Below are 107,110 nucleotides of genomic sequence, written 5' to 3'. Positions count from 1 at the left end.
ATTGATCTGATTATATGTTTTTGAGGTTTGATAAATTCGGATACTAGATAAATTATTTACACACGGTTTATGCTAAATATCAATCAGCCTTGAAACTGATTCATTGAAATTCATGCTTGAAATCTATATTCTAGTATTGCTAAAATCATCCTTGAAACTGATTGAGTGATTAATAAATCTTTTTACTAGTCTTGCTAAAATCCATTGATTGTTAAACCTTAATTGCATGATTAATTGAATCCGTTTTTGCTAGTCTTGATAAACCATAATATTATGAGCACATAGAAATAGTATTGTTGAGACTTGCTAGAAATTGACTGATTGATTAAATGCCTTTAAGATTGATAGTTTCATTGTCCTCACAAGATTGAAATCCGAATTGATTATTTTTAAGAGTAAGGCCGCATGAAAATTTTACCTAAATATTGAGTGATATATGATTTGAGATGTCGAAAATCAACCTGGATTTTGCTGCCCTAAATCTCTCTGGAGATAATTATTTACGGTGGGCATTCGATACAAAGATTATCCTAAAGTCAAAAAGACTTGGTGAATGTATCATAGAATGCAATAATGCCAATGAGAAAGATTGATACATGGCAATATTAATTATTAGCCATCATCTTATTAAAAGTCTTAAAGATCAGTATCTGACTATAGAGAATCCTCTAGACCTTTAGACAGAGTTAAAAATCGAGATATGATCACCAAAGAACGGTGTTATTACCAAAGGCCCTATTTGATTGGAGGAATCCCAGAATCCAGGACTATAAGTCCGTGGATGAGTCTATTGCTAGCTGGGCAAAATAATGGATTACTGATGAGAAAAAGTGACTTGAGACCTCCTGGATTAACCCCATTACCTGATACCAATAAGGCCGCAGAAAAAAAAAAAAAGGTAACCACGTTCAGAATGATAGACCACACGGTCATGGCCGTGGAGGGTGGAAAGGACGTGGTCATGGCCACTATAACACATTTGGCCGTGGGGATCACTATGGCAGAGGCCGTGGGTATCAACCCAATTTGAGCCATGGTCAACGCAGTGGCCGTGGTATATCCTCTAAACCACAAAGCTCGACCAAATCAGTGTGCCATAGATGTGGAATGGGGAACCAATGGGCTAAGATATGAAGGACTCCCAAACATTTTTGTGACCTCTATGAAAGAGAGTCTGAAAGGGAAGAATCCTGAAACCCACTTGGTCTATAAAGATGGTGAAAATAATTTTGAACATGATCAAAATGATCTTATGGAATATGAGACTTATGATTGCCTAAAAGAATCAAGTTGGTAATCTGATTTCAACATCAAACTTGTGTGATTGCTTTGCTTGTATGCTTTCTCTGATTTTTATCTCCTTGAATTTATTTCTACACTGAAAAACGTCAATATAAGTACTAAAGCAGGTATCACCAGTCTGAAAGAAGACTATGGCTAGGCTAATATATTATTGCCTAAGGGTATGCATCTAAAAATCAGTGATGCCTTATATTCACCCAGCTCTAAGAGCAAGAGCAACCTATTGAGTTTTAAAGATATAAGAATGAATGGTTACCATATTGAAACAATGGACGAAGGAAACAAAGAGTTCCTTCAGATATATGTATAAAATCGCCCAAGGCCATAATAAGTCCTAAAGACTATACCTGCATTCTCTACTAACCTAGACTATGCATAGATCAGTATAATAGAGGCTAAAAGCCTGCGAAAATATACATTTTATGGCACGACCGGATTGGCCATCTTGGTCCAAGTATGATGCGAAAATTGATATTCAAAAGGCACACATTAAAAGATAAGAAGAGTTATCCCAAAGAATCTCACGTGTGTAGCATGTACACAAGGGAAACTCATTAGGCCATCACAAGTAAAACGGCTATGAGCCCCTTTTTCATAAATAAAAACTATATGTCTAGATAATACTGGTGAATACATGTCTCAAGCGTTTAAATGATTATGGTATGTCCATGGGGGTAAGTGTAGACAATTCTGTGATACATGTCCATACCAAGAACGGCTTGGCCAAAATCTATTAAAACGCAAATAGGTGATTGATAGACCATAACTTATGAGGTCAAAACTCTCATTCACAGCTTGGGCCACACGAAATTTACATGCACCTAAGTTAATACGCATCAGGTCATTTAGTGAGCATAGATATCCCCTATCACAATTATTAACGGGTCAAGAGCCAGACATACCCCATCATAAGACATTTGGATGCTGTCTATGTACTAATTTCTCCACCACAGAGAACTAAGATGAGACCTCAAAAGGAGGATGGGGATATATGTTGGATATGATTCTCCCACAATAATAAAGTACTTTGAGCCAACTATGGGTGATTATATTTGAGGCCAGGTACACAAATTATTTTAAGACCAGGAGGAAAAAAATAATAAAGCTGGTAAAAGAATGGTAAAAGAAATAGAATGGAATCAACCATCAATGTCTTGGCAAGATCCTCGGACTAAAGAATGTGAAATAGACGTCCAAAGATTATACATTTACAAAGCTAGCTAATCAAATGTCAGACACATTTGCTGACCCGAAAAAGAATGACTAAGTCATATATAAACCAGCTTGTAAAGCACCAACGAATTAGATGTCCAAGAAGAGACACAGTTAAATTGCTACAGAGTCTAGACAACGTATGAAACGTGGTAGACCAAACAGGTTCCAAAAGATAAGAATCCTCGGAAACAAAAGAAAGGTGCAGAGAATGATAATCAAAATCCAAATCCGAGGTTACTAAGGAAACCATCCTAGACATGGAGATAAGGCCGGCCGGCTCTAAGGTACAGGTACCAAACAATGTAGCTTGGGACGCCAAGCTGCAAAGTATTAAAGATCCTGCTAATAATGAATCTCAATCGATTATATCATGTTTAGAACATAATGGAACCAATAAGGAATGTCGACATAAGATGATTTATTTGCATACAAGGTAGCACTTGAATTTATGAATATAAATGAGGATCATGAACCCACGTCAATATAAGAGTGCGCACTCGTAGAACAGATTGGATTGAATGGAAACGTGGGGTTAAATAGTTTAAGGAAGAAAAACGTATTTGGCCATATGATTAAGACGCCATATGATGTTAAAACCAGTGGATATAATTGGGTCTTGTGAGGAATAAAAATCGTGTGATATAAAGCTGATGTTGCACAAGGATTCTCACAAAGACCAGTAATAGATTATGAGGAGACATACTCCCATGTGATGGATGCAACTACTTTTAGATTTCTCATAAGTCTGGCTATATAAGAGAGAAAATTAGACTTGCAGCATGTTGATGTAGTGGCTGTATATTTATATGGTCCACTGGATAATGAAAGTACCAGAGGGTATTGAGCTGAAAGTACAGCAAGTTCTCGAGAACAATATTGATAATCATCAAAGTATATGATCTGAATATCCTAGGAACCTCTGAATACAATTTCCCAAACAGTTGAATATCTCAAGAAAGAGTTTGAGATGAAAGATCTTGGAAAACAAAGTTTTGTTTGGGATTACAGCTTGAGTAAATAAGTGATGGTATCCTTGTGCATCAGAAGGCATACACAGAGAAAGTACTCAAGAGGTTTAACATGGCCGATTGCCATCCTCTGACCAGTCCCATGGTCGTGAGATCACTCGGCCTGGACACTGACCCATTCCGTCCCAAGATGGACGATGAGGATGTCCTAGGTCTTGAAATACCATATCTCAGTGCCATAGGAGCTTTAATGTACTTGGCAACTCACACACGGCCTGATATAGCCTTTGCCGTGAATATCTTGTCCAGGTTCAGCTCCTGTCCGACCCTAAGGCACTGGAACGGGATCAAACACGTTCTTCGTTACCTACAAGGAACGAAAGACTTGCGTCTGTTTTATACTAACCATAATAAGGATGGTTTAGTTGGCTTTGCTGATGCTGGATATCTATCAGATCCACATCAAGCACGATCACAGACAAGATATGTCTTTACACATGGAGGTACGGCCATATCATGGCGTTCCATGAAACAAACCATTGCGGCCACATCATCCAATCATTCGGAAATACTAGTCATTCATGAGGCCAGCCGCGAGGTTGTTTGGTTGAGATCGATGATCCAACATATCCGATCAGATTGTGGGATGGTCGAGTGCAAAGAGCCAACCATTATCTTCGAAGACAATGCGGCTTGCATTGCTCAGCTCAAAGATGGTTATATCAAAGGGGATATGACAAAACATATTTTGCCTAAGTTCTTCTTTACCCATGATTTGCAAAAGACCGGAGAGGTCAAAGTGATCCAAGTACGGTCTAGTGATAACTCGGCTGATTTATTCACTAAGGCACTTCCGACCTGTACATTCAGGAAGCTCACGCATCAGATTGGGATGCGTAGGCTGAAAGACTTCCACTGAGGTTCTCATCAGGGGGAGTAGTACGTGTTGTACTCTTTTTCCTTCATCATGTTTTTGTCCCACTGGGTTTTTCATGATAAGGTTTTAATGAGGCAATATTAAGCGTATTACAATCTCTGTATGGTTATGGCATCCAAGGGAGAGTGTTATAAATCAATTGATGGATGTCCATAACCGGCCCGGTATATAAACCGGCCCATCCGCAGGAGAGAGAGAGAGGAGAGAGAGTCGGCCTATTGAGGAGAGAGAGAGGCGGCCACATACATGTGTTTCCTTTTCCTTGTATGATTAGGATTTCCTTTCTTTGTAATCTTTCCATATTATGTATTAGTAGTCTTTCCTAATCCTAGTTGATTTAGGTTTTGGATACTTTCCTTTTTACTTATCTTGTAATCCTCTATATAAAGGGAACACTTATTCATTAATGAAATACAGAAACATTCAGCTCTAAATCTATTGTTTCACAACATTATTAGATTAATAGGGATTTAAATTCGGCTAAGATAGATTACTCAAAAGACTTTGGCCAAGGGGATTCGGCCAAGATGATTTTACCAAAATGCTTTGGCCAAGAGATTCTATTAGTTTGACTAGATTTCATATTTGGCAATAGAAATTTCAATTTGGCCAAGCTTTTGCCTTCGGTCAAGGTCTTTTAAAGGTTGACCAAGAGAATTTAGACTTTGCATTTGATTAAGATTTAAGTTAGGCCAAACTTCTACATTTGGCCAAGGCTTTAAAGATCATGCGATTGTTCATTAGGCCAAACATAAGCTTCGGCCAGGCCAAATCCGAATGGTCCTAGGATTCTTATAGATTTCGGCCAAGGAGTAATTTTATGATCAGATTTTAAGTTTTAAACAAGTGATCATGTCTTAAAATTTGGCAAAGATTTCATTTGGCCAAGGCTTTGAGAAACGATCCTACAAATGTTCATATGAAACATGTATAGTCTTGGCCAAGCCAAATCCAAACAGTTTTAGGATTTGGTTATGTGTTTCGGATTTGCTAGATTTTTCAGCATATGATTCAAGGTTTAAAAACAAATAGAGACTAGGCAATGTAATCGAATCATGTTTAGCATATGATGAAGTTTTGATCCTACGGCCAAGCTTTTAATCATGCGGATAGGATTTCATGCAATTTCTATGTTTTAAACATGCAAGGCATCATTTTCAATCAAGTAATCAGCTAGCAAATCAGATTTGGATCATGTGAGCATGTGACTGAGCAAATTAAATCTAGGTTCCATGCTGCATGCAATCGGATTTTATCTTTAACAATCAATCCAGATTTTAATTTCTTAGCATGCGAGCTAGGCGATCAAACAAATCAGATTTTGGGTTTGAAGCATGCGAATCATATTTGGTTAAGACATACGATTCAGATTTTAAACATATCATGTGATCAAGCAACCAAATCAGATTTCAATCAATAGCATGTGATCAAGGCAATTTTTATTTCTAGTAGGATTTAATCATGCGATTTCAATTTTCTAGGTCTAATCGATTTTTAATCAATTAGCATATGAATAATTTCAATCTAATCATGAAATTTTATCCCTAGGTTTCATATGATCAAATTCTGGAATTCTAATTTAAATTTATTAAGTTTTAAATTTTTAGGAAATTCCAATAAACATGCGATCAGATTTTAGGTTAAATTTCAAATCCTAATTCTAATAGGATTTAGACACAAGAACATGTAATTATTCTTAGTCTAATTATGCAACCTCAAACATGTATTTATGCATGAAAAATATCAAGTTATACAAGCATAAAATCGGTCAAGACAAAAAAAAAAACCCTAATAACTTAGGGGTTTTAGGTTTTAGCATGCAATTTCAGTTTTAATGTTTATGTTTCAATTTCTAAACTTAAAACATGTAATTTCTATTAGAGATCAGATCAAACAATTAGGTTTTCTCAATCTATCATGTGATTAACAAAATCAGATTTTAAACCTAAACATGCGATTTAATTTTCTATGTCTAGCATGCGATTTTGATTTTAATGTTTAGCATATGATTTGCAAACCTAAAACATGCAATTTCTATTAACAAACAGATCATACAATCAAGTTTTAATAATCCTAACATGTGATTAGGTGGTTTCTATCAGTTCATACGAAATATGCATGATGCAATCAATAAAGTAATGCACAAACAAATCTCTCGGCCAAGTCAAAAATCAAGCCACACGACTACTTGATGGAATCAATTCATTACCATCCTAGCATAAGATTCTAAGTGTAACTGCAATCAATCAATATGATCAAATTAGGTTATGTATGAATGATGCAACAAGCCGCACGACCACAAGGTATGATCAAGTCTAGAACAATTAACCTAGCATGTAGTTTCAGTTTCAACCGGATTATACGGTTTCAGATTCAAGTATTCAATATCAAACAATCAAGACTAGGTTATATGGAAACACTTATCCTAACAGGCGATTTCAATTAGGGCTTCAATCTTGAATCATTCAATCAATTAATCAAATTTAGTTATGAATCAATACTAGCAACAATTCTATGTGAATAAATTCAAATTTCGATTACAAAATTAGGGTTTTGGATTTCAATCTATCAAAGCTAGTAATTTCGATTTCAATATGATCAAATTCAATCTCAATCAACATTCAATTAGTTTTAATCAATCAATCAGATTTCGAATTAGGGTTTATGCAAAAATCGAATGTGTTTTAGGGTTTTAGGTTTTCGAGTTTGATCTTAGATCAATGGGATTCGATTTGAGATTCAAAACCATTAAAGATTTCGATTTTAATTGATCAAGTGATCAATCTCGATTAGGGTTTGGGGTATCGAACTTTTGAGCTTCGATTTGCTCTTTGGGGTTTTGATATTTTACCCTATGGTTTTTGATTCATAAAATATTAGGGTTTTATGGTTTTAATTCTTTATCAAACAATCCATATTCGATTATTGGTTCTTAGGTTTCGAATTACCTTTAACCTTAGATGTTTGTTGAACGGACCACCAAAGGGATGAACCGCAAACTGGAACACGAACAGGACGCGAGCTGACTGCTATCGGATCGCGAACGGATTGAGGCTGAGGTCACGAGCTGTCCGTGAGATGGAGTTGTCGCGAGCTGAGGCTGAGTTTGTCTGAGCTAGGATCGGACTGAGATCGTCTGTAGGTGAGCTGAGACGGATCGGGAACGCCTATGAACTCCTTTTGATCTGAATGAAAAAGAGAGTTTGATCGCACGGGCAGCAACTCCTCTCGGCTTGAACTCCTTGTTGATATTAGATTTTAATTCCCGCTCATGAAACAACACGAGGAGCATTAGATAACATGAACGCCAACGAGATAACATGAATCAACTAAGGTATGATAAACTTATCTTGCACATGAGTTGAGTTCGGCTAGAAAATCCTTGTTGGAATTGGATTTGGTTTCCAAATCAAATCGGCGTGCACTTTATATGTGCGTGAGGGCGCGTTGGTGGTCAGATCGACAAGCGGTTTGCACTGACGGATTCGTCTCGGCGAGGGCTTCGATTTGATATCTTGATCGTTTTCTGGGTCCTCATGGTTTGAGAGAACGACCTCTTTGAAGTTCTGAGACAGATTTCTTTGCGGTTAGAGTTTTTTTATTTTCGGCTGAGTTGAAGAATATTTCGTGAGGGTTTAGGGTTAGAGGCTATCGTGCTGATAACGTGTTATGAAAATAATGGAAAAATCAATATCTTTATTGGACAATAAGGAACCATTTATATAGGAAATTACATAAATATAAAATCCTAATACAATATAAGCTAGGAAATACAAAGACAAAAGAGTATAGACCTTCGAATATGAGCTTCCACCGTACCTTTGTTTATAACAATAACTAATATTTCTGCTAAATACAATCGGCGTACAAATTTGAGAACTCTCTAGAAACTAAAGTCTAACAAAAAAGGCATACAAACATGTAATAAAATTATAAAAGACAAGGATGCTACAACATTAAACTCAAAGACAATGCCTACGTATTCCAATAACCCCCTAGAAAATGTATATGAAATCTCATTTAATTAGATATAAAGTGGGTTAACATGGAAAAACTGGTACACTAAAACAACAGAAATCTCATTTCGATTTGATTCTCGTTTAATAATTGTTCAAGTTTATTTTAGATACATATGGATGGAGTAAATTAAAATTGATTCACTTTTTATAATATCTTTTTTTCTCTTAGTTTGGATTGGATCAGCTCGGTTCAGTATGAATGGATTGAAATAATGAAGTAATATGATTTATTTTAATACGAAAACACAGAAGCTAGCAATTGAAACAGCTTAAACCTTATTGAAATTCCACAACAATCAATCATATTCCCCAATTGTTCAATCATAATTTACTCAGACTCGAGACGAAGACACATTGATATATCTTTGGAGAACATGTTGATTTATTATTTATCAAGCATGTGACTCTTATCATTCACTGTCTAATAAAAATCAAACATTGGCATATGTTGATTTGGAAAAGAAATGTCGTTACAAGACACTTGCGAAAGAACCTTTTCATCAGAAAGCTTTCACAAATTTTTCATCATCATTCATTTTCAGCAGCAGCCTCTCCTTCAGTTACATAATCATACCTATAAACATTAAGCAAACATTCTTAGTTGATCGCAAACGCTAAAGCAAAAATGGCGTCTGATACTTACTGATGCATACGAATCATCATGTCGTGTAAAGTAATTTGACTATTTTTGATATCATATTGTTCTTACTTTATTTTACGAGAAAGTTGGTATACTCCTGTCGCTGCCATAGCAACATTAACACTGAACAAATTCCAGTTTTTCTGTAAAACGAGAAAAATATTCCAATAAGGAAATCATTACAAAAAAACAAACTCAAAAAGCAAGAAGTAAGCGAAACTTACAGGAGTGATTACAGTGCTACAACGACACCAAATCATTCCAGTACATGTCACAGCTTATACAAACAATTAGAATAACTGTAGTCAGAAGATTTTGAGATATGGTACAACTAAGAAGTAGTAACTAACCACAATGTGTGTATATACCAATTTGCTGAAGGTATGAAATATTCTCTGGAGGTTTCTGGAAATCTGCAATGTTAGCAATGCTTAAACCCCATTTGAAAGTTGGAGCCCAGAAATGAACTGATAAGACCAAAAATTAGAATGAGCTGAATCATTTATTGGTTACAATTAGAGTATTAAGTTGTTAGAGAGGAGTAACAACATAATAATCAAACGCAGGATTGTCAGACATTAGAGCCAAAAATTATTAGACCAAATAAATGTCATACAGGGTTAAAATTCATAAATCGTTAGATTTTGAATGATGCATAGATTCGAATTGATTTCCATGAATGTAGCGAAATAAATATAAAACGAAAATTGGAAGTCAAGAAATAATGTGAACAGAATCTGAGTTGACTCACTTGTCTTAGGTCCCGCCGGGTGGTTCCAGAGTGCTTGAAGCTTCGACGTCGCCATCTACTTTTTCTTTTTGGGAAATTCTCTTTTCTGTCCGGTCCAGTCTAACATAAATATCAACGAAAAGATGCTACATAAAATGACGTCGTATAATCTATTTGATTAAAACAGTACATGACCTATTGATATATGCGTGATCCAACTATTTTAATACAATTATTAAAATATTTTATTAATTATTTAAGAAAAATATTATACAAAAAAGCACATATATAACTAAAAACACACAAATATAAAAATTAAATTTCTAACAAAATGTAAAACAAAAAATATAACGCTCTTTTAAGAACGGATCAACGTCTAGTTAACTTTTAAAATGAATTATTTAATACTTTGTTTTTCAAACTTTTCATGTATAGTAAATAGTCATGCACTATTGCAATTCTCTTCTTCTCTTTTTTCTAGTACACACTATATTAAAATTAGAAAGGTACTAAAATACCGAATTTACACTGTTTCGTCAAAAAGTATACACTAATAACTTTTGTGAATATTAGTTTTCATCTAATTACCGTTTAAAATATAAGAAAATTAAAATTTTCACTTAACAAATATTTATTTTAATGTGATTTACCCTCTCAAGTTTCCTTAAATAGTATATCACTACAAGAATACATTTCCGTAACGATAAAAAGTTACGAGGAAAATTTTTTCTCGTAAACTTACGAGTAGTTTACGAGGATGTTACGACGAAATAGAAATTCGTCGTAACGTAGACGTAAAATTACAAGGAAAAAGTTTCGTCGTAAATACAATGTACATTTACGACGAAAGTACGTCGCAAACAAAATTCGTCATAAATTTACGAGGATATTACGACGAAACATGTTACCGTTATTTATTGGTGAAAACGTGTATTCAGTGTGCTTTGAATTGTCTAATTTCGTTGTAAATTCCTTGTAAAACCGATGTAAGAGAGATGTAAAACCCTAGTAAAATTTTCCTAGTAAAATCATTGTTATACTTCACCTACCAAGCTCGAAAATGTTTCTATATATATGTCATTTCTCACAACTCACTCTCTCAAAACACACAAAGGAAAAGAAGAAAAAAAATTTTGAGAAAAAAAATTCCAGAAAAATTATAAAAAAAAAAATTCCCAAAAAATTTCCAAAACAATTTCCACGAAAATTTCCAAAAAAAAATTCCGAAAAAAATTCTAAAAAAAAAATGGCGGATGGCGGTAATATTTACGAGTTATGGAGTTGGATGTATTCCCATAAAGATTCGGAAGGGAGAGTGACGAATGCATTTCTGAGCGGACTAGAGACATTCATGTACCAGGCGGGCTCTACACCGATCACGCAGGAAAGCGGTAAAATGTTCTGCCCTTGTCGGAAATGCAAGAACTCAAAATTTGCACGTAGTGAAACTGTATGGAAATATTTAATAAACAGAGGATTTACACCACAATATTATATTTAGTATCAACACGAAGAGGGTTATGGTAGAAATGAAGCAAGTAGTAGTAATAATAATTTTGAGGATGCTAGTAATAATGAAGAACCGAATCATTTGCATAATGAATATAATTATCATCAAGAAGATCAGATGGTAGATCATGATAGGGTTCAAGACATGATTACTAATGCATTTTTAGAAACAACTACAACAATAGCTAATGGAACTGGAAATGTAGAAGAACCTAATTTGGATGCAAAAAGGTTTTATGAAATGCTAGATGCTGCAAATCAACCAATCTACACTGGTTGTAGAGAAGGTCTCTCTAATTGTCTCTAGTAGCTAGGATGATGAATATCAAACGAATCATAATTTACCTGAGAATTGCATGGATGCATGGACGGAGTTGTTTAAAGAGTATTTGCCATAAGACAACTTGTCTGCTGAATCTTATTATGAGATTCAGAAATTGGTTTATAGTCTTGGGTTGCCTTCGGAGATGATAGATGTTTGCATCGACAACTGCATGATCTACTGGAAAGATGATGAGAAGCTAGAAAAGTGTCGATTCTGCAAGAAACCACAATTCAAACCACAAGGACGTTGGAGGAATATGGTACCGTACCAAAGGATGTGGTACCTACTAATTACAGACAGGTTGAAAAGGTTATATCAATCTGAGAGGACTGCTGCATCGATGAGGTGGCATGCCTAACATGTCCAGAGGGATGGCGAGGTCGCTCACCCATCAGATGCAAGAGCGTGGAAACATTTCAACAAGGTACACCCAGATTTCAGTAGAAATATTCGGAATGTCTATCTTGGGTTATGCACCGATGGATTTAGTCCATTCGGAATGTCTGGGAGACAATATTCTTTGTGGCCAGTCATTCATACGCCGTACAATCTGCCGCCGGAAATGTGCATGAAACAAGAATTTATGTTCTTAACCATATTAATCCCTGGGCCGAAGCATCCAAAACGGTCGCTAGATGTTTTACTTCAATCATTGATACAAGAGCTAAAGGAGTTGTGGTCAGAAGGGGTGAGGGCGTATGATTGTTCGTTGAAAAACAATTTTACGATGCGAGTAGTTCTTCTGTGGACGATAAGTGACTTTCCTGCTTATGGGATGTTGTCTCGTTGGACAATGTAATAGGCCGTCTTAAAAAAAAAAGAAAAAAACCTCTAATTTCGGTTTTATGGAATTTCTTGGGGAAGCCGAAGGCTCGGGATATTTTTATCCTCAAGGTTAAGGTTAGTCTGGAGTCTATTAAAAATATACAGCTCATCAGATTGGGAATGGAAAAATATTCGGGATTGATTGCGGGACGAAAATTTACCAGAAGGGCCGAAATCGCGCAAATCGACCGAGAAGCTCGAGATGGCTTGATCTAAGGGATCAGGACGTGGTGTCAACTATTTAACCTGTTTAGTGTCAACAAAATAAGTAGGTGTAGACATGCATGAAGCATTTCCATGCAGCTCGACACACAGAAGCACGAGGTGTCGCAGTACCTGCGATCTGCGCATGCGAACCGACATGCAGAGGCCCGTGTGTCGAGACAAATGAATCCCAGACATGCTGAGAGATATGTGGACGTGGTGGTGTCTCCTGGCATGTAATGGAGGCATGCAACAGGGCATGTGAATGCCCATGTGTCACCACACATGCGACCGGAAGCATGCAGGACGACACACAGGCGATCGGGTGGCTCATTCTTATTGGCTGGCAACTTCTATATATACCCAGCCACCCTTCACCATTTTTACTCATCTCATTCCATAGAAACCAAAGCAAAGCGTGGCTAGAGAGAGAGAGAGAAAAAAAGAAGCGAGGTGCTTTAGAAGTATAGACATTTCCGAAGACCGATAAACTGCCGGGAAGTTCCGAAAGACTGTCCAGAAGTGAAAGAAGGTTTTTTCCGAGTTCTGATCAGTCCAGACCATTCCATTCAAGACATCGACGTTGGATTTTGGGATTTAACATCACGGTACCAAGACGAAGATTTGGAGGGGAGAAAAAGGGTTTGGTCAACATCTGGAATCAAAAAGTCGAGTCACATCGCTTAATCACTGTGAGTCACGGTTAATTGTTTGTTAACGAATTTTTAATGCAGGTTCCTGAAATCGGAGATGGCTTCCGAGCTAGGATAGCTGGACCGGTCTAGGTGTAAGTTTGTGGATCTGAGGCTTGAGACGATGTCTGGGCTAAGTGGATAGCAAGACTAGTATAAGCACCCGGGTTATTGTGATTGTGTGATTATTATATGTTGTTATGGTATGTACCTCGTGTTGGTACTGTTGTGTGAGAACCTCGTGGTAGTTCTTGTAGTAGTTTGCAGGTCATTGCATCCTCAAATGGTACCACTAAACCGGTCGTGGTCCGGAAAGTGGTGGGCTCGGTTTAACTTGGCTTGATCACCAAGGCCGAGTGTCACACGTAGATGTCACAACCCCCGGCGAGTCCGTTAGAAGACCGGGGCACGGCGATTCCGATTGAAGACCGTGACCGGGCGATTCCCGAGCGCCTACGCCTGTGTGGTGTAATAGTGAAGGGATTGCCGGTGTCCCTTATGTGGAGGAAAAATGATTATGTTTGGCCCTAGGAGTATATATATATGGTTGATTGATGTGACACTCATAAAGAGTGTTTTGATTTACTATGGTTTAATGGTTTATTGCCTAAATCGGTCATGCTTTATCTTGAATATTGATTGTTGAACTACCCGTCTTGCTTGTGTTTGGGGTTGGGTTTAGAATGACGGGTAGTTGTATATGCTAGATAGGGAACCATGGCTCACTGAGTGAAACTAGTTCACTCACTCCTCACATCCTTTTGCAGGTGACCAGTAGAAAGGATCATAGCGCTCGCGGAACTGTAGGAGCTGGTGTAGATTGGACATCTTTTGCTAAATACTCGTTTTCAAGATATATGAATGTATGTTTTACCTTCGGCTGCGTCCATGGACCATATTTATAATATTTTGGGCTTGTGAACTTCATGTTTTATATATATGAAATAAAGTATGTTTTATATACGTGACGTGTTGAATCTAATATTAGGTTAGTCCAACCTAACACAACTCTATGATTCGGTACAGGTTGCAAAGCCTCAGGCCGAAGATTAGAGGAAACGAGTGTTGAATGGATATTCTGGGTTACAAAATTATGTTTTGTGACTTGGAAAGTCTATTCTCAACCCGTCGTAACACTTTCGGACTTGGCAGATGAATGTCGTTCGGGCATGTTCTTGTTTGATTGTTGCCCGGCTGACTGACCGATGTCTAAAACAGTTCGCGGGTGTTACAGAGGTCGTATCAGAGCATGGTTTAGATCATGCGGTCAATCACGTACATTCCGTGTTTTATCGAGTTAAATGTGTCACAAAAGATGTATTAGGAAACCAGCAGAGTTCCACTCTAATTAGTATTCTAAATAGGAATTCCCTGTTTGTGGATTGCAGATGGCAAGGAGGGGAAGGAGTGATGGGGGACAAGATTGGATGCTGGGTATAGACATAGTCTTAAGAAGAAGAGGATTGGGATATGAATCCGAGGGAAGTGTGCAAAAACTGGCGCACACCAACCAAAGATCCAGTGAAGAAAACGTAAGAAGAAACAACAATCTGTTTGGACATAATCAAGAGATACTACCAGAAGAAAAATTTCCACCAAACCGTACTGTAAGGGGAAGACTAGAAACAGGTGATAGCGAGTCAAGTGTCCAAGGACCTAGACCAGTGAGGCGGACCAACCCGATTGAACCAGAAGTACATGATCAACCAAACAAGGAGTAGGAATGGATCACACTCTGAAGATGCTTCATGACGTGATAGCGAGGTCAATGCAACAACCTCAGGTGCAACCTCAGCCACTTATGCCACCACAACCTACAGTGTCTACACCGATGTTACCATTACTAACTGCCATGAAGAATATGAAGACACCACATTTTGAAGGCGGGACAGATCCATTTCAAGCCGACCAGTGGCTTCGAACTATGGAGAAAAACTTTGAGACCCTGACATGTTCTGAAGAGTCTAAGAAGAAAATGGCAGTATATTACTTAGACAAAGACGCAACAGAATGGTGGGAGAGTAGGGATCACCAAGTGGGACATCTGGTCACCACTTGGGCGGCATTCAAACAAGAATTTGAACGCAAGTACTTCACTCCTGAATCCAAGCGAAGGCTTCAACGCCAGTTTGCAAACTTGGTACAAGGAGATAAGACGGTTAGAGAATATGAATCTGAATTTATGCGACTGCGACGACACCTGCTGCGAGGACAAGTTGATGAGGAGACCATGATATCCAACTTTCTGTTTGGTCTAAAACCAGAGTTGGAAAATTGACTGGTAGTCGGGAACTACGAGAGTCTCACCGAGCTAGTGGAAAAGGCTGTGAATGTGGAGATCGGGTTGGAAGCTGAGAAGGCGGCAAGTAAGAAATTCAAGCAGCATCAAGAAGGAAAATATGGTGGAAACCAAAGATCTTTTAAGGGTAAAGATAAGGAAAAGGAATCAGGAGGGCCAAGTCGACGATCTCTGTTCACAGGAAAATGCTTTAACTGTGGCAAGACAGGCCATAAGTCAAGTGAATGCTTCGGAAAGAAACATGGATCCTTTCAGTCAAACTCATACAATCCTACATGCTACACGTGTGGAAAGAAAGGACACATCTCTACCCAGTGTAGTGTCAATCATCCTATCCCAGCTACGCCAATCACTGTCCATCCTCCTCCACCTCCACCTCTACCTGCAATCACACCAGCACCAAAAAGTCAAGCTATAGGAGGCAGAGTTTACGCTTTAGAACTAGAGGATACTAAACCTCCAGGCCCATCTAAGGGTCCCATCACAGGTATTTGGGTTCTTTAACCTTACTAGATTTATTTTGTGTTGTGTTATTGCTTGTGATGGATTGGTTAATTTCTATTGGATAATTTTTATGTTGTTGATATATATTGATGTTGTGCCAGGAACCTTACATGTTGCGGGGCGTCCCACACATGTATTGTTCGACTCGGGGGCAACACATAGCTTTGTGGCCCCTGAGGTAGCTGCCGAGTTTGTGGGTTCATTTCTGATTGACAGGATGGATGTGGCTGTGATGACTCCCGGAGACCAAACCCTCCAAGCAAAAGAATGCCTCAGAAGAGTTCCGTTAGTCATTTGCGAGAAGATGTTCTTGGCAGATTTGTTGGTGGTGCCCTTAAAGGGATATGAGGTTATCCTGGGCATGGATTGGTTATCAGGCTATCGGGCACAATTAGATTGTGGAAAAGGTCGTATTTTGTTCAAGGATAACGGGCAACGACAAATAGTGTTTTACGGGATCAGTCCAAGCAAGTCTGTGTCTTTAGTAGCTGCCTTGAGAGTGGAAGATTTGCTTAAGGATGGAGAAGCGTATCTGGTAACAGTAACTGCTAGTGGAGGACCCGCCAGCAATAGAGTTGAAATTACGGATATTGCGGTAGTACAAGAGTTTGAGGATGTGTTCTCAGCGTTGAAAGAGTTACCTCCACCTCGAAGTAACCCTTTCACAATTATCTTGGAACCTGAAGCGAAGCCGATAGCAAAGGATCCCTACCGCATGGCACCTGCAGAGTTAGCTTAGTTGAAGAAACAGCTTGAAGATTTAATGGAGAAAGGTTTCATAAGACCTAGCTCTTCACCATGGGGAGCTCCGGTCTTATTTGTCAAGAAGAAGGATGGTAGCATGCGACTTTGCATTGATTATCGAGGAATCAACAATATCACCATCAAAGATAAGTATTCTCTTCCGAGGATAGACGAGTTGTTGGATCAGCTAAGGTGAGCAAGTTGGTTTTCGAAGATCGACTTGGCGTCGGGCTATCATCAGATTCCAATTTCAGAAGGTGATGTCATGAAGACTGCGTTTAGAACTCGTTATGGACAATACGAGTTCGTAGTAATGCGTTTTGGCCTTACTAACGCACCGGCGGCCTTCATGAGATTGATGAATGAAGTCTTCCATGATTATCTCAACAAGTTCCTGATAATCTTCATCGATGAAATTTTAATATATTCCAAGACAGAGGTAGAGCACAAAGCACACTTGAAGCTAGTGTTGGAACGATTAAGACACCAGAAGCTGTATCCCAAGTGCAGCAAGTGTTCTTTCTGGAAAAGAGAGATCGGGTTCTTGGGGCACCGTGTGTCTGGAGAAAGAGTTTCCGTAGATTCGGAAAAGGTGAAAGCCATCGAGGAATGGCAAAGGCCATCAACGGTAACCGAGGTAAGAAGTTTCCTCGGGTTAGCCGGGTATTATCGAAGGTTCGTCAAGAACTTTTCTTCGATTGCTAAGCCCCTGACGAAGTTGACTGGAAAAGGAGTTTCGTTCATCTGGGGAAAAGAAACGGAGGAAGTATTTCAGAGACTGAAGAAAGCTTTGACCACAACATCGGTATTGGCATTACCTGAACAAGGTAAACCTTACACTATGTACGCAGATGCTTCTAGGGTTGGTTGGGTTGTGTGCTGATGCAGGAAGGCAAAGTAATTGCTTATGCATCAAGGCAACTCAAGAAGCATGAAGAGAACTACCCAACACATGATTTAGAAATGGCGGCAGTGGTGTTTGCATTAAGGATTTGGAGATCCTACTTATATGGAGAAGTCGTGGAAGTATTCACAGATCATAAGAGTCTCAAGTATTGTTTACACAACCGATCTGAACCTCTGACAAAGGCGATGGATGGAGTTTGTGGCAGATTACGACCTGAAGATTCAATATCATCCAAGCAAAGCTAATGTTGTCACAGATGCACTAAGTCGTAGAAAGTTAGCGTCCGATGTTGGAAAGGAAGTGGAAGCATTATCAAGTGAACTCAAGTTGATGACTTTATGGACAATTGAAGGGGAGCTAAGTGAGCCTTTAGGCATACGTACCGTAAACCAGGCAGGTTTACTCGCACGGATCAGACAGGAGCAACAACGTTATGAGAAGTTAAAATGAATCATCACAGAAGTTAAAAATCAAAAAGCTCCAAACGCAAGTGGCTATCATGTGGCGGCATATGGTACACTATTACTTAATGGGAGGATATCAGTACCACAGGGAGAAGGGCTACGAGATGAGATTTTGAAGTCGGCGCATCACTCGTTACTCAGTATCCATCCCGGGAGTACGAAAATGCACCGAGATATCCGAAGGTATTATCATTGGCCAGGAATGAAGAAATCAGTGGGGCGATGGGTGGCTCAATGTCAAACTTGACAACAAGTCAAAGTCGAGCATCAGATTCCAGGAGGGTTGTTACAAAGCTTACCAGTACCTCAGTGGAAATGGGATTTCATATCCATGGATTTCATCACTGGGTTACCCCCGGCTCGAGGACGTTCAAATAATGCAATATGGGTGATTGTCGACAGACTGACAAAGGTGGTGCACTTGTTACCCATGAAGGAAACGGATAAGGTATAAGTATTGGCAGAGATGTATGTGGATCAAATTGTGAGGTTGCATGGTGTGCCAACAGATATAATCTCCGATGGAGATCCTAGATTCACCTCAAATTTTTGGAAGGCGTTACAAGAAGCAGTGGGAACTAAGTTATTCATAAGCACCGCGTATCTTCCCGAGACGGACGGCCAAACCGAAAGAACCATTCGCACCATAGAAGATATGAAGCGAATGTGTATATTGGATTGGGTGGGAAGCTCGGAAAAGCATTTACCATTAATCGAATTCTCCTACAACAATAGCTTTCATTCTAGCATAGGTATGCCACCATATGAGGCGCTTTATGGGAGGCCATGCAAAACACCTTTTTGCTGGACCGAAGTTGGAGAAAGAAGAGAGTTTGGACCCGAAATTGTAGAAGAGACGAAGAAAAAGTTGGAGATCATCCAAACCAATATGAAGAAAGCGCAGGACAGACAAAAGAAGTACGCTGATCAATCAAGAAGAGAAATGGTGTTCAATATTGGTGATTGAGTTTATCTGAAAGTGTCAGCTCAAAAACGAAAGGACCGATTCGGGAAGGTCGGGAAACTAGCGGTAAGATTCATTGGGCCTTACCAGATTGTACAACGAATCGGAGAGGTTGCTTACCGCCTCAACCTACCTGAAGAGATGCAAATACATCTGGTATTTCACGTATCAATGCTGCGGAAACATGTTCATGATCCCAACGCTATTGAGACAGAGCAAATCGAAGACCTGGAAAAAAACCTCACTTATCCAGAGGGACCAATCCGAATAGGTGAACGTCGGATACGAAGATTGAAGAATCGAGAAATTCCTCAAGTCCAAGTTTTCTGGGGTAAGCGGAACCGTGAAGTTGTGACCTGGGAGGATGAATCAAGATTCAAATCGTTGCATCCAGAGTTCTTCCACGAAGATGTAGTAATGGAAGAAGGGGGATCACCGGATCCTTAGAGAATTCGGAGAAGAATTCTAATAAAGGGACGAGGATGTAATACCCCGTCTTAAAAAAAAAAAAAAAAAAAAAACCTTAATTTTGGTTTTATGGAATTTCTCGGGGAAGCCGAAGGCTCGGGAAATTTTTATCCTCAAGGTTAAGGTTAGTCTGGAGTCTATTAAAAATATTCAGCTCATCAGACTGGGAACGGAAAAATATTCAGGATTGATCGCGGGACGAAAATTCACCAAAAGGGCCGAAATCGCGCAAATCGATCGAGAAGCTCGAGGTGGCTTGATCTAAGGGATCAGGACGTGGTGTCAACCATTTAACCTGTTGAGTGTCAACACAAGAAGGTGGTGTAGTTGTGCATGAAGCAGTTCCATGCAGCTCGACACACAGAAGCACGAGGTGTCGCAGTACCTGCGATCTGCGCATGCGAACCGATATGCAGAAGCCCGTGTGTCGTGACGCATGAACCCCAGACATGCTGAGAGCTATGTGGACATGGTGGTGTCTCCTGTCATGTAAAGGAGGCATGCAACAGGGCATGTGGACGCCCATGTGTCGCCACACATGCGACCGGAAGCCTGCAGGACGACACACATGCGATCGGGTGGCTCATTCTTATTGACTGGAAACTTCTATATATACCCAGCCACCCTTCACCATTTTTACTCATCTCATTCCATAGAAACCAAAGCAAAATGTGGCTAGAGAGAGAGAGAGAAAAAATGATGCGAGGTGCTTTAGAAGCATAGACATTTCCGAAGACCGATAAACTGCCGGGAAGTTCCGAAAGACTGTCCAGAAGTGAAAGAAGGTTTTTTCCGAGTTCTGATCAGTCCTTACCATTCCATTCAAGACATCGACGTTGGATTTTGGGATTTAACATCACGGTACCAAGACGAAGATTTGGAGGGGAGAAAAAGGGTTTGGTCAACATCTGGAATCAAAAAGTCGAGCCACATCGCTTAATCACTGTGAGTCACGGTTAATTGTTTGTTAACGAATTTTTAATGTAGGTTCCTAACATCGGAGACGGCTTCTGAGCTAGGATAGCTGGACTGGTCTAGGTGTCAGTTTGTGGATCCGAGGCTTGAGACGATGTCTGGGCTAAGTGGATAGCAAGACTAGTCTAAGCACTCGGGTTATTGTGATTGTGTGATTATTATATGTTGTTATGGTATGTACCTCGTGTTGGTACTGTTGTGTGAGAACCTCGTGGTGGTTCTAGTAGTAGTTTGCAGGTCATTGCATCCTCAAATGGTACCACTAAACCGGTTGTGGTCAGGAAAGTGGTGGGCTCGGTTTAACTTGGCTTGATCACCAAGGCCGAGTGTCACACGTAGATGTGACAGCCCCCGGCGAGTCCGATAGAGGACCGGGGCACGGCGATTCCGATTGAAGACCGTGACCGGGCGATTCCTGAGTGCATACGCATGTGTGGTGTAATAGTGAAAGGATTGTCGGTGTCCCTTATGTGGAGGAAGAATGATTCTGTTGGGTCCTAGGAGTATATATATATATGGTTGAATTATGTGACACTCATAAAGAGTGTTTTGATTTACTATGGTTTAATGGTTTATTGCCTAAATCGGTTATGATTTATCTTGAATTTTATTGTTGAACTACCCGTCTTGCTTGTGTTTGGGGTTGGGTTTAAAATGACGGGTAGTTGTATATGCTAGATAGGGAACCCTAGCTCACTTAGTGAAACTAGTTCACTCACTCCTCACATCCTTTTGCAGGTGACCAGTAGAAAGGATCATAACGCTCGCGGAACTGTAGGAGCTGGTGTAGATTGGACATCTTTTGCTAAATACTCGTTTTCAAGATATATGAATGTATGTTTTACCTTCGGCTGCGTCCATGGACCATATGTATAATATTTTGGGCTTGTGAACTTCATGTTTTATATATATGAAATAAAGTATGTTTTATATTCGTGACGTGTTGAATCTGATATTAGGTTAGTCCAACCTAACACAACTCTATGATTCGGTACGGGTTGCAAAGCCTCAGGCCGAAGATTAGAGGAAACGAGTTTTGAATGGATATGCTGGGTTACAGAATTATGTTTTGTGACTTGGAAAGTCTATTCTCAACCCGTCGTAACACATCCGGACTTGGCAGAGGAAGGTCGTTCGGGCATGTTCTTGTTTGATTGTTGCCCGGCTGACTGACCAATGTCTAAAACAGTTCGGGGGTGTTACAGACACTACATGGAAGATTATCTTGACTATATTGTCTTGGATCGACAGATGCTTTTCAACTGAAGAATGGTAGGAAGAGTTGTTGGTTTGATTGTCATCGTCGCTTTCTTTCCATTTCTCATTCATACAGAAGAAATAAGACATTGTTTAGGTACAAAAGAGTTGTCAGAGACAATCCTCCTCCAAATCTCACCGGCCAATTGATCGAAGCGGACATTGATTATTACGGAGCTCAGGAAATAGTTAAGTGTGGAGAAAACTGGCATGTTCCTGGAAATATGTCTGATGGATATGGTGTGGTGCACAATTGGCATAAGAATAGTATATTTTGGGAGTTACCTTACTGGAAGGATCTTCTTTTACGTCACAACCTGGATGTGATGCATATGGAGAAGAACTTTTTGACACCATCATGAATACAATACTGAATGTCCCTGGGAAGACAAAAGATAACAAGAAGTCAATGATGGACTTACCGGATATTTGCTCAAGAAGTGAGTTACATATCAAGAGCAATGGAAACGTTCTTGTTCCTATCTTTCGGTTGTCATCAGAAGCCAACACAACTTTGTTTGATGCTTCAGAAGTTAAGTTCCCTGATGGTTATGTTTCTAATATGTCAAGATGTGTTGAACGAGGTCAAAAGTTCTCAAGAATGAAGAGTCATGATTATCATGTGTTTATTCAACGACTACTTCCATTTGCTTTTGCCAAGCTCCTTCCAACAAACGTACATGAAGCAATTGCAAGTAAATATCAATTTATAATATATGTACATATGTTATGAAATGTTATTAATTGGGTTACTTTTGCAATATACAGCCATCAGAGCCTTCTTCAGAGATCTTAGCACACGTACGTTCAAGGAAGAAGTCATCGAAAAACTTCATGAGAACATTCTGATCATATTGTGCAATCTGGAGAAGATATTTTCACCTTCATTTTTTTTACGTCATTGAGCATCTAGTTGTCCACCTCCCGTATGAAGCATTGCTTCGTGGACCTGTTCACAACGGATTGATGTATCCGTTTGAGCAATACATGAAACATTTGATGGGAAAAGCAAGAAATCTTGCAAAGGTCGAAGGTTCAATAGTTGCTGGGAGTTTGACAGCAGAAACATCTAACTTCACATCATACTACTTTGCTCCAACTGTTCATACGAGAAAAAGAGTTCCTAGAAGATACGATGATGGAGGAGTGCCGACATCATATGTAGTTGATGGTGTTCCTGACATTTTCTGTCAAATTGGATGGTTTGGTGGTAAACTGAAAGAAATATGGTGGTCATGTGAAGAAGATAAGAATAGTGCCCACACTTATATTTTGCTCAACTGCGAAGATGCAGTAATTCATTCCTTTGAGAGGTAAATTTTCTTGTGAATGTTAAATATATGAAAAAATTTAATTATATATGCGCTAAAGTAATCATTTTATTTGCAGCCTGTTTGTATCTCAAGTTGAAGAAGCAATACCAGGAATATCCTCAACAGAGGTGGACGCACAGAAAGATAAGCACTTTGTCAAATGGTTAAAATCACAGGTATATATATATATCTCATTTTAACAGTGATGCTATAAGATAATTTTAACGGTGATGATTTTTGTAGGTTGAGTATGACGATCCATATTACCTCGTATGGTTTCACGATTTGGTCCAAGGTCCAGTAGCAAAGGTCACCACATCACCTATGTATTTCACATGAGGTTTTACCTTTCACACATACGAGTATGGGAGACATCGGACAACAAGCAACTACGAAATATGTGTGAAAGGCGAAACAGACTTTTACGGGATCTTGCAGGAGATTATTGAAGTCGAATTTCCGGGGTTATTGAAGCTAAGATGCGTCCTCTTCAAATGTGAATGGTTCGACCCCGTTGTGAACCGAGGTGTTCGGGTTAACAAATTTGGTGTTGTGGATGTCAATTCTAGGAGAAGATACAACAAGTTTGAGCCTTTCATCCTAGCTTCTCAAGCCGTGCAAGTTAGCTTCCTTCCATACCCTCGCCTTCGATGTCCTGGGATAAATTGCTTAGCCGTTATAAAATTACACCTCGTGGATGAACTGTTGCTGGAGAAAAACCACCTTTGCAAGAAGAAGACGCTATCAATGAAGTTGATGTACCTGATCAACAACTTAATGAAATCCTTCTGATCGATCCGGAAAACCAACAATATGAAGATCTTCCCGAAGATGCGACAGATGAAGCACGTGAAGACGAGTTCGATAGAAGCAACGATGATCATTGTACTGATCTTGATGAGAATGAAAACGATTCAGAATGATGTAATCTATGTAACAAATGTTGTTTTTCTTTTTCATTTTCTCATTTTAATTTTAATGTATGTGTAACAAATGTAGTTTTTCTTTTTCATTTTCTCATTTTAATGTATGTGTAACATATGTTGTTTTATATAATATGTTTTCTTTTGGTTTTAAAAAATTAATTTGGAGTTTAGAGTTTAAGTTGGATAAAGAGATAAAGAGGAAGAAAATGGTGTTATAAGATAAGTGACTTTGGGGTTTAAGTTTTTGGGGTTTAGGGTTAAGCCAAGTAAAGTCGTCGTAAACAAAAAAACGGGCCTGGTAAATTCGTCGTAAATGAAAAAATCATGAGCGTTCCACGTAAATTCATCGTAAATATTCCACGTAATTCGTTGTAAAGTTAAAAACACGATCCTGGTAAATTCGTCGTAAATGAAAAAAGCGGGCCTGGTAATTTCGTCGTAACTGAAAAAACGCGGGCCTGGTAACTTCGTCGTAACTTTACGACGACTTTACGAGGAATGCATTTTCTTATATATAGGTGACGTCTCGGAACGAGCAAAGCTCATTCATTCCTCCCAAATCCCTCTCCACTCCTCTAAGGTAACCTCTCCCTCTCTCTAATTTTTTTTAAAAAAATTGTTTAGTTTTAGGTGTAGGTAATTAGTTTAAGTCGTTATTATATGTAATTAGTTTAAGTGGTTAGTATAGGTAATTAGTTTAGGTGATTAGTTAGGTATCGGAATAATATTTTTAAATTATGTTGTTAATAATAAAACTAACTGTATTTTTTTTTCAAATTTATATGAGTCCTAGAAGAAAGCCAGCTGCACCTACTTACTCTCAGATGTTTCATGATGGTGTCGGCCTGTCGGGACATCTTCTTCTGATCCATCATCTTCCGAGGCAGTTCCGGATTCTCAGACATCTTAGAGAGTTTCTTGGAGTCTTCCTCCTCCTGCACCTCATATGCCTCTCCACCACCTCCTCTTCCAGCCGATGCACCTCAGCCTGTCCCAGCAGGTGCAGTTCATCCAGATTTGCATGTGCCTCCATCTGCCCCATGCGCTAGATATACAGTGGAGGATTTGCTCGCCCAGCCTGGACGAGGGGGCGTGGATGTTCTGGATCCCGATAGACCGCCGGAAACTTATTGGTAACTTATTGTTTTTTAGTACATTAAAATTTAATTTTTTTTTAAACAATTAGGTCCTCTTTTCAGGTTTGGGGCCAACAACCGTATTGGCCGGAGCGTGTCGGAGACGATCAAGGGCTACTACGACGGAGCCTACCCGAATTGGAGCAAGACTCCAGACCACGTTAAGACGACTTGGTTTAAATTTTTTGCGGTAATATATATTTTTTAAAAATCTAATTAAATATTTATATCTAATTAAATATTTATTTTAAATTTCTTAAAATTTTGTTTGTTTCAGCAAAGGTGGCACTGGTCCTTGGGAATCACTAAGAGGGTGAAAAGGGAGTTCGTTGCAAAGGTAAAGACCCGCCTTTGCAACTCTATCTCCGATTGGAAGGACAAGTGGAAGATCTACGGTTATGACGGAAAGCCCACCGAGCTCACGAAGGAAGTATGGGATGATCTCATCGCCTATTGGAAGCTACCCTTTTCGATCCGTAAGGCCAACTCGTGCTCCGCTTCTCGAAGAACGAATGACAAAGATGGTCATTTGCCCATGGTTCACATAACTGGACAAACGCCTCAAGCCGGAATCCGTCTAGAAGCTGTAAGTTGTTTCTAATATTTATTTTAAAATTTTAAATTACTTTAAATTTTAATATTTAATTTTATTTAATTTTTTTGTATGTAGTATGAGAAGACGGGAGTCTTACCATCTCTGTCTGATCTATTCAAGATGACTTACGCCACCTTAGACGGGATTTTTGTGGATCCGGCATCCGAGAAACTCTTCAACGCAGTGGCTTCTCGGGTTGAAGAGCGGGAGATGCAATTAACCCAGCAGTCTCCCGATAGATTACCCGTCAAACTGACCACTGAAGAGGTCGACATGATCTTCGAAGAGGTAAAACTTTATAAATTTATTTAAATAAATTTAACTATTTGATAAAATTTAGCTATATTAATATGTTTTTATAGGTGGCTCCTAGAAAAAAGGGACAGACAGTGGGCAAAGGTTCTGTTAACAAAGTTGCTAAGGCAACTTCGTTATAAGCTTCGAGACGGGATGAAGAGAACTCTCAGATGAGAGCTCGAAAGGATAGCCAGCAGGATTGTTTAGACTCTCTTGAGGATATGTTGGACGTGATGACAGTGGGAAACCCGACTATGCAGCGAGCACTAAATGAGAGACGAGCAGCTCTCGGGATACCAATACGAAATCCCGAAGATGCCGATCCAGACCGTTCTCAACCGAGCACCGCCACCGACTACTTCGATAATATGTAGTAGTTTTTGTTGTTGTTTCAATTTGTATTATGAATTTAAATATTATGTTATGACTTTTAAATATTTTTAAAAAATATGTTTTCATTTTCATATCTCATTTTATATTTAAAATTTTTAAAATTTCAAATTTTAAATAATATTATTATTTTAATTTAATATTAAATGGTAAGAAACGATGTAAATTCGTTGTAAACTTTACAGGAAATTTACAACGAAATCCTCCTAACATCGTCGTAACGTTTACGTGGAGCTTACATGGGCATCATTGTAAAATCTTCGTAAATGTTACATGGAATTTACATCGAAATAATACGAGTACTTTGCCTCGAAATAATACGAGTACTTTACAACAAAATTTTACGTCTCATTTACGACGGACTGTTCCCTTCCGTTTTACGAGGAAAGCATTCCTCGTAAACGTTACCACGTGTTTACGACGAAACCTCCATTACTACGGACGTTTAACAACGAAACGGTTTTCGATGTTAATTCGTCGTAACACCCCTTTTACGACGAATTTACAAGGAATATTGAATTGCCCTCGTAAAAAATATATTTTCTTGTAGTGTATGTATTTTTATTTATTTATTACCATTATAAAAAGGTATGAATACTTCAGGCGCGTAGAAACCGTCACCTAAATGTCAGAAACATAATACACAAGCCAATCCCCTGTATATTAATCCTGGAGCATTACAACATGTTTTCGTAACCACGTGTCATCACGAGAATGATTCTTAGAATTGTTAGAAAAATAAGTCGGTCCATATAAACATATACTATGTTTTTTATTAAACTAACTATAAAATTAATTAATAGTATACAAAAGAATATTTTCTTTCCTTAAATAAAAGCTACGAAATTACCTAATATTGTTAGCATATATATGATAATTAATGATTATGAATAATACATATTTGATTAAAAAAATTCTAACCTCTCTCTTTTTTGTTTAATTTTATAATATTAAAAGAAATTAAATAATCACATTAAGCATATAATAAAAACAATTAGATTTTTTCTTTTATGTTATATTTTGAATTTTTAAAAACGATTATAAATTACTAAAAATGATAAAAGTCCCACATTAAAAATTTTGTGATCAATGGTTTATATTTTTTTTTCAAGCAAGATACAAATGATCATATATCATAGGGGTGGCCATTTGGATACACTTTCGGGTTTGTATCGAATATTTCAGTATAAAGGTTAGAACCCGTTCGGGTATTTCTACACTCCGAGTCGGGTTCAGGTATTTTATGTTCGGGTTCAAATATTTTGGGTCGGGTTTGGATATTTAAGTTTTGAAGAAAAAATAAATAAATTATTTATTATTTAATTTTTTTGTATTTAAAATATATTTTAACATAACGGTTATTTATTTAATTTTTAAAAGATTAAACTATTAATAGGTTTGGAGATAAAACTTTAAAAATAGAAAGACACTAATTTAATTGTTTTTTGAAATTTTAGATGCAACTTTTGTTAATGCAAGAAACAAGAACTTGATATGTATTTTAAGTGAGTAACAAATGATTTTGTCAATAATTATATATATATTATCTAATTTTGAGCAAAAGAATCATTAATATAAATATTTTGAATAAAAAGTGAGAAATAAACTAGAAATATAGAGTTAAGTATACTTATGTTTGGTTATCTTCGGATATCCATTCGGGTTCCGATATTACCCGTTCGGATTCAAATATTACTTGAATTGGTGAAATAAGTAATTTGTTTAGTTGTTCTAATTAGATGATTTTTAGACCGAGGTGGTGAATATATACTAGACAAACATTTATATTTCGAGTCTGCACTTATAGTCTATAACATCTTGATATATTAGATTTGAACACTAACCTGTTAATATAGTTTGCCAGTGATTTTTTTCAAAATTTTGATTCATAGATATGTATATGGAGTGAAACTAATTTTTACAAATGTCCATTTTTTTAATTGACACTTATATAATTCACTGACCTCATAAAAGAAGTTAAAAAAGAAACTTAACTCATATCAATGAAATAAAGACGAGAACGAAAGCACAATTCTATAGAGTTAGAAAAATAAATCACTTATGGAGAGTCAATAGTAAACTAATCGAGAGAAGAAAACCAAATCTTACTTCGTCATTATACAATTGATGTTGCCTATTTGGTTTTGGTGATTTGTGTTAGCCACAAAACTTAATTTTGTTTTGTGCATATGAAGTCTTAAAAATAATTAAAATGATATGTAATATGTTAACTCTTCAACGACGATGATATATTTAAGAGACCAACATTTGTATTCATCATTTTATAATCGATAAAGATTTTAGTGTTACAAAATGTTAAAATCATTTCATAAACAAATATTATTATAAGAACTCACCCTGCGCATACGCGCGAGTTATCATCTAGTATCCATATTATTTTTAAATCTGGTCAAAGTGTGGATCGCCTACCGGTATTTCACACATTACGTTGATTATGAATCATTGTCATTATTGTAACATTAAATATATGAATCAAATTTGGGTAACTATGACCACTCATACCAGAAGCAATTTTAAAATATTGAATTGATCATCAGGCTAAATATACATTGAATGTAATATATTCCTACAGATGCTATTAGTCAATCATAGCAACAATCAACTTGATTATAGGCAAGTCAATTGCCCGTTTAATTAGTAAAATATTCTCTTCACTTTATTCCTGAATATTTTTTATTGCAAAAGAGGAAATCCTATATATCATGTGGTTATAGAAAATATTCAGAGATGTTATCACTCACTGTGATACTGTCTTACTTGGAAAAGCATAGAAATTAGTATATATTAATATAGGAAAATCTTCGTTTCGAGAGCTTAGATTATGGCATATAGGTAGTTTTCATTTATTGATATATATTTTCATTTTTTTGTTGACTATTTCATTAATGACGTAAGAGTATTGGTACATATATATAACGGAGGTCGTTTATGCTTCAATACTACCATACATATATAATGATTGTAACTACATTTGTCTAGCCAACTTCCATTGGATCATTCGTGGTTTTTCTCATCCAAAGTTTTGTGTTGGTATGTTCATGAGTGTATAAACTCATTTTGTTACTAAAATATACACTATTTATATTCCTTTTTAATATGGAGTTATAGTTTATTTCAGTATGCAATTGCTGTCTTTTATTGATAACAACTATTTATTTTAAGTTTACTATTGTCTTTTAAATGTTCAAGTATCAGCTTTATTCTCCATGCGATTGTAATTAAATTTCAGATTTTATGGTAAAAGAGTAAAAATAAATTAAAAATATTTTTAAAAAATAAAAGATAAATTAAAAGAGGCTCATATGTATTTTGAGTGATAATCAATATTAAGGTTCAATAATGAGCCACTTTTACAAATTAGAGTCCTAATCACCCCACTAAATTTGTATATTCAAACACAAGAAGAAAACATATTTTTTACTAGGGCAGTATTCGTTGTAAATTCGTCGTAAATGGGGTGTTATGACGAATTAACGTCGAAAGATGTTTCATTGTTAAACGTCCGTCGTAACGGAGGTTTCGTCGTAAACGACTCGTTACGTTTACGACGAAATATATTCCTCGTAAAGCGCAGGGAAAGAATTCGTCGTAAACGACACGCAAGATTTCGTCGTAAAGCCCACGTAATGATTTCGATGTAAAGCACACGTAAATACTTTCGTTGTAAATCACTCGTAAACATTTCGATGTAAAACCCTCGTAAATCTTTCGATGTTAATCACTCGTAAACATTCGATGTAAACTCCATGTAATATTTACAAGGAGTTTACATCGTTTCTTATTATATTATTATTAATTAGTATATAATAAATTTTAATTTATATTTAATATTCAGAATTTAAAATAATTTAAATTTTAAAACAAAATATGAAATTGAAAAACATATTTTAAAAAGTCATTTAAAAAGTCATACAATAATATTTAAATTCATAATACAAACAGAAATATAAAAAAAACTACATATTCTCGAAGTAGTTGATCGGGTTGCTCGGCTGTTGACGGGTTGGATCGGACTCTTGGGGATCTCGTACTGGCAACCCAAGAGCGGCTCGTCTCTCACTCAACATTCTCTGGATAACCGGGTTTTCCAAGGCCATCACGTCTAGCAAATCCTCAAGAGAGTCTAAACGAACCTGCTGGCTATCCATTCGAGCCTTCATCTCAGTAGTCTCTTCATCCCGTCTCGAAGTGTATGACGAAGTTGCCCTTGCAACTTCGTTAACAGAGCCTATACCGACTATCCGTCCCTTCTTTTTAGGAGCCACCTATAAAATCAAAACATATATTAATATAGTTAATTATGTTAAAATATTTAAAATAATGTAAACAAAAATTTTAAGTTGTACCTCTTCGAAGATTCTGTCGACCTCTTCGGTGGACAATGTGACTGGTAATCCATCGGGAGACTCCCGGGTTAGTTGCGTCTCCCGTTCTTCAATCCGACCAGCCACTGCTTGGAAGAGTTTCTCAGATGCAGGATCCACAAAAACTCCGTCGGATGTGGCGTGAGTCATCTTGAATAGGTCAGACAGAGATGGTAAGACTCCCGTCTTCTCGAACTACAAAAAAAATTAAATTAAATATTATAAATTATATTAATTGAATATTTTAAAATATATATTTAAAACAAAACTTACAGCTTCTAGACGGACTCATGCATGAGGTTTTTGTCCGGTTCTGTGAAGCATGGGCAAATGACCATCTTTATCCTTCGTCCTTCGAGAAGCCGAGCACGAATTGGCCTTTTTGATCGAAGAGGGGTGCTCCCAATAGGCGATGAGGCCATCTCACACATCCGTCGTGAGCTCAGTGGGCTTTCCCTCATACCCGTAGATCTCCCACTTGTCCTTCCAATCGGAGACTGTGTTGCAGAGGAGGATCTTTGCTTTGCAACGAATTCCGCCTTCACCCTCTCGATGATCCCCAAAGACCAATGCCACTTTTGGTGAAACAAATTTTGAAAAAATTACAATTAATAATAAATATTAAAAATATATATATATATTTAAAAGTGAAAATTTAATTAAATTTAAAAATCTTACCTCAAAACATTTAAACCACATGATCTTAACGTGATTTGGTGTTTTCCTCCAGTTCGGATATGCCCCGTCGTAGTAACCCTTAATCGTCGCCAAAACGCTCCGGGTAACACGGTTGTTAGCCCCAAACCTGAAAAAAAACAATTTAACCGTTAGAAAATAAAAATAATTTAAATTTTAATGTAATAAAAATTAATAACTTACCAATAAGTTCCTCGGGGTCTATCGGGGTCTAGAACATCCAAACCCTCCCGTCCAGGCTGGGCAAGCAAATCCTCCACCGTATATCTCGCGAAGGGAGCATATGAAGGCACACGCAAATCCGGATGAACTGCACCTTCTGGGACAGGCTGAGGTGCAGCCGCTGGAGGAGGAGGTGGAGGCATCTGCGGTGGAAGAGGAGGACTCGAAAAAACTCTCTGAGAAGTCTGAGAGTCTGGAACTGCATCGGAAGACGATGGACCGGAAGAAGATGTACCGGAACCATCGCCAAACAACTGGGCATAAGTAGGTGCTGCTGGTTTCCTTCTAGGAGCCATCTAAAAAAAATTTAAATAAATTTAATCAATTATGACGACATAATTAAAAAATTATTCAGTTACCTAACTAATCACCTAAACTATAGTATTCCGTCATCTAACTAATCACCTAAACTAATTACCTAACTAATCACCTAAACTAATTACCTAACTAATAATCACCTAAACTAACTTTAAAAAAAAAAAAAAAAGAAAGAGAGTGTACCTAAGAGGGAGAGGAGAGGAGTTTGGGAGGAATGAACGAGGAAGCCTCGTCTCGGCGTCTCAATATATAGAAAAGGATTCGTCGTAAACGCGACGTAATATTACGACGAAGTTACCAGGCCCGCATTTTTTCATTTACGACGAAGTTACCAAGCCCGCGTTTTTCGATTTACGACGAAGTTACCAGGCCCGCGTTTTTCCATTTACGACAAAATTACGTGGAATAGATAACCATTTACGACGATTTTACAACGCTTAACCCTAAACACCGAGAATGAAATCCCTAAACCCCAAAGTCACATATCATCTAACATCATATCTTCTTCTCTACTACTTCTTGCTCTTTCTCCAACTTAAACTCTAAAACCCTAAAACTCCAAATAATTTTTTAAAAACTAAAGAAATACATATTATATAAAACAACATTTGTTACACATACATTAGAATGGTAAAAAACCAATATTTCTTTAAACATACGTTACAATAGGGAAATACAACATTTGTTGCATATATTACATCACTCTAAATCGTTTTCGTTCTCATCAATATTACATCACTCTAAATCGTTTTCGTTCTCATCACTATCATTACAATCATCATCGTCGCTTCTCTCGAACTCGTCTTCACGTCCTTCATCTGTCGCATCTTCGGGAATATCTTCATATTGAAAGTTTTGCGGGTCGATCAAAAGGATTTCATCAGTTGGTTGTTCTGGTACCTCAACTTCACTGATAGCGTCTTCTTCTTGCAAGGGCGGTTCTTCTCCAGCGACAATGCGTCCACGAGGTGTAATTTTGATAGCAGCTAACCAGTTTATCCCAGAAGTTCGAAGCCGAGGATAAGGAAGGAAGCTAACTTGCTCGGCTTATGAAGCTAAAATGAAAGGCTCAAATTTGTTGTATCTTCTCCCAAAATTGACATCCACAACACCAAATTTGTTATACCGAATCCCTCGGTTCACAACAGGATCGAACCATTCACATTTGAAGAGGACGCATTTTAACTTCAATAACCCCGGAAATTCCACTTCAATAATCTCCTGCAAGATCCCGTAAAGTCCGTTTCACCTTTCACACATATTCCGGAATTACTCGTTGCCCGATGTCTCCCATACTCGTATGTGTGAAAGGTAAATCCTCGTGTGAAATACATAGGTGATGTGGTGACCTTTGCAACTGGACCTTGAACCAATTCGTGAAACCATACGGGATAATAAGGATCGTCATAATCAACCTGCAAAAAGCAGATATTCTTAATTAATATTGAAGTATCAAAACACTTACTTAATTAATCAATGTATGAGATATATTACGTACCTGTGATTTTAACCACTTGACAAAGTGCTTATCTTTACGTGTGTCCACATCAGTTGCAGATATTCCTGGTATTGCTTCTTCAACTTGAGATACAAACATGCTGCAAATTAAACAAATAATCAAGTCATACATAATTAACTTCAATTCATATAATTAACATTCACAAAAATATTTACCTTTCAAAGTAACGGGTCACTGCATCCTCGCAGTTGAGCAGAATATAAGTGTGGGCACTATGTTTATCCTCTTCACATGACCACCATACTTCTTTCGTTTTACCACCAAACCGTGCAATTTCGCAGAAAATGTCAGGAACACCATCAATTGGATATGATGTCGGTACTCCACCATCATCATATCTTCTAGGAACTCTTTTTCTCGTACGAACAGTTGGAGCAAAGTAGTATGATGTGAAGTTAGATGTTTCGGCTGTCAAACTCCCCGCAACTATTGAACCTTCCACCTTTGCAAGATTTCTTGCTTTCCCCTTCAAATGTTTCATCTGTCGCTCATACGGATACATCCATCCGTTGTGAACAGGTCCACGAAGCAATGCTTCATACGGTAGGTGGACAACTAGATGCTCCATGACGTCAAAAAATGAAGGAGGAAATATCTTCTCCAGGTTGCACAATATGATCGGAATGTTATGATGAAGTTGTTCGATGACTTCTTCCTTAAACGTACGTGTGCTAAGATCTCTGAAAAATGCGCCGATGGCTGTATATTGCAAAAGTAATCAAATTAATAACATTTCATAACATATGTATATATATATTATAAAATTATAATTACCTGTAAGTGCTTCATGGACATTTGCTGGAAGGAGCTCGGCAAAAGCAAATGGAAGTAGTCGTTGCATAAACACATGACAATCATGACTCTTCATTCCGGAAAACTTTTGACCTCGTTCAACACATCTTGACAGATTTGAAACATAACCATCAGGAAACTTAACTTCTGATGCAACCCAGTCAAACAAGGTTGTTTTGGCTTCTGATGACAACCGGAAGATGGGAACAGGAACATTTCCATTGCTCTTGATATGTAACTCACTTCTTGAGCAAATATCAGGTAAGTCTATCCTTGACTTTTTGTTATCTTTTGTCTTCCCAGGGACGTTAAGTAATGTATTCATGATGTTCTCAAAAAAGTTCTTCTCAATATGCATGACATCCAGATTGTGGCGTAAGAGAAGATCCTTCCAATAGGGTAGCTCCCAAAATATACTCTTCTTATGCCAATTGTGAGGGACACCATACCCATCAGGCATATTTCCAGGAACATGCCAATTTCCTCCAACTTTAACTGTTTCCTGAGCTCCGTAATAATCAATGTCTGATTCGATCTGCTGGCCGGTGAGATATGGAGGAGGACCGTCTCTGACAATTTTTTTGTGCCGAAACAATGTCTTATTTCTTCTGTACGGATGGGCAAGTGGAAGAAAGTGACGATGACAATCAAACCAACAACTCTTCCTACCATTCTTCAGTTGAAAAGCATCCGTCGATCCAAGACAATATGGACAAGATAATCTTCCATGTGTTGTCCAGCCAGACAACATCCCATAAGCAGGGAAATCACTTATCGTCCACAGCAGAACTGCTCGCATCGTAAAATTGTTTTTCAAGGAACAATCGTACGTCCTCACCCCTTCTGACCACAATTGCTTTAGCTCTTCTATCAACGGTTGAAGAAAAACATCAAGAGACCGTTTTGGATGCTTCGGCCCAGGGATTAATATGGTCAAAAATAGAAATTCTTGTTCCATGCACATATCCGGCGGTAAATTGTACGGCGTAAGAATGACTGGCCACAAAGAATATTGTCTACCAGACATTCCAAATGGACTAAATCCATCGGTGCATAACCCAAGATAGACATTCCGAATATTTGTAGCAAAATCTGCGTGTACCTTGTTGAAATGTTTCCACGCTCTTGCGTCTGATGGATGTGCAACCTCACCATCTCTCTGGACATGTTCCGCATGCCACCTCATCGACGCAGCAGTCCTCTCAGATTGATATAATCTTTTCAATCTGTCTGTAATTGGTAGGTACCACATCCTTTGGTACGGTACCCTATTCCTCCCACGGCCTTGCGGTTTGAATCGTGGTTTTTTGCAGAATCGACACTCTTCTAACTTGTCATCTTCTTTCCAGTAGATCATGCAGTTGTCGATGCAAACATCAATCATCTCCGAAGGCAACCCAAGACTATAAACCAATTTCTGAATCTCATAATAAGATTCAGCAGACACGTTGTCTTCTGGCAAATACTCTTTAAACAACTCTGCCCATGCATCCATGCAATTCTCAGGTAAATTATGATCCGTTTTAATATTCATCATCCTAGCTGCTAGAGACAATTTAGAGAGACCTTCTCTACAACCAGTGTAGATTGGTTGATTTGCAGTATCTAGCATTTCATAAAACCTTTTTGCATCCAAATTAGGTTCTTCTGCATTTCCAGTTCCATCGGCTATTGTTGTAGTTGTTTCTAAAAATGCATCACTAATCATATCTTGAACCCTATCATGATATACCATCTGCTCCTGATCTTGATGATAATTATATTCATTATGCAAATGATTCGATTTTTCACTATGATGACCATCCTCAAAATTATTATTACTACTACTAGCTTCATTTCCCCCATAACCCTCTCCATGTTGATACCAAATGTAGTACTGTGGTGTAAATCTTCTGTTTACTAATTGCTTTCATACAGTTTCACTACGTGCAAATTTTGAATTCTTGCATTTCCGACAGGGGCAGAACATCTTACGCTTTCTTGCGTGATCGGTGTACAGCCCGCCTGGTGCATGAATGTCTCTAGCCCGCTCAGAAATGCGTTCGTCACCCTCCCGTCGGAATCTTTGTGCAAATACATCCAACTCCGTAACTCGTAAATACTACCGCCACCGGCCATTTTTTTCTTAGATTTTTTTTTGAAATCCTTTTTTTCTGATTTTTTCGGATTTTTTTTTTTCCGTTTGTGTGTTGTGAGGAAGAGAGTTGTGGGAAATGACATATATATAGAGAAATTTTCGAGTTGTGTAGTTGAAATATAACAACGATTTTACAAGGAATGTTTTACATGGATTTTACATGGTTTTAACATAATATTTACAACGACTTTACGACGAAATTAGGTAAGTTAAAGCATATTGAATACACGTTTTCACCTAAATATAACGGTAACATGTTTCGTTGTAATGTCGATGTAATGATTACGACGTATTTCTCATTCCACGTACTTTCGTCGTAAACTTACATAGATTTTACGACGAACATTATTCGTCGTAAATTTACATGGCGTTTACGACGAAAGTTGGATTCCTCGTAACTGCGTTGTAAACACCATGTAAATTTACGACGAAATATTTTCGTCGTAAATCTTCGTTGTTATGGGCACGTTTTCTTGTAGTGAAATTATTTACTTTTTTTCGCTTTTTCTTTCCAACTAATATTATTTACTTCAATTTATTTTTATTCTTTTACAATCTTTATATACCCCGGAACCAGTATAATTTTAATAAAATATAACGATACAACTTAGATAATAGGAAAATTACCGTTTCTCGACCATAATAAGATTATCATTACCCGAATATTCGAGTAAACTTTTTTTGACTGAAAACTCCAGTTAATTTTCAATCCCAAATTGTTTTTTTTTTCATTAATCTGTATATCAAACGTTACTTCTGCTAATTTATACCTTGTATAATATGCCACTTTTTCTTTTAACCTTTTCAGTAGTTATAGATTAAAATTTATAATGTCTTTTAATCCATTCATCCAGGGCGCGGATCATCACCTAGTATATTATAAAGGCAACCCCAATGGAGATATTTAAACAATTATGTAAGAGTATCTCAAGCAGAAGCCCTCGCCTATAAAAGTTCTCCCTTCTTATAGCAGAAGTCCTCGCCTGTAGATCAAGCCTCCGACATGCAATCTCTATCGGTCTTGAAAGTCTATCGGTTTTTACGGACAATCATACGCTCGTTAGTGCCAGATCTTTGGTATTGTAGTTGATATCAAAGCCTTCACAGCTTTGTTTTCATCTATCTCTTTCTCTTTCGTATTTCGATAAAAAAATATGAGAGCTGATTTGTTTTCGAAGTCGGTTCTTCGTAATCCTTCGTCTGCCGTAGGCTCCTCTTTTCAACTTGAATCCGTAATGGCCATGGTTTGGGCTGAGCCCCTTTCTTTCTATTATTAATGCAATTATTAGTCGATAAAAAAATGTAAGAATATATAATGATTATTTAACTAAAAAGAATTATGAAAAGTAGAAAGAAAAAGAAAAAAAAAGTTCTTGAATCAGAACTCCAACAAAAAAAATTTAGACTTAGTTACATGCGTTACTTTCTGATTTGCTGAGCTTATTTAATGATTTAAAATTTAATTATTTATTAACTTAAATTTAGATTATTAATATTTTTATGTTTGAGATAGTTTAAGATTAAAGTAACGTTAACGCATGAGTTCTTGAAAGAAAGTTATTAACACCAAAATATTACTCCCAATTTCAATTTAAATGTCGAAAATTTTTGTTTCAAAATAAGTGTTGTTTTATGATTTCAATGCAACATTTATTAATAAGATTTTTTTTTTTATTTTTTTATTGGTTGAAATATGGTTAGATGTATGGGTAATGATGTTTTTATTTTGAAAATGTACAAAATTAAATGTTTTCTTAATCAGTGTGCATAAGTCTAAAACGACAAATAAAGTGAAACGAATGGAGTATTATTTTAAGATCTTATAAGTAAATTATTAAATTTTAATTAAAATTAAATAATTAAACTAATTAGATTCTACCTTAGTTAAATCTCTGAAATTAAATCAGAGAACTTATGGATATTCTTTCTAATTAAACGTTATCACAAAGTTAGTCTTAATTAAACTATTTTTTCTAATCAAGCTAACAAACCCTAAGTTAAATCTTAATTTCAGAGACTTAATCAAGAACTTATGGATATTCTTTCTCTTAATTTTGTATTTTTCTTATTTTTCTAAAATCATTAGAAGCCCTTAGATCCTTTGAAGTTTGGTGTTTTTACAATATATATATATATAAATCTTGCGCCTAAACCCTGGCTGACGGGCGCTAGCCCAATACCGGCCTTGTATAGAGCTGTATAAATAAATACATTAAGTTAGGTCAAGTCCCATATTCAAGCTATTCAGAATAGAGTCGAAGTTATTTCGTGTCTGGTACTCTAGCCTTCTTTCATGTCTCCGCTTGTTCTTTGATCTTATCTGTGGAAGATGTCTATAACGGAAGCAAACACCGATACAGAGCGCAAGACTATTTCACCCTACGATGAATGGGCAACTAAATTTCTTATAAAAATGTTGACACTCACAATCAAGAAGTTTGGATCCACTGATAAAAGTATTACAGAACCGGCGGCAAGTTCTTCTACGCTTGAAGTCTGGAACGGTCGATATTCCGCAGTCCGTAACTTGTTAGTTTCCACTTCACCAATCTGATGAATGATACGTCAATAATTTTTTTTTTTGACGATCCTACTAATGATTTTGCATTATTATTTGACACTTAGGGTTTGTTAGCTTTTGGTCAGCCAAAAAAAAAAAAAAAGTTAGGGTTTCCAATTATTATATCTTGAATTTGTGATAACGTTTTTTTGTAATATCAGGTTGGGTCTCTTACAAATGTCACTTGAAGAGAGTGCAAGCATATGGAAAGATAGAATAAGCTTATTACCTGACTCCTTGCTATGTCATATACTCAGCTTTCTTACGACTAAGGAAGCTGTTTGTACAAGTGTTTTGTCTTCCAGATGGAGAGGTCTCTGGAAGTGGGTTCCTAGTTTAGATTTAGTGAGCTCAGATTTCCCAAGTGACAAAGTGTGTGTGGATTTCATCAACGAGTTTCTTCTAAATTTCAAGAGCTTGAGTGAATTCAAGCTATGCATTATTGAACAAGATGACTCTGACAAAGATGCCTCTCTTTATGAGCCATGCCTTGATAAAGTAACCAAGCACAAGATTCAACATATTTTTTAAGTCGTGTGTTATAAGGACACTGAGATACCCTTAACCCTTCCCGTGTGTGAGGCACTGGTATCCTTAAAGCTCTATTCCGTAAAGCTGAATGATTTTGAGTCTCTTTCCTTACCTTGTCTCAAGGTTATGTGCTTAGAACATGTTATATTTCCTCACGATGTGGTTCTTGATACGCCGAGGCTTGAGTGACCATGTCAAGGTTGACATTGAGGTTGTCTTTGAGCCGAAGGATTATGACTTTTCCGAAAGAAATATCATCTATTATCTGATCAATAATTTTTCAGCCGTAAAAGATATGACACTCTCATGGTATACTCTTGGGGTATGTTATCAAACTTAGGCCAAAGCTCTAATCTATTCTCTCTCTCTCTCTCTCTCTCTCTCTCTCTCTCTCTCTCTCTCTCTCTCTCTCTCTCTCTCTCTCTCTCTCTCTCTCTCTCTCTCTCTCTCTCTCTCTCTCTCTCTCTGTTATATTGACTTTTTCTCTTTGCTTGCAGTTAATCTATTGTCTCCAGGGCATGAACCCACTACCTAAATTTCGTAACTTGAGCCGTCTGCGTGCTACTACTTGGTTAGAGTACTCTTTTGAGTTACTACCCTTCGTTCTTGAGAGCTGCCCGAATCTAAGACACTTGACCTTGGTAATGACTTTTGCTTTAAACTTTGAAACTTCTTACCCAAGAAAGTTTTTTTTTGTTTGTTCATCTGCTTATTATTTTTTTTTTTGTTTGTTCATCTGCTTATTAATTTTTTTTTGGTTTTGTTTTGTCAATTTTTATGTGGTTGCAGAAACTGGTTAAGGGTAATAATTTAGAGGCAGTGGTAAATAGTTTTTCGAAAGTGCTGTCTTTTTGTTTGGTATCTTCTCTTGAATATGTTGATATTGAAAGCCCGATCACGGAGAAAGCAAGAGAAGAGGAAGTGGTTAGATACTTTCTAGGCAACGCGACATCACTCAAGAATCTTGTTCTACGTTTGAATGTGTCTGATGGAGAGAAGCACCACCTCGAAGTCTTGAAGCAACGCTTTGACTCTCCAAGACGCTCTAGTTTGTGTCAGTTTGATGTTCTTCTTGTGGTTCAGACTCCAGATAAGATGAAGGAACTGTAATAAAGTGTGTGGGAAACTAATACAGTCATCGTACAAAAGCAAGCGTTGACATGATGATATCTTTGAATAATCTTTATTTATTTATTTAAGAATCACAATGGCTTCATCATCGTCATTCTTTGGCAACAACATGGCCTGTTTCAGATGCATAATCGTGTCTGTAAACCACAAAGAAAAACAAAAGGTATTAGCCTCATTCGTGAAGTTTGAAACCATGATGTAAGTTGCAATCAAGCTTTGTCCATTAGAAGAAAGGATTGTTAATGCAAATCTTACTTGATTTTACGAGTAAGTTGGTATACACCCGTCGCTGCAGTAGCAAGACTAACGCTAAAAAGATTCCAGTTTTTCTGTAATAACAAAATCATAAGAGAATAATTAGTAGGCGGCGTATCTTGTTGAATCTCTCATAAGTTCTTTACATTAAAAAAGAGTAAAAAACAAAGAAAGAAAACAAGAAAAGTATATTGCTTGAAATACTCCCAAACAGTTATGAGAAACTCTTAAAGTTAGTGTCAAGTTAAGAATGGTTCAATTTTCTTTGTTCTTAAAATTTCATTCATAACTTACTTTTATTATTATTATTATAGTTAACATACTATACAAGATACCCAACCGATGATATTGCTAGTCATCCACTAACGATTTAGAACATGAGCAAAGGAAAAAAAATGTAAATATATATAGATACCATCAGGAGTCTTAAAAGCCATCATACCGGAGTGACTACAGTGCTGTAGCGTGACCAAATGAGTCCAGTGGTTGTGATCACTGAACAATATAGAGAGCATACAGAAGATAGAGGCATAATCAAAGTGATATGAGGAATTATATGAACATAGAAGAAAGCTGTAAGAGACTATACAGAGTAAAGAAATACAGAGCCGGACACAAGAACATGAAGGACATAAGAAGAGTATATACCCATTTGTTGAGGGTATGAAAGTGTCTCCGGAGGTTTCTGAAAGTCTACAATGTTAGCAATGCTTATACCCCACTTGAAAGTTGGAGCCCAGAAATGAACTGAAATTATCACAAAACAATTTAACAATTCAGGTTGTGATCAAACTAACCGATGTATGCATTTTCTTGATTAAAATTAGAATCCACTTAAGAAATACACGCGATTTCGATGTTGCATATTGATATAAAATCAAGTTATTAGAGATGGTTTAAAGTGCATTTTTTTGGAGGAAGCCCTCAATTAAAACTCAGGATATTATCAAGATATCATCAAACCTATATTCGAGGAAAGGGTATACCATCAATCAAGATTTCTACATAGTCAAGGTTCATAGCAACATATGACATATCAATTATCAATACATCATTAGGTTCAAAACTTTGAACTGATGCAGAGAGAAACTCGTTTATAAAGGAAAATACAAAAAAAAATTATGCATCGCTTAATAATCAAAAAGTCGATGATCAAAGTCTCACAGAGAGCAAGAATCTAAAAAGTCAACGCTAGGAAAACAAAGTAAAGTATTCGATCGGACTGACTTGTCTTAGGTCCTGCTGGGTGATTCCAGAGAGCTTGAAGCTTCGTCGTTGCCATTTGATTTTCTCTGGAAATTCCTCAAAATTCTCTCAAGAAATCGCCTCTATACATTCTTGCGAGACATACTATTCTTATTAGTTATTACTCAAGACATCTGACAAAACCATACTTAACTATCGTGACGTTTATTAGCAGAATAATTCGTAAATAATAGTATTTTAAAGAAACTACCATATAAAAATAAAGATATTCGCAAATAAGGTTGATCACCTCGGTGATTTATGGAAAAGTCAATTTCTGGAGCTCTGTGTTTGTCTTGCCAAAGTTGTTCTATGCCAAAATAGACTCTCTTTGTGCAGCAATTTTATGGAAAAACAAGTCTTCATCTGCTAGAGAGGCGTAGCTTGGAAAGACATATGTAAGCCTAAGAAGGAAGGTGGTTTGGGTATCAGATTGCTGGAAGAGTTTGAGATGGTTTTCAGACTTAAGCATGTGTGGAACCTGTTTACAAATATAAGGTCTCTTTGGGTTAGTTGGCTGAAGACAAACGTGTTTCACAGGAAGCCATTTTGGATTATGGAAGACTCTCCTGGACTATCTAAAACTGTTAGAAGTATGATCCAAATCAAAGATATGTTGGTCGATTTCCTGAAGTGGGAAATGGCCAAACTGCTATGTTCTGGTTTGACTCTTGGAATGATCGGGGTCTTCTAATTGACTTTGTGTTGGAACTCGTTTTTTGACGAAATGGTTTTAGACCATTTTCGGTAAGATTCCGGACGAAGACGTTCGGCAGAATAACCGTAAACACTATGAAGTAGTGTAACTACTTATCAAAATAAGAGTTGTTGTGAATGAGAAATGGAGATCCAATGTGACAGTTTTATAATTTATAAAACTTTAGATTTGGCTAAGTATAAAACCTAGCAAAATGTCTCAATGAATATTTGGGTTTGAATGTGGATTTATACTTAAATCTTATTCATGAAAATTTTATATGTTTGTTTTCATATAAAATATAACTCATTAAAGAAATTGTTATTGGTGTTTGATTTAGTCAAATTTACAATATCTTTTCTTGAATGTTAACGTTATGAAAATGGTCAAAAGGAATGAATATTCTTTATGACATTTGACGTGATTCAATGGTCCATTTATGACTTAGTGTTGGACCCTTTTAGTTGATTATAAAAAGGAAGCAAGTTGATGTCAAAAAAAAAAAAAGGGAAGCAAGTCATATTCTCTAGAACACACATTCATGCAATCAAGACACAATTCTCCCACTCAGAATAGTTATGCTAGTATTTTCTTTTTTTTTTAGTCTGAGAGTACGACACAAAAGGTTCGATAGATTCTGTTTTTCGGTGATGGTAAACAGAAACAATGTTATAGTTGTATCTCGGGAATCTGAGCGCTATGAAACCGTAACACTACGGGACGTTTAAAGATTTAAGGAAATAGATTAACCATCTCGACTCTGCAATTCTTCTTTATTCTTTTATTTCGATATTGTAATTTTAATTTATGTTCTTATTATTCTTTACAAATATCAGTTGTCCTATGGTAGTAAAATAAGGTTCCTATACTCTTAAATCTTTAAATACTGTTTATGCTTTTGCACTAACAATACTGATATTTGTTAAAAGTTTTTTAAGAACAGATCCATCAATATCAACAAAAAGGTGCTGGATCGGAATTGAAGAAATGATTATGATGGAAAATCATTCGATTCAATCAGATTATTCTCTATTTTTTAGAGTTGTTTCTGAGTTAAAATACTTTAAAATCAATTTCTCTTACTAATTCTGATATTTGTTAGAAGTACTATGAAAATACAGGTATTCAGAAGGAGAAAGAGTTATGATCATGGATCGCTAGTTGTTGACTGCTCTGATCCGAATCATACTATGCGTTTGTTGAGTGTTTTGATTTGATTTTATTAAATTGCAGAAATTAACAAAATTAAAAGAAAAACAAGTCTGTCAGTTTAAGTATTTGATTTTGGTTTGACTTGACTTGTTTAAAGCATTGGTTTTTTTTTTTTGTCAACATTTCTATTAAAGGCTTATAGCCCAAACAAGGTAACTCGAAGGCCTATTACAACTCATTTTATAACTTGATTACAAAACAAAAGAGGACAACTTCAAAATTAAGTAGGGGTTATTGGTTGTTGTATTTTAATAGATTTGAAAATCCGAACTAAACCTAGTGTTATTGGTTCTATGATTTTCAAATATGTATTAAAATCATGTGTTATTGGTTTAATGATTAATAAATTATGTATCAGTGTTATTCAATCGTACGGATTTACTAATATATTTGATTTTATAATGGATTTGAATGGATTTGTTTGGATTTTTTTAGTTAAAAATACAAAGACTCAAATCCAAGAGAAAACCTCCGGATTTGCATATTTTACTTGAATTTATAAATACTATATGGATTTCTAAATCAATCAAAATATATAAACCAATAACACCTCCTAAACAAACACGTGGATACACGTGTTAACTATTGGATTGAGTAATGAAACGACAAGAAGTTTCTCGACTCGACTTCAATCTTCTCACCGGCGGTCTATCTTCCGATCATCTCTCCGGCAAACGTTTCGGATAAGACGCATGAGCTCCACCGCTTCCTTCGAATCTACCTTGAAACCCTCACACAAAGCTCGCCGGTTCTTATAGTTTGATCTCAGAGTGGTCGCCGATCTTTAACTCCTGGGAAAATCCGATGGATCTAAAAACAGATCATATGTCAGGACGTTTCAAGGAAACCCTAACTTTACTTAATCTGCTTCAAATCAACCAGACGAATCCAACACCTTCGATTCTTCAACCAAAGGGGGCCACTTCCTACCATATCTTTACAGGAAGATACGATTACGCCCCCATGGAAGAGATCTAGCACTCGGCTTGCACCATAAGACGAACATAAGTTCCGGGATTTAGCGATTAGATTTTGCATGAAGAGAGAAAGTATCAACGCAAAATCAGAGAACAGCTCTGATTTGGTTGAACGAAAACACACCAAAAATTGCCAAGCGAAAGTAGGATCCGCAACCGGAAACAGAAGATCGATCTGTAGATCGAATATGTACATTCAAAAAACAAAAAGAAATATGGTAGACGAACTATGACGATTAAAGTTTTCTAGTAGAGAACAGAGAGAGAAAGTTGTAAGGCATTTAAAGCATTGGTTTAGTTTACACTGTTTTCAACTTGAAAAAATGTTTTCTGAAAAAAAAAATGCATTCCTTTTTTGCAAAAATAATACTACCTCTTGAAGGTGATTAAGAAAACGTTACTAGTCATAGTGCATGTTAATGCTTTGACTTGCTTTACTGATTTTAAGGTTCTGGTTCATATGTTTTTTTTTTGGTTGTTTAGTCATTTTTATTAACTGCATATTTAATTTATTAATTTTATATGAGCTGGTTAATATTAATTTAGATTGACTGCATGCAATCGCTTGTACGTAACGGCTAAACTGAACATATATATATGTTGAACATTTGAGAGAACGGGTATGTATGGTGAGTCGACATCTCAATTTGAGAATGGTCTGCCACTTACAATCTCGTGTGTTATATAGATTGGAATTTTGATGTTTATTGAAATGTCTATATTCTATTAACACGTAAGTGTTATTGGTTACAAATCTAGGGAGTCGACGCTTTAAGTTGGTAGTGGTCTGCCACGTCTGATTATACCAAATTCTGATGTTTATCAGATTGTTATGTTAGTGCCTAGTGCTATATGCATAGGACTAATGACAGAGAATCGATGACCTCGATTATTTTGATCCCATGCAAAAATAATGACAATTTTCAGACCAATGTATAAGAAACTGACACGTGTATTATAGTTTCTAAAGTCAATGTGGTTGAGAATAACTATATAGAATGGTGTTTTTGATGGTAAAAATAATATCTTGTAATGATATGTATATTTTCTAAAAAACAAAAATATATTTTGGAAAAATTCAAATCATACATAAGTTGGATTTACAAATCAACTTGAGAGAGCTCTGAAAATAGTTGTATGTAAAATGTGAATTTCTAAGAGTGAAATACATTTTATAAGAAAATTGTAATAATTTTTTTTTTTTTTTTGAAAAAATTTAATTTTTTTTTACATCATTTAAACGGTATCAAAACCTGAACCGAACTATCAATGATCCCAACTAAGCTGAACCAAATTGTAATAATTTTCAAAATTGCTTTTTATTCATTTAAATCTAAAGGGGTTGTAAATTAACTTTCTAAACTCTTAAGAGATGTTAAATGCAAATATGCATATTTTGAGTTATCTCAAGAAATGTGAGGGAAGCTTTGCTTACCATATAAAGTTGTTGGCAAGAGGCCAAAATAACTTAGTGATAGTTATCACAATATGATTTAAAAAAAAAAAAACTAGTGTCATACACTGAGTTTTGTGTATAATGGTTAATTGTATCTTTAAAAAAAGATGACAAAAATCATTGGACAATTGATATCGGCTAATCTCAAGAGATTATGTTCACTGTGATGGCAACCTAGGATCATTTTATTAAAGGTGTGTCATGAGATCAAATTGTTATATCATCTAAAGGAATGGGTAGCCTGTGAATTAAGATGAGGTTTGGCGGTAACTCTACCTAACTGACTGGAGATCCCAAGAAATAGGTTCAAGAAGACAACTAAGTCAAACTAAATCTGCCCAAAGCACTATAAGACTTCGGTCTATACCCAGCTCCTATGATGATTAAGCAGTGCTACATGTAAGGAATAAATGATAAGCATTAGCTTTTAATGATTTGTGTCCATAGCTTTGAGATATGAGTGGAGTAGTACATGATACTCTTCTAAACAAAGCTAATGGAAAATCACCTTGTGAGTGTGAAATGGGGCCGTTTCTAGGAGAATGAAGGAAATGCTATATTCTCCAAGTTCACTCATGATTAACCAGCACTTTCACGGCAAAAATGAACACAATAGAGAACCTAGTTCTGTTAGAGAATGAAGTTGTGTTATAGCTATTGTCTAGGTTTACACCAAAGCCCAAGAGGTTCAAGACATCATGGCCACTTCCTGGCCGAGTAAATCCGATAGCTATTAACAAAGACTAGTTCAAGGCTGAAAATTTGCTACCAACTCATCATGCAATGGATTTTTCTTTGTACTCTCAAAAGTCCTTAGTTGAGTCTTGTCGAGTCTTGTCTAGGAAGTCAAGTTTTTCGAGTCGTCTAGTGTATAGAGTCATTTCTATTCATGTGGAGGATTGTTGGAACTCGTTTTTTGACGAAATGGTTTTAGACTATTTTCGGTAAGATTCCGGCCGAAGACGTTCGTCGGAATAGCTGTCGACACTATGAAGTAGTGTAACTACTTGTCAAAATAAGAGTTTTTGTGAATGAGAAATGAAGATCCAATGTGAGAGTTTTATAATTTATAAAACTTTAGATTTGGCTAAGTATAAAACCAAGCAAATGTCTCACAATGAATATTTGGGTTTGAATGTGGATTTATACTTCAATCTTATTCATGAAAATTTTATATGTTTGTTTTCATATAAAATATAACCCATTAAATAAAATGTTATTGGTGTTTGATTTAGTCAAATTTACAATATCTTTTCTTGAATGTTAACGTTATGAAAATGGTCAAAAGGAATCAATATTCTTTATGACATTTGACGTGATTCAATGCTCCACTTATGACTTAGTGTTGGACCCTTTTAGTTGATTATAAAAGGGAAGCAAGTCATATTCTCTAGAACACACATTCATACAATTAAGAAACAATTCTTTCACTCAGAATAGTTATGCTAGTATTTATTTATTTATTTATTTTGAGTCTGAGAGTACAACACAAAATTAGGTTCGATAGATCCTCGGAATCTGAGCGCTATGAAACCGTCACACTACGGAGCGTTTAAAGATTTAAGGAAAGAGATTAACCATCTCGATTCTTTATTCTTTTATTTCGGTATTGTAATTTTGATTTATGTTCTTATTATTCTTTATAAATATCACTTGTCCTAGTAAAATAAGGTTTCTGCACTTTGTTGGAGCCACTGGTCCACGACAGCTACGTCTTAGGTTTACAGCATCAGTGGCTGACGCAACCGCAGGTGGAGAATGGAATTTACCAGCAGCATGGTCTCCTCAAGTTGAATCACTCCAGTTTCACTTGACAACCATAACACCTCCAAATCGGGATGCAAATGCTGATAAGCTCAGCTCGGTGCATCATAAAGCTCATGTTTCAATCATCCATTTACTTGATATGGAAAGAGAGGAACAAGAGGATTTTCACTTCACAGGTATCACCTGCTCTCTCCGTGCGTGCAGCAGTGGATCGTCAAATCAGGGACAGGCTCCTCTCCATCAAACCTTCGCCAACACTCCAGCCATCTCTCCTGCAATTCTTCTTTGCCTGCACAGGGCCGCTTTGAGTTCTCCCCTGTTTCTGCTTATGTTTTTTGTCTGTCTTTTTTAAGTTCTTTTGTAATTGGTTGTTTTATGTTTGTGTTGTCGCTCAAATAAATTGCTAAGCAACATTTTAACTCTTAAAAATGATATGAATTTAACATGATTACTAAAAAAAAAAATACTCGCAAGAAACTGCGAATCTTCGAAAAGAGCAGCTTTGAATAGTAAGCTTCTACCTCAATCAAGTAAATTCCAATTTTATCATTTTTATTATTTTTTGACCAAAAAGTTTATTTTTATTATTTTTAACTGAGGATATAAGCTGATAATCATCACTACTTACCATTCTCTGTGAGCTAACTAGGATATGTCATTATCTCAAAGTCATAAACTTTTTCGCCAGAAGAATCTTGGGTTTGTACAAGTTGTTGCTTAGATACTTTGTAGGACTTAACTATATCTGTGAGTTTAGATAGTGTACCATCATCCGCTAAACATTATCTGATAAATGATTTGCTTATTTCTCCATGTTCATTCTCAATAAAAAAAACTATAACATTGTTTAATAAAAAATATGATGTGTCTAAATGAAAAATGTGACATAATATCAACCTAATATTGATATGTACACTTTCTTTTATAAAAAAAAAAATTCAAAACTTTTAAGATATTGTAGTGACTAATAAATTTATATCATTTTTAATGTAAACTATAACATAATTGTGATATGTATAATTTTCCTTATAAAAATTCAGATTTTGCCAAGCTTTTGAAATATGATAATGATTAATAACTCTTGCATCACCATCAAAATAAATTTCCGTGTTAAAAAGTCATTTTGACAATTTTTGGAAATATAGTAAGGACTAATAACTATTACTAGAACTTCATCTGGTTCTTACGTCTTTATAAATTGATATTTATTTTTCATAGTGCTATATATTTTAGATGTGTCGCCATATAACTAATTCAAAAGATTCGGATTGAATTAGGTAATGTAGTTATTTTTGGTACAAATATTCTGAACCCGTTTCAGATACATTATTTATTTGGATGTTTTTAGGTTCCTATACATCAGAACCGAATTATCTAAACCCGTAGGATCCAATTCGAAACCCACACATAAATTTATAATATCCAAACGGGCCTAATTTCAGAACCCCAAAGAATCTGATACTTGAAAGAAACAATCCGTACCTGAATGGGTACTCCAATGTCTATACCTAACTGATTCTATAAACAAATAAAAATGGAAAGATTTTTTTATTTAGTAAAATAGTTATATGGTGTGAAAATTAAGTGACAATATATGTAATATGTTTTTATTATTTTAATTTAAGTTATTATTTTGTTCACATAAATTATTTCTTTGAATTACGCGTTTGCCTACGGCTCTAAATGATAACTATTAAAGAAATATAAGGAATATGAAGGAAATAAATGAAAATGAATAAAACAAGAGGAATTTTTTTTTTTTGATAATCCAGGTAATCTGGACACTCCGAATGGAACCCGACTAGCGCTTAAGTACACCTCCGCAGAAGGAAAATTTATTCCTCTCTTAATTTGATAAGAAACAATTCTAGTATATTATTCCTTAAATTTTAAAGAATGTTTAGGAACCATAGAGAACAAATATTCTTTGTAAATAGTGTAAATTCTAAGGGACGATAAGAAATTCGCTATTTCCACTCATTCTCTTGGTCACCATATAGACCCTACGTAGTTCTTCACTAATTAAAACTAAGATAATTTTTGTTTAGTAAAACATATTAAACCAAATTTTTAACCATATGTATAATTCGATTATTTTACATTTTGTATTTATATAATTGGTACAAATAGCCCCTCTGCCTGCAACCATGTGCTGTTCCAGAAACTCGGTGAATCTGATATGTTAGAGGTCCATTGATCAGCCAGTTTCTGGTCTTTGGCCGCTGCGTCTCTCCTTCAACCAGCAGATATCTTTATACTCTCTTTCTATTTTCTTTCTTGCGATCTCCTGCTCTTCCCAGTTAAAATAATCTCAGTTAAAAAGACTACCACGCATGAGTTGAAATGTTAAATTTAATTGCATATTCCTCGACTATATAAATCGAACTCTTTAGCTAAAATAAAAACACAATTCTTCCAAAAAGATTTTTCACATAATGCACGGAGATTAACCCCTATCAAAACTCAAAGCCCTCCCTCAAGACCTCCAAGGTGATATCTTCTCAAGAGTAGCACGGTTATCAAGAACCACCACACGCCATCTAAAGCAATCATGCCTATTTCGGCGAAGCTGCTAAAGACACACGAGGCTACAAGCATATGACAGTCAAATCATTGACCATCCATCCACTTGCTTCTCTAATAAGGTACTGCAATCACATGACAAAATATTTGTCGCTGGAAACTTAGAAACAGTGATATTTGTATAACCAAATGAAAAAAAATCATATACTTCATTTTATATATGGTGTTCCTAAAAATAAAACATCATATCACATCTGTTTTCATGTACTTTAGCAATAACAATTTTTGTGGGTTTCTGTTGGACACAATTATATAAAAAATTTACTTCTCTATGTTTACGTTTAAGCACTCATTTTTCTCATACATATATATTACGTCAAGAAAACGTATACACAATATCTATATATAAACTCAAGCTTCTCACTTAAACCCAAACAAATATCCATCATGGAAAAAACCTACAACTTAAAAAAACAAACACCAAATTATTACCATACACTCGCTAAAGCAACGATAACAAATACAACACATACATTTCAATAAACCAAGCCATTTCTTAAAGCAACTTATGTGAATACCACAAAGAGTAAACCGCCCTGCGCGTAGCGCATGCATACTACTAGAAACCAAGACCATCCAAGAGAGATGGCACAGTAAGTTTATAAGAAAGTTTAAGAATCTATATCAAAGAAGATGATGATTTTGAAAACACAAAATTATCATCGACCTTACGTGCCATATAAGGAACTTCCACTGAGAATCACACCAGCTAGGTAACGTGCCATTGAAGAAGTTAAGATCGAATCTGAAAGTTTCAAGCTTTGCCATTGTAGAAAACTTTTGTAGTAATGATTGAAACATAAACTTATTGTTCAGATTCAATTACTAGACTGGCGTTAACCTATGAAGTTTCACACGGATGTGATCCCAAATCCTTAAAGAAGCCCAAGTAAGAATTTTAAGGGACTTTAGTCTTTGCAGTGTAGTGACAAATGATTAGTGTAGTGACAAATGATTCTATTGTCAATCTGTCAAACAAAGTGACATGGCATATAGCAAATCCCTCAAAGACTTTAACTTTTTCTGGTGATTCAAGAACTAGCGATTTCCACACAACTTTTTTAACCAACCATGTTTTTCAGAATTTATGCTTTCAGTACAAAGATGATAAAACGTCTTTCACCACCGACTTGGATCATGATGTATTTAATTTCAGTCCCAAATCACAATTCCCTGGATCACTTGAGGGTGTCCTATGTCTTAACTCATGGGTTGATGTGTGACATGTGTCATAAGAGGATGTTCAGGTGGCTTAAAACAAAAGATGCCCATAGACTAGGAGCAATGGGGCTGTTAAATTGGTGATTCAACAGTTTAATCCTCACACTGAGGTTGTTGAATAATATGAAACACATACGTGGATTAATCGAAGTTGAAAAGTTTCAACTAGTTGAATAAAGTTTGAGTGGACCCATTAAACACATGTGTCGAAATGTAAGAGGCTGAAACTGATGGAGAGTGCATTTGCATACACGCCAATTTTTATTTTGGAAAGATGCTCTATTTTGATTGGTTATAAAATAATTCGGAGATTCTTTTCCCCTCAAATTATTGGAGCTTAAATATTACACGTAAAGATTTGGATTACAAATCACAGTTCTCTTAAAAAATATATAGATATATATATTTACAATCAGAAGTAAGATAAATATTGAAAATATGTAAAATAATTATTGTATCTTTCAATGGTGACATATAATATCTAAAAAACAAAACAAGTAATAAAAGTTAATATTTACAAAATTATATTTATAAGTACAATTTCAAATTTATATAATTTTTACATTATTCATTTATTTACTCATCCGTCCGTAGGATGGGTTTCACCTAGTAATTGTTAAACTGAATGAAAAATGGAATGACTCAATTGTTGAAAAGAAGTTAGTTTTATTTGTATTTTAATTTTAATAATATAGATATGTAAATTATTTTTTGTGGGGTGCTAACAATAGAATTTGCATGCTCTTCTTGAAATCTTTTTTTTTTTGAGCCATAAAACAAATCTTCTTTGGGTAGTATTATCATACCCACAACTTTTCTTTAATGTGAGCACCCCACACCTTTTATAAAAATAAATTATAATATGTATATGGTGTTTGTAACATCTTGACACCAACATAAATGTGATATAAATGAACACATGCGGAGATAACTCTTTTATCATATTAAGAATGTCAATTCGAAATCGTTGACATATTGTTGAATTTGTATAAGAACAACTTAAATATCAACACGGTTAACTTTATAAGTATACATTAGCTTTTGTTAAATTAATCTATCTCATCTAGTCAATTTAAAATCTAAATTTAGTTTCTTCTTCGAGTTATTTGGGTGATCTTATATAGAAATAGTTAAATACAATCATTTTCATCATGGAATTAATTTGCATACATTGTATAATAATTTGACAACAACAATAACTCTCTCCCTCCACTCGATGTCAAACAATTGGAACCCATATAGTCTCTTGTCGTAAGAGCATCGTTATTGGAGGATTCTTGAGTCGGGGTTCTTAACGTAATATAAGAACCTGACTCTTAACTTTTAACTAAAAAAACTAAAACCCAGCTTTTAAATAAGAGTTTTAATAGACGGTTCTTAGCTTTTTTTAGTTAAAAATTAAAAATCATTTTCATCATGTAATTAATTTGCATACATTGTATAATAATTTGACAACAACAATAACTCTCTCCCTCCACTCGATGTCAAACAATTGGAACCCATATAGTCTCTTGTCGTAAGACCATCGTTATTGGAGGGTTCTTGAGGCGGAGTTCTTAACGTAATATAAGAACCTGACTCTTAACTTTTAACTAAAAAAGCTAAGAACCAGCTTTTAAATAAGAGTTTTAAGAGACGGTTCTTAGCTTTTTTTAGTTAAAAATTAAGAGACGAGTTCTTATATTCCGCCAAGAACTTCACCCTAAGAACCTTCCAATAATCACGTTCTAAGCATACCTATATGTGGATGCTGCATTATATATGTCAAATCATTTTCAAAATAGACTCACAAGTGCTCAACACTAACCGAGATATCATGTTTGGGACCATTTTTAGGATATACAAATTTGTGTTGACGAGATTCAAATCAATTATGATAAAAGTGATTTTATCAGAAAGAGAAATATCAACATTATAATCTACTATTCCATTAAAAAAAACTGGGTATAATTGAATACGCTACATAAAAGGGTAGTTTTAAAAAATAAATTGGGTATAATTGAATATGCTACAATATAAAGGGGTAGTTTCAAATAATCTTTAAAAGTAGGGACATAAAAGTAAACATATTACATTAACGAATATGTGGGCCTTTGTGTGTCACATGAACCAATCAAAGCCTATTGGAAACCTCTTCGTCGAAGTTTCGTTTTATTACAAAAAAAGAGATTAAACGACATAAAAACATTCAGGGGTAAAGTTGTCATTTCAAGTACGTCACTCTCCTTTTCTTTCTCTTACATCTTCACTGCCACTCAAAACACTTTAACACTGCTTCACATTCTCTCTCTTCCAAAAATCACAAACCCAGAGGAAAGAGAAAGTACAAAAAAGTCTCTACATTTCTCCTTTCTCTCTCTCTAGCAATGGCGAGTCGATTACAATCCCATCAGCTTCCGAGCGGACTCTACGTTTCCGGCAAACTCGAGCAACCAAAGGAGACACGACCACCGACAATGGCGGCTCGTGCTATGCCTTACACCGGCGGCGATATCAAGAAATCCGGCGAGCTCGGGAGGATGTTCGACATCTCCTTCGCCGATCCCACTTCCTTCCACGGCGGCGGAGCAGCCAGACCGCCGCCGACACGTGTCCACTCCTCCTCGGCGTCGTCCTCGAACCCCAACAACGGACACGGCCGATCCGGATCCCAATCGGGTCCGGTTAGAAAGTCCTCGGGTCCTCTCTCTCAGCTTCAGCCAACCGGTTTAATCACCTCCGGTCCGCTCAATTCCTCCGGTCAAATCGGGTCCGGGTCGAGGAGGTCAGGTCCGTTGGATCATCACCAAACGAGTAATCTAAGGCCGTCGACCAAACCCAAGTACGGATCCGCCGTTACGGTTCTGAACTCTGACCCGGTTCGGGTCGGGCTTAAAGTACCAAAGGCTCTGGTTTGGGCGGTGGTTGTAGTTGCGGTGACTGCGTTACTCATTGGGACGTTTTTAGCCGTTGCGGTGAAGAAGCCACTAATTATTGTGGCCATTGCGGCGGCGATTGTGCCGGCCGCCGTGGTTTTTGTGTGGAACTGCGTTTGGAGAAGAAGAGGGTTGTTGGGTTTCATCAAAAACTACCCAAATGCTGTTCTTAGAGGCGCCATTGATGGACAGTTCATCAAGGTTACAGGAGTAAGTTTTCTTGAGTAGTTCAACTTCTTTGGGTCTTTCTAATTATAGTTAAAGACTTGATCTTTGTACCAACTTGTTTCCGTCTTCGGTTGGCTAATTGGTTATCTAATGATTAAAGCAAGTTAATGAATCAGCTGATTAGTTAGAATGTCATATTCATTGCCATTTTAGTGATCATCGGCTTAGCTTAGTGAGACTAAACTTAGCTAAAGACAATGCCACTTGAGGATACATTTCTCTTCTTGATATGGTAATAATTCAAACGGTCTTTTAAGTGATCAATGCTGTGTTGAGTGATCATTTACGTTTATGTTTGAAGGTGGTAACATGTGGAAGTACCCCGCTTGAGTCTTCATACCAAAAGATACCGAGATGTGTTTACGTATCTACAGAATTGTATGAGTACAAAGGGTGTTCATGGGGATCTAGACATGCCGAGGTTTCAGATTCTTTTTTTTTATATCTCTATAATAGTAAATCTCATTCAAGTGGTTCCATATTTGAAATGGTTATTGTGTGTTTATTTGTTTGTGTGGCAGAGATATGTTTCGGATTTTTACATCTCTGACTTTCAGTCCGGATTGAGAGCACTTGTTAAAGCAGGATACGGATCAAAAGTGTCTCCGTTTGTCGTACCGGAGACAGTCGCTAATGTAACCGTGCAGACTAAGGATTTGTCTCCAAGCTTTCTACAATGGTTGGCGGATCGTAGCCTTTCCAACGATAGCCGTGCCATGCGTCTCAAAGAAGGGTATGCTTTTATTGATTTCCTTTCTGTTTAATCATTAGACTATTATGAAATTAATTACAAAGTTTACATCATAGCTAAATCCTTTTGGCTACTAGAGTTGATCTGCAAACCTTGGAAATGTGATTTTCACCTAATTGTAAATCTTGAAACTTTACCTAAATTATGACCTCTGAAAAACCCATTTAAACATTGAACACAATGTCAAAATGAAACAATTCCAGCGTTGACTTTTACCCCTATCGAGAAAGTGCATATAAGTCGGTTAAACATTGACCTCTGGTGCTTTTAACCCTTCAAATTTCAGAAAGAGTGACAAAGTACATGGCTTTTTTTCAAAGGAAGAATATTGTGCTTTTAGCCCTTTTCAAAACCAAAGAAGAAAGAAATTGTAAAAGTTAATAGCTTTAAGTCAAAGGAAGAATCTTACTGGTAGGTACTTTTAACCCTTTTAGAACAGAGATATTGTTAAAGTGTATAGCTTTAGTTCAAAGGAAGAATCTTCTGGGTACTTTAAACACTTTTTAGAACAGAAACATTGTTAAAGTGCACAGCTTTATTACAAAAGAAGGATATTTCTACTTGAATTTACCCTTAAAATAACCAGAAAAAGTATTGGTCTCTCGCTCTCTCACAGATAAGTGATAATCATGTATTTTTCAGTTCTTGCCAATTTTTAATTGATTTTGATAATATGATTTTGTTGATCAGATACATAAAAGAAGGAAGCACCGTAAGTGTGATGGGAATGGTGAGGCGTCATGACAACGTTTTGATGATCATTCCTCCTGCAGAATCAGTAGCCACTGGCTGCAAATGGTGGCGTTGCCTCTTCCCAGCTTATGTGGAAGGCCTCATCATTACATGTGACGAGAATCAGAATGCTGATGTCATTCCAGTCTGAAATACATACACATAATTACGTATGTTTTGCTTATCTGTTATATTCTGTAGATCCTATATATATATATGTTGTATAGCCAAGAATTAGGCCCTAAAACAGAAGAAATGAAAAGGAAACCATGTACTGTCATCATATGAGTTTTTGCCTCTTTTGATGGGGGTTATGTTCTGTGTACTTTAAAAGCTTCAAATGTAAAATTGAAATTTTCTACCACCGTACTAACTTAAAGGCAACTAGGATACTTTTGGGGCATTAAGCTTGTGACACACTAGTGTAGTGTTTCCAAAGTTCATATGACGCTCAAATCACTATTTTGGGAACCACAATTGGTCCAGACAAAATGAAAATCTATTCTATTAAAACACAAGTGTGATCTATTGAGATTAGTTTAGTCCAACAAATATTTTCCATGATACTTACTTTTTGATATGATAACTGTATATAAGAAAAATACAAATTTTATACAATAACCACCGCATCAGTTAACCTAATAACCACCACATCAGTTCTCACCTAACTGCATCAATATATTTGGGCATCAATAATATACCCGCCCTCCGCCCTCCGAGGGCGGGTCACTCTCTTAAAATGGTATTTTCAGAACAAGTATGTGTAATATATATATGCTGCAACACTCATTGTGTCTTTTGAAACTATATTATTTCATGACCTATGGAGCCTACATAAACCTATAATCAAGTCAGTTGCCCAATTCATCAGATAGCTGAAACCTATTTTTTCGCACGTTAGTGCTATGACTCCCATCTATAACTACTAATCTATGCAGCTTCCCTCATGAATGGAGCATGATATAGTAGAAGAATATTTTTAATATGGCTATATGTTTCCTTTTTCATAATAGATGAGCTATATTTTGTTTGGTATTTTAGAGTAATTATAAAAATAAATGGAGGATGATAGATTTTTATATAATCAGGACGACTAGAAGACAGGGCCGGCCCTGGGCTAAAGCCCATAAAGCCAGGGTTTTAGGCGCCACAAATAATAAATATTTTAGGGGCGCCAAATTTGTTAAAGTTCACTTTAGTCTAGTGGTCTCTAGCTTATAGTGCTCTTTCTACGGGTAAAAGGTTCGATACACTCACGTGTCATTTTTTCCTTTTCTGATAAATAGCATTTATTAAAGATTTATTCATTCAGGCGACGCCTGAATGTCCAGTTGTTCATATTTCATTGTTGTTGATCTTTTTGTCCAAGTAGCTCTATAGGAGTTTTATGTACGTCTTTTCTGTATTTTTTCTAAGTTTTTTAATATTGACTGAAATTCAGAAAATTTAAAACTATCATAGAGCTTTAGTATGCTGTGAAAATCTATGAAAACAATAAAAGTTGTGAAGTTTTTTTTTTTTAAAAGGGCATAAAAGTTTTGAAGTTGATGTTTTGCTCTATCTATATACTATATATTTTGTTCTTTTTTCTTTGTATTTGTATAAAATTCTTTTACAATTACTATAGTTTACTTAATAGAAAGATAAAAAACAGACAAGATGAGTTGCAAATAATCTTTCGATGTTTTGTATTTAACTTAAATTTTAATAATATTTGATACTATTTTGATTCTATTTTTAAAATATAGTGAATTTTAATTACGGCTAAAGGGCAACATTTTTGTTGTCCGCTTTAGGCACCGGACCGGCACTGCTAGAAGAGACAAATGGTGTCCCATCATGAATGCTCTATTCTTTAAGTTCTCGACCTTTCTTCTTCCCTTAGTAAACCAAGAAAACACTAATGATGTTTTCAAATTAACAGTGTAAACGAAATAATGTTACAATGTAAAATGCCAAAATACTATTTAATGCATGCAAAGTGCTGTCGTGGCTTCATATGGCATCGTCGAAAATCTAAAGAAAATCAAATTCTATTTACTGTTATAAAAATAACTGGAATTTTATTGTATCGCGGGAATTTAAATAAAGGGAAAATTTATACCCGTAGAATTAATAATACTGATAGAAAGAGTGTATTATCGTTTATATAGAAGTATAATTTACTGTGCAAATAGTGCAGCGGGCCCCACATCTTTTATATTTTTCAACGTTTTCGGCGCTGTCTCTATATGACTTTCATAACACTCCCCCTTGGGGACCGGTGTCACTATCCGCTCTCGCTTAACGTCTTTGTTGCCTCGTTAAAAACCTTTCCAGGAAAACCCAATGGGAAAAACCATAGTAAGGTAAAAAGAGTACAACCACGTAAGCTCCCCCTCGAATAAGCAGTCATATATCCTTCTGATGGCGCATTCCAATGTTATGGATGTGTTTTCTGAATACCGAGGTAGGGAGTGATTTTGTGAAGAGGTCGGCTGCATTGTCGCATGATCGAACATATCTTACTTCAATCTCTTTATTCTTCTCGAGCTCTTGAGTGTATGAGAAGAACTTCGGAGGTATATGTTTGGTTCTATCGCTTTTGATATATCCTTCCTTCGTTTGAGCAACACATGCCGCGTTATCTTCATATAGAATAGTTGGCTCCGTATTTTCGTCAATCCCACTGCTTGAACAGATGTGTCGGCTTATTGATCTTAGCCATACACATTCTCTACTTGCTTCATGGAGTGCAATGATCTCAGCGTGATTTGAAGAAGTAGCAACAAGTGTCTGCTTCTGAGAACGCCAAGATATGGCGGTGCCTCCAATTGTAAAAACATATCCTGTCTGGGATCGAGCTTTGTGTGGATCTGACAAATAACCTGCATCTGCAAAACCAATCATTTGACCTTTTGAACTTTTAGGATAAAACAAGCCTAAATCAGTTGTTCCTTGAAGGTAACGAAAGACATGTTTAATTCCATTCCAATGTCTTCGCGTAGGAGACGAACTGAATCTCGCTAAAAGATTAATGGCAAAAGATATGTCAGGTCGAGTACAATTTGCAAGATACATAAGAGCTCCAATTGCACTTAAGTATGGAGTTTCAGGACCAAGTATTTCTTCATTTTCCTCAGATGGTCGAAACGGATCATTTTCAACATTAAGTGATCTAACGACCATCGGGGTGCTAAGAGGAGTTGCTTTATCCATGTTAAAGCGTTTCAATACTCGTTTGGTATATGTAGACTGGTGTACAAATATACCCTTTCGAGAATGCTCAATTTGTAATCCTAGACAATATTTTGTCTGGCCGAGATCTTTCATCTCAAATTCTCCTTTCAGATAGTTTGATGCCTTTTGGATTTCGTTTTGAGTTCCAATAATATTAAGATCATCAACGTACACCGCGATTATCACAAATCCGGATGTTGTTTTCTTTATGAAAACACAAGGGCATATAGGATCATTCGTGTATCCTTCTTTTGTTAAGTGTTCGCTGAGACGATTATACCACATTCGTCCAGATTGTTTTAACCCATATAATGATCTTTGCAATTTTATTGCACATAACTCTTTAGGTTTGGAACTTAACGTTTCTGGCATTTTAAATCCATCTGGGATTCTCATATAGATATCAGTATCTAATGATCCATATAAATATGCCGTAACGACATCCATGAGACGCATTTCTAAATTTTCATTGGCCGCTAGGCTCATCAGGAATCTAAATGTGATTGCGTCCATGACAGGAGAATAAGTTTCCTCATAATCAATTCCTGGCCTTTGAGAGAAACCTTGGGCTACGAGACGAGCTTTGTATCTTGTAATCTCGTTTTTCTCATTTCTTTTTCGGACAAACACCCATTTGTACCCAACTGGTTTTACATCTTTGGGTGTGAGCACAATAGGTCCGAATACATTTCGTTTGTTAAGCGAATCTAATTCGACTTGAATTGCATCTTTCCATTTTATCCAGTCATGTCTCTTTTGACATTCATATACAGACTTTGGTTCTGGATCTTCGTTTTCTTCATTTATTTCCTTTGCTAAAAGGTATGAGAAAACGTCATCAATATCATCCATCTCATTTCGTTTCCATATCTTTCCATTATGGATGTAATTGATAGAAATCTCATGATTTCCTTCAGATTCAAGATGCTTTATATTGTCATTAGATTCACAATTTTCTTCGTCCAAAATATTTTCTGTTATTTTGGGAGTATCATGCTTTTCACATTCCTTACGTTTTCTAGGAAGTTTATCCTTTGAACCAATAGGTCTACCGCGCTTTAAACGTGTTCCTGATTCACGTGTATCAACTGCCGTTCCACCATTTTGTGGTATTTCAATACGAGCAGGAGTATTTGCAGCGGGTATATGTGATTTAGTTACCATTTTGGTATCAGCAAATGCATCAGGTAGCTGATTTGCTATATTTTGTAAATGCATGATACGTCGAACTTCTAGTTCTGACTGTTTCGTAGGAGGATCAAGGTGTAATAACGATGGTACACTCCATTTGATCTCTTTTCCTACTTGTTTATTGTCTCCCCCTAGAGTTGGGAATTCTTTCTCATTGAAATGACAATCGGCAAATCGTGCCGTAAACACATCACCAGTTTGTGGTTCTAGGTATCTTATTATTGATGGAGAATCATAGCCAATATATATTCCCAACCGTCTTTGCGGTCCCATCTTTGTACGTTGTGGTGGTGCTATTGGAATATAAACCGCACAACCAAAGATTTTTAGATGAGAGATATTTGGTTCTTTTCCAAATGCTAACTGTAATGGGGAATATCTATGGTATGCACTTGGTCTTATCCGAATTAGTGCTTCTGCATGCAAAATAGCATGTCCCCATACAGAGGTTGGGAGTTTTGATCTCATGATCAATGGCCTTGCAATTAGTTGCAGCCGTTTAATTAATGATTCTGCCAAACCATTTTGTGTATGAACATGAGCAACAGAATGCTCTACTTCAATCCCTGATACCATACAATAATCATTAAAAGCTTGGGATGTGAATTCACCAGCGTTATCTAATCTAACTCTTTTAATTGGATAATCTGAGAACTGTGCTCTTAATTTGATTATCTGAGTTAGAAATCTCGCAAATGCCATATTTCGAGATGATAACAAACAAACATGTGACCATCTACTCGATGCATCGATTAATACCATAAAGTAGTAGAATGGTCCACACGGTGGATGTATTGGTCCACAAATATCACCTTGGATTCTTTCCAAAAACTTTGGTGATTCTTTGTCAACTTTGGTTGGTGATGGTCTTATGATTAATTTCCCAAGAGCACACGCATCACATGTCATTTTATTACTTTGGTATATATCTTGGGTTTTTATTGAATGACCATGTGAGCTTTCAATGATTTTTCGCATCATTGTAGTGCCTGGATGACCAAGGCGATCATGCCATAATGTAACATCTTCTGGATTTCTTTTTATCACAAGATGTGATTCTATAGCATCAATATAAGTGTGATGCAATCCAGAAGGAAGTTCTGGAAATTTTTCCAGTACAAGGCCTTTGCCTGATTTTTCAGAAGTTATATACAAATACTTCTTTCCATTCTCAGTTGCAGACTGAGTGTTATACCCTTGACGGTATATATCTTTGAAACTCAACAAATTTCTCTTAGAATTTGGAGAATATAAGGCATTATCTATGGAAAACTTTGTTCCATTAGGCAACATAAAGTTCGCCTTGCCAATTCCTTCGATCAGGTCTGTAGGACCTGATATTGTGTTTATAGTCATTTTTACTGACTTTAAAGTAGAGAAATATCTCTTATCCTTCAGTATAGTGTGCGTTGTGCCACTATCTGGTATGCAAACTTCTCTACCAATTTGTTTAGTTGTTGTTCCATTTGCTTTCTTATCCATTTCTGTAACACACAGTTAATATCAATAAAGAAAATAAACTTTCATAAGTAAACATATTATGCATCAATAACAAGTACACAATAATTATACATTAGATATTTTGAAATACAACATTATTCTGAAAGTGAAATACATAATATTTTATGGCATCACTAGGCATTATTAAGCTTGATCAGTACAAGCACTTCAATATTTTGATGAGTGGCCTCGTCGAAATCTCCCATAAAGTCAGAGGATTCGAGGTATGTCGATGTTGTACCCACAAGGTGTTCATTGAGATTTACTTCCTTTGCCTTGCCTTTAATAGATTCTTGGTACAATTGGCATAGATGCCGAGGAGTTCGACATACTTGAGACCAGTGTCCCTTCGATCCACATCTGTAACAGACGTTCTCATTTTTATGAGTAGGGTTTTCTTGGGTTTCTTTTCCTTTTACCCGATCAGATCGATTCCATGTGTTGGATCCCCTTCCTCTTGGGTTGTTACTCCTTTCATGGTTGCGGTTAAATCGATAACCACGACCACGACCAAAACCACGATTGTGACCACGGCCACGACCACGCCCACGATAGGAATAATTTCCTTTTTCCGGATTTTTTATATCCGTTGCATTTACCTCAGGAAATGCTTTGGTTCCCGTGGGTCGGGCATTGTGGTTTTTAATGAGGAGTTCATTATTTCTCTCCGCTATTATAAGCGCCACAGCGAGTTCAGAGAACCTCGTATACCCACAATTTCTATATTGTTCTTGTAGAACATAATGATTTTTGTGGAACGTTTGGTAAGTTTTCTCGAGCATTTCTGCTTCCGAGACAGGCTTACCGCAATAATCTAATTGCGCCGCTATTCTCAATATAGCGGAATTGTACGTTTCCACTTTTTCAAAATCTTGAAATCGTAGATTTTTCCACTCATCGAGTGCATGGGGGAGAGTAATTTTCTTTTGGTTATCAAACCTCTCCTTCAGAGCTTTCCAAAGATCTAAGGGATCTTTGGTTCTCGCATAATCATGCGTAAGATTTTCATCTAGATGCCTTCTCAGAAATATCACGGCCTTAGCCTTTTCATGAGAGGTTGATATATTGCCTTCTCTTATTGTTTCGAGTATTTTCTCGGAATCTAGATGAAGCTCCATGTTTGTAACTCATGCCGTGTAGTTTGTCCCAGTTACTTCCAATGCCGGAAACTGAAGTTTCTCGATTTTTGCTATTTGTATTTCTAAAGAACATAAATAAAAATTATTAGAATATTATTCATATTAAAAGGAACCGTTTACATTAATCATGCAAGCAATTACAAGGAGAAGCGATGTAAAGAAAATTAAACCGATATTCATATTAAATTCACTCGGAGTAAATTCTCCAACGAATAAACCATAAATAGAAACACAAATGAAAATGGCACATAAAAACAAAAGTGCGCGAATCATCTTTCTTGAAATGAAAAATCGGAGGAGAGCGATTTGAATATATTTGAGAGAAGATGAAATATTTTGGATGAGAAAATGGAGTGAAAATGAATTGTATTTATAGATAAAAATTACTGTTCATGACCGTTGGAGAAAGGGGAAATTTTGAAAAAAATTCTTTGTGACCGTTGGGGTTAAATCGAGTACACTAAAAATCAGTCTGAAAATATCGTATTAAATGGTCAATCAAATCTATAAAATTTCATAAAAGAAAAAATTATGGCAATGAAATATTTATGTTATGACAACAAATCATGCGACGGCTCAGCCGATCAATGCAGAGTAATAAATAAATTATACGGCGGCTCGGCCGACCAATTAATAATAAACAGAATATAAGGCGGCTCGGCCGACCAATAAATAAATTAAATTACTAGTAAATAATATAGGCGGTATTCCGACCATTATAACATGATATAAATGATACAAATAAATTTTACCGAATCGCAGAGTGATCGTGCTGATAACGTGTTATAAAAAGAACTGGAATTTTATTGTATCGCGGGAATTTAAATAAAGGGAAAATTTATACCCGTAGAATTAATAATACTGATAGAAAGAGTGTATTAGAGAGTGATGAGAAGAGTGAATGATAATTTATAAACGATCGAATCGATCGTTTATATAGAAGTAGAATTTACTGTGCAAATAGTACAGCGGGCCCCACATCTTTTATATTTTTCAACGTTTTCGGCGCTGTCTCTATATGACTTTCATAACATTTACAATATTTTTCTTGGTATTGTTGAAATTACAGATCACTTCAACATTCTCTTTAACCTTTCGCCTTCGTCTGCTTAAGTAAACTGATAAGCCAAATTTGTACTCTTCATCGTCGTTTCTCTTTGTTGATTCCTTCTTATCATTTAGTTTGACTTGTACGTCAAGTTAAGTCTTTGTGTAGCTATGTTCTACTATAAATGAACTGTGAAGTACGAACATAACTAACATTTTTCTCTGTTATTATGTGGCAGAAAGATTCTGTAACATGGATAGGGAAGAGAACAAAAGTCTGATTAGTGAAGTCTTCTCTTGGTTAGTTCAAAAGATTCTCAACAAAGACATCTTTAAGGAACGTATAAGAACGATACCAGACAAGTTCTGGTCCGTTGATGAGTACCTTAACTGCTTCGTTCCTCATCTACTAGAGGAAACACGAACGGAGTTGTGCTCAAGCTTGGGATCTTTATCAAAAGCACCTGTCTTCTACATACGTTCCTTGGAGGCAAGGAAAATCAAAGAAACTAGTAGAAGATCAAACCATTTCAATATATCACTGAAGGGAGTTAATGTAAAAAGAAACAACACAATCTATGAGACGAAATGCGGAGACCTCATTGCTCTCACAGAAGCAGGAAGGCCAAGAAGCGTTAACGACTTGAACCCACTGGTTCTTGCGTATGTGTTCTCTGTTGAAGATGAGACACATTTCTCTGTTCACTCTTCTGTATCCATATCCATTGATGAGAGGTTTCCATTTGGCTCTGGTGTTTTTCTCATGACTTTGACCACTAACACTCGTATCTGGAAAGCTTTGCACTACGAAGGTGGGAACATGAGTCTCATCAAGAGTGTTCTTCAGGCTAATACCGAGGTATGTAATAAAAAATCCTTGAGCCCCAAGTTATTATTTGGTATATTGAAAAGATATATCTTCTAGTTCAGTTTTTCTTAAGTTTAAATTAAAGTTCAAACTACATTTTATTCTTGAGTTTAAATTAAAGTTCAAACTATGTTTTATAAAATACAAAGAATATTTGCCATATTTTATAACATGTTTTAACCTTTTTTTTTGTTTAACATATTTTTGTACTTCAGGATACAGAGCACTCTGTTTCTTCTAGGACTTGGGGGAATAATGTAAGGGATTTAATACGTTCAACGAACTTAAACGCTTCTCAAGAATCTGCAGTTTTGAGTTTCTTGGAAACAAGGACTTTTAGTGAGAAGACTAGTGTGAAACTGATATGGGGACCACCCGGTACAGGCAAGACAAAGACGGTCGCTACTCTTCTCTTTGCCCTTCTCAACTTAGGTTGCAAAACAGTCGTGTGCGCTCCTACAAACACAGCTGTGGTTGGAGTTGCATCGAGGCTATTGGCATTGGTTAAAGAATCTTCTCCCTCAGGTCATTCTACGTACGGTCTAGGGAATATCGTTTTATCCGGAAACCGAGTTAGAATGGGGATAGACAGCAAGAACAATGATCTCCTCGATGTGTTTCTTGAGCATCGGATCAGTAAACTGTCACTGTTATTGTCTGGATGGGAACTGAGTTTGAGTTCTTTCGTAGATTTTCTTGAGAAGGCTGAGTCTAATTACAAGACATATGTCTTGTCAAGTGAAAAGAAGAAAGGTGAAGACAAGAGAAGCTTTCTTGAATCATTTGGAGAGTTCGTTAAGAAGATGTTTTATGGATCTAGCCAAGAGTTGCATAAGAAGAAAGAAAAGATTCTTACATTTGGAGAATTTATAAGGAACGAGTTCCATAACTTAAGCCAAGAATTGGTTAAGGTGATGGATCATATGGAGCATCATGTGGTGGATATGTACACACATCTGCCTAAGTCTTTCATACCATCTAATGATGTGAAGAACATGATCACAGCCCGTCGAGCTCTTCATCATGCTAGGTCTTTCCTTAAGAAGAACTCATCCAAACATGATTTTGAGATTAGAAGCTTCGTATGTTATTGCCTGGAGCCTCTCCGTTTGCTTCCAAAACGTTTTAGGATTCCAACCTTGTTGGAGAACGAGGATGGGATGAGATTTTGCCTACAAAATGCATGCATAATCTTCTGCACTGTTTCTGGTGCTTCTCAAATGACCGTTGAAAGGACAGCATCTATAGAACTACTTGTAGTTGACGAGGCAGCTCAACTTAAAGAATGTGAATCAGTTGCAGCATTGCAACTTCAGGGCCTGCGCCATGTTGTTCTAATAGGTGATGAGCTTCAGCTACCAGCTATGGTACAAAGCAAGGTACACTCTTTCTTCTTATTCCAAGCAATATATATAGACTTCTGACTATGTTTACATATACATAACAAAGGCTGGTACTGAGCATAGGCAAATGAAGCATTAGTCTTCAGACTTGTAAAAAAAAAATATATAAACAATTACTAGATAGTTTATTACCTCCAAAAATCTTAGAACTGGTTCTGTGACACGATGTTAAATATTTTATACAAAAAGCATTTTTTTTTTTTTGAGAAAGCACAAAACTCATTTAATATGATTCTTTTATAAATATTACTACCGAACATAGTCTCGTGTAATCCATGTAGGTGTGTGAGAAGGCTAAGTTTGGGAGAAGCTTGTTTGAGAGATTGGTATTGCTCGGCCACAACAAACACTTGCTTGATGTTCAGTACCGTATGCATCCCTCTATAAGTCTTTTCCCCAACATGGAGTTTTATGATAGGAAAATCTCTGATGCTGCCATTGTTAAAGAAAGAAACTATCAAAAGAGGTTTCTCCAAGGAAATATGTTTGGTTCTTTCTCCTTTATCAACGTGGGACTTGGGAAAGAAGAGTTTGGTGATGGGAATAGTCCTAAGAACATGGTTGAGGTCGCTGTGATTTCCGAAATTATATCCAATCTTTTCAAAGGTATATATATGTATATGTATATATAACATTTTATTGACATATATATAAAATCAAGTATCAACAGTAACGTGTTCTTCTTTTAAAACAGTGTCAAGTGAGACGAAGACAAAGATGAACGTTGGCGTTATTTCACCTTATAAAGGTCAGACAAGAGCAATCCAGGAGAGGATCGGAGATAAGTACAATAACGTATCAGATCAGATTTTCACTTTGAATGTTCGGTCGGTTGATGGGTTTCAAGGTGGAGAAGAAGATGTGATCATCATATCAACCGTAAGAAGCAACGGTAATGGGAAAATAGGGTTTCTCAGCAACCGTCAAAGAGCTAACGTAGCACTCACTTGTGCAAGGCACTGCTTATGGGTGGTTGGGAACGAGAGGACTCTTAACTATGAGTGGTTCGGTTTGGACAAAGCTCGTAAGGGACTCAAAGAGACGTGGATGTATCTATGATGCTGTTGATGACAAGAATCTAAGAGATGCCATGAATGATGCTATGCTCAAGGTCGACATGTCTGATGCGTTTTCTAGTTTTAGCTCTCTTTCGATCAGGAGAGGGAGAATGAATGCTTGATGGCTCTTTTAAAACTTTTTTGGGTAGTGAACTGTGATAACTAGGGACGTATTAAATTAAAATTCTGAATCATTTTCTTGCTAAACAAGTAACTAATGTTAATAGATGCATAGTCAAACACTAAGAGAAAGCTTTAGCATAAAGTACCAAACGTAGGTTGATGGTTTTATGATATATTATTATAACTTCTTTTCTTGTTCTTAAAATCTTAGTTCGTGAAAACTTTAAAATAAAATGACAATTTCATTGTTGGGTTTTGTTACACTATTACTTGATTTAGAGCCTTGAGGGCATTCCTCCGGCGACGACCAAAGTTTCTCCGGTGATGTAAGAAGAATCATCTGATGCTAGGAAAGCGGCCGCAGCAGCCATGTCCCCTGTTGTTCCCAACCTGTTAAGCAGAGTCTTCTCTTCGATGCTTTCCCTCTAAGCATAGATCAAGTGTTTATCGATCACTTTATGTACAATGATAACCTCAAAAATCTAACAGTTTCAATATTAGTTTAACATTTTACCACTTGGGAGTTCCCGGTGATGAAAGAAGCGAAGTGTGTGGGCACAAAACCGGGAGCAACAGCATTGACACGTGTGTCCGGACCCATCTCAGCAGCAAGAGCCTAAGACACATGATGTTCAATGTCATCAACATCACCATCATTCAGTCGTGAGATGTGGAAGACACTGATACCATAAAAGACATATTACCTTGGTTAGTCCGAGAAGAGCAGTCTTAGTGACACCATACATAGCCATGGATCCTTGTGGTTGAAATCCAGCGATGGAAGTTATGAAGATAACCGAGGAACCCTTCTCTAAGTGAGGAGCCACATCCTGATATAAGAGACAAAGCCAACACTTTTACTTTGTTCTGCATCACTAAATGACAAGGAAAGGGTTTGTTTACCTGAAGGAGAAGAATAGAGGATTTGACATTGATTTCCCAAAGCTTGTCAAGGACAGCTTCTTTGGTGGACAAGATTGGGTCCGTAGATGGATTAGCAGCCGCGTTACAGACAAGGATATCTATCTTTCCATATTTCTGAAACCAAACAGAGAAGAGAATTGTAAATCTCCCCTTAAGTAGATCAAAGAGATCGTAATGTAAAGATGTCTCCATGATCAGTTTTGATAGAGAATGAGACCTTTTACAGTATGATTTAAGCTAATAGAAATGTGTTTACCTGAACAGTCTTTTCAACAAGATTACGGCGATGTTGAGCATTGGAAACATGGCAGACGATACCATAAGCATCAATCCCTTTGGCTTTGAGTTTTTCTACTGCTTCCTCAACATTTGCCTGCACATTTGACTCAGTAAAAAGTTGGCTATACGAGTTTCCACAAAAAAAAAAAACTCCCTTCTCTAATAAGAGTCAGAGCTTTTCTTCTATAACTTCAATTCAATCACACAGTAGCAAAATCTTGGATCAATTTCGAGGATCGAAAACACAGTTATCGCTACTCAGCAACATAAGCTAATCTAATCATGCACAGGAGCAAAGATCTAGAGCACTATGAATGAATGTTTTGAGAGAATCATCAATTTCGAAACCTGTTTGCGGGAAGAAACGACGACGGAAGCGCCTTCGAGACCGAAACGCTCGATGATACCGAAGCCGATCCCTTGCGTCGAAGCCGTCACTATCGCCACCTTTCCTTCCAATCTCCTCCCTATCTTCTTCCCTTCCATTTCTCTCTCTCTTTTCTTTTCTTTTTTGCTTAACTTGATTTGTTCTTCCAAAAATGACTAGCATAGCATTAGAAAACTTTTTTTGCCGCACGTATAGCATCTAAGAATAAAAATGACCAAAATAGCATTTAATGTTTTATCAAAAAAGATAAATATATACTTATACCTCAATGCTAAATTAATTTAGACATTAGATTTTAGAGTTAAGAGGTGGAGTTTAGGGTTTAGGATTTAGGGTTTAGGGTTTAGGGTTTAGAGTTTAGGGCTGGGGTTTAGGGTTTAGAGTTTAGGATTTAGGGTTTAGGGTTTAGGGTTTAGGTTTTAAGGTTTAGAGTTGGGGAGTGGGATTTTGGGATAAAATTTCAAATTTTGAAAAATAAAAAAAATTAAATTGTTCAAAAGATAAAATGTTATTTTCGTCGTTTTAGTTTTTGAAGGTTATTTTTATAACATAAACTTAAAAAAATGCTATTTTGGAGATTTGCCCTTTCTTCTTTCTCTGAATTTACTATTGTGAGTTTGCGGTTTCAAACGTTTCGTGAAAACAAGCGCGTTTTGGTATTTCGTTTTTTTTTTGTGTACGACCGCTTCTACTTATGTCGTTTCTTTCTAAAATATAAAATCTTCAAACTACAGAAATAAATCTCTCGGTTGTATTCTTCTAAAAGTAAATAAATAAAATGTTATTTCTAATATAAAACTTTCAAATTATAGAAACAAATCTCTCGGTTTTTTATTCTAAAAATAATTAAACAATTTTTTTTATTTGGCATCAAATATTATTTCTTTCTCTAAAATCTATATATATATATATATATATCAATATCATTTTCTTCTCTAAATAAAAAGGTTAAATTAAAATGTATTTTATAGTAATAAATAAAAAATATTGTTTTATTCTTTTAATATAAAGGTAAAAATAATAATTTGTATTTGAGTAACAAATAGAGGTGAGTTGGAAAATATAGTCTTCTATAATATTACCAGCGCTTCGTCCGCATTTCGCGGAAGATTTGAAATTTATTAAATATTTAAGTCGATATTTGTTTTCAGCTTCAAGGGTTGATTATATATTATGTTTGAACCGTTAATCTATGAATTATTTAGTTATATATACTATTAGGATATATATACTATTATTTGATAAGTAAATTTGCTGATTTATCATATTTTCCATAATTTTAGTTTATTTTATTTATTTATCATTTTTATTAGGTTTTAGGTAAATTATTTATTTATAATTAGTTTTAGCTGAATTAATTTATTAATTTGAATAATATAACTATTTCAAACTTTTTAATTAGACATATAATTATTTTGCTTAATTTTATAACTTTGACGAGTTATGACCAATTTTTATTATTTTCTTTAAAAATCACATTTGTTACTGGATATTTTTAAATCATATTTGTTAATGGATTGGATATGGAGTATAATCAATCTTTTAGTATCCATTTTAATATTATATTATAATATTTTGCTGACTGTATAATAATACATATATATTCTCATCGTATGTTTGATGGACAATACATACAAAACTTCATCTTCAATAATCCAAACACTTTCAAATAATGTCTTTTTAAAAAGAGAAAGCTCGTTTCTCTTGATTACTTATTTTAAAATATGATATTGTATTCTAATGTTTTGTGTTTCGGACATTATTGGTGTAAATTTATGAATGTTGGACCTTTAAAAGATCTCTCTGCAAAAAGAAAATCTTCAGCTAAGTTTGAATTAACTATTCGTGATACAACGTAGATTTTATTCGACATTTAATTTAATTTTATATCATTTTATTTTTATAACATGATACAAATCTGAATTTTTAATATTTAATGACATGCATTCACATGCACACTATAATTTAGATACGCAAAACATGTTCAGATTTCTGTAAATCGATATTTAAAATTACCGGTGATATGTATTATTGAATTTTATCCAGATTATCTGCATAGTTCTATGTCTCCAAGAACGGAAAATTGGTCATTTCATACATCAACAGGGGGTTGCGGTCCCGATCAGTACATACACTAATGACATGTGCTAAAACATACATAAACGTAAATTTATTTTAAATTTCATACACGAACTAATAAAATTAGGTTAAATCATGTATTGACTTAGTCAAACGTTTATGAATTATGACAAGTCACTAACAGAAGCTTATGTGTTGCTGAGCTGTTTATTACAATTTAATATAATAATTATTTTAAAATATATATTTTTTTCAATACTGTTGAAGAGGGGTTTCGAGCCCTGATTGATTCAAGGAATATTGTGACCCTCAACCACACCACAGTGACAAACTAATTCATATTTTGTATCTTCTATAATGTAAAATATATCTCTAATAAGTATTTAATTCTTTTTTCTTCTTCTTCTTCTTCCTCTTATTCTTTCGATTCTTATTTTTTTTTTATCAGTATAAAATTTATCTCCAACCAAGATTCTTCTTATATCTTTTCTTTTTGTTCTTTGAGAAATTGAAGAAATGTAAAAGGGAAGAAAATAATAACTTTCATAAACTCTCATATCCTTCCTAAAATGAAACGAAATCGTCATCATTACTCGTATAAGTGTTTGATTTTTGTTGAAAATTTGTTTTGAGTAAAATAACTTAGAACCATAAATTTTACTAGTGGTTTGCCGCGGGATATTATTTTTTAGTTGTAGAAAATGGCCATTTTCGTTTGGGAATTGCTGCGATAATCGTCTGGGACACAAATTTTAATGGGAGAGAAGAAAAAAATGAAAGAAATGACTATTTTTTAGTTGCAAAGTAACGATGCAGAAAAAAGATAAAGAAGAAAAACGACCGCAGTTTAGTTTGGCGACACAAGCGTTTGTCAATTTCTTTTAGTTTTTGATATATGTGTTTCTCTTGTTTCACCCGAACAATCGAAACTGTGAAGAAACTTAAGTCGCCCAGTCTTACTTGTAGTGTTACTGAAACGAATATGGCTCATATCTATTTGTGGGTTGTTATTGCATAGTTACATTATCAAGTAATTTATAGATTCATTAAACCGACCCATTCATAACACTTGGTTGTTGAAATGTTAGAATATTGTATATTTAATAATTTGGCATATGATCTAAATGGTGAAAGTGTTGTTACGACATTTTGTTGATTAGAAATTGAAATTATTCGGTGGCGGCGATTAGGGTTGCGATGCGCACGGATGATTTGTCCGATCCCCCCCCCCCCTCCTTCCTCCGGTGATCTCCCCATCCAATCTAGGGATCTCCCCTCCAGCTCTGCAAGTCCCCGATCTGTGAGTCGCGATTCTCCTTGGTCGAAAAGTCCAGAAAATGTTAGTGTTGAAGTGATTGGTGCAGTCGATGGTGTGGTCTCGCTGGAGATCCCTCCGGAGATTTTGTCGGATCCAAACCCGTTATGGAAGTGCTATGTGGTTGGATATTCATAGGTGATGCGCCTCATATCGGTTCTATTCACGCCACGACCAATCGACTTTGGATGGCAGGAAAGAATGGTAGTAAGATTGATGTCCAGTTCCTGGAGAAGAACACAGTCCTCTTTAGGATTGAGAATCCCCAAGCCAGAGCACGAGTTTTACAGCGGAAAGATTGGCACATCGCTGATGTTCCGCTGGTAGTGAATGAATGGTCTCCGGAAACTGCGCTCAATCAACCTGATCTCACAGCAATGCCGATGTGGATTGATCTTAAAGGTGTACCAAGTCACGTGTTCTCGAGGAAGGGTTTGAAGTGTCTGTCTCGCGCAGTAGGAAAGTTTGTGAAGCTCCATCCGAATACGGAGAGATGCATAAGGTTGGATGTAGCTAGAGTACTGGTGGAAGTAAATCTTCACAACACTCTGATTGAGAAGATTAATTTTCATGATGCAAATGGTGAAGAGGTTACTATCGAGGTTCTTTACCCATGGTTACCGCCAAGATGTACTGTTTGCCTCGCCTGGTGACACAGAGGAGTGGAATGTAAGTCATAGAAAGTGGAGATTCTGAAGAAGCACAGTGGTATAGCTATTGTTGACTCTGTTGTCGAAGGTTCCAATTCAGGAGTAAATGATGATAAAGAGCAAGGGCTGAAGCTGGATGATACTGTTAGTGGGACGCAGTCGAATGTTGTGAATGATCTACTCAATGAGCTCGAAGTCTTGACACTCTGAAACACGCCTACCTACCAGCAGCCGCCCTTGGTAGAGAAAACAGGTATTGCTCCCGCTGATAGCGAGATGGCATTGAAGATCCAGGGAGGAAATGTGGAGTCGTTTGTATTTAATGAAGAGCATCAAAATTGGTCTTTGGTTAATGGAGGGCCAAGGAGTCCAACGGCTGAGAAAAGTTCTGATAAACAGGTGGGTGAAAGCAGTCATGGGATGGAAACAGCTATAATAGTCTTTCCATCGAGATTTAATGTGCTGGCTGTTTCAGAGGATGAGAATGAAGATGAGACAGAAATTGAAAAAGGAGAGGTGTTGGTTGAGGAAGTAATGGAAGCCACTCTTCCAAGGGAAAGTAAGAAAAGTGGTAAACAAACTGGAGTCGCATCTAAGGCTACAAAGCGGAAGATAGCAAACTCGAGGGATTTGAAGTTGATGAAGGTGCAGAACAACAACAAAAAAACTTTCGTTAGGAAGTTATGACGTTTTTTTTCGCTTGGAATATGCGTGGCTTCAACATGTCGCGCAAACATGGAGCAGTTCGTAATTGGGTACATGCAGAGAAACCACTTTTTGGCTGCTTACTTGAAACTAGAGTACGAGAGGAGAATTGTAATAAGTGTATGAAGGTTGCTTTACCGGGATGGACCGCAATCACCAACTATGATCACCATCATCTTGGGCGCATTTGGTTCTGTTGGTCTGATAAAGTGGTAGTCACGCGATTACATTCGAGTGCACAAGTGATCACATGTGCGGTGCAGATTCCTGAAACAAAGGAGCAATTTTTGTGTTCGGCAGTTTATGCTTCAAATTCAGAGGGCGAGAGGAGACAGTTATGGGAAGAGTTGCGCGGAGCGCAAGCGGCTTACAGTCATTATGCTATGCCATGGATTGTGCTGGGGGATTTTAATGCAACCTTGGCATCAGGAGAGCATTCTCGAGTGAACGATTATCTTGCAGATCAGATGGGTATGCGTCAGTTTCAGGAGGCAGTACATGATTGTGCTCTTTCAGATATGCCTTATGTAGGAGCTCTGTTCACATGGTGGAAGACAACTCCATAGGCAAGAAGCTAGGTGCTTTCCTCAGTCATTTGCTCGATTTGATGCTGGAGGAGTCTCAGATCATGGGAGATGTATGGTACATTTAGCTGGCAGTAAGGAAGAAGCTTGGAAACCCTTCCGTTTTTTTCAATTATTTGGCAGAGCATGAGGAATTTTTGCCAACAGTAGCTAAGGTATGGGAGACTACGGAAGATTTATACCATTCAAGAAGTGCGTTGAGTTTATTACATAAGAAGTTAAAGCAACTGAAGTTTGAGATGAGAGCTTTAAATAAAACGCACTACGGAGATCTACCCAACCGTACAAAGCAGGCCTATGAGGTGCTATGTTGCTGTCAGAACTAGGTACTACAGGACCCTAATCCAATCACCTTTGCCGCAGCTGCTGCTGCCTCTGATAGATGGAATCATCTGGCTAGGATTGAGGGGAAATTCTACCGCCAGAAATCTTGTATTCAGTGGTTGAAAGCGGGGGATCAGAACACAACCTTTTTTCATCAATCAGTCCAGTCAAGAGCAGCAAAGAATGCCATCAGACTTTTGGTCATTGAAGATGGAACTATCCTTACGACCAGTGCAGATATAAAGAAGGAGGCAGTGATGCATTTTCAAAAATTCTTGCAGTGTCAAGATCAGGAGAATGAGGACATTTCGATTAGCTCCCTGCAGAATTTGCTGATTTATAGATGTTTTCTTGAGGATGCATGACGTCTAGCGGCTCCGGTAACAGCCGCAGAGATAATTTCAGCGCTACAAGCTCTCCCTAATGATAAAGTTTCGGGGCCAGATGGCTACACTAAGGAATTTTATGTCGCTGCTTGGCCAGTCATTGGAAAGGATTTTATCACTGAGATACAGTCTTTCTTTTTATTTGGATTCCTCCCATCTGGTATCAACGCCACCATCCTGTCTCTTATACCTAAGACGGAGACAGCTCAGTCAATGAAGGACTTTCGCCCTATTGTTTGCTGTAACCTCCTGTATAAGGTCATATCTAAGGTAATAGCGAGACGTCTGAAGTGGATCCTCCCAGTAGCAATTGAGCTCAATCAAAGCGCTTTTGTCAAAGGTAGGCTTCTCTTGGAAAATGTTTTGCTTGCTTTGGAGCTTGTTAATGGGTATCACGAGAAGACTAATACCGATAGATGCGCCATAAAATTTGACATCTCAAAGGCATTTGATACGGTCAAATGGTCATTTATCACCTCGGTTCTCAAGGCTATGGGGCTTCCAGAACGGTTTATTCAGTGGATCACGTTATGTATATTGACTGCCTCCTTCTATGTGGCAGTGAATGGAAGCTTGGAAGGGTTTTTTACTAGTGCCATGGGTATTAGGCTGCGATGCTCTCTATCTCCCTACTTATATGTGATCTTAAACAATGTCCTATCTAAGCTATTTAATGAAGCCGCTTCTGCTGGTTCTTTTGGATACCACCCGCAATGTCAGGCTGTTAAGCTGACCCATTTAAGCTTTGCATATGACATTCTTGTCTTCACAGACGGTTGATATCTTGCATATTTCCATTATCTTATCCATTCGTCCATGTGCATTTTGATCATATAGACTAGGATTTAGCCATGTTTAGGTTACATTTTGCATACATGAGTCTTTATCAGGTGTTGGAGTGCCACATGGAGTTCTTGGGGACATTTGGATGCATTTGGAGCTCAAAGGAGGTGAAATAGGTGATCATTGGACGAGCAGAGGATGGGAGCGAGGTTCCGCAGCGACGTCATGAGGTCGATCCAAAGCACCTCTCGGAGCGACCTAGCTGGAGCGACCCCGTGAAGTCGCTCGCCATACTCATCCCGTTGGAAGCCCAGAGCGACTTGCCCAGAGCGACGCACCGAGGTCGTTCGCATCTCACACCCCTCTCGGAGCGACCTCCCAAAGCGACACCCCGAGGTCGCTCGCGTCTCTATGGCGAGACGACACGAAGCGAAGCCCGGAGCGACCTCTCAGAGCGACCCACTGAGGTCGCTCCTGAAGGCCGGAGCGACTTGTCGTAGCGACATGCCGAGGCGGCAGACAGATTATCTTTGGATCTATTGAGAAATACAAAAAAAAACTCTCTTGAGAAGTTCATCTCTTGGATTTTGATTGTTATGTTCTTGTGTTCTTGTTGATTTCTTATCTATTTCTCTACATGATTAATCTGAAATCCAATATGGGTTTAAGAGGAATTATGGAGATTAGTGAGTAATCACCTTTTGAATTCATGGGTTAGGGAGATTAAGGGTGATTAGGTTAGTTCTAGGATGTTTTAGTGTAGATCATTCTTGTTCCTTGCTATTAGAGTATTCATAATGCATCTTCTGAGTTGGCCACTCAAAAGTTGATCAATAGGCATTTCCCACCCAAAAGGTGTTTGATGAAATGTCTGAGACAACTCTCCTAGGATTTTAGTATACTTTCCCAAAGACATTTGTTGTTAAAGGTGCTAAAATAGCTAATAGACTTGTTAGTAATGATTGCTTTCATATTATTCAACCAAAGACATTTGATGTTTGAGATATGTTAGCAAATGAGCATTCATCTAGACATAGAGCTTGCTTAGAATTGTGTCTAGGCTTAAGGTCGATAGTTTGATTGATCATTTGTCATCCTTAGTTCGAAACTTGATCACCCAATGTCTAATCCCTATGCCCATGAGTTCTCTTTTCCCTTAGTCAAGAAAATATCATTCTGTTATTGCTTTTTAGTTTTAGTCATAGCTTAAAACTCATCTAAATCATTGGTTGCACTTAGATTAAGTGAGTACTTGCATTCTCAGTGCTTTCATATCTCTCAGAACTGGTTCGACAATCATTTATACTACAACATTTGTCTTAGGAGCCTTGAAAACTCCTAACATCAAATTGGCGCCGTTGCCAAATTCTGAGTAGATTTAAACATTGAGATTTAGTCACTTGCTTGAGACTAAGTCATTTTAATTTTGTTTTGTTACTGATTCTTCTTCTTCACCTACCTTTCACTTTCAGGTTTATGAATTTGAGGAGTAGAGGTCCATCAAACCTAGTTCCAATAGTAGCAGACATCAGAGCTTTCGAGAGAGAGTGTGCTAGAGCTAGAAGAGAAGAAGAACAACAAGCCCACTTGCAGAGATTGGATATTGATATGGCAGATCCACCGCAAGGGGCAGAACACCAACCGCAGGCAGCTCGACCCATTGGTACTTATGACCGGCCCAACATTCATGGTCATAGACTAGGAATCCGAGCACCGGCTGTGGCAGCCAACAACTTTGAGGTCAAGTCAGGACTCCTCAACGTGATCGAGAACAACAAGAATCATGGCTTGGCTCTAGAGGACCCATTTGATCACTTGGACAAGTTCGACAGCTACTGTGGGTTGTCAAAAACCAATGGTGTGTCCGAAGATGCCTTAAAGCTCAAGCTATTCCCTTTCTCTTTGGGGGATAAGGCACGTCAGTGGGAGAAGTCTCTACCCAGCGACTCTATCACCACTTGGGATGATTGCAAGAGAGCATTCTTGGAGAAGTTCTTCTCTACTTCAAGAACTGCTAAGCTGAAAAATGAGATTTCCAGCTTTCAACAGAAGAACTTGGAAGGCTTCAGTGAAGCCTGGAAGAGATTCAAGGGCTACCAAGCTTAATGCCCACACCATGGTTTTTCTAAGGAGAGCTTGCTGAGCACATTCTACCGTGGTGCTCTTCCTAAGTATAGGGCCAAACTGGATACAGCTAGCAATGGGTTCTTCTTGGGGAGAACTGAGGCAGATGCAGAGGAGCTGGTTGACAACATGGTAAAGAGTGATGCAATCTACAGTGGAGACCACGACAGAGGCAGTCGAACAGATGATAAGCAGACGAGGAAGGAGTTGAAAGCTCTACAGGATAAGATAGACATCCTCCTTGCTGATAAAGCCACACAAGAGCAGCTGCACTTTGTTGGTAACCCAAGCCAAGAGACACCCCCTGTTGTCCATGAGGTTGAGGGTTTGGAAGGTCAGGAAGAGCTGTGTTTCATCAACAACAATGGTAGCTGGTACAAAAAAGAGCCCAACTTTCAGTACAACAACTACCAACAGAAATCCTATCCCAACAACCAACAGAGTGGTTATCCGCCTCGACACAACCAGCAAGGCAGCTATCAACCTCAGAAAAACCCCTCATCTAGTTCCTCTGCTCCTCAAGAGAGCAGCACTGACACCCTGCTGAAACAAATCTTGGAGTCTCAGACTAGAAGTGAGAAGCATGTTGGTTATGAGTTGAAGAACCTTCATTCCAAGATTGATGGGAGCTACAATGAGCTCAACAACAAGTTCTCACATCTTGCTTCTACAGTCAAAAATTTAGAGAATCAGTTTGCTTCCATGAACACTCACCAGACTCGCCAGCAAGGATCTCTACCTGGAAAATCTGACCAAAACCGCAAGGAGGCCAAAGCTATCACCCTTAGGAGCGGTAAGCAGTTACCTCCTACAACCCTCACCAGGGATGCTGAGAAAGTAGATGAGGAGGTGGCCATCAACTTCGATGATGAAGTGGTGATTATTGATGAGAAAATCAATGATGAAATCTTGGAGAAGATTGTGGAAGCCAAAGGTAAAGGAAAGGTGGGGGAAGAGAAGAAAACAGTGAAAGATGGTGAAGTTCTTGCTCCAGCAAGTGAGAATTCTTTTGTTCCTCCTCCCTATGAACCCAAACTACCATTCCCTGGTAGATTCAAGAGGCAGCTGCTAGAGAAGTACAAGGCTTTGTTTGAGAAGCAAATGAGCGAAGCTCAGGTTGCAATGCCCATCATCGATGCTTTCATGTTGATTCCTCAATACAACAAGTTCCTGAAAGATGTTGTAGCTGCAAAGAAGAAGGAAATGGAAAGCATGATGATTCTTACCCATGAGTGCAGTGCCATCATCCAGAGGCTTGATGTTCCAGAAAAGTTAGAGGATCCAGGATGCTTCACACTACCTTGTGCTCTTGGACCTATGGTATTTGAGAAATGTCTCTGCGATTTGGGAGCTAGTGTCAGCGTGATGCCTTTGTCTGTTGCAAAGAAGCTTGGATTCACTCAGTACAAGAAGTGTAAACTCTCTCTGGTCTTAGCTGATCGTTCAGTGAAGTACCCTGTGGGCATCTTAGAGGACCTACCTGTGAAGATTGGAAGGTATGAGATACCTACAGATTTTGTGGTGCTTGAGATGGGTGAGGAGGCTCAGGACCCATTGATTCTTGGAAGGCCATTCTTAGCTACAGCAGGAGCAATTGTTAAGGTGAAAGAGGGCACGATTGATCTCCATTTGGGTAAAGGGCATGTTCTCCACTTTGACATCAAGGAGAAAATGAAGAAACCAATTGTGTTCGGGCAAGCCTTCTACATTGAAGAGATGGGCACTCTTACTGATGAGCACCTTGAAGAGTTACCACCTGAGGACGACGAGGAGGGAGCATCTCCCTCTACTCATTCTCCATAGAAGGTAACCCACTACTTTCCCTTGTATATACCATTTCGTTTTTGCATATTAGTTTTCTCTTTTTGGGTATCTCTCTCTCCTTGACAACACAGAGACTGTGTCATTTAAGTTTGGGGGAGGTACCAAGTATTTGATCACGTTTGCTTCGATGATTTTGAGTCTCATGCATTGCATTATACATATATATTTGCATTAAAAAAAAATTCATTTAGTTCGCATCATTGGCATTTCTAGGAGAGTCTAGAGCATATAGGTTGCATTTACTTGCATTGAGAGCATTGATTTGAAATGCCTTGTAAAGGACATTACTTTGCACCTGAATAGCTTATGCACCTGAATAGCTTATGCACCTCACAAAAACACTTGTATGCTTCGAGCCTTGAAGACTCTTCCTGAAACTTGTTGATTGCTGAAACTCAGTCTTTGAAGCCAACTACAACCTTATTTGAACTGAACGAACTTAATGCTTCTTGCTCATGGTCCCTTGTGTACTGAGTCATGGCTATACACACTTGAGTTATCACATCCTTTATGCCAATCTTATTTTGACAAACTCTAGTGGTAGACCACTCCCAAAACCTTTCCCTTCTTTTAAGCTTTCATTGTTTGATGAGTGAGGCCTTCTTCGGAAAGTCTTACATGTGCATAATGTTGAGAGTATCGGGAACGACAATGCTTTATCTTCATTCTTGCTAGATTGGGCACTCTATTGTCTAGCTATAGGGGGGGGGGGGGGGGGGTGAGAGTTGTGATTATGATTTGGGAGCAATGAAAAAGGAAAAGAAATGACTCTTTGTGTTTAAGTGAATTGTCTTATTGGGATAAGTAGAAAAACCTCTAGCTCAAGTTATGAAAAGTCTTGGCCCCCATCTAAAAAAAAAAAAAAAAAAGAAATAAAATATAAAAAGAAAAGAAAAAGAAAGAAAAAGGGAGCTAGCAAAGTTGTTAGGAGCTAAGTAATGTTTTGAGGTTGTGGAAAATCCCTTGTAGATTTCAAAGAGAAGGAGTTACAGTTCTTAGGATCTTTTGGTGAGAGATGTGAGTTGGGTTTGACATTTGGGAATGATTGTGTAATTGTATGTTTGAGAAAATGGTAGAACAATGGAGATTGAGCATTGTATGCATGAGTTGATCCCTTTCTTAGATATATTATGTGCAATGTCAAGGCTACTTGTTTCGAGAGTAAACCACCTTAAAGATCATATAATTTGAATCTCTTGACTCACCTGAATAAAAGCTTTCCCTTACTCAACCAAAAGATTTGGACCAATTGACCATTTGCAAGAATTCACTTGATGCTATGCTTAATGAACTTGAGAGTTGGCTGATTTACATGTGTGAATGCATGATGATGAGTGTAGGGATGAAAAGAGTTGAATAGGCCTAGAGAAGCTAGAGTATAATAAGAGAGGGTGTACTAATGCTGAATTTAGATGTTGATTTGAGTGCTTTGTGTGTTTCTTTTGGCTATGAGCTCTCACCTTCAAACCTCTCTCCCAATGAGTTCTAGAAAGTTCACTTGTGGACAAGTAAAAGAACAAGTTTGGGGGAGTTGATATCTTGCATATTTTCATTATCTTATCCATTCGTCCATGTGCATTTTGATCATATAGACTGGGATTTAGCCATGTTTAGGTTACATTTTGCATACATGAGTCTTTATCAGGTGTTGGAGTGCCACATGGAGTTCTTGGGGACATTTGGATGCATTTGGAGCTCAAAGGAGGTGAAATAGGTGATCATTGGACGAGCAGAGGATGGGAGCGAGGTTCCGCAGCGACGTCATGAGGTCGCTCCAAAGCACCTCTCAGAGCGACCTAGCTGGAGCGACCCCGTGAAGTCGCTCGCCATACTCATCCCGTTGGAAGCCCAGAGCGACTTGCCCAGAGCGACGCACCGAGGTCGCTCGCATCTCACACGCCTCTCGGAGCGACCTCCCAAAGCGACACCCCGAGGTCGCTCGCGTCTCTATGGCGAGACGACACGAAGCGAAGCCCGGAGCGACCTCTCAGAGCGACCCACTGAGGTCGCTCCCGAAGGCCGGAGCGACTTGTCGGAGCGACATGCCGAGGCGGCAGGCAGATTATCTTTGGATCTATTGAGAAATACAAAAAAAACTCTCTTGAGAAGTTCATCTCTTGGATTTTGATTGTTATGTTCTTGTGTTCTTGTTGATTTCTTATCTATTTTTCTACATGATTAATCTGAAATCCAATATGGGTTTAAGAGGAATCATGGAGATTAGTGAGTTATCACCTTTTGAATTCATGGGTTAGGGAGATTAAGGGTGATTAGGTTAGTTCTAGGATGTTTTAGTGTAGATCATTCTTGTTCCTTGCTATTAGAGTATTCATAATGCATCTTCTGAGTTGGCCACTCAAAAGTTGATCAATAGGCATTTCCCACCCAAAAAGTGTTTGATGAAATGCCTGAGACAACTCTCCTAGGCTTTTAGTATACTTTGCCAAAGACATTTGTTGTTAAAGGTGCTAAAATAGCTAATAGACTTGTTAGTAATGATTGCTTTCATATTATTCAACCAAAGACATTTGATGTTTGAGATATGTTAGCAAATGAGCATTCATCTAGACATAGAGCTTGCTTAGAATTGTGTCTAGGCTTAAGGTCGATAGTTTGATTGATCATTTGTCATCCTTAGTTCGAAACTTGATCACCCAAGGTCTAATCCCTATGCCCATGAGTTCTCTTTTCCCTTAGTCAAGAAAGTATCATTATGTGGAGAAAGAGATGAGACGCGTGACCATCTATTTTTTGCCTGTCCTTATGCATATACAGTGTGGAATAGGCTTGCTCGCAGGATAATAATCTTCTGATCCTACAAGGTAGAAGATTCACTCGAACAGATCAGGTTCTTATTCGACTGCTATTTCAGACGACCATCTATCACATTTGGAGAGAGCGTAATGCTAGAAGACATCAAAAAGGAGTTCAGCCAGTTGATAAGACGATTAAACTTATTGACAAAGCGATAAGGAACATGGTTTCCTCTCTTAAATACCCAGGTGATCAGCTTGGGAATCTAATGAGAAAGATGGTTTGAGGTGAATTAGTTGATTCTTGGCCACGATTCTTATTTTCTTTTCTAGAGTAATGCAATTCAATTCTTTTCCTATCATCATTTACTTGTAAATGTCTTTTGAGTGATCAATAAATTTAAAATTTTACCAAAAAAATGCATATTTTCATTTATTTTTTGTTTTTTAAAAATTTTTTACTCCTCCATATATTAAGCTTCAATTTTTTTTTGAAATTTTTTCAACCATGTTGTAGATAATTTTTTTTAAAATAAATTTTAATTAGTCAGTTTTTATAATATTAGTAACAATCCGTGATGTTCGATAAAATAAAACTGAATCAATTAAAACGAACTGAACCAAAATAAAGAAAGTGAAGTGGATCTAGCAATGCCGTATAAATGAAATATTTTTTTTTTCTAAAACAAAAAAAGTGCAGTATATAAATAGGTTTCAGTTATAAACTGATCAAACCGAATAAACCAATAAATGATTACTTAAAAGATAGTAAGTTAGATATATGTAAATTATATAATATAGTTGATATTATATATAATTTATTTTATTGATACTGAATTAGCCTTAGATTTAAATAAAAATGTTTTTCGAAGGTTAAAGTTTTTCCTTTCATTTTAACCAAATTGAATAAATTATTTTTTATTTAACATACATTTATTTATGTTAAATTTGGTTATATATAATAATTTGATATCACTGAATTTTTATTATTTTTATTTTATGAAAATTATCATAATTATTAATCTCTTTTTATTTTAACAAAACAGAAATAACATTCTATTTAAAATTAAGGTACTGAAAATTTATATGTGTTTTAATATTATTTGAGAACTATTGTGACATTTTTACTATGGTGATGCTATTTTTTATAAAGCCATAAAATTAATTAGCAACTTATCAAAAATCTTCTTTTAAAAAAATAAAAATTATACAATTAGCTAATATGATTTAAAATATATATGTCAAATATTTTCCTATACCATTGTTTTAGTTTTATATTATTAAAATAAATTAATCAATTACACTTTACTCATATAATAATTTTTTTCGTATCTCGATCTGTATATTTTTCTCAAATTATTTTGTTTATCATGATACGTTCGATTCAAGAACTTGACTAACATTGATGGGTTTTCCAAAGTTGTGTTTGAGACCAATAATGTTCCAGAAATCGATACTTTCAGAAAAAAAGGTAATACATTTCGTTTAATGAGTTCTGATTTATAAGTTTGGTAAGTTTATATTTTTTGTTATTGTTCTTTATAAGATTGCAAATGGAGAGTACTGAAGATACTTTTCACATCAGATTTTTTCCAGTTTTCTTAGAAATGTTTCCTTATAAGTTCTGCCTTTCATATTTTATTATTATATTTTCAATTTTTCGTTTTTTCTTATGAAAGGAATAATTCGATTGTTTATTTTTTTATCTTAAATTCATAACTAAGTTTATATAAGTATTTACTTCTACGGACTAAACATTGATTACACCTAACCAATAACACAAGTTTTAAAAATAACTATGTAATTAACCTTATATAAACATAATCAATTTAGTTCAATATGTCATTGTATAATATGTAATTTATGTGACCCGCATTTTTATCTTTCAAATATCTATAGACTAAAAATTATAATCTTTTTTAACTTATTCACTTTGCGCCCTGCGCGGGTCATCATTTAGTTTATATACTGATTTGTGAGCAAATATATAGGTAAGTTGCAGATATTATTCGTTTAGATGCGGTCAAAATAATTGACACATTAATCAGTCCAGTTTTATGTATGTTTGAACAATCATCTTTGCTTTCTCGAACAGTTTTTATTTATTTTTCTATGACCAAATTTATTAGTGTTAATTACATAGAAGATTAACTATATGTATTTATAAACTACATAGGACAAAAGGCACAAAATGTCAAATCTGTTATAAGATAAAACATCGAAATGATCATCCACTTCTTTACCAAACTCAAGCACTATGATCATCCATTCCTTTACCAACTCAAGCACTATTATCATCTACTCATCAAGCACTATGATCACCCACTCATTTACCAAATTAAGCACCATCTTTGTTATTTTATGTATTGTTGTTCACTATAAATACCATCACTCATCTCACTCTTTTGTACACCAAAAAAAAAACAAGAACAAGAGTTTATAATCAAAGAATCATTACATTTTCTTCTTCCTCCTTATAATAAACTCTCTCTCTTATATTAGTGTTATTTGCTTCCTACGGGTATTAAATTCTACTCTTATTTAAATTTCTCGATAATATAAATTATAAGTTATTTCATAACACGTTATCAGCACGATCGTTCTGCAATTCGGTAAAATTTATTGTATCATATATACTCTGCTATAATGGTCGGTATACCGCCTGTACTATTATTTATATTATGTTATAATGGCCGGAATACCGTCTATATTATTTATTAATATTTTAATTAATTTATTGGTCGGCCGAGCCGTCTTATATTCTATTTATTGTTAACTGGACGGCCGAGCCGCCTTTATTTTCTGTTTGTTGTTAACTGGACGGCCGAGCCGCCTTTATTTTCTGTTTGTTGTTAACTGGTCGGCTGAGCCACCTTATATTTTGTTTATTGCTAATTGGTCGGCCGAGCCGCCGTATAATTTATTTATTATTCTGCATTGACCGGCTGAGCCGTCGCATAATTTATTATCATAACAAAAAAAATATTTATTCACCATAATTTTTATTTTTTTTATGAAATTTAATAGATTTGATTGATCGTTTAATACGATATTTTCAGACTGATTTTCGGTGCACTCGATTTAACCCCAACGGTCACAAAGAAAAAATTTCAAAAATTTTCCCTTTCTCCAACGGTCATGAACAGTGATTTTCATCTACAAATACAACTTATTTTCACTCCATTTCATCATCCAAAACATTTCATCTTCTCTCAAAAAAAAAAAAAAAAAAAAAAATTTCAAATCGCTCTCCTCCGATTTTTTCATTTCAAAAAAGATGATTCGCGCACTTTTGTTTTTATGTGCCATTTTTATTTGTGTTTCTATTTATGGTTTATTCGTTGGAGAATTTACTCCGAGTGAATTTAAGATGAATATCGGTTTAATTTTCTTTACATCGCTTCTCCTTGTAATTGCTTGCATGATTAATATAAATGGTTCATTTTAAAATTGCGAAATACTATGGTCATATGACATATAATATATTAACCATGACTAATGGTTGTCCATATGCTAAAACGCATCGATCGATGGGTTTATGGGCTATAACGCATCGATCGATGGATCTGCTAAAACGACTTTGTTTAATTTAATTCTACACACTGTAATGTGTATCGCTTATTGTTAATTGGTTTGGTTCGGTTAACACTCCAAACAGAAAACACCTTTATAACGTGTAGTTGCGTTACCGATTTGCTCATCTATTCATTGAACCATGCACATGCACACATGTGTCACCAATATGCTTGTTTGATAATAATACGTTTGGTCAAAGTTATAATACTAAATTGGTTTGTTCAGAAAATAATTTGTTTGAATTGGTTTGGATAACCATTGGTTTATATGGTTCATGATCTAAATAATTGAGAATCATTAATTAATATTTGCAATATAATCTTTGATTGGTATGATTGTTTGGTTTTAAAATCTTGAGCACTAAAGAACTTGATATCATTAATAATCATCAACGCTTGTCTATATGTAAGAATAATAGTTATTTGATGAATTAAATTTTGCTTATTATACTTTAATATGCTTCATGGTTTAATGGTATTAAGGAAACATACTTTATGATTCATGGTCTTACATCATAAAAGAAATTATTTGTAATCGGTTAGTTTTGTAGTCGATTAGTCTTTGGTCTAATATCATAAAAGAATTTGGATTATATGTTGATATTTACTAATGTAATGGCCATGTTTATATGAGCAAAATTTAAAGTTTTCAGGATTGTGTATTATCTCGGAAAGATATGTACAAGTTATCAGCCAATTCAGAAACGTGAACAGCTGAAACTTTCATCGCCGATATACTTATGTTTATAAGATAAGTATTTTTATGCTTTATATACAAGTTTAACAAACTTGATTAGATAAATCAATTTGCATGAAGTTGGCAGTGATATAAATTTGTTCTTTAAATTGATTGATAGGTTAAACTTTGTTAAATAGCATGAGAGTAATAATATAGGCTATATAATAATTACTATGAAAGTTTAATTTATTTTCTGATATAATAAGACACCTTTGTTAATACATATTTATATATATTTGAAATATTTTGATTTTATTTCCATTTATATTGAGGATTTTAAGTTTAAAGCTTGACTCTAAAAGATCCATAAGTTTTGGAAGATAATATATATAAAAAAGGTATTATCACCTGAAGTGATTACCTAAAGCTCATTTTGTATTTTGCATTTAAAGATTAAAAGACCTGAAGTCTGTAAATAAAGTCAACTATGTTGGATGTTAAGTTTAAAAGTAAAATTTTTTCAAGAAATTTTTTTATGATGCATATATATTGAAAAATATCTATTGATAAATCACGTCTAGTTGATTATGATTCATTCTCCTGAAGAGAATATGACATTTAAAAAACTCATAAATAGTGGTTTTAGACGTGAGCATAAATGAGGTCAAGGTCCAAAGAGTTTCTTTATAGAACTCATACTCTCACTTAAAGTTGAGAAAATAAACATGGTAATAAAGTAAAGAAATTATGAATTCATCTGAAGATGAAAGAAAATTTATTGTGTGTACAATACAAGGTAGTAAAAACTTATAGAATGCTTAAAAAGAGGATATATAGGATGCTCTAGAAGTGTACATAGTATTACTGCACATAAAAATTCAATTTAAAGTTCTTAAGAATGCAATTTAAAGTTCTTAAGATATTGTATTTTTATAAGTATCAAAAGTTAAAAATACATAACCCATGTAGGATATGTTGTTGATTAAGAAAATGAGATACATTCGAGATTGATAAACCTGTAGTATTATCATCTCGAGGGGAAGAGTTAAAGAATCTCACTTTTTATGATAAGTCAAACATCCAGAAGATTATGTTTACACTAAAACTAAGATTGATGAATTTTTCTCAAAGTAAATCCATGAGATTTTGAGACACTTATGTTGAGACAATAAGCAAACGAAACGATAAATACATTTCAATCAGAAATAATTCTCAAAGCAGTATAAGTATTTTAGAGAAAATATCTACAGCCTCTTATATATTGTACTACACAAAGATTAGTATAATGAAGATAAATGTATAGTAAACTAGAAGTTTACATTTGGCATGAATCAGTTAGACCATTTTGGTTCATTAATAATGTGAATATATACTTAAAGGATGCATAGTCATATGCATAGTCATATAAGAACCAGAAGATTCTTCCGAATGATTTGACATATATTGCTTACCCATAAGATAAAAGGGTAATATGGTTTTCACCAGCCAAAATAAGATATTGGCATAAATAACGAAGATGTTAGTGGACTGATCACCCACTATGCATTTTTATAATATTGGTGAATTCACTTCTTAAAGTCTTTAACGACTATAGCACATTCACTGAGATAAGTGCTAAACATTTTGAGCAACACTGGTTCGCATCAAGCCAATAAATATTCACTAGTTCTCCCTATCATTGGTATAGGATCAGAAACCAATCATTTTCATCTAAGAATGTTGGATGTTGCTCCGCCACAGAGCTTCAAATGAAGATGTGTTTTCAAATGAGGTTGGAAATATATGTTGGATATAAATCTCTATTGACACTTAAGAATCCAGAGCCATCCCCGAAAAATATAAGTAAGGCTATACATGAATTCTAAAAGTGAGTTAGTACTTCCAACATAAGGGGGAGAAAATAAACAGCTGGAAAAGAAAATAAGTTGAAATGAATTATCATTGATCCTCGGGCTAAACACAATGTGAAATAGAAGTCCAAAAGATAATTCATTTCAAAACTTACTAAAGCAGTTGCCAGACACGACCCATATAAATATAGTGATCAAGTCACATATACCAGCTGTAAATGCTCCAATAAGAATAAATGTTCTACAAGAACAATATCAAACTGCTAGTCACGCCTGCAGCGTGGTAGACAGATTGGTTCCAAAGATAAATCCTCGTAAATGAAAAGGAGCATATATTGATAATGGTCAAAACGAGGCAATATAGTTTTGTATGATCTCCAGAAGAGAAATTAAACATGACTGACGAAAATTCAGGTACCTGAGACAAATGAAGAGATCTCAATAAGTTATGTCATGTATGAAACAAAATGGAACCGATAAGAAAATTGACGTCGATGATATTATACATGCAAAGTAGCAGTTGATATAATAAATGAGAAAGAGGATCATGAAAGAAAGTCTATTGAAAAGTGTACACAAAGAAATGATTGGCCAAATCAGAAAGATGCAATAGACAAAGATATAAACTTCTTGTGAAATAGAGAAGTATTTGGACCAGTAGTCCATACACTAAAAGGTGTAAAACAAGTGAGATGTAAATGAACCGTTGCACACAAAGAATGATCAATATGAAATTGATTGTGAAGAGACATAATTTCATATGGTAGATGCAACTAGTTTCAAGTTCCTTATAGTCTGGTAATAAAGGAAGAACTTGAATAAAACAATCCACTTGAAAAATGTTAATCCCTGAAAGTATAATCCATGAAGGATTGATGATATCAAAATCATGTTCCCGGGAACTCTGCATATTCGATCGAATTGAAACAAACTATTTTATGGGATATATGAAATATTATAAGGTTAACAAATGTATCCATTTGTATTTATCAAGAGATTATAAATCAATAGAATCATGATTTGAATATAATCAAAACTCCTGAAGAGTTATAGAAAAATTATATTTTGAAAGAAAACTCTTGACAATACTATATTGTTTTTATGTATTCTAAACTGGAGATCTAAAACTGAGATGTTATCATAAAGATCCTTAAAGTATTTTATTTAAGACGCTCGTATATGTTTGGTCCTGAAATACCATACGTAAAAGTGTTATTTAAGAAAATTATTAATCTTTTTCATTACTGAAAGATGTAATTTCATATGAAAAGAAAGAAAATCATAATAGTAACTTCTATAGTTACAAATGAATAATTCGTATGTACGAGACGAATTTCTATACGATTATATGTAAGAAATTTGGTTTGAAATCAAAATAGACCAATAAACTATTGTCTAAGTCAAAAGAGAATTATGGACAAGAAGTCTAAAGGCCCTAGATATCATAATATAAATGAATAGAGTTTATTCTCTTAAGCTTAATTCTCTGAAGAGAGTTGATTGGAATGCATATCCTAAAAATATTGTTTCCAGAGAAGGAAATATGATAGTAAGTGTGGTTGTACTCTTTTTCCTTATCATGTTTTTTTTTATCCCATTGGGTTTTTCCATGACAAGGTTTTAACGAGGCAACAAAGAACATACAAAAGATAGACACCCAAAGAGAATGTTACAATTTGAGAGATGAAAATCTATCATTGTTCTAAAGGTTCTATGACTACTCATTCGAGGGAAAGCTTACGTAGTTGTACTCTTTTTACTTTTACTACGGTTTTTCCCATTGGGTTTTCCATGACTAGGTTTTTAACGAGGCACCACGTAATACAAGATGGATGATCAAGGGGAAGTGTTATAAGATAAGCATTGAAATGATCATCCACTTCTTTACCAAACTCAAGCACTATGATCATCCACTCCTTTACCAACTCAAGCACTATGATCATCTACTCATAAAGCACTATGATCACCCACTCATTTACCAAATTAAGCACCATCTTTGTTATTTTATGTATTGTTGTTCACTATAAATACCATCACTCATCTCACTCTTTTGTACACCAAAAAAAAAACAAGAACAAGAGTTTATAATCAAAGAATCATTACATTTTCTTCTTCCTCCTTATAATAAACTCTCTCCCTTATATTAGTGTTATTTGCTTCCTACAGGTATTAAATTCTACTCTTATTTAAATTTCTCGATAATATAAATTATAAGTTATTTCATAACAAAATCTACATTTTTTACTAGAAATCGGAAACATAAAGACCGCTGATTTTTTTTTGAGCAAAAAAGGAAAAAAAAAGACCGCTTTGTTATGAAATAACTTATAATTTATAGTATCGAGAAATTTAAATAAGAGTAGAATTTAATACCCGTAGGAAGCAAATAACACTAGTATAAGGGAGAGAGTTTATTATAAGAAGGAAGAAGAAAATGTAATGATTCTTTGATTATAAACTCTTGTTCTTGTTTTTGGTGTACAAAAGAGTGAGATGAGTGATGGTATTTATAGTGAACAACAATACATAAAATAACAAAGATGGTGCTTAATTTGGTAAATGAGTGGGTGATCATAGTGCTTGATGAGTAGATGATCATAGTGCTTGATTTGGTAAAGGAGTGGATGATCATAGTGCTTGAGTTTGGTAAAGAAGTGGATGATCATTTCAATGCTTATCTTATAACACTCCCCCTTGATCATCCATCTTGTATTACGTGGTGCCTCGTTAAAAACCTAGTCATGGAAAACCCAATGGGAAAAACCGTAGTAAAAGTAAAAAGAGTACAACTACGTAAGCTCCCCCTCGAATGAGTAGTCATAGAACCTTTAGAACAATGATAGATTTTCATCTCTCAAATTGTAACATTCTCTTTGGGTGTCTATCTTTTGTATGTTCTTTGTTGCTTCGTTAAAACCTTGTCATGGAAAAACCCAATGGGATAAAAAAAAACCATGATAAGGAAAAAGAGTACAACCACACTTACTATCATATTTCTTTCCCTGGAAACAATATCTTCAGGATATGCATTCCAATCAACTCTCTTCAGAGAATTAAGCTTAAGAGAATAAACTCTATTCATTTCTATTATGATATCTAGGGCCTTTAGACTTCTTGTCCATAATTCTCTTTTGACTTAGACAATAGTTTATTTGTCTATTTGGATTTCAAACCAAATTTCTTACATATAATCGTATAGAAATTCGTCTCGTACATACGAATTATTCATTTGTAACTATAGAAGTTACTATTATGATTTTCTTTCTTTTCATATGAAATTACATCTTTCAGTAATGAAAAAGATTAATAATTTTCTTAAATAACACTCTTACGTATGGTATTTCAGGACCAAACATATACGAGCGTCTTAAATAAAATACTTTAAGGATCTTTATGATAACATCTCAGTTTTAGATCTCCAGTTTAGAATACATAAAAACAATATAGTATTGTCAAGAGTTTTCTTTCAAAATATAATTTTTCTATAACTCTTCAGGAGTTTTGATTATATTCAAATCATGATTCTATTGATTTATAATCTCTTGATAAATACAAATGGATACATTTGTTAACCTTATAATATTTCATATATCCCATAAAATAGTTTGTTTCAATTCGATCGAATATGCAGAGCTCCCGGGAACATGATTTTGATATCATCAATCCTTCATGGATTATACTTTCAGGGATTAACATTTTTCAAGTGGATTGTTTTATTCAAGTTCTTCCTTTATTACCAGACTATAAGGAACTTGAAAACTAGTTGCATCTACCACATGAAATTATGTCTCTTCACAATTAATTTCATATTGATCCTTCTTTGTGTGCAACGGTTCATTTACATCTCACTTGTTTTACACCTTTTAGTGTATGGACTACTGGTCCAAATACTTCTCTATTTCACAAGAAGTTTATATCTTTGTCTATTGCATCTTTCTGATTTGGCCAATCATTTCTTTGTGTACACTTTTCAATAGACTTTCTTTCATGATCCTCTTTCTCATTTATTATATCAACTGCTACTTTGCATGTATAATATCATCGACGTCAATTTTCTTATCGGTTCCATTTTGTTTCATACATGACATAACTTATTGAGATCTCTTCATTTGTCTCAGGTACCTGAATTTTCGTCAGTCATGTTTAATTTCTCTTCGGGAGATCATACAAAACTATATTGCCTCGTTTTGACCATTATCAATATATGCTCCTTTTCATTTATGAGGATTTATCTTGGGAACCAATCTGTTACCACGCTGCAGGCGTGACTAGCAGTTTGATATTGTTCTTGTAGAACATTTATTCTTATTGAAGCATTTACAGCTGGTATATGTGACTTGATCACTATATTTATATGGGTCTTGTCTGGCAACTGCTTTAGTAAGTTTTGAAATGAATTATCTTTTGGACTTCTATTTCACATTGTGTTTAGCCCGAGGATCAATGATAATTCATTTCAACTTATTTTCTTTTCCAGCTGTTTATTTTCTCCCCCTTATGTTGGAAGTACTAACTCACTTTTAGAATTCATGTATAGCCTTACTTATATTTTTCGGGGATGGCTCTGGATTCTTAAGTGTCAATAGAGATTTATATCAAACATATATTTCCAACCTCATTTGAAAACACATCTTCATTTGAAGCTCTGTGGCGGAGCAACATCCAACATTCTTAGATGAAAATGATTGGTTTCTGAACCTATACCAATGATAGGGAGAACTAGTGAATATTTATTGGCTTGATGTGAACCAGTGTTGCTCAAAATGTTTAGCACTTATCTCAGTGAATGTGCTATAGTCGTTAAAGACTTTAAGAAGTGAATTCACCAATATTATAAAAATGCATAGTGGGTGATCATCCCACTAACATCTTCGTTATTTATGCCAATATCTTATTTTGGCTGGTGAAAACCATATTACCCTTTTATCTTATGGGTAAGCAATATATGTCAAATCATTCGGAAGAATCTTTGGGTTCTTATATGACTATGCATATGATCTATATATTCGCATTATTAATAAACCAAAATGGTCTAACTGATTCATGCCAAATGTAAACTTCTAGTTTACTATACATTTATCTTCATTATACTAATCTTTGTGTAGTACAATATATAAGAGGCTGCAGATATTTTCTCTAAAATACTTATACTGCTTTGAGAATTATTTCTGATTGAAATGTATATATCATTTCGTTTGCTTATTGTCTCAACATAAGTGTCTCAAAATCTCATGGATTTACTTTGAGAAAAATTCATCAATCTTAGTTTTAGTGTAAACATAATCTTCTGGATGTTTGACTTATCATAAAAAGTGAGATTCTTTAACTCTTCCCCTCGAGATGATAATACTACAGGTTTATCAATCTCGAATGTATCTCATTTTCTTAATCAACACTATATCATACATGGGTTATGTATTTTTCGTAGATCTTTTTAACTTTTGATACTTATAAAAATACAATACCTTAAGAACTTTAAATTGCATTCTTAAGAACTTTAAATTGAATTTTTATGTGTAGTAATACTATGTACACTTCTGGAGCATCATATAGATCTCTTTTTAAGCATTCTATAAGTTTTTACTACCTTGTATTGTACACACAATAAATTTTCTTTCATCTTCAGATGAATTCATAATTTCTTTTCTTTATTACCATGTTTATTTTCTCAACTTTAAGTGAGAGTATGAGTTCTATAAAGAAACTCTTTGGACCTTGACCTCATTTATGCTTACGTCTAAAACCACTTTTATGTTCATTTTCTTGACCAATGCTCACGTCTAAAAGGGTATAAATGTCATATTCTCTCAGGAGAATGAATCATAATCAACTAGACGTGATTTATCAATAGATATTTTTCATATATATGCATCATAAAAAATTTATTGAAGAAATTTTACTTTTAAACTTAACATCCAACATAGTTGGCTTTATTTACAGACTTCAGGTCTTGTAATCTTTAAATGCAAAATACAAAATGAGCTTTAGGTAATCACTTCAGGTGATAATACCTTTTGTATATATATTATTCTCCAAAACTTATGGATCTTTTAGAGTGAAGCTTTAAACTTAAAATCCTCAATATAAATGGTAATAAAATCAAAATATTTCAAATATATATAAATATGTATTAACAAAGGTGTCTTATTATATCAGAAAATAAATAAAACTTTCATAGTAATTATTATATAGACTATATTATTACTCTCATGCTTTTTAACAAAGTTTAACCTATCAATCAATTTAATGAACAAATTTATATCACTGCCAACTTCATGCAAATTGATTTATCTAATCAAGTTTGTTAAACTTGTATATAAAGCATAAAATACTTATCTTATAAACAGAAGTATATCGGCGATGAAAGTTTCAGCTGTTCACGTTTCTGAATTGGCTGATAACTTGTACATATCTTTCCGAGAGAATACACAATCCTGAAAACTTTAAATTTTGCTCATATAAACATGGCCATTACATTAGTAAATATCAACATATAATCCAAATTCTTTTATGATATTAGACCAAAGACTAATCGACTACAAAACTAACCGATTACAAATAATTTCTTTTATGATGTTAGACCATGAATCATAAAGTATGTTTCCTTAATACCATTAAACCATGAAGCATATTAAAGTATAATAAGCAAAATTTAATTCATCAAATAACTATTATTCTTACATATAGACAAGCGTTAATATATATATATATATATATATCATCGTCTAAAATGACTATATATATATATATATATATATATATATATATTTTTTTTAGAATTTCGCAATTTTAAAATGAACCATTTATTATGAACTTCATAATTTAAAAACCGTTTACATTAATCATACAAGCAATAACAAGTAAATATAATGTAAACAAACATAAGGCGATGTTAATGCCAAAATATTCATCAGTGGTTCCTCCAACAAAAATAAAATACATAGCCGAAAAAATATAAATCGCACATAAAATTAAAGCTAAGCGACTCATCTTCATTGCGATTGAAAAACCGAAATATGACGATTTGAAAATTTTGAGAGGAGATGAAATGTTTTGGATGAGTGATGAAGTGAAGAATGAGTTGTATTTATAGATGAAAATACTGTTCATAGCCGTTTGAAAAAGAGAAAAATTTTGAAAATTTTTCTTTGTGACCGTTGGGGTTAAATCGAGTGCACTAAAAATCAGTCTGAAAATATCGTATTAAACGATCAATCAAATCTATTAAATTTCATAAAATTTTGATAAAAATAAAAATTATGGTGAATAAATATTTTTTGTTATGATAATAAATTATGCGACGGCTCAGCCGGTCAATGCAGAATAATAAATAAATTATACGGTGGCTCGACCGACCAATTAGCAATAAACAAAATATAAGGTGGCTCAGCCGACCAGTTAACAACAAACAGAAAATAAAGGCGGCTCGGCCGTCCAGTTAACAACAAACAGAAAATAAAGGCGGCTCGGCCGTCCAGTTAACAATAAATAGAATATAAGGCGGCTCAGCCGACCAATAAATTAATTAAAATATTAATAAATAATATAAGCGGTATTCCGGACATTATAACATAATATAAATAATAGTACAGGCGGTATACCGACCATTATAGCAGAGTATATATGATACAATAAATTTTACCGAATTGCAGAACGATCGTGCTGATAACGTGTTATGAAATAACTTATAATTTATAGTATCGAGAAATTTAAATAAGAGTATAATTTAATACCCGTAGGAAGCAAATAACACTAGTATAAGGGAGAGAGTTTATTATAAGAAGGAAGAAGAAAATGTAATGATTCTTTGATTATAAACTCTTGTTCTTGTTTTTGGTGTACAAAAGAGTGAGATGAGTGATGGTATTTATAGTGAACTACAATATATAAAATAACAAAGATGGTGCTTAATTTGGTAAATGAGTGGGTGATCATAGTGCTTGATGAGTTGATGATCATAGTGCTTGAGTTGGTAAAGGAGTGGATGATCATAGTGCTTGAGTTTGGTAAAGAAGTGGATGATCATTTCAATGCTTATCTTATAACACCGTTGATATTCTTTTTCCACGCTAGTTTGAACTTTTTTTTTTTTTTTTGTCAACAGTAGTTTGAACTTTAAAATCAGAAACCTATCAGTCAAATAATTCAGGTATTCGTACAGTACATGCCTATATGGATTTGCACAGTTAAGTTAGAACCCTTATTGACATCAACATCAACATCTTAAACATATTTTTCAGTTGGTCCTCCAAGACTCAGACGAATAAAATAGAAGATGCAAAAAGATAAAATACTAAATCAATATACTAAAATTCAGAAAAAGCGATATCAATTCAAACACATAACATGATCTAGAGATTCATGAACTCTCAAATTTCATATAATTTTTTAGGTACCATTTATGATTTCACTCATATGGATTTCTGAATTTCTTCAAGAGATCTGGAATATCGTAACCAAGCATATCATCCACTGCTTGAATCATCTTAGGCTTCAATTTCTCAAACTTGTCAATGTTATATCCTCCCAATACTTCTCTGAAATGCTCCACACTTGGAAAATCTCCTGCCGGGAGATGATACTCTTGTTGCACCTGTTTAATATTTTAAACACATGTTCATTAATTTAACAGATTTACATATCTGAAATCAATAGTCAACAAATATTTTATAACTTAAAACGATTTCTAAAAAAACTGTATTTTGACTCAACTTTCAACACAAGATAAGCAACATCTACTATAATTACTCTAAGTTTGAGTCTTAGATGGTACTAACCTTTTCAAATTCTTGCTGAAGATTGTCCATGAGACGTTGCTGAGCTTTGGACTTTCCCATCATTGCTGGCATTTCTTTCTTCAGATGACTCATTATGTAGGCATTGATCTTCGCAGCTCGAGCTCTCTTCACAAACTCGTTAATCTTGAAAACAATAAAAGAAAAACTCATTAATCTGCAAAATAATCGTCCATGTTTCTTATTGGAGAATAAATCTTTGTTTGTGACTCGTCGAAATCATACCTTTCTGTCGCATGCTTTCTTAGGTATGGTCATTAAGTCTGTGATGAGGTCGTTTTGCTCTTTCTCAAACAATTCTTTACCAATTGGACCAACGACAGCTTCGTTTATGGGTTTATCATTGAAGGATCTGCACAAGTTAAAAGCAATAGCAAACGAATTTAGTGTGTAGCCAAATAAAACCAAACAAACGACTCAGGTTGTATTCAAACGCATACCCAATATAGACACGCACGACCTCTGGTGTGTTCAGAACTTTACCAAGGGACCACATCAAGGCTCCATACACTCTCATTAGCTATTAAACAAAGTTTTCGATCAGCTCAACAGTGATTAGAAGTTAAAGTTTATGTATGCAATAAATAATAAATGAATGAGAAGGAAACGAGAACTTACTTGTTGAGTATCAACTTGGTCAGCTTTGTTTAAGACTACACGTATCTTGTCTTCGTTGCCACGTAGAGATGTTATGACGCGCTTGAATTCATCGCTGATGTCGAGCTTGTGGGGATCGAAAAGAAGCAAAATCATGTCACACTTAGATGCAAACCATGAGATGACGCCGGTGAAGTCATAGCTTCTTTGCATCCTTTGTTTCTCTCCTGAAAGAACTCCTGGAGTGTCTACAAGAGTGATTTGGTCCAAGAGCTACACACGTAGAAAGACAAACCTCATATAAACAACAGAAGAAACAATCAAAAGAGAAGAGAGAGAAAGTAAGGAGGTGCATAAATACTCACAGGATGAGGCATCTGAGAACACTCAAACTTTGATAGGAAAGCACCTCCAAAACTTGTTAGCCCGTTAAATGGCATGTCAGCTTGAACAGCCATGGTATTTCCAGGTATGGTCCGCTCATCTGGTCCGCTCTATAAGAAAAATAGTTCATAAGATTTTATCTAAAATGACGCAACTAGCAATTAATTCTACTACAATCAAATCAAGACACGTCGACATACCATTGCAACCACAAATCTATCTGTTGTTGGCTCTGGACCAATGTGAGCTCCTGATAACAAGCGGACAGTGGTGAGATCAGGTAGTGGTGATTGAAAATATTTATATATTGCTAGAAGAAAACGGAGCACATTACCTGGATATTCACATCCCAGCAAGTGTTTTATAAATGTTGTCTTTCCGGTGGAATATTGACCCAAAAGCATGACCATGGGTTTGGCATCAAAATCACTATTAGTCTGCATATATTAAAAGAACAAGCCGAGTTTCATTTCCCACGGTGTTACATAGTATATAAGTGCTGTAACTCTCTAACAAAAAAAAAACGAGCTAAAACAAAGCCCCACAACGGATATAAGTTCACTCACCAGCACTGGAGATGCAAAATCATTGAAACGATATGTGACTTCCAAAGGCTTTAGCTTTTCAGCGTACAATCTTTTCAAGCCATCAACGATTGTCACCACATTAACCTGAGGCTGCACATGAAAAAATTTCAGCTTACTTGTTAGACCACACGACCCTATTATTAAAAGATTGGCATTAACAGCAATTAACCAAGTTGTATCAAACCTTTATAATAGCTTTTGATTTGAACCAGGGAGCTTTTGCCGTTACAGCTTGTGGCTGAGTAACTACTGCAAGTTTAGCGAACAAACCAATAACTTTCACATAACCAAAACAAAAAACAGTCATGAATGAGAATATTGCAAAAAAGGGACAATGCTGTTACCATTGTCTTCATCAACTGCATATGCTTTTGATGCTTTCTGCTTCTGTAAGCAAACATGTAATGATAATTATTCCATAAAGAAAATTAAATCATGTAAAAGCTTTTAAATACAAAATGAGATAAGCAGGAGGGCCTTACAGATACCACCACATTCTCCAATCCTTCCAACACAGGAAGTTCCACAGTCTTCATGTCAACTACAATAAGAAGGATAAACATTAGCCAGAGAAATTCTACTCTCTTTGACCGTAAAAGCTCTCACTTGATTTCAAGATTGTTCACTTACCAGAACCTTTGAGAAGATCTGAAGTAATTTCATGTCCTTCTTGTGCCAATGTGACGAGCTGAGCACAAAAAAGAAGAAGAAGATAAGACTCTCATGTAACACGAAAAGATTATTCAAATCAACTCACTACGATAAGTATATCTGACACAATCATACATACCTTCATAGCAGTGATGAACTCAGTCAAACCTAGAAACCCCTGCCGCTTCGAATCCGCAACTGCCCAAACCTTTTAAACAAAAACACAATTGATTGCAATAGATTCTACATTTCAAATCTCCATAGATTCACGATATCAGCAAAATCAATCTTAAAACCAAGTAGAAAGCTTCATCGATTCATATGAGTATAACCTGTTTGAGTCCAACACAAATCCACTTAAAATCTCCATGGATTCATGAAATCAAGTAAAGAACTACACGAAATCGTCGAATCGTAATGAATATAAACCTGTTTGAGTTCCTGGCGAGAAAGCTTTGACATGGCGAAGAACTTCGTAGCATCGTTCCCAGAAACACGTCCATCTCCATCTGAATTTCATAGCATCGTAACCAAAAAATCAGTACGGAATCATCTACTAGAGACTATTAAAGGAAGGGGGGGGGGGGGGGGGGGGAGAAAAACACTGAAACCTGAATCGGCGATGTTGAACCATTCCTTGTAGATCTTCTGGTGCTCTTTCAAACAAGTGCCGATCGAGATCGCCGATGAAGTCTCCATTGATTGAATATGCTTATCGATGAGAGAGAAGAGAGAGATTGGTTTCTGAAATTTGAAATGAAGAAAGAGTGAGTAGTTGAGAGAGCGTACAGAGAAAAGGATATTTTCCAAAAAGAGATTTTTAACTGGTTTGGCGCTTGTCGAGGGAAAACGTTATTCCTCACAACGATGTCGTTTTGCATTGTGGACGACACGCTGTGTATCTCTCTGAGTTCAAAACAACGTGAAGTCGTATACATTTGCTGATGAAGGAGATTCATTTGTCCCAGCAGAGAAGCACGGAATAAACGGCTGTGATTTGATTTACGAAACGTCTCCAGGTGTCATCTTTGTTGTTGAATTTGAAAACTTGAATAAAAGCGCCAGCTCAGCATATTGTTTTAATAGTATAAAATAATCCTTTCTCCGGATACGAATGTAAGATGTTCTATATTTTTATCTTGTATACAAATATATTATGTTTTGAGATATAATTAATGCATTTATTTTTAAAATTTAAACATAAATTAAAAAGTAAAATTACGAGCGGTGAAACTTTATTGATATAATCAAAAAGTAACAACTAATATATTGTATTTATTGTTTTTTAATATGCGTCTAAAACCTTAAACATCTTATATTTAATTCCAGAAGGAGTATTACAAGAACAAGATAGCAAATCCATAAACCATACATTCACCCAAAAATTCATCATTATATGACCAAACATATAAAAAGAATATCAGTTTTACACAACATTTTTTTTTTTTTTTTTTTAACAACACCTGAGCTGGATGCAAACACATATATAACTCACAGAAGATCAAACAATGATAAACATACATAAAATTTCCACCAACAGACGATCTACAAAATAATACTGTGATACTCGCCATTGTGGAAAAATCATCTCTGACACTAATTATGTCGTGCGTTGTGAGAGAAACAAAGACACGGGTTTTGTTTTCATGTTATGTTCACTGCCAAAAAACAAAACCACGAAGAGAGAATGTTTTCACTTTTCAGTAATGTAGAGTGGTCATGTAATGAATATACGGACATATTAGTACAAATATGTATATTACCGATTGTCTTTTTGAGAAGCCATAGAAGAAGAGCAAGCTCAATGCTAAAGATCATCCGAAGCCATGTTTTATCCACCAAGAATCCGTAAACCGTGATCCCGGCTTTGTTGTTCTCTAGATATGTCACTACATGTATACAAGAAGAAACAGAAATAGTTAAAACGGTTATAACGAGTTAATGCAATCGTCTTCGAAATAATACATTCTCTCTACCTAGAGCTTGACGTTTCTGGAAAGAAATGGCGCGGGCATAGATTGGATGTATCGTGGTATTGTCAAGATCACTATCTACTTCTCCATCCTCATCATCATCAGATGATCGAGTAACATCACGACGGCGCGACAAAATCTGGAAATGTTGTCTGGATGTTGGATATTTAGGAGTATCTCCACTGTCAAGATCATCAAACGTGTCTAGAGAGGCGCAAACGTTCCATTTAGTGGCGATGCTGGTTACGGATTGAGCTTTGTGAGTCATCTGTGTTGCGCTTTTCAAGCATATGAAAAGCCCCGACACCAAACTTATGGAGCATAACTGTCAAAAACAGAGACATTGATCAAGATTATGTTTCAAAGATTTCACATTTTTCTAGGACAGGATCTGGGACCTATCTCAATATAAAAAACTTCCAAATCCGGCCCAGCATTTGCCTTTAGTTTAAGACAAAACTCGATTAAACATGTACTAACAAGAACAAATGACTGAGTATTTCTGCGAAATCCTTACCGCGAGTTCGCCAACTTCGTATATATGAAAGGGAACACTGGCTCTTATGGTGGTAAGCAACGCCATGAACTGAGTGGCAGTGACGAAAAACAACGACAGTACTAAGAACCGTCTGAAACGGTGACTAACAATCTTCAGTTCACGGTGGATCTTCAAATGCTCAGCGAGCGTGGCACTAAAGTCAGTAATCTCGGAGGAGAAGCAGCGAGCGAATTCATCGAGACGAAGGATCTGGAGGTGGCAGACGACTTGGTAGACGAGACAAGCGATGATGAAGAGCGATGTACGGTAGAGCCAAGAAGAGAGCTGGAGCGTGCATGCTAACACGTGGCTCAGCGTTGGGTTGATAAAGTAAGGTATCTGGTCTGAGCCTGAAGCGTACCACCAGACACGGTAGGTTGCTTGAAGTGCAAGTGATGGGAGGACGAAGATAGCCAGTGGTTTCATTGATCTCTGCAACAAGAAAACAGAGGAGATACATTAAATTTGTTGCTTCGTATCCGAACTTAGCTGAGGAAATCAGGCATGGCATAAAAACCGGAACCGACCGAAATGGACCGGTTTAGATTGATTATTGGATCAGACTATTTATCCAAAGCTTCTTAATATCGAGAACCGCATGTATCGATTCGATTCGGTTCCAATTGCTACTGATCGGTTACCCGATTAAAACCAAATCCATTTTATAACTTACTTGTAATTACTTTGACACAGGATAAATATATAAAGATTTGGATACTAAACAATTCTAAAATTACTAAACCAAACCAAATTGGAACCAATATGAATTGACCCAAACTTGAACCGAAGTACTTTCGGTTCATATACAAAATATAATTACCCGATTGATTCGGAACCGATCGGGTTTTATCCTGAACCGAACCGAATATCCGAATTCTCGGACATAAAGAAAATTACCTGGATTTCTGCTTCGTACCCGACTCTAACTTTATCGCTGACGTCTTTGAGTTTATGGAGGAATAAGAACTTTCGGATGCCGTATCTCTTAGACCAAGCCGAGAGGCTGACGAACGAGATTCCGGCGAAGATCGATAGAGAGAGCTGCACCAATGCGTCATAGGGACGATGTAGTTTGAAATCGCAATCGGAGCAGATTAGCACGAAGTGTGAGATCATTGGAACGATGACGGCGAGGAGGAAGAAGAGGGACCAAGAGATCAGAGTTTTAAGGCGGCTCGACTGATCGAACCAGAGAAGGAGTCTCGGGAATGAGAATATAGTTGCCGGAGATTCCCGCCGTTTGTGGATCGGGCCGGGTCGTTTCGATGATTCTTCCATCGGTTTGAGTGTATTTCCGGAATGTAGATAAATCAAATCAGAGGCGGAGGTTAAATAAGCTATATAACACTTCGGTTTCTCGATTTTATAAGACACATCTGTAAGTTTTCTTTCCTTTTGTCGTATTCTATTAAAATTATAAAAACTGGCCGTTTAATTTATTAATAATAAAATATACTGTAATAGTCTTTCCTGTCTATCACGTTTTGACTCTCTTCACCATGTGTCTTGCGCTTGTTTGTGACATATGTAGCCGATACATTATATATACAATGATTGATTTATTACGGTATTTTAAAAATCTAACTACTGTTGACATTTTATTAGAGACAGATTATAGGTCACGTCTCCTTTTTTCTGTTTATAAAGAGAATCCCCGCGCTAGGACATAGCACATAATCAGTAAATCAAATATAAAATATGGATTAGTTCTTTTGACCAAAAAAAAAAAAAATATATGGATTAGTTCTTTTTGTAATTTTCTGTAAATATATATAAACTAAAAATAGTTTCAGTATTTTATATAGTTTTGCGGGTTATGGGTTATATGTTCAAAATTTTATTTTGTTTGGTCTTTTTATTTTCTGATTTTTAACGTTAAAACCCGTCAACTAAATTTATTTTGTGTAAAAATTTTCAAACTAAGTATTTAACGAAAAACCCATCAAACTAACTTTATTTAGTGAATTAAATCCTAACAAGTCATAATTACCATTAGTACCGGTAAATCTTTAGTTTAAGAGTTTATATATTAAGTAAACAGAATTGGGGAGTTCTACCATTAATAATAAAAAAAATCAAAATTTTATAATATTATCTAAAAATTAGTAACTTAGATTTTCAAAATTAGAATTTTTAATTTTTTTGTAAATATATTAGTTTGATGTTTTTTAACATCAACATTATATATGTATAAATTAAAAATGTAAAAACCCTGAAAATATAAAAATGTAATAAATAATTTTTTGATAATTTTTATTATATTTTTGGAGGTTTTACATTTTTAATTTATACATATAAAATGCTGACATTAGAAACACATCAAACTCGTATATTTACAAAAAAAAAGTTACTAATTTTTAGATAACATTATAAAATTTTGAATTTTATTTTATTTTTTTAATTTTTAACGGTAAAACCCGCCAACTATGTTTACTTAGTGTAGAAACCCCTAAACTAAAGATTTACCGGTAGTAATGGTAATTATGACCTGATACGATTTAATTCATTAAATAAATTTAGTTTAGAGTTTTTTGGTTAAATACTTATTTTGAGGGTTTTTACCCAAAACAAACTTAGCTGAGAGGTTTTTACGTTAAAAATCATTTCTCTTTTAACGACAAAATTACAAAAATACTATTATCTTCTTTCTTTTGCCTGTCTCAGCACAACCCTAAGCTCAGTTGCCTCTGTTTTTTTTTCAATGATTCAGATTCTATTTTTCTATCTTTAAAAAAAAACAAATTCAAGTTTATGTATATTTAAACAAGGGTTAATTGGCTGAATGACCTTTTTGGGGAAAATATTAGAGGTTGATTATTTGTGGTTTTTGCTTTAGTTTTTGGTTTTTGTTATTACAAAAACCATTTTCCATCCAATCAAAATTTTATTTTTTGTTTTTGTAGAAATCATTTGATTTTCCAATCGATATTTCAAATAAATAGATTCCCCAAAATTTAGAGAAATTAGTTTTTGAAAATTTTAACCAATTTATGAATAAAAAACAAAAACCAACTTTTGTGAGCTTTTACGAGAAAAAATGAATTTTGATTTTTTTTTGTAGAAACTACAACATTTAATTAATTAATAATTAATAAATAATATTTTCATACAGAAAAATAATCATACAATTTTTTGTACATTAGCTATAATTTAACAATAATGTGATATAATTTATTTGTGTTTCATATCTGTAAAATAAATTTATATATTTTATAAATAATATTAATTAATTTTAAAACTTAGTTATTAATTTCTATATACAAAATAATTAAATAATTTTAATAATTATTAGTCACATTAAAAATAAATAAGAACTATAAAAACATAATATGTTTTATTAACACATATATTGTATTAGTTATAGTTTTATAAAAAAAAATATTATAATAAAATATTTATCATAAGATTATATATAAATTGAAAAAAATAAAAAACAAATTAAAAGTTTGAAACTAATTAGAAATTTTTCTTATATAAATTATTTTTAATTTTAAAATCTTAAATAGCAATTGTTTTTCTTATATAAATAAACTATATAAAAATAAAAGGGGTTTTTGCCAAAACTAACCCACAACTTGATTTTAACTCCAAACTTATACCCAAACTTGAATCAAATGCAAAACTAACCTAAAAGCCTAGTGAAATTACAGGTCAGCCCCTTGTGACCAAACAAAAAAACAGAAGCCATTTTTACGAATATAGCCCTAGTAAATCGTCTGAGTCGTCTGAGATGTTGAAAGTCGTCTGGTACCGGTTTATTTTAAAAATAATTTATAAATCTTGTAAAAAAATATTTTGATGCGTGAAAAATAAAAATCAATTAATTATAAACAGTTTTAAGTGATATAAATTAAGATATGATAAAATTGATTTGTTTTGA

General features: G+C 35.6%; 7 protein-coding genes, 1 non-coding gene and 2 pseudogenes across 12 annotated transcripts; 4 read left to right on the top strand and 6 right to left on the bottom strand.

Annotated features, from left to right (window-relative positions):
• Window positions 1–8,694: 8,694 nt before the first annotated feature.
• On the bottom strand, window positions 8,695–9,965 carry LOC106379573 (mitochondrial pyruvate carrier 2). Of its 4 annotated transcripts, none has more exons than XM_022710403.2 (5): window positions 9,833–9,965; window positions 9,432–9,548; window positions 9,306–9,358; window positions 9,151–9,224; window positions 8,695–9,015 (listed from the first exon to the last, which is right to left on the bottom strand). In XM_022710403.2, the coding sequence occupies exons 1-5, from the start codon at window positions 9,885–9,887 to the stop codon at window positions 8,970–8,972; spliced, it is 345 nt and encodes a 114-aa protein (XP_022566124.1). In that variant the 5' UTR covers window positions 9,888–9,965; the 3' UTR covers window positions 8,695–8,969. The 4 variants fall into 4 exon arrangements, with proteins under 4 accessions (XP_022566124.1, XP_013674955.1, XP_013674956.1 ...); XM_013819501.3 differs by having other exon boundaries at window positions 9,450–9,548; XM_013819502.3 differs by having other exon boundaries at window positions 9,450–9,494; window positions 9,833–9,942.
• A 5,124-nt stretch (window positions 9,966–15,089) lies between these two features.
• On the top strand, window positions 15,090–16,908 carry LOC106428962. Its single transcript, XM_048767815.1, has 3 exons — window positions 15,090–15,524; window positions 15,666–16,152; window positions 16,271–16,908. The coding sequence occupies exons 1-3, from the start codon at window positions 15,090–15,092 to the stop codon at window positions 16,906–16,908; spliced, it is 1,560 nt and encodes a 519-aa protein (XP_048623772.1).
• Window positions 16,909–37,171: 20,263 nt separating this feature from the next.
• Window positions 37,172–40,875, top strand: LOC125592837 (annotated as a pseudogene).
• Window positions 40,857–42,552, bottom strand: LOC106379576 (mitochondrial pyruvate carrier 3). Its single transcript, XM_013819505.3, has 5 exons — window positions 42,379–42,552; window positions 41,800–41,898; window positions 41,594–41,646; window positions 41,152–41,225; window positions 40,857–41,033 (listed from the first exon to the last, which is right to left on the bottom strand). Exons 1-5 carry the CDS (start codon window positions 42,431–42,433, stop codon window positions 40,988–40,990), a joined length of 327 nt encoding a protein of 108 aa, XP_013674959.1. The 5' UTR covers window positions 42,434–42,552; the 3' UTR covers window positions 40,857–40,987.
• Window positions 42,553–54,555: 12,003 nt separating this feature from the next.
• BNAC09G23040D (uncharacterized membrane protein At1g16860) lies at window positions 54,556–57,299 on the top strand. The gene is made up of 4 exons (XM_013821504.3): window positions 54,556–55,434; window positions 55,754–55,873; window positions 55,974–56,185; window positions 56,894–57,299. Exons 1-4 carry the CDS (start codon window positions 54,676–54,678, stop codon window positions 57,084–57,086), a joined length of 1,284 nt encoding a protein of 427 aa, XP_013676958.1. The 5' UTR covers window positions 54,556–54,675; the 3' UTR covers window positions 57,087–57,299.
• A 7,429-nt stretch (window positions 57,300–64,728) lies between these two features.
• LOC106380231 lies at window positions 64,729–68,491 on the top strand (annotated as a pseudogene).
• Window positions 68,492–68,621: 130 nt separating this feature from the next.
• LOC106381589 (short-chain dehydrogenase/reductase SDRA) lies at window positions 68,622–70,274 on the bottom strand. Its single transcript, XM_013821506.2, has 6 exons — window positions 70,035–70,274; window positions 69,664–69,780; window positions 69,387–69,521; window positions 69,188–69,313; window positions 68,998–69,099; window positions 68,622–68,908 (listed from the first exon to the last, which is right to left on the bottom strand). Exons 1-6 carry the CDS (start codon window positions 70,170–70,172, stop codon window positions 68,759–68,761), a joined length of 768 nt encoding a protein of 255 aa, XP_013676960.1. The 5' UTR covers window positions 70,173–70,274; the 3' UTR covers window positions 68,622–68,758.
• Window positions 70,275–78,916: 8,642 nt separating this feature from the next.
• LOC125593573 lies at window positions 78,917–79,023 on the bottom strand. The gene has a single exon (XR_007329476.1). It is a non-coding gene; the product is annotated as a small nucleolar RNA R71 (small nucleolar RNA).
• An 18,868-nt stretch (window positions 79,024–97,891) lies between these two features.
• On the bottom strand, window positions 97,892–101,534 carry LOC106366903 (EH domain-containing protein 2). 2 transcript variants are annotated; one of them, XM_013806582.3, is made up of 16 exons: window positions 101,331–101,534; window positions 101,149–101,228; window positions 100,859–100,927; window positions 100,699–100,756; window positions 100,551–100,609; window positions 100,413–100,455; window positions 100,253–100,317; window positions 100,048–100,158; window positions 99,816–99,918; window positions 99,682–99,731; window positions 99,463–99,591; window positions 99,119–99,370; window positions 98,941–99,020; window positions 98,726–98,852; window positions 98,483–98,626; window positions 97,892–98,298 (listed from the first exon to the last, which is right to left on the bottom strand). In XM_013806582.3, exons 1-16 carry the CDS (start codon window positions 101,416–101,418, stop codon window positions 98,113–98,115), a joined length of 1,644 nt encoding a protein of 547 aa, XP_013662036.1. In that variant the 5' UTR covers window positions 101,419–101,534; the 3' UTR covers window positions 97,892–98,112. The 2 variants fall into 2 exon arrangements, with proteins under 2 accessions (XP_013662036.1, XP_013662037.1); XM_013806583.3 differs by having other exon boundaries at window positions 100,253–100,314.
• Window positions 101,535–102,092: 558 nt separating this feature from the next.
• On the bottom strand, window positions 102,093–104,787 carry LOC106366904. Its single transcript, XM_013806584.3, has 5 exons — window positions 104,128–104,787; window positions 103,210–103,662; window positions 102,696–103,017; window positions 102,483–102,608; window positions 102,093–102,377 (listed from the first exon to the last, which is right to left on the bottom strand). Exons 1-5 carry the CDS (start codon window positions 104,506–104,508, stop codon window positions 102,364–102,366), a joined length of 1,296 nt encoding a protein of 431 aa, XP_013662038.1. The 5' UTR covers window positions 104,509–104,787; the 3' UTR covers window positions 102,093–102,363.
• Window positions 104,788–107,110: the final 2,323 nt, after the last annotated feature.

The sequence above is a fragment of the Brassica napus genome, chromosome C9, assembly GCF_020379485.1.
Source record: "Brassica napus cultivar Da-Ae chromosome C9, Da-Ae, whole genome shotgun sequence".
In the NCBI taxonomy this organism is placed as follows: Eukaryota; Viridiplantae; Streptophyta; class Magnoliopsida; order Brassicales; family Brassicaceae; genus Brassica; species Brassica napus.
This window is presented reverse-complemented; position numbering and strand designations above follow the sequence as displayed.

Bases quoted from the DNA above. Each gene is read 5' to 3' on its own strand.
- LOC106379573 (XM_022710403.2), bottom strand. From the start codon at position 9,887: ATGGCGACGTCGAAGCTTCAAGCACTCTGGAACCACCCGGCGGGACCT. The intron at 9,225-9,305 runs GTAAGTTTCGCT...CTCGTTTTACAG, and splicing joins GTAGCACTGTAATCACTCCT to AAAAACTGGAATTTGTTCAG. The intron at 9,016-9,150 runs GTAAGAACAATA...TAATGTTTATAG, and splicing joins CAACTTTCTCGTAAAATAAA to GTATGATTATGTAACTGAAG.
- LOC106379576 (XM_013819505.3), bottom strand. From the start codon at position 42,433: ATGGCAACGACGAAGCTTCAAGCTCTCTGGAATCACCCAGCAGGACCT. The intron at 41,647-41,799 runs GTATATACTCTT...TATATTGTTCAG, and splicing joins TTCATACCCTCAACAAATGG to TGATCACAACCACTGGACTC. The intron at 41,034-41,151 runs GTAAGATTTGCA...TGTGGTTTACAG, and splicing joins CAACTTACTCGTAAAATCAA to ACACGATTATGCATCTGAAA.
- LOC106381589 (XM_013821506.2), bottom strand. From the start codon at position 70,172: ATGGAAGGGAAGAAGATAGGGAGGAGATTGGAAGGAAAGGTGGCGATA. The intron at 69,100-69,187 runs GTAATATGTCTT...CATGTGTCTTAG, and splicing joins CTCTTCTCGGACTAACCAAG to GCTCTTGCTGCTGAGATGGG. The intron at 68,909-68,997 runs GTAAAATGTTAA...ATCTATGCTTAG, and splicing joins TCACCGGGAACTCCCAAGTG to AGGGAAAGCATCGAAGAGAA.
- BNAC09G23040D (XM_013821504.3), top strand. From the start codon at position 54,676: ATGGCGAGTCGATTACAATCCCATCAGCTTCCGAGCGGACTCTACGTT. The intron at 55,435-55,753 runs GTAAGTTTTCTT...TTATGTTTGAAG, and splicing joins AGTTCATCAAGGTTACAGGA to GTGGTAACATGTGGAAGTAC. The intron at 55,874-55,973 runs GTTTCAGATTCT...TTTGTGTGGCAG, and splicing joins GGGGATCTAGACATGCCGAG to AGATATGTTTCGGATTTTTA.
- LOC106428962 (XM_048767815.1), top strand. From the start codon at position 15,090: ATGGATCACACTCTGAAGATGCTTCATGACGTGATAGCGAGGTCAATG. The intron at 15,525-15,665 runs GTTAGAGAATAT...GGGAACTACGAG, and splicing joins TGGTACAAGGAGATAAGACG to AGTCTCACCGAGCTAGTGGA. The intron at 16,153-16,270 runs GTATTTGGGTTC...ATGTTGTGCCAG, and splicing joins ATCTAAGGGTCCCATCACAG to GAACCTTACATGTTGCGGGG.
- LOC106366904 (XM_013806584.3), bottom strand. From the start codon at position 104,508: ATGGAAGAATCATCGAAACGACCCGGCCCGATCCACAAACGGCGGGAA. The intron at 103,018-103,209 runs GTAAGGATTTCG...TGTTTTTGACAG, and splicing joins ACGAAGTTGGCGAACTCGCG to TTATGCTCCATAAGTTTGGT. The intron at 102,609-102,695 runs GTAGAGAGAATG...GTATACATGTAG, and splicing joins CCAGAAACGTCAAGCTCTAG to TGACATATCTAGAGAACAAC.
- LOC106366903 (XM_013806582.3), bottom strand. From the start codon at position 101,418: ATGGAGACTTCATCGGCGATCTCGATCGGCACTTGTTTGAAAGAGCAC. The intron at 100,318-100,412 runs GTAACAGCATTG...CTAAACTTGCAG, and splicing joins TGCAGTTGATGAAGACAATG to TAGTTACTCAGCCACAAGCT. The intron at 99,732-99,815 runs GTAATGTGCTCC...GCTTGTTATCAG, and splicing joins GCTGGGATGTGAATATCCAG to GAGCTCACATTGGTCCAGAG.